Genomic DNA, 127,065 nt, shown 5'->3' with positions numbered 1-127,065 from the left:
TTTAAAAAAAGCTAAAATACTTGATTTTATGTCAGAATTGGCACTCATAGCACTCTGTGTCATTGCTGTAAGGGTACAGCTCAGTCAGTTATGAACCAAGGAAGAACAACAAGCATCTTATCTTTGATGTTTTCCGATAAAAAGATTTGAGTTTAAAAACTGTTGCTGAAGGTAAACATATTACTGCATTTGAAGGTTTAATCTCCCAGAAGCAAATAGATTTCATTTTATCCTTAAAAAATGAGTCAAATTGCTGCGTCTCTGGGTTTGATAACTTCATTTAGGATTAAATATAATTGTTGCTTCTGGTACCTGAAACAGCTCAACAGCACAGCTGTGGTTCTTTACTGGGATCAGTTGTGAAGTCTGCTGGCTGTGGAGGTCGTCAAAGGTCATGGTAGGAATCTGATCACACCAAAAGCCTCAGCCTCTTGAGTAAGTGAAAGCATCTCTGGCTGTTTATGTAGACAGTTTATGTACACGTGTCAGGTCCAACTGAACTTCCATTGAAGTAAACAGCCAGACATTTGAAGAAACCAATTACGCCCCGAAGTTCCACAGAAAAGACCAGAAACTACCCAACCTATTGCAATTAAACTGTCAAGCAATATTGGAGCTATCCAGCTGTACAGTTTGTTTAAATTTATATTAAACATGTAAACAAAGATGCATAGCGATGAAAATAATAATAACAATAACTAAAATGAAACAAAAATGGGGATAGGCAGAAGCCAATGCTTATTTAAGCCTATCCCTTTATCTACTTTTCACATATTAGACAATATTCAATATTAGACAATAAACATATAATTATAGCTTATTTTTTCGCTGTAACATTTCACAGTAAATAATTGGATATTTGATTGATTTTAAATGGTTTATTTCAAGCAATCAAATAAGAATAGTACACAAAAACAGTACAATCAACAGTTATACATTCATACAATGTTATATCAAATTTAGGATAATTAGACATAAAATTAAATATTGCTTGAATGAGAGTGGAAGGAAGCGACGTAAAATCCCACCCCTGTTCTACCGTAACCATTTTATGACATGATTTCTCATTATCCGGTTCATAACTTTATCAGACAGAATTAAGAATCCTTAGGTGTCAATAAAGCGCATGACAAAGATGAATTACTTATATATTATGTAAAAAATAACAATGTTAGAAATCAACATGGCAAATGCAGATCAGTTATCTACAATATTTGCAGATTATGTTAGTTATAAAAATCATGTATATGATTAAAAAATAATACTATATCAGTAAAACAAACATGAAACCGTTTAAAGAATCTTCATGGCAAAAATTGATCAAGTATCAAAAGTTAAAAATATGTGCAAATTATGTTTCATTAGGGAAAATCATGAATCCATTTTTGGAGTAATATACTTAGAAATCAATCAATTTAACCATCTTCAATAATTGATTAAGCATTTTTTAAAATTATTATTATAATAAGTTAATGCTGTGAAAGTAATGCTGTGATATTTCATAGTTCTTGTATTTCAAAAATAGTTTCTCTTTGAAAGTAAATTGTAATTTTCCAATTGTTCTAAAGGCTGGTTGTTTAAAATACTGTATCGCCTCAGAGCGTAACCTCCATCCCTTTGAGTGAATAGATTCTGGATATTACGAGGTAAAACCTTATTACTAGCTTTATAAGAAAGTTTTGCAATATACAAGTAAACTAAATCAAATGATTTTAATCACTTGAGTTAAGAAATAATATGATAGTATGGTCACAGTATCCAGCATTATGAATAGTTCTTTTGCACTTTGTTTTGATTCAGATACAAGCTCGAACGAGGAAGAAAAGGCGTAGTTGAATCTGGTTGTCTAAAAATGGATCTTCAGAATGGAGCGGAGCAGGGAGCTGGCGGTCTGCTGTAGTTGCTTCTATGTTGAACCTACAAACGTATTCGCTTTTTTTAAAACAGCATTTTTTGTCTGCTCTTGATCCACAGCGATTTGAATAAAGAAATACTCAGAAATGCAGTTTTAAGCTTAATTTTGTGAAATTCCAATGAAAAATACCATTTTCATTGGAGTGGGTCTTTAGTTTACACGTTTTCTGTGACACAAAGATGAGAAAAATGTTGACCAGGTAATTAACACAGGAAACAGTTCAAGGTTAGTTTGTTCTTGACTGCTGTGTACAAAGACAAGGCAAGTTCATTTCTATAGCACAACTCATATAGAAAGTGATTCAAAGTGCTTCACAAAACAGTACATTCATTAAAATCACATTACATAACAGTCTAAAGATTAAAAACATACATAATTACTATAAAATGCACTTTAAAAGAAAGAAAGGAAAGAGAAAAGAAAATGAAAAGAGTCGTCGATAAAAGTTAAATAGGAATGTTTTGAGTCTAGATTTGAACCTTAGCACAGTAGAGGCCTGTCTCGAAACCTCAGGCAGACTCTTCCAGCTTTTAGCTGAATAAGATTGAAACGCTGATTCCCCTTGTTTAGTCCAAAGAGAAGGTGAGACCTAACCGTCGAGGAGGGGGTGGGCGGTGGGGTGTTCCCCAGAACTTGTGAGTATTTATGAGTAGGAGTCTTCCAACAATAGAGTTCCTGGTCTAACCCCATATTACAGGAGGACTCAATCACATTCCAGAGCATCGGTATGTCTTGAGAAAGTGTCTGAACACGCCTGGAATCCGGTGTGTAATTTCACCTCACCTCTGATCCAGAGAGGCTATGAAAGTTTTCCCACAAAAAATAAACAGCAAGAAAAGTCTAGTCATCCTCCCGTCAGCTTTTGTGAGTTCATTTTGCTGTCTGGGTTTGTTGGTTGTTTTAGCATCACAAACCTTTTATCAGCACAGATGAATACGAGATGAGCCTCCAGCAGAGCACAGTTTCTGTCTGGATGTTCTCTGAGAACATCTCTGCAGCCCAAACAGAGGACCTTTCTATGTACTCTGGGTTTGTGATGCCCACGCTCCAGCATGCATGACAGCGCAGAGACGAGGCCTCCAGAACAGAGCAGCTGGAGAGCATTTATTGAAATAAAGTTTGTGCGCTTGGAGGAGGGGGTTTTTGAGGCGTATCGAAACTGACATTTTTAGCAAAACTGCAATGGAAACGCTTTTTTCGAATCAAACAAGTCACGGGAACAAAAACAGAATGGCAATGCGATTCGTGGTAGAAACCAGGTGCCCCACATGGTCCCACAGCATCTAACACCTCATCTAAAGTTGAGCGTTTCATGTGGAATTGTTGGATCCATAGCTCCTCTATAAAACCACCAACCACCATTTCCCAAAATGTCGCCGTGCCAACATGTAAGGAGCTCGCCGCTCCATGGCCTGGATAGGAAGCCAACGTCTCCGTCTCCTTTGATAGATGATGATGAGCGCTAGTGCCGTGGCAGAAATCTGAACGTGACTGCTGTAAGTATTGTATTGTTCACACCCGTCGCCATGTTTCTGAATTACCGGTACTTATCATTTGAGTTGATTTGTGTCTATTTCCATAAGTATGACTGAATGGAAACAGCTGAATTGTGGTTTTTTTACATTTCTAGAATCTCAATAAAGTTTTGCGATGTGTTATGAAAGTTTGAGTTTAGCAAAGACCTGTGACCATCCAGTGTGGTAGAATGGTCTAATAATGTTCTGTTTGCATTGTTTTGATGTGGCTGTCCTGGATCAATTTTAGGTCAGTGAATCAGATAATTCAAAATGAACCAATATCAATTAGGATTCAGATCAGCAACCACAAATTTTCATATGAATCAATCGTTGCTAATATGAATGGTTAGACCGCTGTTTTTCATTGATTCTTACTTGGTAGTTTTCCTCCCTCTGTTGCCTTCCACTCATTTTGTTTTTAATTCTGCCAAAACTCTTCAAAATTATCTGCTGGTCATTAGCTACAATTAGGATGACCTGTTTTTACTGAAATGGAATGGAGTTAAAATCATAACTGTGAGGATTTTTGTTTTTTTGGGCAGGTTTTTGAGACGACTTCAATTTTTGGCTGGTTTATTAAATAATTGAGCTGAACTGAATTGACCTCTCCAACAGGAATAAGCTTCTGGCGTTACCATAAGGTCACCAAATTTAATGATTTTGGGTGATGACACTTCAAACATGGTTTAGGGCAAAGAGTGTATTTAGTTAGTTTCTTTTCTTGAAACAGTTTGAACTCTGTGAATAATCTATTAATCTTTAATATTGCTGTTGGATCTGTTTTCACCGAAGTCTTTTCTATTGAAATGCACGTGTTCAAATAAAGATGGCGGTTGGGTCATGTCATTCATAGTAATCCTGATCACAGGGATTTCCTGCACCCTTCGATGGAAAAGGCAGACTTGGTGACGTTCCAGCTCAGTTGTTCTTCCTGTGGGGATGTGTGGGTGAATCCTTTCCTTTTTCTCTGTGTATCTTGTTGGGATCTCTGCTGAACAGGTTTTAACTGTGTCTGGTAAAATCTTTCCTAAACAGATATGCTTGATTATCTTCTATTCTTTCATTGATTAACTTCTGGTAAAGTTTTACCGGAAGTTTCTTCAGCAAGAAAACATTCTGATTTTCTTTGCTTAAATCTTTATTAAATCTTTATATTTTTTTTATTTGTTCTCTTAGTTCTTCTATTAATATTAATATTTTTTCTTACATTGAGTTGTTTTCTCTTAGTTTTTGTTTTTTTAATGTTAGCTTCAGCTGGTTTTGTTTCTCAAGTTGTGTTTCATTTCATTAAGCTTAGAAAAACAGGGGAGCAGCCTTTGAACGCTCTATTATTAATATGATCATCTCAGTTTCATCTTCAGCTTATTACCTGAGAGAATCCCAGGGGAGACGGTTTCCCTTCACTGTAACAAGGCGAGAAGCTAGTTCACCTGCAGGACAAACTTTCCAACAGAGGCAAATTTTTCCACTGAACGGTGCCAGGTGAAAGTCACAGACAGTCGAGACGGTTTCTCAAGTGTTTGCGCGAACACACCCAACAAGAAGGAGACATTCCTGTTCTAAGGTCAAACTGCTGCAGGATCTCTCACAGCAGTCATTTCCTCTCTGTGACTCCACTGAACACTCCACTTTATGCAGATTTAGTGAAGGGATGTGGATGTGGCTTTAGGTTACGGAAGCTTCATGGCAGGGAGGATTGCCAATCATGTGGAGAGCTGAAAATATTAAAAACAGCCATCATGCAAGCAGTTGTGTTGTTTTTGAGTGGACGCATTCCAGTGGGCTGGACACATTGAGAGCGCAACTTTTCCATCTGTCAAGAAGGTCAATGTCAACCACCCCCCCCAACATGTTTTGCATGTTTTGTATATGTGTCTGAATGGAGCCACTGCCTAAGAGGGAATTTTAATTCCAGGATCAATTCAAAAACTCCTTTTTGTTTCTATTTTAGATGGAGCCTGACTAGATTTTGGCGTGCCTGTTTATTTCCCAACAAAACAGATCTTTAATTGACTTTCAAAGTGGCGACACAAGTCTTTTTTAAGAGTTAGTTAAAACATTTTAATGAATCTCTTTTTTAGCTATTGTTTTTAGAAGTCAATTTGGTGCTTACTCGCCCTTTATGGCTTCAGTTTTATGGCAGATGCCCTTCCTGATCCAACCCTCTGCATTTACACAGACTTAGAACACTGAACAGTTGAGTGCCCTCATGTTATTGCAGTCATTCTCAGTGACTGGTAGCCTCAGAATGTCTCCCATCCAAGTGGTAACCAGGCCTGACCCTGCTAAGTTTCTGAGGACGGATGTGACACAGCCACATGTCTAACATATAAAAATATTATAGTATTTTAAGAAAATAGCTACTGAATGAAAGAAATGAAACATTTATAAATAAGCGCATTGTATTCAATAAAACATCTTGTTTTAGTGTATTAAAAAAAACGTTTACAACAAAAATCACATAAAACATTTGAAGGAAGATCATGCGTTTTTAAGAGAACCCAGAGTTTGACTATTACAAACAAAGCAAAAAGCTTAAGTTAAAACCCATTTTGATCAGAATCGTGTTTTTGGTCAGTTTCTTGTGGCATTTTTCTTATATATTTGCATATATTTCTTAAATATTAAGAAAAATAGACTTAACTATTCATTTTTAGACAAATATATCCATGTAAGTCTTTGTTTTCCGTGCCTGAGCTGGCATCTGGCTCTAAACTGCAGGGCTACATAGCTCCAATACAGCTCACCATTTTTGCTGCGCCTGGAATTTTAGCTTAGAGGTATGAGGGGCTGTAAGTTAGCAGGGGAGCGTGTAAACAGATGGATGACAGGAAATAGAGCCAGGCTTACACTGCACCAACAGTCCTCGTCACAACTCAGAGTTCAATTTCTAATAAACTCCTGCTGCTCTGCAGAAATTATGTTCTAGAAAACGACAGGTCTTTTTATTTAGGCTAAAAACAGCAAAATCATAAAAACAAGACCACTTGGAACACTTTTACAATATATTAAAAGCTGATCGTGTGGGACTTTAACTCTTTTTTTTTATTTTTTAAGAAAAAGTAGGTTAAGTTTGCTAAATAAAGCAGTCTCCTCTATAAGCTCTTACTGTTGGATGTCTGCAGCATTTGTGTCTTCCTGTCTGTCTATCCTGTTGTTTTTGATCCTTCCCGCCAGAAGTTACAGAAACAGTGGAAATAGTGAAATGGGCTGCATGTCGGACTTGTGCCGGTAAATCTGACGTACATCAGACCGTTCTCACAGACGGGACGGGGGCCAGCTTCTGCTGCTGCCTGCAGCTCTGAAAATCTCCATGTTTCCTCCCCATACTTCCTGGAACTGAGTTCTGCTGGAATAATCTGGCAGAAGCCGAGCTGTGGATCTGAGAGTTACAACAGCAGACTGAGGCACAACTTGACTTTTTAATGGAAAACATTCTCAGCTGGAGCAATTTAATTCAGCTTAACGGTTTTGCTTTAGCTTGTGATGTATGTTAACTAGACGTACTAAAGTGTACTTGGGATAAGACTGCTCCCAATGAGGAAGTGAACACTCCAGGGAAGGAAAATTTGGGGTTAGAGGGTCCTGGGTTTTCCAGATTTTCAGCAAGACTGGCCATGAGGGGGTGAGTGAAGGAGAAACAATTGCTGCATTCAGTGGAAACAATCTGAGCTGGTGTGAGGCCGAGACGACGCTCACCTCATTTTCCAAACTAAACAAACTACGGCTGAATGAGCGATTAAGAGCCAGAAATAGACATGTGACCTGATTATGGGAGGGGCCTCCTGTGCTGACGTTGTGCTGTTCCTCCTTTCCTGCCCCTGAATGCAGCAGAAAGAGGAGCCGCCGTCTCTCCTGCACGTAGACCATTTCACATGGCAGCACGCCTAAACCAAGTGAGCCAATCTGAGGGCTTGGCCAAAAGAGTGACCCACATGTGGTCGAGCTTAAATCAAGGCTTCCGAAGAACCATCCACAACCAGAGTCAACCTGAACCCACTAGTTCATTTCAGGAAAACATGAGTCTGCTCTTTTGGGACCACTCTCAGGTTTTAGTCAGAGCAGAGAAAATGTGAACAAAGGACAGAGACATGAGGCAGGCTGGAATATGAGGACCTGCTGGTGAATTCTTCCACCCAATTTGAAGTAAAGAAACCATCTTAACATAATGACCTGGAGAAATATCCCAGGAAACCAACAAAGAGATGGGACAGCAAGCTGGTCTGACCAAGACTTAGACATCATTGAAAACCTTCCTCTGTGCAACCATGCACCCCAAACTGAGGTGGGGACATGTGGACCAACAGGTGGCGAACAGAAACAAGTCAAAAATTCAAACCTCATTGGCTGATAGACCTTCTCATCTGCTTTCTGTGCGTAGTCTTTTTTTCTGTGTGTAGTCTGTGCGCAACAACCACGAGCTTTTTCCTACAGCATTTTTTCATCTGCTCCTGATTCGCAACGATTCTAATAAAGAAATACTCCAAAATTGAATTTTAATCTTCCTTCTCTTTATATAGGTCACTAAGAAGGAGGGTCTTAAGGCAGGGATGTCCAGGGTCTGTCTAGTTTAGTTTAGCAATTATCTATTGTTCATATTCTATTACTGATTCAACGTTTTTGTACAGATATTGGTGTGAAGCCCGTTGAGACAACTGTGTGGTGATATTGGGCTATATAAATAAGATTTCATTAAATACGTGTCACAAGAACAGGCAGACGGCTGGCTCCAAGTGCAGCAGGATCAGCTCAGCTAAAAGTCCACAATGCTCAATCAGGGTCAGGCAGGCAGGAGTCGATAACAGGCATAAAGACAGTCAGGATCCAGGCGAGAGTTGGGGCAGGCGGCAGGCAAACAGGGTCAGGGGACACAAGGTCAGGTCCAGGTCTCATGCTTGATGATGCAGGTAGAGTGGCACAAACAAACCTTTGCACTGAGTGAGGCTCAGTGTGGTGTTAACTATACTTTGAGTTATTTACAAATGAAAGTCAGGTGTGTGGCATCCAGGAATTGTGCGCTGGGGTTGCTGGGAGATGTAGTGCATCTAGAACTCCTGAGATGGTTCCCATCGAGTTCTAACTTCTGACAATATCTCCTCCATTAAGAAAAAAAATGTTACAAGAACATTTTTAAAACCACCAAAACATTATTTTCATTGCAGTGGGTCTTTAAATAAGCCTGGACAGGTACAGCACAGCATGTCCGTAGACCTCAGGGCTGATATGAATGATATGCCAACGGGTGTCTAAGTCTCTGAGAACCACACTGAACACCCTTTGTTTTGCGTTGCAAATTCTGTGGAGAGTTTTACAAAGAATGAGCTGTAAATTTTGGTTTTACAGTAATTAAAAGCGCTAGAGCAAGTGTGTTTCCAGAAATGAAAATCTGGAATGAACTCAAGTCGACATCGTATTTTGGACGTGTAAAGTAAATACCTATGTTTATACTTTTAAAGGAACTTTGAAGAAAAATGTATGAATTAATAATTACTTTAATATCTTAAATATGTTGTATATATAAGTAAGATGTAAATGCCTATATTTATACCATAGAAAAGAATGTATATATCTTTGTATATTTTCTTTTCTTTTCATGTCATCGTCTACTTTATTGTTAAAAGTTCCACTGATGTTTCTGGCTCAGAGTTTCAGTTCTCAGCTTTCTAAGAGTATAATGTAAAGGTCAGGGGTTTGAAGATTTTTTTTTTTTTATTAGAGATGAAACAGCTTAATTAACGGAAAAAAAAAAAAAACAGCAACATATAAATGAGTAAACCCAAAAGTAATTTTAGGTATCTGAAATATTTGATACCAAAACACCTGGAGGTGTTGAAAGCATACCAAGTATTTATTTCTCAGACTTTACACAAATATAAAACTGTGAAATCATCTTTCATACATGCAAGACATCCAAGTGTGAATGCTTTCATGCTGTGTGGTTTTTTCAAAAGAACATATTTGCAGAGACACAGAGCTTTCATTATGTCAGCAGTTTCTGTGTGACTAGCTGAACAAGCTTCTGTAACCCTTGTGCTATCCTAGGCACTAGGCGACGTTGGGAGATGGGTCATCTAGACCCACTAGACAGTGCCCTGAACCTTTTTTCTTTAATGATTTATGAACCTCACTGGTGTCCATGGATTACATGAAATCTTTCCACCTTTATCCACCTTTGTCATGGTAGGGAGAACACGTCAATGTAAGGGTGGGGTCATCTAAGATAGCACAAGGGTTAACAGCTTTTGATCCATGCAAGTCATTCAAAGCAACCAGAGTTAACGAATGCAATCGTGTAAGGGGATGTCTGTCTTAAATACCCCAAAAGACGGACTGTTGACCTGATGAACCCTATCTGTGTACAACTGAACCCCCGTAATAGTGTGTCTAAGTTTGTACCTGTTTGATCTGCAACAAAATCTCAAATTTTTCTGACCACAACTAAAGAAGACACTTTGCATCACACAGTTTTTACTTTTGTTGCTACAAATGCAAAAAAAAACAAAAACAACAAAACATTTTTCCTCAAAAAATGTCATTGTTGTATGAATAATTTCTTACAGTTAAATTGTTTCATCAAATAAAAACTGATATATCTTTTCCTGAGCAACTGTCTACCAATATGAACTGTACCACGGATCCGTTTCACGTGTTGTTCAGAATTTACCTAATCAAAGCAAACCCTAGCTGTAATTCACTGTCATGTGCCAGGTAAAGGTAAGCTTTTTGTTGCAGTAGGAACTGTTGTGGCATACTAAATTCACTAAAACCATTTAGAAGGCCTGACTGTGAGGGTTTTTACATGTAAAATGTTCACCTAATTTGTATTTTAAAAAAGGTCATGACTTCATCAGTAAACTAGCTAGCTAGTCATGTAGCTTGCTAGAGTTGGTATGACACAATTCTGAAACAACCTGAAGCACGTTTTGAATCACTGCTACATTTAGGAAATGTCTGAAACGCATCATTAATATTCTGCTAACACTAACTACCTGTATTAAGTTCCTTTATGAGGTTAAGAATAGAAAAGAATTGTTGCAGGCTTCGTACGTGTCATAATGCTGCATTCCTTTAACATTGTATGTTGGACGCGGAGGTGACGCCACACCAAACGTGAACATTGCCGTTAAGAACTCGTATTAATATCGTCTGCTGTGATAAAATCAGATTCTGTGGTAACATATCTGCTGGTAGAGTACTTGTGTCATGGTTCTGGTTCACTTGGAGTCTCAGACTATCTGCAGATAACGTTGCAGTTGTGGTGCAGTGACATTTCCTTCCTTCAGCTTGACCTTTGTCACTGGATTGTAACCTTTTTCAGGTTCTGCCCTGACTCTGAGTTCTCCAAACGTTACTAATTTCAGATTTCTTTTTATTTTACATCGATTGATTTTGCTTTTGTTGAGTTGTGTAAGTTAGCCTGACTTTGTAAAGAAAACATTGCTTGTCCTCTGCACAACAGTTCACAAAAGACCTCATGCTTACTTTACTAATAAAGTAGTGTTCGGATATAAGTTTTTAAAAAGATCCAGCTTGGCTTCAAAAGGCTGAAGGATCAACTTGCACTTTCATTTCCTGGTCTGGTTTCAACGCCTACTCGATTCACTGTGTCTTCCACAGAAAATCATAAAAAAATTCCCAACATTGATTGAAATGCTGATACTTTGGCTCCAAATATGTTTTCTCATGGGTAAATACAAATCTTCAGTATGTATTTTTATTATGTTAAAGGCGTAGAAATGTGCTTTAGGGCCAAATAATAGAGCTGAAAGTAGCTTTTAAATAGCTCTGTATGTGTCTCAACAGACAAATTTGTTCTGCAGATTAGCCCAATTTTAGAAAGGAAGGATTTTTCAAAACTGTGATTACCACAGAGAGGAAAAAATACAACCCAACGGGTCAGCTGACCAAAGCTTTTGTGCATTCTTCTGCTTTCAGTTTATGGCTGTATCAAGGAGACGTAACTAAAATTACACAATGACAACATACTTCCGAAAGCAAGATCAAGTATTGTTTCATACTATGTATCTCACTGAGTGCTGCCCCTGTGCTGACAATGGTCTCAATGTAAATGATCTATAGATAATTAGCTGTTTGGAATTGATCTTTACTTTGTTTATCAGCTGTTTATCCTCTACGTGTCACTTTTTTTTTGATTATTAGATAACTTTATTTATCCCACGATGGGGAAATTCACTTATCAGTGGCAGAAAAAAGGACATTCTAAAATGACACGATATCCTCTTAATTTAAATAACTGTAAAACTTCAGATATGTGTGGGTCTTACCTTCTGCTCTGCCAGTTTCTTAAATTTGGATTTACGTAACAAAAGTTGAACTATTATATTACTGTGTTTCTTTTTCCCATACTGTCTTTACATGGGGCTGCATGGTGGTGTAGTGGTTGGCTGCCGTTAACTAACCGTTACCACCTTCACCTCACAGCGAGAAGGCCCTGGTTCTAATCCCGGCTGTGTTCTTTCTGCATGGTCTCCTTGTGCATGTTTGGGTTTTCTCTGGAAACTCTGGCTTTTAGAAACATGCTTCATTGGTTAATTGGTGATCCTAAGTTGAATTTAAATGTGTAGCAATTCGAAAGACTGGAAACCTGTTCAGGATGTACACTGCTGTTGTCCAAGAGTAGCTGGGATGGGCTCTAGTAACCCCATGACCCTAAAAGGGACTCTGTGGGTTTGGTTGGTAAAAACCTAAACTTTAGACCCAGCCTGATCCATTGGTTTCTGTTTCTTGATTGTGTTCCATTCGGTTCATCCCATCAGGCGATGTGACAGTTACTCGCAGCCTGACACCATGCATGAGGAAGCAGTGCTGTCTGAATGTTCTCTGGAATCTGTCAGCTAGCTGATGGGAGAAGGAAACACCTCAGTGACACATCTTCCAGTCACGTTTATCACACAAGGTTGTGCGACACAAGTTCCCACGTCCTCTCTGTCTCTCTGCTGCTTCTGGAGCTCAGCAGACTTGTACACCACGAGTGAAGCATCCTCAGAAAGACTCAGCTGACCATATGTGACCCCATCCCCATGACCTACAATCTTGTATTTTGCAACACTTCAACCAACCCTTCTTGTCTCATTTTAAAAGAAAATGAATTTATGGATCTGTTTTTGGGTGAAAACCAGATTCTAAACCCATGACGACAAGGTTCAGGTTTTTGGTTTAGTCTTCATTGTTATGGTATGGAAGGTCCCCAAAAATAACAACGATGCTTTATGATATTGTTGTTTTACAGCACAGTGATGTAAAGAATGCTGGAGCGCTGCCTGTGTGGAAGCCCATCATGGAAGAAAAACTCACTGGTATTTCAAACATTGACTGGGTGGAGAATGCAGTTCTTCCTTCAGGTAAGTGTAAAAGCTGAAACTGAGAGCCAACAAACAACAAAAATATGTTATGAAGAATTCCAGGAATTAAGTTCAAAGTATTTCACACAGAAAGAAGAAGAGAATGTTGTCCTCATCTGTTCTGTAAACACGCTCGTGGATAGAAATGGGTTTGAGAGCTGATTGGATCCATTTTTCACGTGACGGTAGGTTTCTAGGCTGAGGAAACGTAGGTTTATTTGTGACTTAAGGTTCTGCAGTCAAATGAGAACCCAAAGGAGGGTGCAAACAGATTCAATGAGCTGAAGATGTAAAATCACTGATACACTCCATAATGCCAATCTATCACTCCCATAACAACCTATAATGCAACATTTCCATCTTACATAAAAAGGAATGATAAAAACCAATAAAAGTTGCTCAAAATTATTTATTTTTGGTAAATACATTTAAAAAAGAAAGTATCATAAAGTTTGACACCAACTCAAGTCCTGTCAGTCAAATTTGGACCCCAGTGAAGTTCCCAACCAAACATCTGTAAGACACACTGTGTGAGCTAAAGGTCGTGTCATACAGCCACTACACACATTTTGCTCATTGTCCACGAAAGATATTTTGGTCTTTCGCGATACGTGTATGATATCCGTAACTCATGACTTTGTTTCTTTCATCTGTCATTCGGGGGCCGGGTCTTTACAGGAATTTGGTTTGAGCTGTTCAGAATTTCTGCTCGGTTGAGAATTACGCAGTTTATGCATATTCTATGTTGTTTATACGCAATTCTTCCATAAATTTTACACAATTGAGTGGGATTTTTGCAAGGTGCATACACAGATTGGTGACATCCCATTACCGTTCCACATCTCTTTTCATGCATGTACCACCGATGTATCATTTTCATGGTGTCTTTCAGCCGCACATATCACTCTCAAATTATGCAATTGACGTACGACTCACTAATTCATTGCTTGAAAACAGAGCAATAATCACGCACGGTTCACGTTCTACGTTGATTTACGTGTTCTATCGGTAGTTTTCACATGGTACATATGTGATACATCTTTGAAAATCTCACTTAATGACCACAATGTTTCTCACGTATATTTACGTATGACCAATTTTCATCCATGCAATATGCGGAAAATGAATGTAGTGGCTGTGTGACATCCCTTTAAGGATGTAATGGGAAATGGTGACAGAAACATTACCATATTAATATTCATTTTAGTTGGGACACAAAGGAAAACGGTTTTCTTGCGTGTTACAGTAGTATGGACAACCTCCTCCCATTGTGTTTGCATGAACCGTAAAGGATGAAGACAAAGGCAGAACCTTTGTAGAACCAGTTGCAGCTAAAACAATGACAGCTTGTCTGTGTCGTCTGTTTCTCTACTCATCTTGAATCTTCTGAAACGTGTGCTTTTATCAGTGTGTTTTCTTTCCTCGCGAAAAAAAACTCAACAGAAAGGGAAATACAGATGAATTCTTCCAAAGAATGTGGGTGGAAAGTCCTTTTCCAATTGACTTTTAAGAGTAAAGTAAACTTGAAACGGTGTGACAGGTGTAATCATATTAACTTGGAATCAAGACCTGGTTCCTGGTTTGATTTAAGTCACATGGTCTCCTTTGTTCAAAGGGGATTCTCAAAATTTTAAGGAATGTTTCCCATCACTCCTATTTCATTATCACTTTCTCAGGCACATGAGCAGCTACAGATGAAACTTCAAACCTCTCCAGTGATCCTGGTTGTTCAAACAATTATTTTCCAACATGACAGACATGTTTTTGCAGGTCAGAGTCAAGTTTCGCGTCTTAGGTCACAAAGAAAAGTTCAATCTCATAGTTATGAGTGTCTCTGCTGCCACCCAGGCCGCTTCAAGCATCGATTTATCTGAGAAATTCAAAGCACGCATTCCACCTCTGCCACTCCTTGAAGTATTACAGGCTGTGTAAGCTTTGGTCGGTTTCATCATGCTGTTGGTGTTGTATCAACTGCTGCATTCTCCAAATTCTCACACTGATGAAGTTAATCATAAAAAGACATGATTAGTGGATGTGAATTCTCCTCACCTCCCTGTAGAGTAAATCAGTTGCTTCCTTTAGTATCCATGAGTGTGTAGTTACAGTAACGGGTTACGAGCTGGTAACATATTTGACAAGTCCAGTACAGGTTCTGATTCCTAAAACCGAACACAAGACAACACAGCTGCACAGTTACTGAAATTATACATAATATAACAATGATTAATGCTTTGAATTTTGGAAGCAGCAGGGTGAGATGTTCTTGAGAATTCTCATGAAGAAGAAAAAACATTAATTTGGCGACTAAAGGAATAAATTAAAGTGAGACAAATGGAAAAATCGCTGGTTTTGTAGTTCCACTCTGATCATCTTTGGACTTGTTTTTAAAACATTCCCAGTGGTCTTTTAATTATGTTGATTCCATTTTTAGACAAAATCAAAAAACCTGTGTCATTTTCTAAGACAGAAATTCACCTCTGAGTTGTGGGCGGGACGAGAAAAATGAAGATGTACAAAGATCCAGTCTTCTACAGGTGGATGGAGAGGAGTAGAGCTCTTGTAGAGTATTTTCTACGTCACAAATACCTTTTTTTAAACTGCATTTTTTCGTCTTCTCCTGATTCACAACGATTTGAATAATGGAAAACTCAGAAATGCAATTTGGATCTTAGTTATCTAAATACATGTTCTCCATCTTCAGAGAAATGCCACATAAACATCCTAAAAACACCCAAAACACCATCAGAGTTGCTTTAAAGTTTTAGATCTCATGGCCTAACAGTCAGTTTGATTCTTTGTTGCTTTGGATTATTTGTCTACGTGCAACAATCCGATCTTATCTCCAGACTCAACCATGTAAACACAACTGTTTACCGTGTTATCTGGATCTAATGCTGATGTCAAAGCACCCTCTGATGCTGCTCTGCTTCCTCCACTTAATCACCCTTGTGCTGTCTTGTGGGGTCCAGTTGACCCCACTAGCACGTTAACGTTGGGAGTGGGGTCATCTGGACCCCACAAGATAGCAAAAGGGTCATATTCACATTAAACTGGACCCAAATCCACGCTGTACAAATTCAGTACAATTCCAGAACTAACTCAGATGGAATCTGGTGTTTGTCGGGGCTTCTGTGAGAGCGCTGTCAAAGACAGAAACCGTCAGCTGACAGGAACACGCTGAAAGGAGTCAGTGATGCGCACAATTTCTCTGAGTCCACGCCAAGCACGTCTGAGTGTTGACCATGAGAGGCTGCAGACAACAGCACGCATTTACTGCAAATTACAGCACCAAGTGGGCAGCTGGAGTCCAGCTAAATGCTTCCACTGTGAGAGGCAGTGCACTTCTTCACAGGGTGCCTTTCACTTTGGAATGAACTGCTGACTAATTGGTTCTAAACAGCCCCGGGGGGAGCTGAGGTAGGAGGATTTGGAGATGAGCTTCATGTTTGCACCGTGATGCTCGTGCAGAGCACAATGGAAGCGATCGAGTTGCAACCTGACCTGGTGTCAGGATAACAGGAAAGTGAAGGAGAGCTTCCAGGGAACCGAAGCCACATTTAAAGTGCCAGCATAAAATAAATAAATAAATAAAAATTCAAATAAATAAATGCTTTACAAAGAAAAATGAAAGGTTGAGAAGGTACAAGGATAAGCGCTCCAGGGGTTTTTATGGATCTGTGTTTGTGCTCAGCCTCTGTTTCCTCCTGTGGGTAACGTTTCCATCATATCTGTGAACATGACAATGTTTCCTCATCTTGAGAGTGGGAGTCAAACAATAATCCAGTATTTAATTTTGGAAGGAGAAACTTTGGCTTCAGGACAAGAGAGCTGCTGCTTCCAGAACTTCACCCAAAGCTGCAAAGGACAAATTTAAAGTTAATGCAGTAAAAGATGCTCAATGATTGTCTGTGATCAAAGATTACTTTTTGTTTTCAAGTCTCTTTTTCCAAAAAGTGGAGGAGGAAGTTCACAACTTCTCTAAATTGATGTTCATTTCCTTCTTGTCATAGATCAGCTGCAACATCCTGTGCTGTCGTCACCTCTGATGACCATGAAGTCAAGGTTTGTGGTTCGAAAAGTCTCACGCTGGAAAAAACTCCAAAACTCCCCCATTTTCAAAACCACTTTGAAGAAAGAAAAGATAATTTTAGATTCCCTTCAATCCATCAGAATAGGAGCATCAATCAATCATGCTGAGAGATAGATAGATAGATAGATAGATAGATAGATAGATAGATAGATAGATAGATAGATAGATAGATAGATAGATAGATAGATAGATAGATAGATAGATAGATAGATAGAACTTTAATTGATCTCACATGTAGAAATTGATTTGTTATAAAAGCTGAAAAAAATACGTTAATAAGTTAATAATAATAAAAAAATAACAGATAATAATAGATCATAAATATGGAACTACAAGTGTACCATAAATAACATCCAAAAAATGATTAGAAACAACAAAAACAACGTATAACTTTTCTTTTCCATGTTCAATATCCAGCCTCTTTAGTCAAATAGCATAAATATCTGGGAATTACAACAAAGATAATACAAAACATAAATAATGTAACAAATGCTCTATTAAATTTAAAAAAAAAGTTAATATTAAATGACAAAAAATTATATATTTTGGGTTTTGTTGTGTATTCTAAATGATGTTAAATCATAAAATTTGACTAGTTATTTACTTTAAAACTATATTTTACTGTAATCTCTATTGACATACAACAGGATTTTCGAATTTATATAGCCATTTTTTTCTTAAATGAGAGAAAAGCAGAACATCTGTCTGCATTTCTGTCATTTACACAAGTGCATCCAAGTGTTTTTTACTTTTTTTTTCTTTGAGATTTATTGAAAAGTTGATGTTATGCTATAGTCCAATTGTTTCTCACCGCTTGGTGTTTTAGGGTCAAGTAACTGAAGTCAACCTGAAGGAAGTTTCCAGAGCAGCTTACTATTGTTTATATCTAGTAAACTGAGATGATTTGAGGGTTTGATATTATTGGAAGCAGCATGGAAATGTGAAATTAAGTCACTAAACTGTGGGATTGTGTGTTGGAGGAGCTCTGCTGGAGTTCCCTGGTGCGCTCTGACCGCAGAGGAAGCGCCTCTGGCCGGCCGGTGACTCATCCAGCTGCCCCGCAAGCATGCAAAGCTGAATGTATTTGTCTTTCTTGAGCAATAGTCGGGGTGTGGCTTACAGGGACGTCCCTAAAACAGTATAAAAGCTGGAGTCTGACTCCACTTAAGGCATTTCTGACTTACTGATAACTAAGAGCAAACCCGAGAGAGAACTCCGAGAAAATGTACTCTCGCTCCGACAGCATGACCGTGACATTACCGCAGGAAAGGTTCGCCTTCCGCAGCACGGAGCCGGAGGTCTTCACCTTCGAGCGCATCGCGCCTCAAGCCACCGCCGTCAGCTCCGTCGTGCCGGTCCGGCCGAGGAAGCGCTGCATTCGGGTCATGTACCCCGCTAAAGTCCGCATGCACCTTCCTCCACCCGAGAAGAGCCAGGCGAAGCGCTGGCTGGTCATCCTGTGCCTGGTGGTGCTGTGGCAGATCTACACCGAGGAGCCCTGCATGGACGCGCCGCTCGCCAGCGCAGAGAGCTCCGTCAGCGACTACCAGAGCTTCCCCTTCCAGTCTGCGGGGGATCCGACCGCTCAGCTCCCGGACTTACGCGCCTCCGCGCCGAGCAGCTGCGAGGAAACCGCGTCTCCCGAGCAGATCCTCCCGAGCGCGGCGTGCCTGAAGCCGACGCAGGAGACGGACGCATTCGAGCAGAGCGCAGGGAAGAGCTACGTGGTGGCCCTGCTGGTCTATCACCGGCTGGGCAACGACAACTAATGCTTCCACCAAGCGCCCAAAGACTGTTCCCCCAGGGATCAAACGGAACCGAGCTGCAGTCGAGCCTGAGACGCTCCGGAGAGCAGCGGTGCGCCGTGCGCGGCGCGGCCGGGGAGGGAGCGCTAGGCGCCGGCATCTCACCGCCTCATCAGCGGAGGAGAAGTGACAGTCTGAGAAAATGAGATGAATCAAAAGAAACTGTGAACACTAAAGACTGAAACTTGACAAACCTAAAACACTTGAGAGACTTGAAACGCACTTGTGGAACTTTTATCTAACAAACTGTATTATTATTATTAATAGAAAACTCTACAAATGTCACGTATGTAGGCAATCAAGCCTGAACCGACACTGTTTTTTTTTCCAATGCCTTGTTATTTATTTTATTTGCTATTTATTGAACAATTTCAGTAATAAAACAATCTCAAAAAAGTTTCTGTTTCCTGCCTCTTGCTTTTGGTCTTGCAGGGTTAAATTGTAATGATTTCCAGAAGGCTCTGCAGCATCACTGTGCAAAGCCTGAAAATGATGCATCAGTCTTACACTTAGACTGCAAAATGGTATGCACTTGTAAAAAAACCCAACCAATTTGATCTTAAAAAAGGAGTTGACCCCATTGACTCCTTTTGATGTGAGTTTGCATCAAACCAGTTTTGCTCCAAACTCACTTTAATGTAGCATCTATGAAGGCTAAAGTTATAAAGTGTTTTTTTTCTTTAAATCTGGTTTTTACCATTTAAGCACAGCTGTCTTTTCTCAGAGACCAGATCTAAAGAAGGGCTTCCCTCAGATCCAGAGGAAATTTTTCCTCCCTGCACGGGATCACATTTTCTTGATGTCATTCCAATGACCCATTCAGAGCTGAGTCATAAGAGCTGCTGCTGCCTCTGGTTACATCACAGAGATGATTCCTGTCTGAAAACCCTGCATTATGCAATGTTATTGTTATGAATTATATGCAGTCAAGACTTTACCTCATGGGTGAGGTGGTATTTTGATAGTCAAGGTTAGCCGTCACCTCCAGGCTTCTGGGGACAATTTGTCGATGTTACTGTTGCCATGTGGACATCAGCTGTCCCACAAATCTGCAGGCAGCATCATGCTAGGAGATGGTGAAAGGCACAGGTGGGGATTAAAGAGCCTCCCCACCAGAATATGATTTCAGATACTACATTCATTTCTAATTAGAAAGTCTTCAACTTCACTGTTCAGTAGCTGATTAGGCCCCAGCAACCCCAATGACCCCAGACAGGAAGAGGATGGATTATAAAATGCCGATTTATAACTGAGGTTGGCAAAATGTGTAACTCAAAAGACAAAAAACTAACATTTAATCAAAATCTGCACCAGTATTTGTTCAGATGTGATCGTCCGTATCACATCACTTCATTATGATCAGATTGTATTTTTAGCCTGAAGTATAAAAGTTGTTGTTCTCTAAAAACCAACAGAACAAATCTTAGAGTTTTTAATATGCAAGGATTAAAATCGAGGATGTAGAAAGGAAACCTCCCTCCGGACAGAAAAAGAGGAAACCTCCGCCACAACCAGAATTCTGAGAGCTACCGTCTGTCTAAATAGTGGAATTAATTTTTCTTTATCTAAAATTAAGCTGACGAGTGATTGAAATAGTTGATCAGAGACAATCTCTTTTGTGGAGATGAACTTCGGATTATTGGAATAAACATAAAAATAAAAAACAAAAAAACTTTAGATTTTTTTTCAGCCACTTTAGTTTTTGGCTGTGGTGCAGAGGTAGACCAATTGACCTCTGATTGGAAGGTCACAGGTCCATGCCAAAGCGTTCTTTCCACGACACTGAACCCTGCATCACTCCTGGTGGTTACAGGTGGGCACCAGAGGAAGGAAGGGGAGCTGCCATCGTTGTGTGAATGGCACTTTGGGCCTACAAGGCAGGAAAGTGTTGATCAGATTCATTACTATAAAAAACATCAAGATACCAGGAACCATTCAAAGGACAGAAATACTCTCACAGCAAAAACCTGGAGTATTTTAAGACTTTTATCAGATTCAGCAACTGAACTTAGAGTTTCCTTCTGAGAAGGAGGATGAGGATTTGCACATTTCCTCCTCCTCGGGGCAGAATGTTCACGATCATTAGATAAAAAGGAAAAGGGAAGACAAACAGGAAACGCATAAAAATCCCCACAAAGGTCAAGAGAGCTTGTCTGAAATCAAAGATGAAGAATTCCAAGCAGGTTAGGTGAAGACGGACTCCATCTAAGACTCAGATGCAGCAAACTCAATCAGACTTAATTTAAATGATCTTGAATCTTTCCTCTTTGCTTTGCTCCGACATTCAAACATTGGTTTATGGTTCAAAAAGTATAGACTAAACCACCAATTCAGGGTCAGTGGTTCTGTGTATGGATCATTGACTGTATGGGAGAACTGCACTGAGTGACTCCTCCCCCCCTGTTGTTCCAAACAGGAAGTACCCGCTGCTTCCATGAAGCCAAAATCCCATAGACTTCTTTAGAGAATTAAATAGCTGATCCTCAGTCTATTGGTTAAAAGAACCATTATTGCTCTAATACCTTTTTTCTTCATAATGTTTTCTCTGATGTGCAAGTTATTCAAGTTATAAACTGACCAATCAGATACCTCAGAAAAAGTGGGAGGTTTTATATTGAAAATGCTTGATTGACAGATTCTCCCAAGTCTGCTTTCATGTGGTTGGGTGTCAGATAAATGCATCTAGACATTAAAGAAAAACACAATTAGAAACAATAAACCACAACAACTATCAAGTTTCTCAAGCTCATGGGAGAAGAAAACAAGTGTGACAGAAGACAACCACCACGCTGCTCTTCTCTAAGATTCTGTCTCCCCTCGTGCACCTTTTATTAAGAACACAAGAAGGAGGTTACAATTTCAAGACAAAGAGAAAAAGTTCATTAGGGGGTGTCGTATAATAACCCATTTGGTGGATTCTAACTTCAAACAGTATCCATTATCAACTCAGGACAGTGTGTCGTAAAACCCCCTCATCCTTGCTGGGATGAGAAGCAGATGAACAGACACGCAAAACTTTCTAAAAAGGTAAAAAGGTCAATCTGAGTTAACATTTAAACAAATACATTTTTAACCAAATACATTTAAACAATGATAATAATAAAACAATTTCCTTGACATTGGGGTATGGACTTCTAACAAGCTCATTAATGATTAGTGAGAGTGGTCGCAATAGAAACATTAACTCAGACCAACTTGGACCAATCAATGCTTTATGACAATGTCTGGGCCCAACATGACGATGTCAGAATTCCACAAAATTTTAATGGTAGCTTGTGAATAAAATTGTCCAGTATTGTCTGGCAAGAGCGCTCTAACCTTGTTAAAGCAGTAATCTTTGCATGAAAATGGACTGTCTCCATAGGTCCAGAACCAAGTGGACAGCACAAACCGTTTCTTAGTTTGGACCACGCTCGATCAGAACCGCCGTAGATCAGTGTGACAGGTGCGAGAGCGGGTGACCTTCAGCCTTGATGCTCACGATAACTGGCGTCGGGGATGTTTGAACATGAACTTGTTTAGAGGAAACAATGACCGTTGCAGTTTCCTGCTGGGATCGTGGATCTGGTTTGTTCCAGAAATCTGCATTTCAGTAGCCTGTCGGCACTCTGCTACATGACCACACTGCCAGTTGGTTTCAAGATCAGGGGATTTCAGCTGCGTTTCTTCCATGAAGAGATGCTTCCTGGCTCCTTCTGCTGTCTGTTTACATTGCAGACGGGGGGGGGGCAAAGTCTGAGGTCCAGGATGACAGAAGGACAGGAAGCTCATGGTTGCTAAACTAGTTTATCTCCAGTAATTTTAACCTAAAATAGATCAGGAAGTTCTCAGTCACTCATCAGTGCCAGGATGAGAGTAAGAAGGAAAAATAAAACTGTTCCTGTTTTGTTTTTTTTGATCTGTATATATCTTTAAAAAGCTCTATCTCAAGATTAAAAGTTTACAAGTGGAACTGTCATCACAGCAGACAATGAAATGTCTGTCTGTCTGAAATATACTTCTTGTGTTTTATTTTAAATAAAAAAAAACTGAGCCTGTTTTCATGCCTGACACTCCCTCTAGCTGACACTGAAACCCGTCTCCTTAAAAACAGATGACCAGCAGGTTTGTTTGTGCTTTCATTCTGAAGTTTATGCTTAAACCCATTTTAGAGGTCTAAATCCCAACAGATTGGTGTGATTTATGAAGATTTGTGATGTCACAGAGGCTTGGATCAACACCTTTGATGACCCCCCCTGAATTCTCACTGTACTCAAATGTGCAGATGAATAAAAATCCTGACCTGCCTGAACATGTCTCGGCGTCATGTTCCCTCGGATTTCATCCGGCCTCCTGCAGCGGAAAGTTACCCGATTATGTATCGAGTAGAACAAAGAAAAATGATCCCCAGCTCTTGCCTGTGCCTTTTTGGGGGGAATTTTCCTCTGTGTGTATACAGTAGGATTCATGATTCGTTTTTCCTCACAAAAAGAAATGAGCTCTGTGGAGTTTCACAAACACAAGAGTTCACTTGTTTACTGTTTAGACTCTGAGTTATGTAAAAAAACTGAAGGAGTTCAGAGTCGGCCTGAAGGAGAAGATGCTTTGCCTTCCACAAATACCACCAGGTGCTTTAGGAAATAATTCAAGGGGTTTTTGGATGAAATATTTTACAAATAAACTCAAAATCTGAGTCTTCTGATTGCCTTTTAAACTTTTTAATGGCACAAATACCACTTTATATCAATGTAATTTTGAAGTTAAATCAAATTAATTCGAAAGCAAATCAAGACAAAAATATATTTCAATAAGTGCAAAGAACAGAGTCTCATGGCTGCGTGATCCATTAAGTCTATTAGGTCACCTGCCAAGACCTGGTGGTGTAGAATCCAACAAGGTACCATGCATGGTGAGAGAAACCTAAAGCATTCAATAAAGGTAAACATGACAAAACCCTGGGAGCAATAAAGGAGCCGATGACCTGACAATGACAAACTGAAAACCAGACAAACGAAAACAGCTGTGAATGATCAACATGAACCTGGAGTGACTGATGGGGGAATCACCCAAAACTGAGAACACAACTGAAAAACCAAACTCAAGCACAGAATCCTTACAGTACCCCTGCCCTTCTGGGGAGGGGTACTGTAAGGATTCTGTGCTTGAGTTTGGTTTTTCAGTTGTGTTCTCAGTTTTGGGTGATGAAAACAAGTGCAGAAAACAGTTTGTGCAGCCAGACATATGTGAGGGGTATCAGAACCCCTCCTCTGGAACAGGCATGACGAGGAGCACCCCCAATGACCCTCCTCAGGAACAGGAATCTTGAAGGATGGCTTGGGTGGATGTGGAATGGCATGACTTGAAAAAGGAAACTCATTTCGGCTCCAGCAACAATAGAAAAAAAAAATTAAAACTAGGGATTTTTCATTCTTGGACCTGGATTGTTTCCTGGAGTCTTTTTGACAAACCACTTCTACTTCCTGTTCTGTGAGTTCAGTCGGAATGTGGAAATTCTGCTTTTTAAACTCAGAAGACTGGTTGGATGAGTAAAATAGAGCAGCTCTGTAAACATTAAGCTATTTATGTCCTCTACCCAACTTTAAAAACATAACTTTTCACAGATTTCAGTCTTTAAATATCCACTCCAACCATCTTTTGATCCATTTTAAAAGCATTTCCAGTGGGCTGGCTGGTAAATATAATAAACCTGTGTCATTTTCTAGGACATAGTTTCTGCAGAGCGGCAGGAGTTTATTAGAAATTCACCTCTGAGTTGTGGGTGGGGCTGTTGGCGCAGAGTGAGCCCTCCCCCCATTTCCCCATCATGCCTTTGTTAATATGCTCTCCCACTAGCTTACAGCCCCTCACAAACCCAACTTAACATTACTGGTGCAAAAAAATGGCGAGCCATAATTGGAGCTGTTCAGCCGTACAGTTATGATCCAGATTCCAGCTCAGACGAGGAAAACAAAGATGTTCATGGATCTTTTTGTCTGCAGGTGGATGCATCAGAATGGAGCGGAGCAGGGAGCTTATGGCCCATCCAGCGTAACAAATATGAGCTTTTATAAACAGCATTTTTGTCTGCTACTTATCCACACCGATTTCGATAAAGAAATACTCTGAAATGCAATTTTAAGCTTAATTTTCTTCTCATATTTCCTCTATCATCAGAAAAGAACATGGTAAGAAAACAAACACAAGTGATGTCGCAGCAAGCCTTCATTCAAGTCTGAACTGCACACTTTCCAAGCCCACATTCCTTATCCTGCCATTATTATTACCTTCAGGTTCTCTCATTTTCTATTGAAGTTTAAGTTTAAAATATATTGACAGAACTCCAGTTTTTGAAGCGTAGTCTGGACCCAACTGCAGTCTAACATCCTTCAGCAGAAACATAGAACTAGTTTAGGTCATTTTTCACCTCCAAAACTTTAACTTCTGCAGAATTTGGGAAGCTTCCAGGCCCCTCAGGTCATCTGGAACCACCGCCCATTCGGATTCTGAGAGGATTCTGAGAAGTAGAAGAAGGTAGAGGGATTTTACTGCTCACCTGAAGTGCATAATGGTTGATGTGCATGTAGGCCTTTGGGAAGGTCTGTTGAGTCCACTTCAAAAACCTCAGACACCAAACAATAAAAGCATCTACTGTATGTGAAGGATCAATTAAAAAGATAGATTGTTTAAAGAGTTTTATTGTATGCATGTAACATGATTCAAACTCAAATTCATTTGCTTAAAGTGATGTTAAATGTTTAATTGTTTTCTGCCGTCTCTTAAAATGACGAAATGTCCAACATATTTTTCTTTTTTGGAGGGTTTCACTCCTTATCTTTAAACATTCATGTGTTAGTTTCAAAAAATTACGTAACGTTGTTTTTATCCTTTAGGCAGGGGGTTCAGATTAAAAAGGTCAAACAGTCATAAGTACTGATCCTTTTTGATAAAACTGTAAATTTCTACTTTAATGAAGAAATTGTACATTTTGGTTTGATATAGTCTGCTGGAGGATCGGGCAGAAGCTCCTTTGACTTTCTGAATAAAGTTGTTTTGCTTTTTCACCTGCTTTTCTCAAAAGTCTTCCGGAAAGTCTGGATGAGCAAACACTCCTCTGCCTGAAGCCTGTAAGAACATGAAACATGCTTTTGGTGTCTTTGGATTGAAGGAAGGTCAAACCCACAAGTTTATGAATCAAATGGCAAATGGTGTTGACTTAATGCAGATTTAAAAAAAATGTTGGATGATAAAAAAAAGGTCAGAGTTTCAGTTGTGATGTGTGAAGTTGCAGATTGTGATGTCAGCAGAGGAAAATTCTTACTGGCAATTGTTTTCAAGTTAAATTTAATAACCATTTTTCATTAGTTGGAACATAAAAATGTTGATTAGGAACATATTTTAGGGACAGTCAGATGTTATTCTGACAGGAAATCTGTAAAACTCATTTCCTGAAGCGATAAACTGATGAAAGCTGTGGTTTGGGAGCAGTGAACGTCTCATGAATAATTGCTGCTGTGGTTTTATTAGTTTGACCACGTGGAGGGTTTGAGTGCACCTTTGTTGGTCAGAGTTTGTTTGAGTCACAGTGGCTGGTTGTGTAGTTATTGTAACCGATAATCCACTGAGGTTTAACCACAGCTCAATAAAACACAGATCGCTGTTGCAGATATCTGCACACATTCACCCGTACTCTTGTCAGAGGCTAACATGCTCAAAACACGACAAACAACTGCAGCAGCTGCAGCAGCGCCTGAACGCACCATGCACTTGAAAGAAAACCTGGGAGTGTTTGCATGACGGTGTGAGATTAAAGATTAGAGAGTTGTAGAAACTATGGAGAATACCCGAGAAGACCAATTCTGCTTCCATGTGCGGATGTGGCAACAAGCAGTTCATCTAAAAGCACCAAATCTGAAACACACACGTGCACACAAGTACACACAGAGGAATGATTCAAAGCCCTTCAAAGTGCCTGAATCTCTGCTCCCTGAAATATGTTGGAGCACGTCTAGCTGCTGGATCAGCTTTAACTTCAGGACAAATACTTTGTTTTTTGTAATGTTCAGGCATGTGTGTGAAGTGTGTGTGGGGCAACAATTTCAACAAAGGTGAATTCCTGTCAGTGTTGAAATGTTCTGCAGACAAACACATTGGGTGCATCTAAATTATTTTGGGTCCGACTCCTTTGTCTCTTTGCACATGAATTCGTTAACACAATTCTCTGCATCAGTTTTTAATGTCAGCTTTTGGTGTTTGTCCTGAACGTCGTGATGGGATTCAAGTATTTGACCTGCAACAGCTTGAAAGGTATTTGAAAGGTTTGGAAATGTGTTCCAACAGCTCACTTTAAGTCCAATTGAGAGTTCCAAGAGTTTTGAATTTGAAACTTTAAGTTGTTGATGTTTTGTTTTAAACAAATGTGACAGTTTAATGATGAAAGTAACCTGCAAAAGTTGCACCTCCTTATTTTTAAGTTGTCAAATGCTGCCAGATATGAACAACATCCTGACGTGATTTATGGGTTAAATTTGCGTCTGCCGCCTTTATCTGCATTGATGCTCGTCCAAAACTGCCTTCATTAATTTGACACCCCAGACGCGTGTGGGAGGAGCTGCCGCCAAATGTGTTCAGCCTAGGGCTGCACGATATGAGGAAAACCCGCGATATTAGTGATCAATATTGCGATGACGATATAACTTGCGATGCATTAAAAAATAGCAAAAACAACAAAAACGTTTCCATTTCACTGCAAAGGTTTAAATTAAATAAGAGTCAAAATACCTTAAATTATTCTCCAATTGACCCTAGTCTCATGAGGAGGCCAACATCTAACATAAAAGCTCCATCCGATTGGTCAAATACATAAAGGGATTTATTCAATTCATTAAGTAGTTCAAGTTGCTATAAAATTGTTTTAGCACATTTAAGGTTTACCATTTATTGCGATTTTCGACAACTTTTGCGATATGGAGATTGCACAGCTTGAAATCGCGATAATGATAAATTTGAAAATAATTGTTCAGTCTGATCGCCACATGAAGCGATGTCTGTGTTTTTGTCATTTTCAATGCTTGGAATACGTGGATTATGTTTAGAGATCAGGTTTATTTATTTTGAAGAGCTTCACAAAAGCATCAGTAATGTTGTCTCCATGTCTGGGTTTATGAGACTGTTTAGAGACTCTCCCAGTACGGTCAGCGTCCCTCCTCCTGCTGCTGCAGCCGTCTGAGTGACGGCCACTTTGTGCGGTCTTTCCGTCTTTCTGTGACCCACTCTGTTAGTCGGAAAAATTAAATATAAGAATAATATTAGAACTTTTTATTATTGTCTTCATGAAAATAAGATAGACATCATGAAGTTCAAGAGAACAATCAGATCCCCCTCCATGTTGGATTTGGACTCCATCCACTGATCGAGTCACTGAACGTGCTTAAAGCTGGGTCCCTGATTGGTTGACATGATGCTTCGTCCTCTCCAGGGCTGTAACCTCTCAGCTGGCCTGGAAACACCTCAGAGTTTCCCCAGAGAAGCTGGAGGAAGTGGCCAGGGAGAGGAAAGTCTGGGCATTTTGCCTAGGCTGTTGCCTCCGTGACCTGGTTCCGGATGAGCGGATGAAGATGGATGGATGGATGGATGCAAGGTCCTTGCCAAAGTTAAATATTTCTTAAACTCTTGATTCTCTGCAATGCCAAAATGCTCAAATTGCGCTGCAGGACATCAGATCACATCTGTTCATTAACTTAACAACTGGATGCCCCTAATTGCGTTAAGCAGCTTTAGAATAACAAAGAATTAAAAGTGTCAAGCACGGTGTGGACACAATATGCAGAAAAATCCCCTTCAAAAAGTTTCTTATTATTAGGAAAAACTTGATACACACTTGATACAGGTAAGTAGGCTGAGCTCTCAGAACGGCACAAAACAATCTGGCAACAAATCCAGGGGAGACGCAGACTATAAGCTGGAGGGTTGATTAGAGAATTACACACCGGAGGGAGAAATACACTGGGAAGGACATGTCAAGACATCTGAAATGAGAGGACATGTGAACAACAGGAAGTTATTAAAGAAAACCAAATTAAAAGCAAAAAGAAAACCTCCCTGGCCCCATACCTCACAAAAAGATAAGCAAAGAGGATTTGGACCAAATATGGTTCTTTTTACTTCCTTAGGAGTTTCAGATTCAGACTATTTCCTTTGTCCACCAATCAAACAGATTATTCAAATCAAAATAAATCAAACTTTATTTATAAGGCGCTCTCACAATTCAGGTCACTCAAAGTGATTTGCATAAAAATATAATCAAATTTAAAAACAAAAGGACAAGAAAAACAAATGTTTGGTTTAAAACACGGACAATGCCGACCCCCCCCCCCCCCCCCCACACACACACACACACACACATACCATGATAAGAAGAGTGATAAAATGATGCAATGTAGAAACCTAGCTTTGTACTGGACTGGGGAAACAATATTTTGGAGACATGTCCACATCAGTGACCCCCCCACTCAAGTTCACAGAATACACTGCCACAGGACCCCCCAGATCTGATCAGAAGAGCCAGACCCGGGAGATCCCATCCATGGAGAAGAGTCGGTCACCGATGTGGAGGATCCCTCGGAGGAAAACACTGGAGTTACAACTAAAATGTAAAATGAATAAAATTAAAATTAAAATAGAGAAATAACTAAATAAGTACATAAATAAACATTAATAGACAGATCTAAAATGTACACAAAAATAAAAAATGCCCCCTCCCTAAAAAAAGACATTTCATCTTACACTTTACAGTAATGTCCATGTTGAAGTCTATTAAAGTCAACAAAAGGAGAACAGAATCAGAAAAGGTTGTTTAGAAGAAAAAAGCATCCAGACTATCAGACTCCTGGAAAAAATAAACATTTGGACAAATAGAAGCAGAGACAGAAGGTGGGGGGCTCATTTCATCCATATTTCAGGGAGAAGAAGGTAACAAAGTATCAGTACATTAAATCTGCTCTTTTTCAGTGTTTTGCCCAAGGACACTTTGTCACATGGGAAGGCAAGGCTGGAATGGAACCTGCAATCTTTCGATCAGAGGTCAACCGCCTTACCGCTGCACCACGGTCGTCCCCGTTGACCATATCTGCTGCATATTTAGCCAGTTTGGTCAGTTCTGTTATTAAACATGAGTTGTGACATCCGGATTCAGCCGGTTTGAGGATGAATCAGGATGAAAGAAAAGAGGACAAAAGGAAAGGAGGGAGGGGAGAGTTCTCTTTCTGAGAAAGGAGCGTGAGCGTGGATGGTTGAAAAAGAGGGAGCTTTCCTCCTCACGCACCTTCCTTATCTGAGCTCCTCCTCCCTCATTCAGACGCCGTGAGTCACGGCAGCAGGAAGTATCGGGATACAGGCTGGTTCTAACCAAAGAGACGCGTAAGACTGTGGCTGAAACCTGAGAGGGAGGAGGGCAGGATGAAGCAGAGACGTGTCCGGAAGTAAACACAAGCTGATTTAATGCCCTTCAGGATTTCACCGGAAGCCAGAGACTTTAGTGACGTCTGGGGCAGATAGGGTGAAAATTTCAAATCTCATAGTTCCTCAAGTGTGACTAAAAGAGGAAAATAGGTTAGAGGCCTTCTAAAGAAAAAAAACCTGCTTTTGTCAAAATGTGTAAATTAAAAGCCTTAGCTCACTAATAAATGGAACAGTCAGTAAAACATGTGCAGTTTGTTTAGCAACCTGTAAAGGTGACCAGATTCAACCCAAGAGAAGAAACAAATCAAATGAAAGGAAAGGAAAATCAGGTCTTCATGAACTTCATAAGCTGAAATGAAAAAAATACATTCAAAGAAAAATGTTCTACTGATCCCGACTGTAAAACCTACCTGGAAAAGCTCTGATGAAGAAGCTCTGTTTGGGATGCATTAAAAGCAGTGGACTCTGTGTCAATGCCCTAACTCCCTCATCTTCATCAGCTGTGGTTTGATTTCACACACTGTGCCTCCTAGAATGAACCCAAAAGAAACCCAGCCAGCTGAAAAAAGACACACAAAGCGGAAAACTGACAAGTCTACTACGAGAGCCTCCACATCATCATTTCTGATTCAGAGGTTCACATCGTTTCCATTGTAAATAGTTTTTGGTCACTACTTCTGATGCATGGCACTGACGTCATTCACGACCTTTGGTTCTTTGCTCCACAAAAAGCCCGTCTGCAGGAGCGTCCGCCAAAAACTACTGTGCGCCTTATATACTGAATAATTCTGGTCGTGATTACTGATGCCGAAGTGATTCTGAGAGATAAATGACGCTCTTTTAAAATGTCAGTCTGGTTCTTTTATGAGTTACAAACAAGGTTGGGTGTTGTTGCTCTTACGTGTTAGACCTTGTTGTTGTATTAATTATGTTGGTTGTTAGCATAGTTACAGTAACGTTTATTTTAGCGCAGCAGTCTGTATTTTTGCACATTGCAAAGAAGGTTGAGAGTTACAGTTTTTGTGACTTACAACTTGTAAGCAACTTACAAGTTGTAGAGTTATTGTAAACGCAGATAAAGTCTGACTGGCGGACTTATTTCTGAATCTTGTTTCGCTTAAGGGTCTTATTGTGTCTAACCCCTTATATGTGACAAATGTTTGAGAAACATGAAAAACACACACACACACACACACATATATATATATATATATATATATATATATATATATATATATATATATATATATATATATATATATATATATATATATATATATATATATATATATATATATATGTGTGTGTGTGTGTGTGTGTGTGTGTTTTTTTGTGAAAAACCAAACCAAAATTAAGATGCACAATTCCTCAGATGTGCAAGTCAAAGGGACTGTATGTAGAAAAACTTCAATTGAAAGCATTAAGGCAATGTTCAGTGGAATGACTGGAAAGTCAGCACAGGAAGCCAAAACCTGCACTCATAAGTGGAAGTATAACAGTTTTCACATGTCATCATCAGGAATTTCACGTGGGAAAAATGTTTCTAACTATCAGGCAGCAATGCTGACAAGAATGTTTGTGAGCAACAGGTTTCCACAGTAAATTCTAAGTTATGTTACTTCCTTCTGTTTTCTCTCTTATCTACATTATTTTTTGCTTTACAGCAAGGTTGGAAAATGCTTAAAATTGTTTAAACTTAACTGATTTATTTATTTTTTCAACTTGATCTACACATCCCTGTTTAGGTTTACTTCACTGTATTTGTGACAAAGACCCAAACAAATATGTTTAAACTAAAATGTCAGATTTAAAAGTGTGTTTAAATTTCATTGATTGATTAATGTTTTTCATATCGATTGATTTTGATCAACCTCAATGATGAAAACAAATATGCCAAGCACAAAGAACAGTGTCATTTACATTTGATTCAGGCAGTTTTTCTCACAGCTGCAGCTTACAGCCATGCATACATCCAGAAACACATGAACGTACACATTCAATTAAACAGAACTTGCTCTGCATGAATGAATCGACGCTGGAAGGAATTTAGTTGGAAATTGCAGGATTTCAAAAACCAAAACGAAGCAGATATTGTTCTGTAAAGGAATATGATCTAAAATTGGTCTAATGCCTTTCCTGCTTAATTAACTGGAGCAGCTCCTCGCATTTACACTCAAACCAGGCTAAATAAAAATAGCTTGGGTTTGTTGTCACATTCTGTCAAACCGTGACTGAAGTTATTTTTAACCTCGTCTGGGTTTATGTTTTATTTTGTGTAAACACTTTGATGGCGTTCGGACGTCTCGCCTTGAGGTTTTTGCTTTGACCCTCACAAACAAAATTCTTCAACAGCCTTCTGAGAACTGTGCACATTTCTGCTGACTCTTCTAATTCAGTCCTTCTGCGTAGTGAAAATACCTCTGCCTCTTCTCACTCGGCAGCTTCGTCACCTTTACACGCCGTAAGGAGCTAATTTTAGATGACATTGCTGAAGAAAGGAGGGACAGGAAAAGTATTTGAGGTATTAGCGTTGCAGCAGCACCCAAAGGCCTGGCCGGGTGGAGCGCAGACCTGTGTCAACGTTCCCACCCCTCCCAATCCCGCTCCATGCAGAAGAAAAAAGTATCCCATCAAGACGAAGATGAGCAGACAACATTTCCTCTGAGGCTGCTTTCCAATCAGCAAATGTGCAAAAAGAAAAGATGTAAACAAAGAACTTTGTTTTGGCGGCGTGGTTCCAGCTTCACAGCTCGGCCTCTATTTTTAGCAAACTTATTTTTAGTTCTCTCTAATGACTCGTCACATTCTGAACTGACTGGGTTTATGTAACATTGAGCATTTTTATGGATTGAACAGCCCTGTGTGCAAGATTAATCCCCGTGGAATTTGGAAATAGTTGGAAAAGACACAAGCTCAGGAATGCTGAAGCAGATTGTCATTGTGCCTTTTTTACCCACAGGAATGGAGATTCATGCCTGTGACATGACTGACACAATATAAAAGGACAAACTAGGTTTCACCCGATTGCATCATTTTTACATTCAGATCCGCCGTCTGTTGGGGCGCGGCTGGGATTTACTTTATCTGAGGACAAAGAAGCTCTCATCTAATCAGTTGAACTCTCATTCAAAACTCTCTGGTTGTGTTGCAGACACACCCTGAACACACAAAAGTAAAAAAAAAACTGCTTGATTTGCATTGACTCTTTTTGTATTAATTGACTAAAAAAAAACAAACAAACAAACAAACGTAATGAACGTGCATCTTTGCGTTTTTCCCATTCTGACGTGTCCCGTGAAAACGAGGCCTCTCTGGGCCAATGGAAACCCCTCCACAGCACAGGACCAGGATGGCTGCCAGGCTTCTCACCGACTGGTCTAAATAAACTCCTCCGCTCGAGGAATGGCAAGAATGTTGTCGAATTAAGAAACACAATGAAAGAGGAAGAGAGAGAGAAAAAATCTCACTGCAGCATTATGACTGATCCAGAGGATTGAGTACATCATTATTTCACTTTCTCAGATCAAAATTTGCATTTAGAGAAAGTAAAAACACTATATTTCAACTAATTTCTTACCCAGTTTACCAGCTTTAAAAAAAGTATCAAATCTAACAAACCCAAATATTTCATTTTTAATGGTTTGACACGTCTGCAGTTACTTTTGTCCAGTTGCTGTAAAGTGTTGCATGAATAAAGGCTGATTGATAAACATATTTACATATATTTCCTTATTCCTTTCTTAAGCATTTCCTCAGGGCTTCATGTCAAGAGGAAAAATCCTGCCAGTAGCTGTGTTTACACGCACTATGCTCAAATCGGATTTGCGATGATAAATTTGCCTAATGGAAACATGACAATTTCGAAAATACCTCGTATTTATCAGAAAGGTTTTCTGCGCTCGCAGGAGTTGGTTTTTGAGGTGTCTCAAAACTGACAATTCGCAAAACTGCAACTCTTTTCAAATTGAAAGAGTCACCTGACCTCAGGTAGCCAGTCTGTAGATGGCGATGGCTGCCTTGGGTGCCACAAAAGGTCCCACAGCGTTCAATATTTCTAGAACTTTAATAAAGTTTGACGCATATGATAGAAACACAACTACTGATCCCATCCCTCATTAAATATGTGCAAGGTGAGGGTCAGGTTAAAGCTGCTTAAACAACTCTTTTTTTAATCTCCAAAATCAAAAGATGCTGCTCATAGGTAGAAAGAAATGTACTTCCTGAAGATCAGTCATGTTCTAAAAACAGAAAAGGAAAACTCTTCCTGGTTTGAAACTGTGTGGGCTTTCCAGGAACTAATTCTTTAATAAAACTAGAATCAAGGTCTTCAGACAGGTAAGACAGACCTCTGAGGTCAGCCACCATCATTTATTAAAAAAAAAGGCAATATTTATTGCATAACAGAATTGTATCAAAAGCACAGATAACTGAGAACCATGTCGAGGGTATGACTGTATCCTGTTATATTGCAAACACTCTGACTGACATATAACCCTTGTGCTATCCTAGGCATTTTAAAACAGTGAGTTGGGTCATCTAGACCCACTAGACAGTGCTCTGAACCTTTTTTCTTCAATGATTTGTGATCTTCACTGGTGTCCATGGATTACATGAAATCTTTCCACCTTTATCCACCTTTGTCATGGTAGGGAGAACACGTCAATGTAAGGGTGGGGTCAGCTAAGATAGCACAAGGGTTAAATGGAATGAAAGGGCTCCGAAGGCAGTTCCATGTGGAACTCCTGATGACAACATTAAAGTTCAGGCTGGGACCCGCTGAAGACGAGAACATCTGGCTGGAAGCAGAAGCAGGCATGTGACCGCCAAGCTTTTACCAAACAGATGAAACAACAAGACTCAACAGTTTTGTTCTGGGAAATGGGACGGCCTGTTTCTTGGAATCAGAACTGGGACTATCTGCTTAAAAAGAATAGAATTTATTTTTATTTATTTTTATTTTTAAACATTTCTATTGTTGATTTGACGGGTTTCTCCAGTTTCAGTTAATCAGGAAAATAATCAACTTGTGTGGAGGTGTATGTGTCTGCGTAGACGCACATGGGATTCTGTTTCACCCAAATTCTGATTTAAAACAGAATAGACCAAATCAGATTGCTGTGTGTTACAAAACCTAAACATTTTAAAGCAAGAAAAAACAAAAAAACAATAAAAAGGTAAAGCTGATCACGTAAGCCACTTCTATATTTTGTATTCACTTTCATTTATTCTTGGAATAAAGTTTTGCAAAAATTTTGTAAACATTTTTTTAATCTTATTGGTTAATTAAATGTCTTAATTCACCTTTTATACCATGACTGTTAATAATGCTTAGTCTCCTGCAGCTACAGGCGAGCGAGAGGAATGGAAGATGGAATGGCAGATGGATGGATGGAAGTCTCCTGCAGCTGCGTTTATGTCAGAATCCAAAGTAAATAAAGGTCTTCAGCTGCTCATGTACTTGGCTCTCGGCCTGATGATTCTTCTCTGCCTTTCCGTGCGTTGACCTTTCATCAGCAGTGGGCCTCAGACAATCTGGATGAGCTGCACAAACGGACGACAGATCAAAGTACTGTCAGTGTGGAAATGACGAGCCTCCCCCATGCAGGCCACTCAGCAACCAAACAAACCACCTCCTCCGGAACTTAAGGTAATGATTCACGACTAAATTTATTTACCTTACAGTCCCACCCATTCTTTATTACGACGGAGTATTAGGGCCACCAAAAAAAAAAAAATTAGAGCCACCAAAAAAAAAAAAAAAGTAAAATTACGAGATTTTATCTCGTAAATTTAGGAGATTAAAACTCGTAAATTTACGACTTTTTATCTCATACATTTACGACTTAAAATCTCATAAATTTACGAGAAAAAAGTCGTAGATTAAGGAAAAAACACCGAAGTTGTCCGTTTATCGGAACCTAGCTTGAAGATGAAGTATGTGGAGCCTTTTGTGAAGCTTCATTTCCGGATTATTATAGGTTTAAAACAAAGAGATTCTGAACCTTTTGGCGACTCAAAATCAGATTATTTTCCGTGTAGCAGTCTTTCCGGGGTTCAGTGTCAGTAAAGCGGAGTTTAATATGTAAAATAAGGAGCTCAGAGACACGTTTGGGTGTAGACAATCGCTGCAGCCTTTATTCTCCTTTTCATTCACATTTTCTAAGTTCATTTGTCTCATTACGTCATGAACCTGTCATCCCAACACCAATGCGGAAGTAAACAGTGTTACAAACGCCCCCTCCTGCAGATGAAATGTCCCGTTTCAGCATAAAACAATAAAGAGGAATGAAAATAGTGTTTTATATTAGCTTTGGAACGTTGAAAATGCCAAAAAAGTGCTCCTCCTTTTGTGTGACGGAAGCGTCCCACAGACGTAGAGTCTTGTCTTTGGTGAAGAAAGGATTCAAGCGAACAGCTGCAGGGACACCGACGACGGCTTCATCGGGCTGCAGAGATCCTGCAAACCAACCATCAATAAATAAAACTTTAATGTATCGTAAATCAAACAGATGAGCTTCCAGACATTTGGAACGTTATCAATAAACATTCAGCTCACCTGTTTAACAAAGTTTAGTCGGTCTGCTCTGCATGCTAACTTCCACTGTAATCTCCTAAAATTACGACTTTTTTTCTCCTAAATTTACGAGTTTTTATCTCCTAAATTTACGAGATAAAATCTCGTAATTTTACTTTTTTTTTTTTGGGTGGCTCTAATTTTTTTTTTTTTTTGGTGGCCCTAATACTCCGTCGTACTTTATTGCTCCCCTTTTATGCTTTTATTTCCACACATGGCTCAGTGACTACGAGAGTAGAAGATCATTTATTTCTCATCATAACTGGGTATAAAATGTTTGTTTTTTAAAACAAAATTTAGAACTCTGGCGAACAGAAAAAAACAAAATAGCCACTTGGATTCTTTACAAAAAGCAATAAAAAGTATCAGTAAGCATGAAGGTTAAAAATGAGTTTTATTCTATTATTGTGAGCTACAAACAAAAGACACAAACACTATGTTGATTACCAAACCTTTCAAAGCCGTTCCTTTTCCTTTCATTTTGTTATTTTCAAAATAAAAGTCAACCTGAGCTGAAGTTCTGCAGAGAATCTGTCACTTATCAACTCAGTACCAGTGCTTTCTAGTAACTAACTAATCTGAAAACTTTCTGAGACACTTTGTTTTCTTTCTTGAACATGAACACAGCACAAACACATATTTCCAGGAGGACTGAAGATGAAGATAAAAGATCCAGACATGAACATGTAATTATGATTAAAAAGACGGTAAAATTTTTCATCTAACCCTTGTGCTGTCTTAGATGACCCCACCCTTACAATGACGTGTTCTACCTACCATTGAAGAAAAAAGGTTCAACACACTGTCTAGTGGGTCTAGATGACCCAACTCCCAACGTTAAAGTGCCTAGGATAGCACAAGGGCTACAGAAGAGCAGAGGGAGCACCCTTCTTCATTTTGTTCTTTGTTCAGTACAGGGATTACACAGAAAACCCTGTCACTGTAATCTGTTGGTCTCATATGCTTTTTAAAACAATATGGATGGAATGAATAAGATTATGTATGACTCTCAACAGGGGTGACCACACTTAGATGCTAGTTCTGAAACGACAGACTCCAAACAAAAAACAAGGCAGATTAGCAGCTACCACTCAGTTAGGAGTCCGACATCTGTTTGAGGATTGGGTGGAGGAAAAAAGGTGTGAGAGGAAGCTAGATTGGCCGTTTTGCATGTCAACCAAGTGAAGTACTTCACGGTGAGGAGGATGATTAGCTGATGGAAATGTTTAATAATATATTTTTTTTTTGTATAATCTACCCACTCATCTGTTGACGTACTGGGCCTACAACATTGTGTCATCTCAAACAGATGTTTCTCACTTTTTCAGCAGCACAGCATGAATAACTGAATTCATTGATCTGTTTTTTTAATTGATCATGTGTGATGCAGGAGCTTACCAGTTTTGGATTTTTGTTGTTGTATTTCCTTTTATGCTCCTTAAACTGTTTTTCCATTTCTTTCATGATGTTATTAATCAAATGAATCCCCGTTAAATGAGCCCTGACTCTGAATTCAACTCACATGAAACTTTTTCTTGCATGATGGAGCTTTTAGCTCCGTTTGAAGACAGTTCGGTGATGTTTGATTCATTTAAATGCTTCTAAATCATTGCATCATCAGGTCTGTTTTTGGTTTTGTGCTGTCGTAGGATCAGTTCTCCCTCCTGCAGCTTTCAGTTTTAATTTTTGTAATCATCTCTTTCAGCAGAGTTGCAACTTAATCAGAAGGAAAAAAAACCTTGACCTTGACCTTGATTTTGACAAAAGTCCAGACATCTCTGTAAGCTAAAGCTTGTGAAGGTTGGGGCGGGACGTCATGATGGAAGGACAGAGAGGAAATGTGGAGGGGGGTGGAGGGTTTTCCCCAAGTGCTGTTTGCTTCCCTATCTAAACCTTCTTGTCCATTAGCGCTGTAAACTTCTTAGCCGTAAGCACAAGTTTGCTGCTGTCGCCATGACAGCGGGATCTCCTGCTGGTAAAGCAGAGGTGGACTTGATCCAAACATGACGCTTCCTGAAAGTGGAACACGTGAGCATGGCTCCTGCTGCTCATCTCAAGTTCATCTACCGGATTGAATACTTAGCACATTTTCTTGAGTTTTAAAGTTTTGAAGGTGAAGCAGGGTCTGGATTGATGTTTTTTTGATGCTCTTTGCAGTGTGGTGGGTCATGACAGCAGCCACTTGGTCAGATTCTTTTCTCGCATGACCTTCACTTCTTCATCCACTCGTCTGAATGACTCAGGGCAGTTTGTTTTAACCATCAGAAGGTCTGAACGCAATCTGATGATAAGAGTCAAGAAACTGCAAAATCACTCTTCCTCCCCCTGGGATACACCAAAAATAGCTTCTCTGTCTGCCCCGTCAGTGCGGAAAAACCACTTCAACAAAGTAACTGGACATCATCCTCTAAACAGATGTTGCATAAATATTAGATCACAGCTGAGTTGTTGGATTTACACCGCAAAACATCAAGACCTTTCATCTGGGGAAACCCAAACTGATTGTTTGTGTATAGAAACCGGATGCAAAGATGTTGGTCTTCAACAAACCCGAGTGCTTTGGGTTGTTCAGATATATCAAACACAACTTCAGAGGATCTGTTCTAAAACGCACCAAACCAATACAGCGTCAGAATGATGCAGTCCAATCTTTATAAGCTTCCCTCTCTGACTCAGAAACCTGGATGTTTGGTTTGAACCATTTAGTGATGTTTTAAACCAGGCCTGGATTTGATGAGTGCTCTTCCGGACACTACACTCTGCATTGACCAGGCTTGGGACCGGCACAGGCAGGACATTAGTTTGAGCCCTGTTGAGGCTTCATTCATCTTTTTTTTTTCAAGTCTGCCAGTCTATTTGTCCATCTGTGTGTCCATCCATCCTTACATTTTGCTGTCATTTCTTTATTTTGTTGTTTGTGTTTGTTTTTTGATTTGAGTTTTTTTTGTACTTATTTTAGTAGTTTTTATTTCTTCAGTAAATTGTGGATTTCTGCAGGCCATCCCATTTTGTGATGTCCTTGCATCACATAGCAACGGTTTAGGGGAATTGCCCCTCTTTGCCTTCCCTTCACCTTGTTTTAAACTGATCAAACCAAACTAAAACAAAAAAAAAAGCACGCAGGCAGATTACCAGAAAAAAATCCATAGAAGGATGCTGTGCATTTCTGTAAATAAACAAACCCGGAGCAGAAATAAAATGACATTCATTTAGTCAAAGGTAAGTGCAAGTAATTATCTTTAATTATAATTTCTGTCAGAAATGTGGGATTATTATATGTTACTACTGTTAAAATACTGAATGAGCACAAATAAAGAAACAGACTGGAGGCCTGTTCAAACTGTAAAGTATTTCCTGAAAAACTAGAAACATTATTAATGTCATGACAGAACGACAGAGACCCAGATGCTGGAACCCAGAATGAGACAGAGCTGAGATGACTTGGCGAGAAAAGGGATTTAATGAGATGGCAAGACAGGTAGGGAGCAGTTCCTGGAGGTCCAGAGATTGGGAGACTGCGGCCGTGGCGTCACTGGTGGATATACTCGTAGAGTCCGGAGTCGACAGCGTGGAGCCGTCTCGTGAGGATGGTAGCTCAGCAGAGGCTCGTGGTGAGGTCGGAGGGAACACACGAGATGAGGTTTCCAGAGTACGGCAGGTTCGGGCGACCACTCGTGGCTGAGGTTTCCTGGAGACAGATAAGACAACGTACATGAACTTGCTGGGTTGAGACAAGGAAGCAAAAACGTGAACTTGCCGTGAGGGCCAATATGCACGATCAGGGGCAATGGACTGGCGATGAATACTGATCCAGGAGCTCCTTAAGTAGGCAGGCGGTGAAGAGGAGTTGAGTGGTCGCAGCTGGGCTGAATCAGGGAACCAAGCGGAGAGGAGAGGGGGAGGAGTCTGACAGAGGCACCATGACAATTAATTAGCAATAAAGTGTATGTTCTCTCAGTTACGACTGGCTACAGTGTCCCTAAAGTGCACCTTCACCTCTATGATGATTAAAAAATCCAAATAACCTTTGAGCTTTGTCCATTTTTATTTTGTGTGTGGTGTTGGATCAGCGTGCTGATCATGTGACTGATCTGGACCCTCTGAATGAGCAGGAGTTCTGTCTTTGTTAGAAGCTTCCTTTCAGACAGAAAAGCAAGAGGCTGATGTGATGCATGACTGCAGAGAACAGAAACCAACACGGAACTGGATCCAATGATCAACTGCATCAAATGATCCCAGTTAGTATGATATGAAACCTCCAGAAAATGTCAACACAACATCTTATCTGAGCTGAACTCTGTCCATCAGGTCTGAATGGGAACTCGATGCTGTTTTTCTGCAGCATTCCAGGAAACGTTGGTTCCTCTTGAGCATGACTGCAGCCTTTGTTTGGGAGGCAGAAAGGAGGACAGGAACTGTGTCAGTGTGCAGCAGCTTGGATGGAGTTCATCTGTTAGATAATAGGAGGAGGAGGCATCAGGTCAGCCTGATTTGCATGCTTGATGTTTTCAACCTGATTCTTCCTGTCTTCCCCCACTTTTTCCTATGTTTCCAGCTTCTAGCATTTGATCTGCAAAGCATGAATATTGAAGAACATTGTGTCATCTGTGGGAGGCAAGCTTCATTTCTGTTTTATAACACATTCTAACAGATCTTATGTCAAACATGCTTTCGTCAGCAGAAAAGAGTGTAGATACAAAGCCACAGCAGCAGGAGAATTTGATGGAAAAGACAAAAAACACGTGAGGCTCTATTGGATAACCACAAGCCCCCCCCCCCCCCCCCCCCCCAATTCTCTGGGGTTACAAGTTGCTTCTTCTTTGAAGATTAACATTAGTTCATGATGTCTGCTCCGTCCAATAGAAATACCTGACTTTGTGGTTCAACAGGGCAATGCTGCCAATCCTTATCAAAGTTCTTATGTTGGCGTTTGTCCGGGAAGCATGGAACAGGAAACAAGCAAATAAAAGATGTCAAGATAAAGACATGATTTACTAGCAAAAAGAGGGGGAAAAAAGGCAGTAAAATAAGAGTGGGAACCAGGAATCACACACAAACGCCCACGAGAAGAGGAACAGCTGTGATGTTGGATGAACCAGATGAACCAAAGAGCAGTTCTGCACAAAATCCAGAACATCAAATCCTGTAGAATTGACATTGTGTTACATGTGTTTTGTGTTACTTCTTTCTATTAACAACAAGTAACAAAAGACCTGCTCAGGTCCTGATTCTGTAATCTATGACAGACAAATGAACTTCCCAACTATGCGCAGCACAGCAGCCGCACTCCTAACATGCCATAAAACGATGAGATTTCACTTTTATGCTGCTGAGATATTTTCAGCCAGGGCACGACCTAGAAAGTGCCTCAGAACTAGATTTTGCTTGTTATGAATCTTAACTGAATGTCGTTCTTGGATCAAAATGTCTGCTGAGGATCAAAATCATGAGGATTAAAACACACCATTAGAAAAAACACCTTTTGTGTATAAATTTGTATTCAACGCATGATGTTACATAAAGAACATTAATGAAAAGGAGACTTTCTATACAAAGTCTGTTGTTTTAAACTGAATGCTTTGATGAAAGCCACAAGCATACCTGTATGCTCTATTGTAGATATGTTTGAATAAAGTCCTTTTTTCACTTCTTACTTTGCTTTTTGCAAAGAAAAACAAGAATGAGTTTTTTCTGTTCTCTTTAATAAGAGAAGAACTTGAGTAAGATATTTTATTTTTGTTGTTTTATGGACATTAAAAGAAATAAAATAATCAATAAAAATAGATTTTATTTACTCATCTTGGGGATTTTCTCCTCTATTTATCTCCTGTAGGGTTTTTGTGAATAGAAATTGGATCCAAAAGTCATGGCTCAGCAGACAGAAGGATTGTTGACTCTGGCAGATGTGAGTGTCCAGAAGCCACTTACAAAAGGGGAAAGGGAGGAAACAAGTGAAGCTGAAGAGAGAGCAGCTCTTGAAGCCTCATTTGGGAAAGTCTGCGGGAGTGAGTCAGCCGTGATGTTTACCAAATGAAGCTGCAGTTTTCCATGCGTCTGCCGTGACCTAGTCCAGCTTCATCACTTCCCCTTTTCTCCAGCTGTTTGCATTATTGTCCCTGGTTCCACTTCTTCACGCTGCTTTAGAGAACATCTCTACCACGACACAAGGTATACAGCCGGAGAAAAAAGCATCAGTATGAAATAATTTACTATTTTCTGTTTTCTGACTATAGCTGCTCAATGAGACAACCTTACCCAGAGATAAAGAGACTATTATCAGAAAATGACAACAATGATCTCAGCTAAAGAGGTTTTTTAGTAAACAATGTACCCCGCCACCATGTTTCTTGTTCAAGTCACTGTAAAAACCGCAAACAAAGCCTGCAGTGACCCAGACTTCCGGTAAGGTGACTGTAAAACCTGTTTTTTCAGCTCCATGGTCCTCCTCATGTTAACAGGATATGATTTCACAATAATAAACATCTGTTTTGGGAAGCGGGGACAGACGGGTCTTCTCAGTTATTGCTAGACTCCTAATCCATTTTGAGCGTGAGCTGAGTTCAAACGATGTCAGATGTACTGAAACGATGTAGTTAACATATGTTCTCTCATATTTTAGTCAGAAATAATAACTTTAGCCACAGACTTACAAATGTTATAAATTCCTGTTTCTTTCTCTGCTTCCTGTTTACTTTTGGGTTGATTCTGTTTTTTATACCACTTTTAAAAACCTCCTCTGAAGAAAATAGTATTTTTTCACATTTTTTTGGCATGCATTTTAAAAAAATGGACATATATAAATAAAATTAAGAAAATTTGGTAACCGATGTTTTTAACTCTTTAATTTTCTCTACAGCTTGGGAGCTGGTTTAGCTCGTGCTGGTTTGCGGCACCTTCCGACTGTGAAACCAGGGTTCAACTCCGGGCTGCTCCCTGTTCCCTTCTCCACCTCTGTGCCGGTTCCAAGCCCAGCTTGAGAAGGTTGCGTCAGGAAGGGCATCCGGCGTAAAACATTGCCAAATTTACCATGCAACTTGTTCGCTTTGGCAACCCCTGATGGGAGAAGCCAAAAGTGGAAGAAGAATTTTCTCTACAGCTTCCTCTAATAAATTACATAGCAACAACATTTTTCTGAAATTAGATATAAGTATTGCTCTTAAAACAAATGTTTTCCTTCAGGATGTTTGTTTCTGATCAGGTTTTATCCTTATTTAACTATTTTTGCTGCATTCTACCTCTTTAGATAATTTACAATGAAAGGATTTCCGTTAAAGTTTGATCAATTCTTTCAACTTTCAATATTATCTTCCGGTGTCAAACCTTAATGTCTTGTGTCAGCTCTTCACAGGAAATGCAACTTTTTTTTCAGTTTTTAATACATTTCAACAAAATAAAATCCCTCAAATCTAAATTCTTAAACTTAATCTGTTTGCCCTTTTTTGGGGCTGGGAGGGATTTCTTGAGGAGGACTCCACCAAAGTCAGGCAGGTGTGATGATGCATCCTGCTGTGATGTCACTCTGACTGGAGGTGGCGCCCTCTGCTCCCAGGCTACCATCTAATTCCTGCCATGCCTGCATGTGACTAACCTGCTCTGAAAATGGTCAAAGTGGGTGTTCTTCTTGCTTCATTGTCCTCATGTTATGGTTTCCATAGTTACACCGAGAGGAGAGTGATGTAAACTTCCAGCTAAGACGAGTCACACCCAGCCTGACAAAAGGCAGCCTTTTGATGCTCTACACCTTTCATTGTGTAGATTTATCTGTGACCTTAGATAGTTAAACGTTTTGATGGTCTCTAAACATGAATCGCAATCAGAAAACTTTAGTCATTTTTGTACTGTTGGTTTTTTCCAACATTTCTACAGCGTTTCTCTGAAGTTAAATCCTTCATTGCCATAGAAACTCACACGATTATTGCTGGACATTCAATGCTAGTTATTTTGTTTACTGTTCAGATGTTGTCATTTTGGTGTTGGTCCTTTGTAAAGTGTAATATTGTGTCCATCATAAAGAAAAAGTTAATAAGGGCCCCAGAAAACGGCACACTGCTGCTGCGCTCCTTCAGGACATTTGTGTATCACTGTCATCTCTACTAAACCAAAACCCTTTTTCTTGTTAAACTTTCATCCTTAGACTGCAGGAGCAGCTCTAATAAATATAAATGATCCATTTACTTTTCAGAAAAAAAGTCTCTGAGGTTTGCGCCACCTGGGAGCCAAAATGATCTTAAAAGGTTCCAAACATGAATATTTATCATAAACAAAAAGTATAAGTAATAAAGTTGGATGCATAAACTTTATTTCAATAGCACTTCTGCTCACTTGTAGTTAAAAAAAAAGCAACACAAAGGCAAAATAAAAATCAAAAGCTTACTTTTTTTTCTTTTTACAAATTACCGTTTTCAAAGATTTCTATTTAATCCGATTTACAACCAAGAAACTGAATTACATAGAATCAATCTACATTCAAAAATACTTTTTCTAAGACATCAATGATCTTTATAGCTGGATAAAGGTCTTCTCAAATTTAAGGTGGACCAGTGCCTCATCTGCTCAGAGGGAAAAACAGGATCAGCTTGGCTTGGAACACAAATAAATACAGAAAGTTAAACCATAACTTATAACATAACAAATTCAGCTGAGGATAAAAAATCAGCTAAAGATGTGACCCCCCATCAAACAATGTTCCCTCATTTCCAATCATTCTGGATCAAAAACGTTGAAATACTTAAATGTCAGTGAATTCTTAGTGTCGATTTATTAAGTGGTTTTATTTGATTTTCAGTCCTGTTACAGAATCACCTTAAGATTATGGTAACAAGTCCTCAGCTTCTTTCCCTTTTATTGACTTCATATGGAAAAATGTGTTTGTGGCTTCAGCAAAAGTAGCATGAACAGGATATAAGTTTGTATTTAAAGGGTAAAAGTGTGATCAGAAATCAGATGTTTTTGTGCGCTTCCATTTCTTGAACATGTTTGCATTGTTGGTTTTTTATCAGGTCAGTTTTTAGGGTCAGAGCTTCATCTTCAAACAATGACCCTCATCGTTGGTCCAGACAATGACCTTTAACAAACATTGAGTCATTCTAGACTTTCATGGCAGCATCACAGCTTTCATGATGGGTGGAGCCTGACTGCACCCAAACCAGTGACTTAATCCCCTCTAAATAACTCTGAAAGAAATCATAGATTTCAAAGCATTTTTCCATTTTTATATAAAAAAGACTTATGATTTCATTTATTTTGCCCTTTGATCCCCCCAAAGCCTTTCAGGCATGGATGAGGGTAAAAACTCTGACTGTGTTTGATCGCCCCCCAAAGGACAGCTTTAAAACTTCAAATAAAAGTTTTCAGCTGCGTATAAATCCCTCATGATCCTGTGTATACTAAAACATCTCCATTTTTCAGGATTTATACTATATTCTCTAAATGTTCATTTCTAAAGTCCAGGACCATCATTTCCTTAAGGCGAACCTGAAAGTTGATCCTTCAATGAAAATGTTCACCACCAAAGCAGATTTAAAAAATAAACAAACAGTTTTATAAAAAGTAAAGATGCGCACACATAAAGCCAAGTTGTCGCACGCACATACACTATTTACCACCCCAATGGTCTTGTGATGATCAGGTTATTTCTTCATATTTGATCACTTTTTTTATATGTGACCCCAGTGACCCGGAGGAGGACCAACAGAAGATGGATGTATGTCTCCTTTTGTCCAAAACAAATGTAACGTTTTATGTTAAAGAAAGACTTTTTAAATAAAAATTCAATTGTATTTAAACTTGATTTAATCCTCATGAAAGAGTGTTTGCATGCAGGTATGTCTGACACGTAAAATAAAACAACGTAAATCTGGGATCTACGCACATGAATGCATGCGAGTACTTTTGTGTTTGTTGTCTACACAGTTTCAGTGTGGACGTCCTGGATCCATTATAGGTCAGTGATGCAGAAGTGGTCACATGATTTGTGCTTTGTGTGGCGGTTTGAGCGGGAATGTGTCCCTTTCATCTCAGTTGAATTGTTTGACGGTGTTCCTGCACAAACCTGCCTCTGGTTTCACTGATCTGGATCCCCACAGAGTCCCAGGAGTCAAGACTGATGCTTTTTGGTTCTTTTTTGCAGAAAGACTACAGAACAGACGCCTCAAAATGGGAATGAATGGAGATTTTAACATGCACTCTCATTACGTTGAAACCAAAGTTAGCTATCAAATTCTCAGATGGCTCTAATTTTTAAAAATAGTTATAATTTTTAATGACAAAACATGTAAACTAATATAGATTTTTAATCAGGAATGAATCTGTTCTTTTAAATATTGCCTTCTAAAACTATATACACTGCTCAAAAACAACAAAAACACAACCCATAACTGAACGAATGAAATGATCTTCTGAAATGCTAGATTCTTTGCATAGAAAAAAATTATGAATGGAAATTACATTTACTGATCCACTGCCAAACAGGTCATGTTGGATGAAAGACGATGTTGCAGGAAGTAGGACGTTCTCCACGGCGTCTCCAGACTCAGTCCCGTCTGTCACTTGTATTCAGTGTGAACCTGCTTTTATCTGGGAAGACCACAGGGTGCCAGTGGTGAATTTGCCAATCTTGGTGTTCTCTAGCAAATTGCAAATGTCTTGTATGGTGTTCGACTGTAAGTGCAACTCCCACCTGTGGTCGTTGGGCCCTCATTTCACCCTCAAGAAGTCTGTTTCTAACAGTTTGGACAGACACCTGCACATTTTTTGGCTTACTGGAAGTCATTTTGCAGGGCTCTGGCAGTGTTCCTCCTGTTTCTCCTTGCTCAAAGGAGGAGGTAGGGCTCCTGATGCAGGGTTGTTGCTCTCCTTCATCTCCTGATGCACTGGCCTGTCTCCTGGTAGTGCTTCTATGCTCTGGACACTACACTGACAGACATAGCAAAACCTTCTTGCCACAGCTCACATTGATGTGCTGTCCTGGATGAGTTAAACTACCTTGGTCACTTGTGTGGGTTGTAGACGCCGTCTCATAGTACCGCTGGAGAGACAACACTGTCACCATTCAAAAGTCAAAAAAACATCAGCCACAAAACATCAGGGTGAAGAAGCTGTCTGTGGTCACCATTGCAGAACCACTCCTTCATTGAAGATGTCTGGCTGATCGCCTGTTATTTCCACCTGGTGTCAGTTCCACTTCCAGAAAAACACGTGGAATTGATTGTCAGTCAGTGCTGCTTCCTAATTGGGCAGTTTGATTACACAGAAGTGTAATTGACTTAAAGGTAACAATGACTTGTTCAGTTCTTCACTTTATTTTTTGCAGTGTATTCATTAAGGGGTGTAACGATTCCTTTTTAATAACAATTCAATTCAATTCATATCATAATAAGTGGTCGCTGATCCGATTTACTGACCTATGATGGATCCAGGACGTCTTTATCCAAAACTTCAACCAGTGTGACTCAGAGACCTAATACTGAACAGTGCAGGTGAAGTTTTCTATATTCTCCTATTGAAGAGTAGATTAAATGTGTACAAACAACTAAAATGTGAATTAATTCACAAAATGTGAATTAATTCACATTTTTGTTTCTTAAAGTTCAGCCCACTGTTGTTTTTCCACTTCAAAATATTCTAAAGGCAACATGATTAGAACATTCTAGCACACTGGATGGTCACATGACTTTTCTGAATTCAAAGTTTTTCCACACATTGGACTGGAATGATGGACTGATCTGTTTTTGCTGCATCACCTGCTGTGAGGTCATAACCAGGATTGATTTCCAAGATGGATTCAATGGATTTATTAAATTTTGAAACAATTTTCTGATAGTACAGGTCGATTTGACCTTTGCCTTTGACAGAATAGAAAGGGTATGTGTATTAAATCTTCCATAAATCACATGAAATCCCTTCTGTGTGTGTGTTTATGCATGTTCCAGGGTTGGTGTTGAAACATTAAACTTCTCAGAGTCCCATCAAGGTGGCGGGTGGCGTGGGGGGGGACTCTCAAGGCGAGTTTCATTCAGAGGTTGATGTCGTTCTGTGTCAGAAACACTGAAACTCGGGGAGACCTTTGTCTTTGTTGCTTGTACACAGCACTGAGGACTCCTGCGTCAACCTGCAGCGGGATGAGGCGGGATGAGGCGGGGCGCTGACCTATACTGACTCACCTAGAGGAAGTGATGAAAACTGTTGGAGACAGCTCCTCCTGCTGGATCATCCATGTTTAACAATAGAAAGTTTGATTATTATAACATAGTCTGAGATTGAATGTTAAGTATATGAAGTTTGGTTTAATGCTGAGTTTAGCACTTTATCTTAAAATCCTGCAAACTAAACCACAGCCAGAAAAAAAAAAAGACTATAATTATGACAGAATATATATTTTCCTATCATGCTCTCTTCTCTTTTAGCGATGAGAGCAAAAGTTTGAAGATGTCACTTCCTTCACATTCAGCGTCCTCATAAACATGGGGGTTGCTTGCCTGTACTAATCAGCAGGGGGCAGCAAAAACCCAGACTGACTGACAGGACCTAGACTGCTCTGATCCAGTTTGCTGGAAAATCTCAATGTTTTTCAACCAAACAAGCTGTTCAGGTACCTCTCCAGGAGAATTGACAGCACACTGGACCGAGGATCCATGGTGTCACTTTTTTTTTTTTCAGAGCTGAACTTTGACCTCAAGGTAACATCAGGCTTCATTTGGGCTGAGAAGATGGCTGGGATGAAGGGATTGGTAAACTACTGAGGGTCTCATGCATCAAAGTTATTTTTATTTCTATATTTATCCTTTGAGTTTTACTCATGTGTCATTTTAGGTTTCATTCAATTGGGTGCGGAGTCTGCGTTTTATCAATTTCTTTTTTAACTTTAAAACAGTTTGACTTACTGTTATGAACAAAGTACTTAATAAAAATTTTATTTAATTAGTTTAGATTTGCTTTCGATCAAACAAAAATGTTTAAATAAAAAAACTGTGTTTTGTAACATTACACACTCATTCTTCTCAGTCACTTGAATGTGAATCAAATAAACATAAACAATAAGGTGATGTAAATGCTTTTAGACCAATTACACTGACCAAAAATATAAACAACATTTTTGTTATTGCTCTCATTTTTTATGGTATGAACTCAAAGATGTGAAACTTTTTCCACATACACAAAATAACCAGTTCTCTGAAATATTTTTCACAAATCTGTCTAAATCTGTGATAGTGAGCACTTCTCATTTGCCAAGACAATCTTTCCCACCTCACAGGTGTGCCATATCAAGATGCTGATTAGACAGCATGATTATTGCACAGGTGTGCCTTAGACTGGCCACAAGAAAAGGACACTCTGAAATCTTCAGTTGTATCACACAGCACAATTCCACAGATGTCGCAAGTTTTGAGGGAGCATGCAATTGGCATGCTGATAGCAGGAATGTCCACCAGAGCTGTTGCCAGGGAATTGAATGTCCATTTCTCCACCAAAAGCCGTCTCCAAAGGCGTTTCCGAGAATTTGGCAGCACATCCAACCGGCCTCACACCACGTGTAACCACACCAGCCCAAGACCTCCACATCTAGCATGTCCACCTCCAAGATCATCTGAGACAGCCACTCGGACAGCTGCTGAAACAATCGGTTTGCATAACCACAGAATTTCTGCACAAACTGTCAGAAACTGTCTCAGAGAAGCTCATCTGCATGCTCGTCGTCCTCATCGAGGTCTCGACCTCACTCCAATTCGTCGTCGTAACCGACTTGAGTGGGCAAATGCTCACATGCGATGGCGTCTGGCACGTTGGAGAGGTGTTCCCTTCACGGATGAATCCCGGTTTACACTGTTCAGGGCAGATGGCAGACAGCGTGTGTGGCATCGTGTGGGTGAGCGGTTTTCTGATCTCAATGTTGTGGATTGAGTAGCCCATGGTGGTGGTGGGGTTATGGTATGGGCAGGTGTATGTTATGGGCGTAGAACACAGGTGCATTTCATTGATGGCATTTTGAATGCACAGAGATACCGTGACGAGATCCTGGGGCCCATTGTTGTGCCGTACATCCAACAACATCACCTCATGTTGCAGCATGATAATGCACGGCCCCATGTTGCAAGGATCTGTACACAACTCTTGGAAGCTGAAAACATCCCGGTTCTTGCATGGCCAGCATACTCACCGGACATGTCACCCATTGAGCATGTTTGGGATGATCTGGATCGGCGTATACGACAGCGTGTTCCAGTTCCTGCCAATATCCAGCAACTTCACACAACCATTGAAGAAGAGTGGACCAACATTCCACAGGCCACAATACACAACCTGATCAACTCTATGCGAAGGAGATGTGTCGCACTTCATGAGGCAAATGGTGGTCACACGAGACACTGACTGGTTGTCTGAGTCCCCTGACCCCCTCAATAAAACAAAACTGAAGATTTCAGAGTGGCCTTTTCTTGTGGCCAGTCTAAGGCACACCTGTGCAATAATCATGCTGTCTAATCATCACCTTGATATGGCACACCTGTGAGGTGGGATGGATTGTCTTGGCAAAGGAGAAGTGCTCACTATCACAGATTTAGACAGATTTGTGAACAATATTTCAGAGAACTGGTTATTTTGTGTGGAAAATGTTTCACATCTTTGAGTTCATACCATAAAAAATGGGAGCAATAACAAAAGTGTTGCGTTTATATCTTTGGTCAGTGTAGATGAAGTTGAATAGTTTTCCACGGCATCCCGAGGCTCTTCCACGGCACACTAGTGTAACGCGGCACACCGGATGAAAAACACTGATTCAAATGATCAATTAGAGAAAACAACTTTCCTCACCATTTCTTTAGAGATTTACAAATACATTTTTGTTTAAAATAAATTTGAATGAATGTTTCACTCATGTATTCAGCCATTTTGAAGTGTATCCTTATCTTTTGTGAATCTAAATAAAAGTTAATTTCAACAAAATCAAAGTATTTTTCTTGCATTCAAATTTATCACACTGATGAAAGCGCTTTTGTCAGCGTGTTGAATTAAGAATTTCCGGGGAAAGTGTTTTTACTTTTTGTTGCAAAGATGCTGCAGATCAAAACTGAAGGCAAACCCCCCCCCCCCCCCCCCCCCCCCCCCCCCAGCTGAATAATGACCGGCCCATCTGCCCACCCTGTCTCTCTCTGGTTGACCTTTAATTAAGTTGCTCGTGTCAGCGCTCTGCTGAAAACAAACCTGTGTGTTAATAAGTTTGTGAATATTCATGAACGTTGATGGTGACAGCAGAGGAAACTTTGTTATTGGAGGAAAAGTGAAGCACAACGTTCTCTGGATTTGTGCAAAAGTTTGAGCTGTTATCCACGTCCTTGAATGAAAACCTGTTTTTATTCACTTTGACACTCAACCTGGGGGTCACCCGGACCGTGAAAGTCTCTGATCGGATTCTGTCAGGTCTTCAGTTTGATGTTGAGAGTTCCAGAGATCTGGGATTCTCAGCTGATGCTGATTACCTGTATCAGGTGAGTGTCACAAATGAGAAGCATTGAGAGTTGTGTATGGAGAAGAGAGAGACCACCAGACCTGTGGACTGGATCCAACCGGACACTCCATGGCCGCTGTCACAGCTTTGCTCTGCACGTGTGCTGCACAGAACATCCCATTGAGGACAGATTACTGAAAACAATCTCCTCCCTTCAGTGAAACCCTTTTGCCACACTCAGTTATAACCTCACTTTTGCTTTTCCTCTGAAAAGAATTTGTCCTCTGAATTTCATTCCATCAAATTCAGGTTTATTTATACAGCCCAATATTACAACACAGTTGTCTCAACGGGATTCACAATTGTACAAAATACATCAAATCTGTTATAAAATTCAACAGCTGATTGCCAAACAAAAAAGAATAATTGGCATCCTTGCCCTAACACCCTCCTTCTTGGTAAAGGAAAACTCCTAAACATAAACAGATTTCCAGAAAAACTCAAGAGAAAACCTCAGGGATGACCAAATGAAGGAGGGATCCTCTCCCAGGACGGACATGGGAAGTACCCGGACTGTTAAAGAAGAATTAGCTCATCTAACTCTACAACTACATGTTTGAAAAGCGTAGCAGATGGGCGTCATTCAGAAGGAACTGGGGGACGGCTGAATGCGCGACACGAGCCAGAGGCGAGGTCCACGGCCAAGGACAGGAGCACAGACTAGCCAGAGTAAAGGTTCTCGACCACGGCTCACGACGACCACCACAGCTGTCGATTAAACATATAAGTCAAGAAAAGTCCTGTTATTTAATTGGATCTGACTCCAACGACTTGCTGTTCGTATCCTTAGTTCAGCAACTTTAAGGCATCATCATCATCATTGTCTCACATGTAGGGAATTGCAGCCACAGGACTTTTCCCTTCAGTCACAGTGAAGACCCACCAGTGGAGCTTTCTCCTGGTCTAAAACAGGACTCTTGTGATCGTGTGAGTTTGTTGTAAACATAAGCTCAGAGGGTGACAAGCGCTCAGACTCTTAGAGCCCCCGTAGAGAAAACATGTTTCTTTTCGGAACCAGAGAAAGAAAAAGAGAAGCGATCCATGAATTACTTTGTGGCTGATGAAGATCACATGAGCTCGATTATGTGTGTCCTTGACCTTTGTTCATGCTGCCTTTTCTTCCATGCATGGTGTGTTAAAGTAATTACACACCAGATTTTTCTTCTCCTGTACCTCATCTGCATGTTCTGACCGACTGGCATTCACTGACATGCAGCTTTAACCTTCATTGGTTTACAAAAGAATTTCAAAGCTGCAGTAAAGTTGTGATTCTGCTGCCTCAAAATACCTGAAGATGAATGAGAAAAGTGATTCAACGGGGAGATTTTAGGCTGGACTAAAAGCACCTTTGATGACAGTCACACAGCAGATTCACCACCTGGTATCCCACCTGACTGAGTTCAGAAGACAAGTATGGACACAGAAACTGTTGGATGTCCCCTTAAACAGCATCTAAAGGGAAGGGTTTGCGGGAGGACAAAGGGGGAAAAAAGAAATCAGATTGTTTAGGATGTTGAGAGAACAGTTTTAGGTGTTTTAGTCACGTGGACTTGGTTTTGAAGGTGTAGAAAATCAAAGAAATGCCCTCCCTTCATCTGGTTTGGTTTGCTTTCTGACTGAAAAAGATAACAAACCCACAAGAAAAATTCATGCAGTTCCAGTAAATGCTCACAGGGGGGCAGTATTACTCAAAATTAGCAGAAAAAAGGACAAAAGAGCAAACTCGCTTTTTTTGCGAGTCTCTTGATTTTCAGACCATCTTCATTGCAATAACCGATCAGAAATGTTGAAGATTTTATGTGACAATTCTTTAAACCCTTTCACACTGAAGCTGTCGCCAGCCACACCTAAATAATGAACGCTCCTCAACATCCCGTAACTCTGACCGTAACCCTTCTGTCACATCACGACTGTAAAGGGTTGCATAACAGTGCAAAGCCACTTTTTCCACTCCAGAAGAATTCCATATGAATTACGTAGATTGCGTAAATGGCTGAAGAGGTACGGTATTAGAAGATGTACACTGGAGCAGAAGTGGGTTAGAGATCCCATGTTTTATCGGCAGCTCCGTCCGTGGAAACCGAGTGTGGACTGGATCAAACCAGTAGCGTACATGCTGGTGGTGATGAGCAGACAGACAGGGTTTCAGTGGGACAGGCACTCAATTTGCCCAAAGTGTGGGGGTTGGAAGGTACAAGGCTTGAGCAGTCATGTCCAAAGTCTGGCCCGCGGGCCAAATGCGGCCTGCGTTTAAATTTCTCTTGAACTGCAGGCTCATGTTCTAAAATCATCATGTGGTGCCCAGAACTTTCTAAGAACTTTAAGAACTCTAAGAATTCTAAGAACTCTAAGAACTCTAAGAATTTCTTCTTTGTGATTGTATGGTCACAACCTGTGACTATACTTGACCTTCAGAGCCTTAACCCTTGTGCTATCTTATGTCCCCACCCTTGCATTGATGTGTTCTCCCTACCATGACAAAGGTGGATAAAAGGGGGAAATATTACATGTAATCCATGGACACCAGTGAGGTTCACAAATCATTTAAGAAAAATGGTTCAGCGCACTGTCTACTGGGTATAGATGACCCAACTCCCAATGTTAAAGTGCCTAGGATAGCACAAGGGTTACAGGGCAAACAAGAACATTTGTGTCTCTGATCAAAAGCACAGTGGTTTGTTCTTCTGAATAAGAGAACTGTGTGATTATTCTGTTCTCATGATGCATATTTAGAAGTTTACAGTGAGCATTTCATAGTGAATAATAACATTTTATGTTTACCCAGATTTAATGTTGATAAATGGATTTTATCCAGTCAGATTTTATTATTTTATAGATTTATTTCTGTTCTTCAAATATGAAATTCCCAGCAGTTTTATTAAAAATGTATTTGAATTTGCTTTTCTTCTAGGTGAAGGAATGAAAAGTATCTCATTGCAAAAAAATGTCATTAAATAGTTCATTTGCATTTGATGGTGTAGTAAGCATTGAAAGAAAGCAGGCTTATTGGTCGGCCCTCACAAATGTCACATTTTTTGTCACCCCTGGTTTAAGCTCTCATCTTCATGCCTGCCTTCATGTCTGGTTGAGAAGCTTGTGAATTTCTGTCTTCCTGATTTTCACCTTTAGTTGTAAGAAGGACTACTAACCCCCCGTTATCTGTTTAAAATGTAAATACCAGAACAGCAGCTACAGTTATGGGGCCTGATGAAGCCTTACACTTGAATTTTTGAACTTTTTTCTGTGGTGTTAGTGGGACACGGGGCGCTCCTCCTGCAGCAGGGACCTCAATCAGGGCAGCTCTCGGCACGCTCCAGTGGAGATGGTCTAAGACATTCTCTGAAAAAAGGCTTTTTCTTTTTCTAAAAGTGGGGTCAGAGCATCAGAGAACCATCAGCGAGAAATCTTTGTGTTTCATTATTAATAATAACGCTGGTCGTCTTCAAGGTCTGCAGAGGAGGAGGGGCGTCGGCCAGCTGGGACGTGTGGTTCAGGAAGCAGAAGCTTGGATGAAGGAAAGACGAAAACGTCATCATGATTGCATGTTTGACCAAATTCCTGTTTGTTGTCTTTGCTTTCTGTGTTTTTTAGTGTCCTTTCTGTGGTTATATTTCATCTAGAAAATGAAAAATGACTCAAATGTAACCTTGGAAGATCTAAAACATGTAATGATATCTAAAGTATTATTTCAGAGCAGTGAAGAAATGCGGAAATCAGTGAGTTGCCCTCCTCCAGCTTCCACAGAACTTGTTCTTTGCTGCTTCCATTGATCTGTATCTGTTCTCAGGCTTGTAGAACAGCAGAGGTTTGCCTGAGTTACTAGGAAGACGTCAGTGATGTTTTCCCCTGTTAAAAAACATAAACTAAGAAAAAGCTTGTCCAAAAACGCAAGAGTTTCCACAAGAAGAAAGAGGATTTTAAAGATCTACTACTATGAATATTGTGTTTTTAACATGTTCTGATGATAGAGGACAAATACAGAGAAAATTAAGCTTAACATGGCATGTCTGAGTATCTCTTAATTCAAATTGTTGTGACAGAAGAGCAGACAAAAAAATGTTTGATAAAATACACTGGGTGGGCCACAAGCTCCCTGCGCTGCTCCATTCTGATGCATTGTAGAAAAATAGATTCTTGAACGCACCACAGCTCAGATGTGAATTTCTAATGAACTACTGTCACTCTGAAGAAACTGTGTCCTAGAAAACAACACAGTTTTGGGGTTTTGGCTAAACCCGGCATAATCATAATCAAAAGACCACCGGGAAAACTTTTAAAATAAATCCAAAGACATTTGGAGTGGGTCTTTAAAAAGAAATCAGTTCATCTCTACTGTATATCAGTCCTCTCATGAAGTGTAGTAAGGCATTGTTGAAGTTTGTTGTTTGGAGTTTGCATTTTATTTTTTGGTCTTAAATCAGAAAACTCATCCATGGTGAAATGCAGCCCAAACACAGTTGAATTATTGGGAATTTTTAGCCTCTGAAACTCTTCCTGCTGGAAAATATCTACCTGGACTGCAGCACTTTAAAGCGTATTCTTTCTTATTTGAGTTGAACAGATATGGCATGTTGCTGGACTGCTGCTTTTGCTAACATTTGTTCACCAGGTTTTTGTTGTAAACGAGAAACTAAACGTCTCATAATTGGAAATGAGTCCGTAATTCTTGTCAGCTCAGCCGAGTGGCCGTCTGTAGGAGTCCTGAAGCTTCAGGATGTTTTCAGACAGGAGGTGCTGGAGCTAGTCTGACCTCTGAGCTCCACATGTGGTGATCCGAGAGCCTCCATGGATCTAATTAACATCAGATTTCACAGCTCCTGGAGAACAGAAGCTCGTGTCAGGAGGAAGGCAGCGTCTGTTTTGTCTGCAGGTGAGGCCGATGAGGATCAGCTCAGTCTGACGCACTCAGGGCTTCGGCTCCTGGACAGCCGATGACGCAGGGAGGCATCATGGCATGAAACTCGAGGATAATTTCATATATCTTACAAACATTGGAGGTTTGTGGGAAGCAGAATCCTTGTGCACCAACAGCATCACATTTCCACACCTGCAGCACTTTTCTTCAGAGCCCCGCTGGGTTTTTGTTCTGTCCCGAAACTCAGACAGAAAACAAACCTAAGCAGCTTTGCTGACGCTCAACTGTCTGCGTGAGCAGAGTTTCAGTCTGCGTATGAAGGCGTATGAAGAGGTCAACTCAGTGACCGTCATCATGCTATGATCAGACGGTGTTGTGTACATCCAACTGTTCTTTGTTCTTGTGATCTAAAGTAGATCAGACGTAAGTGATCAAAATGTCTCTGTAGTTCCGACTTCATCTGTGAATCATCTGCAGTTGACTTCCATTCGACTTCAGTAGAACCTTTGCAGCAGCTTTCAAAACCAACTGTGGTTTAATGAGCAAAAATAAAATATTTTTCCAAAATAAAGTGATTTGTTAAAAAAAACACATTTTCTTCATTCTTTAAACCTTTGCTAATTACAAGTTGGATTGAAAAAACGCCTCAACAGCAGCGTCTGGTTGCTCTGATGTTTCTGTCAGATAAGGATTTTTACTGCGGCAGTCTTACCTCGCGGTGAGAAGGTCCTAGTTCAAATCCTGGCTAGGTCCTTTTTGTGTACCGTTTTCATGTTCTCCTCATGTTGCGTTCACACCGGCTGCGTCGACTTGCATTCAAGCGGCCACTTTCAGTGAAAAGTTTATGCAAACGTGTGCAGACCAGAACTTTGGGTGTCAGCGTCCGGAGAGCTTGTGATTGCACATCGCTACCCAAGGATTTATGTTCGGTCGTGGGCTCTACGTACAAATCGGGCGTTCGTTGATCGCGCGGGGAACGATCAACCAGTTGAACTTCTTTACGTTTAACTGTGACCAATCGGGGAGTCGTGGTGTCTTTTTGAAAACACGGAAGTACCAACTGTGAACTTGATCAATAATTGTTTTTGATTGATATGACACCAAGACGGGTTAAACCAAGTCACATCACTTTGGGAAAGTCTTTTTTCCTGTAAAGAAAACAGTTATGTCACTTCTTCTGATGTTTTCCATCTTCCAAAAACTTTTTTACCCCCAGGAAATAATTTTCAGAACAAAACGTAGAGAAATGAAAGGAATTTCATGCCTTTCAAGTTATTGTGTCCTGGTGATGTGGTTTCCTCTGACTCCCACCAGGCCGGCCGCTGCACCTCTACCCCATCTGCAGCTAACATCAATGTGATGAGGTGCATTACTGTTGTAGCACAGAAACAGTGGAAGAAATGTAATCTCTTGCTTATTTTGTCGGTTTTCCCACCCAAAAAAAAAAAAATATAATATTTGACAGTCTGTTATCTTGTTATCTTAATGGTAGATTTATTTTAACAGTGATAGATGGAAAATCACAAAGAAAATCAAGAAATCCAATTTAAAGAATTAATACATTTTTATTTTTATTTTATTGGAGTAAACAAGTATTTGAACCCTCTTATTGAAAAGATTTAGTTTGTGGTAAAACCCTTAGTCAGAGGTTTGTTGTAGTTGAGTTGATGAGCAGGTTTCTGCACATAGAAGGGAGAATTTTGGTCCACTGTACTTTACAAACAACTCTTAAATCATTCTGATTTGGTGTCTGTTGCTTAGTAACTCTGCACTTAAGCTCTCTCCATAGTTTTTCTATAGGATTGAGGTCCAGAGACTGGCTGGACCACTCCATGACATGATCTGCTTCTTCTTCAGATATTCCTTTGTTGTCTTGGTTGAATGTTTTGAGTCATTATCTTTTTGGAAGAACCATCCACAACTGATTTTGGAAACTCCACCAGGTCAGATCTGCTTTGGAGCCCCAGAACTTAAGGTGGATTGATGGTCAGGTTCCATTCCGTAATCCATTAGAACTCCTAATGGTTAAGAAATAAATATGAATGTCCCTCAATGAAATGCAAATAAATTTGGATTGCAAGCTATTCACTGATCACTTATGTGTTTTTCGATGTTTTCCTCACAGCCCAGTCTCATCCTAAAATGTGTAGTAGCTACATTTGTCCACATGGAAAGGCTAATAGAAAATGAATAGGAAAATGAAACGCAAGTGTCTCACAAGTTAGGGGCCGTTTTTGTGAACCTCTCACGTATTTCCATGTGGACAAATGTAGCTACTACACATTTTAGGATGAGACTGGTTTGTTTCCTCATCTCGCTTTTCATTTTGGTTCACATTCGTTTTTACACTTTTACTTACTTCTTTCAACAGGCTCATCTAACTAAACCATATGGTCACATGACCAGTAAGACATGGAGACATGGTTGACAGCAGATGTTCATGTTCTTTTATCCTCCGGAGAAGCAAAATAGTGAAGATCTGTATGAGGAGAAAAGATCCAACCTTCTCCTAAACCTCTCCTCCACATCAACAATACTCTGGAATCTCAGCCTATGAATAATTTACACAATAAAATCTCTTCTCTGCACCACTTGCAGCCTTCAAGCACAAAGTGGAGCAATGTGAGAAAGAGGAGAGGCTGAGACAGGAAGTTCCAGATGATTCTGAGCTGACATTTCCTGTTTGCTGTTGCTGCACACAAAACCTGCAGCCAAAATTTAGATTATTGTCTTGTTAATAAGTGTGAGCTTCTACATAGATATGAATCAAGATTGTAAATAAACTTGGTGTTAGATCAATGTTGTTTTTTAACTTGATTGGGGAAATTTAAGTTCATGAGCTCAAAAACAAAAAACAAACAAAAAAAGCTGTGATTTTGTTGGATTGCATAAAACCCTGAGCTGTTGAAATGTAATTTATTGAATCGACTGGAGAATTTTGGTCAAATTCAAGAAAAGAAACCAGTCATACCAGAATGTTAGATAATGTAATGATTTCACGATCCTCTCTTCAGACGTGCTGACTCTCAGTCTGCGACGATTCTGCACACAAAACTTCACAAAAATAAAACATTCATGTGAATAAAATCACATTTTTTAAAAACTACATTGACACAGAGACAAATAAACTGAAGTAAAGTAAATCTGCTTTATTGAGAATTTATTTAAAAAAAAAGGTTATTTGGTGAAAATGAAACAAAATCTAGTTTAGTTCTGATCTTCAAAACGTTTTTGTGTTTTTGATGAGCTGCAAAAATAAACATTTATGACGACTTTAAAGACACTGAGGTTTCACTGATGCATCCATGTTCCTGCAGACTTTATCATGAACAACGAGGGTCTTCTGAATCTGCCACGCGCGCTGATGCCACGCACGCTCTAGGCGCGCGAGGACAGCGGAGAGCGCATCACAGACAGACAGGGTGAGAGCGGATCGTCCAGGTGATGAGCAGAGCCCCGCAGGACAGTCAGGGATCCTCCCGGAACGTTGCTCTGCTCTTCCAGGGAGTCTGGAGAAATCCTTTCAGACCAGATTTCTGCGGAGAGAAGAAGAACAGAGTTCCACAAAGAAATTTATGCCCCGCACGGATTTGTGCTCTTGGATCAAAGCTCAGGAGTTTTCTGGTTCGTTCCTTCTCTCTCTGATCTTCATGTCAAACCTGCAGCCCTAGAACTGTGCGCGCGCAGCTGGCAGATGATCCACAAACCGGTGTGATTGGTAAGATGATCTGTTTTGGAGTCAACCAAACTCACACTTTTAGCGCGCAAACGTCACGCAGTGGAGGTGTTTCTAAGTGTACAAAATGGATACAAAAATGAAAGAAACGTTTATGAACGTTAAAGAATTCGCGTGAGAAAAGGTGTTATTTTTGTTCAAAGATGATGCGTTCATGTGGACCAAAAACTATAATTATTGTCTCAGATGTTAGATCTTTAATTAGCAAAGCAAGAGAAATAAAAATAAAAACTGCCATATACACTCAGCATCCAATCAGCCTTATTCAGGCCATTGGTAGTGTGACCACATGCTTCTTTCTTCTCTTTTGTCATCAGTTTGTGTTTTGTGAGTCTTTATTTTGCTCTTTATGTGTCAAATTATCAATCTTTGTTTCAGCTCATTTTTTATTTGAATAGGGGGGACAGCGCATATTAATGAACATTTCTGTCAATATGCCAGAGTTAGCCAAAGGGCTATTTTTCATCTGCAGTCCCTGGGAAGATGTTAAAAATCACCCTAAAAGATCAAAGTAAAATTACATATTTACATAACATGACATATATATATTAAACAATGCATTCAATAAAATAAGCAGTTAACCTAAAGTAAAATTAGTGATAAAACAATCCAAAATCAGAAAAATGTAAGAACATACGTGCACATAAAAGACATGACAGTAGCGAGGATCAGTGAGAGGAAATGTACTCAGTGTTGACAGCTCTGATTGTCAATGAGCCATTTCTTTAATTGTGTCTTGAATAAATGATATGTGTTTTGATTTCTGATACTAACAGGTGTGAAGTTCCACTCAGTAGCAGCTCTAACAGAAAAAGCAGTCTGACCAAAAACGCTTTTTCTGAAGGGAATGATACAGTCTCCTCTGACTGCACTCAGAGTTCTGCTGTGATCTGCTGTCCGGATGTTAATAAACTGGTGAAGAGGAGGGGATGATAAGCCATGAAGGATTTTGTACATGAGACAGAGATTTGAAAATTTGACCATGTTTTCCCAACTCAGTAAACCATTTTTTTGTAATATTGTACAATGGTGAAATATGTTGTGTTTTTTATCCAAGGTTTTAACAGTTTGTTTGTATAATGTTTGGACAGGTTTTAAAGATGTATTGCACGCCTGTGACCAGACAGGCAAACAGTAGGTGATATGAGAGAGGATCATAGAGTGCATGTACATTTTTGCTGACTGTGTGGACATCTGGTGGCGAATGTGTCTAAAATTACTGAGGTTGAATTTGATTCTGTTGCAGACTCTTTTGATGTGTGATTTGAAAGACAGCTTTGAATCCAGTAGGACACCCAGATATTTATATTCTGATACAATCTGTAGCCTTTCTCCTGAAACAAAAACATCTGGTTCAGCAGTGAGATTATTATTGGACTTGGTGAAAAACATTGCAACAGTTTTAGATGTGTTTAGCTGCAAACAAGAATATTTCAACCAAGCTGTGATGTTAACCATGGCATTGGTGAGCTTCTCAGACACCTGAGAGGAATTACTGCCATGAGCATATATTACAGTGTCATCAGCATACATCTGCACAGAAACATCAGGACAACTGGATGGAAGGTCATTAATGTACAATGAAAATAGCAAAGGTCCCAAAATTGATCCTTGTGGAATACCAGTTGGCAGACTGAGAGCTGCAGATTTAAATGACTGGACTTTGACAAGTTGGGAGCGGTCAGTGAGGTAAGAGTCAATCCATTGCAGTGCATCAGAAGAAAAGTTAAAATTGCATAATTTTGACAGTAAGATTTTGTGATTAACAGTGTCAAAAGCCTTCTTGAGATCCAGGAAAACAGCACCTACAACCCCCCCTCGGTCCAGCAAAATCCTGATATTTTCAGTGAAAAAACAGGTAGCGGTCTCCGTGGAGTAATTGGCTCTAAAGCCAAACTGCATAGGATGGAGAGAATAGAGTGTGGTGTCGAGGTGGTTTATAACTTGTTTAGCTACCAGTTTTTCTGCAATTTTTGACACTGTCGGAAGAATGCTAATGGGTCTGTAGTTGGACATGGAATGAAGGTCTCCACTCTTAAAAATGGGAGAGACAATGGCTGGTTTCCAAGTGCTTGGGAATCTTTTTTGTGAGAGGGATAGATTGATAATTTTGGTAATGGGGCATGTCAGTGATGAACAGAGGTCCTTGAGCATCACTGTGTCCAAGCCAAATATGTCTTTACATCTGGATGGTTTGAGTAAATTGATGGTCTGTGATACATCGGATTCTGTGATGTTTGTGAAACTAAATGTTGGTTGGCTTGCGTCTATTGAAAGATTGTAGGTTTCCACAGGTGTGAAACAGCTCGCTATGTTGGCCACAGAATCAATGAAATAATGGTTAAATGCCTCTGCTATGACTTGAACATTGTTTGTTAGTTGTCTGTTTATTTTAATTTCTAGAATGTTTTGCTCTTTGGGGCGATCACCTGTCATTTTTCTTATCTGGTTCCATATTATTTTAGAGTTTCCATGGGATTTTTCAATTATTGTGAGGAAGAAATCTGCTTTTGCTTTCCTTAATGATCTTACCACCTTATTTCTCAGTATGGCAAAAAGACCTCTGTCATGGGTTGATTTAGTTTTATTTGATTTTTTTAAGGCTTGGTCTCGTTCTTTCATGAGTTTTATGATGTCAGAGTTCATCCATGGAACCGTGTTTTTGTGTGAATTCAGTAATTGTTCTCTCAAGTGTTTTAAGGAATAGTTTGCCATCATTCTCAGTGTCAACTGATGGTAAAATGTTGTCCCACTGAATTTGATTGGCTTCATCTACAAAGTTTTGATATTTATTTTTAGGTATTGTAATAATTTCTTTGACTCCAGCACAAGAATGGAAACGCTTTTTAGTGAGTTTTCTAGAGAGGAGAGTTAAATTGTGGTCTGATAAACCGGTTAACATGTTAAATGATTTTGCAATTCTTTCTGGTCTGTTGGTAAATATGAGATCAATTTGCGTCAGGGTTAAGTTAGCACACCTGGAACTGTTACCTAGTTAGAATCTCTGTTCTGCTGCTCCAAAGTCAGAGCTCATAAAATGCTGGAGGGGAAGACCCCCCCCCCCACCACACACACACACACACACACAGCTACACTCCCACCACCACCTTGTTGCTTTGAAGTGTGGCTTTTGAATGTGCTTTTTGTGGGATGGATTTTTGTTTTAGACCAATTGTAACAATGGAAGCGATTGTGTAGCATAATTAGAAATAAAAGTCAAAACCAGAAATGCTTTTTTCATTTTCAAAATGAAGCTGCATTTTTTGACTCAAAATAAAAGGAAGAAGCAATCAGCCAAAATGCTTTTTCATTTTTCTTCTTCAAAACCGCTTATTCTGTCACTTAATTAAAATGATAATGAAAATGATATTTGACATTTCATTTTGAAAAGGTTCTCTAGTAAATGTGTAGCAAAATTCATTTAGAAATGTCTAATTTGACAATTGAAATGGCTAGGAGCAGTGTAGCTTTGTGTTAGCAGCAGAGAAGAGGGCTTTGTGTTGGTTGTGAACTTCTGATGAATGTACACAGCTTCTCAGGACTAAGTAGCAGCATTTCCGCCTTCTGCGGTCCTCCTTCAGACGCACAGCGGACAAGCTTTTTTTCTTCGGACCGGCAGCTGCCTTCGCATAGCGGAGCGTGAAGCTCCAGATCGCCGAAGGCGGAAGTGCTGGTACGATCTCAGAAACCATCATATGAATTTGTGTTTCCAGTGGTGTCCAGAACAAAATTTACATATTTATTTTCAGCTTTGCGCTGATTTTGCTGTTCGATTACAGCTGAAGTCCCATCAACAGCTATAGCAGAATTCGCCATGCTAAACGTTTGTTGGTTGGACCAACACTCACTCAGTGCGAGGAAACTATCTTCTAAATGTGCTTTTATTACAGTTATGACTATTATTAATGGCCTCCTCGCTCATATTTTTTTTTTTTTTTTTTAACTTGTCCTGTCCAACAGCTGGGCAGACAGACGAGAGCTGAGGGCCTCTTGTGTTGGACATATTTTGCTTTAACAAGAGGGGTTATTAATCTTCTGACAAACCAAAGGTATGTCTGAATAAACCCCTTTTGTAATTGAGGCCAAACTTTATTAATTTCAATCATGTCTGAAAATCTTTGGTGTTGGACCGGACGGAAAAGGAAAGAGGGGAAGAAGAGAGAGGGACGCTAGAGAGAGGGGGGGGTAGGGGGTGATAATAGGAGGGGAAGGGGGATAAGACCATGAAGCAGCATACAGCAACAAGTTTACTGGTTGTTAATCATTATGGTAAGGTTCAAATGCAGTACAAAAAGGGCGGGGCCCGTCCACACACACACTCAAATGTTATAAACACACCTGCTAGCTGCAAAAATGTCCACCTGTCGGCATGTACACAAAATAGATAGTGTTCACACACGCATACTTATACCTTAAAACCAACTAGTGTGAAACATTTCAGTCATTCAGTCATGCAAGCTATTAGTGCAAAGGTGAGCTAACACCAGTGCTCAGGTGAGGTTTTATGTTCTTCTAAAATGGATGGTGGAACGTGAAAAGAAGGAGGGAGAGTGCCCAGCCATCCCCACCCCAAGACCCCCACCGCAGCAGCAGCGGCAGCCGGAATCCCCCCAACGCCACACGGGAACCGGCAGGGAACAACCGCCGCCCGGGCGACCAAGCCCGCCACCCAGGCCAGGGCCAGCAGGGCCGCCGCAAGGCCCCCAGAGCCAGAGGCCAGGGAAGCACGGAGGGAAAGAGAGCGCCGCCCCAGCCCAACCAGGAGAGCAGCCCCCCCGCCGCGCCGGGAGAACCCAACGCAGAGCCCCACCGGAGAAGGACGCCCACAGCCCCAAACGAGCACCCCACCACCACCCAGGAGTTCCGGGCATCCCCCCGCCCCAACCCCAGGTACGAGCCAGGACCCCCCAAGGGAGACCCGCTCCGCACTCCAGGCAGCCATCCGCCCGGCCCACGGTTGGTCCAGGGAGGAGCGAGGCAGGGGGCCCGCCGCCCCCGCCCAGGAGGGGGGAACCCCGGGGAAAAAAAAGAGGGCTCACAAGGGGTGTTATAAATATGGCCCGACCAGGCTCGGCCACAGTTGGAAATTTGGCGGGGCCCAGCACTCAGGAGCAAGGACCAGAACCCACCCCCCAGGGACCAGACACCCCCGGCTCAGATGTAATGTGAACTCCCCCACCGCGCGGAGAGAGCACCGCCGGGCCCAGGAAGCCGGCACCCCGGGGACACGGCCGCCGTTGCAAAGGGGCCCGCACCCCCCACCAGGGAAGAGGCAGGGGACAGATGGACCCAGGTCCCACCTTCCTTGCAAAATGTGTGTGCGTGTATGTGTGTTTGAGATGGTGTGTGTGTGCATGTGTGTGTGTTTATGTTGGGATGTATATATTGAGGGGGGAGGAGTGTGTGTACTAAGGGGGGTGCAGTTAAAATTGGCGGGTAGGGCACTAAGGGGACATCTCCTGATTACTCACAGTGACGTCCCCTCACCCTCCCCACCAAGGGGCCCTAAATGTCTAAGGTGCGGTTAAAATTGGCGGGTAGGGTGCTAGGAGGACATCCGCTGCTTGCTGGCAGTGATGTCCAAGCACCCCCCCTACCAAGGGCCCTACATGTCTAAGGTGCAAGTAAAACCGAAAGAGGGGGGGCCCACTCCATACGGCAACCATAGGAGGGGGGCCACTGCCTAGTAAACCCCCCCCCCCAAGGCTCATCGCAGGCTAAGCCCCCCACCCCCTCACCCTATTATGAGGTTATATGAGGAAGGGGGTAAGTTGGGGACAACTGATAGACTGTCCCCCGGTGGTCAAACAGCTGTCCCCCGCCCCCCCCCCCCCCCCCCCAGCAAGGGGGCCAGGCCCACCCAGCCCAGGGGCCCCACCCCCGGAGGCGCCGACACCCCAGGCCCAGCACCACCCCCCCCACACAGAGGAGCCAGAAAGCGCCGGCCCCCCCGGAGCAAGCCCAGGACCCCACCCCCAAACGCCGGCCCTAGAAGAGCTCTGGTCAGGCCTCGACGGGACCGAGGCAGCCAACCGGCCGGGGAAACCGCCGATGGCCTCAGCGGAGACCCCGACCCGTCAACCCCCCCTGCCCCGTACCAATAGTGGACCCCCCCCCTCCCCCAGAATGCCCCCCACAGGTCAGGGCCTACAAGACCCCCGCAGCCGAAGCGGAGGACACCCAGAGCGACCGGGGGCCCCAAGAGGGTTGTCCCGTCCCGCCCCAGAGCCAGGGAAGGGCCGATCCCAGCCCCAGGCGTAGATGGGAAGCCCATCCAGCGCCGCTGGGCCCCCCCCCCGAGCAGCGCCCCCCGCCAACCCCCCCCAGCACAGGCAAAGGGACCACCCCCCCAAGCCAGGCCAGACCACCACCCCACCCCCCCACCACGCACCCCCACACCCAAGCCCAAAGGACCACGCAGCGCCCCAGCCCGCCCCACCCAGGCGCCGGACCCGATCCCCCGACCAACGGAGCCCCCAACAACCCCCGCCAGGCACCGGAGGCCCCGACCCCCACCCCGGCCCACGGCAGAAGGGCAAGGAGCAGCGACGACCAGGCCCCCCCCACCCCCTAAGTCACGGAGTTAGCTATGGGAGACCAGAGAGACCGAATTCTTTCGAAGTTACTTGAACTTTGGGCTGACATTTTTTCCAAGCTGATATGATCAAGCAGCAGATTTCTGTGTTGACTTATATTTATATTTTTTTTGCTTTTCCAATTTATTAAAATAGTTTTTTTAGCAATGCAAAGAGTTATGAAAATGATAGAGCCTAATCCTCCTTCTACATCGATGGCACTCATGTCACCAAGCACACAAAGTGACGGTGAAGCTGTGATTGAAACCTTAAGCCAGACTGATAGATCGATTTATTTTTACATATTTTTTTTAAATCCGTGCGGTCAGTGCTTTTTTCTTTGCTGCAAGGAGGACCCGAAAGAAGACGGGTTAGCATTAGGCTAATATGTGCCTGGAAACACAAATTCATATGATGGTTTCTCAGCAGCATTTCCGCCTTCGGCGATCGGGAGCTTCACACTCCGCTTTACGAAGGCAGCTGCCGGTCCGAAGAAAAAAAGCTTGTCCGCTGTGCGTCTGAAGTAGGACCGCAGAAGGCGGAAATGCTGCTACTTAGTCCCGAAAGCTGTGTACAATCATCAGAAGTTCACAACCATCACAAAGCCATCTCCCCTGCCGCTAACACAAAGCCACACTGCTCCTAGCATGTCTGTGTCTCTTAGCAGCCGGACATCCGGAGATAGCACTGACGTCATCGCCCCGCCTCCCCTCTGGAAATGCTAAATAGAATTGAATAATGCGACAATGTTCGCAGGGTGGATGTTAAAATGAAAATGCAATCCCCTCTTTGCATTTTCGTTTTAATTGTGACACAAAATAAATGGTAAATGGCGTATGCTTATATAGCGCCTTTCTTCCTACAAGGACAAAGCGCTTTACAGTCACAGACCCATTCACCCAGTTACACACACATTCATACACTGTTTTTAAGTAGAAAATGAAAAAGAATTTTGAAGGAATGCTTTTTCATTTTAATTTTGAGTCATTTGATGCAGTTACAGTTTGAAAATGAAAAAGCATTTCTGGTTTTGACTTTTATTTTTAATAATGCTACAGAATCGCTTCCATATGTGGCAGTCATTGACTGTATTTGAGAACTGGACTGAGTGACCCCCACGCCCTCGTGTTACAAACAGGAAGTACCTACTGGCTTTCAAGAAGCCAAAATCCCATAATCCAATAAACAACTGTTACTCAGACATTCTGTTGGTCAGAATACCCATCCTTACTCTGACACCTTTTTTTTACATGTTATTGTTAATCTAAAACATTTTTTTCTTTATTGAAAGTTATTTTAGTTAGAACCAATCAGATGCCTCAATAAAAGTATGTGGTTCCTTGTCAAATGTTCTTAGCGATTGACAGATTTTTCCATGCTCACTTTCAAATGGTAGGGATTCAGCCTTCAACAAGCTCACTCCTGATTGGCCATTGTAGTTGCCATAGAAATGTTGACTCAAACAGACTTGGAACAATCACTGCTTACTGATGATTTCTGGTTCCAACATGGCAACGCCCATGAGGCGAATAAATGGCAACGGAACTGACTTGATTGAATTGGAACCTAAAGTAAGTCATTTTCTATAGGTGATGTCGCACTCATTTGACCCAGTTCTCATATACAGTCAACGGTAACAGTATTGTAACTTTTCATAAAGTTTCTCTTTTGTCCTATCAGTCCACATTATATGTATCTTAAGGTGTCAGAGATAATACAGATGTTTTTTTTTTAACTTAAAGATGTCTGTGGGTTTTCTTACTCTAAGCTGTGGTTTTTCTCCTTGCGTTTTACTATGTATTCTTTTTGGTCCACTACATTCTGAATCAAATGAAGTCTTTTGCTGTTTCTGAGTTGCTCTTTTGTTGAACTTTTCAATTAGTTTCTGATGTGTTCTTGGAGTTCTTCTGTTCTCTTTCTGGAAAGCTTCTCTCCTATCCCAGGTTTTCTCAGTCTGAAGATAGCGGCTCTCAGTGTGGTTCTCTGGGGTCCCAAAGCTGCAAGAAGGTGTTTTGTGATTATTTCAGACAAACACAGCAGAGATTTTTTTATTCTTGAATTTCTTCAAGTGCAACATAAAGAGTGATCCAGTTGTTTCAGACTGTCAAATAGCTACTTTGAATTTCTCGATCAACAGGTCTAACACTAATCCACTGGGGGGGAAAAAAGTTTTTGTGTATCTCTATAGAGTTGGAGAAACTCAGCATGCAGCAGTTCATGAGGGGTCTACAAAAATGTTGCATCATTTCTTTGGCTACACCAACACTAATCCTCTTTTCAAGCTTAACTGATGTGTTTATTAGGATGTGGACTCTGAGTGTTTTTCTTTTTCTTTGTGGGACTTGACCCACAACCATGAAATAATAAAGATATGAAGGCAACCACAGCCCACAGACTCTTTAGTGGGCCGGTTCACATTGTATATAGAAATTACAAATTTCTCTAACCTGTTAAGACGTGTATTTCTTTTCATCTATCTATCTATCTATCTATCTATCTATCTATCTATCTATCTATCTATCTATCTATCTATCTATCTATCTATCTATCTATCTATCTATCTATCTATCTATCTATCTATCTATCTATCTATCTATCTATCTACCTACCTATCTACCTACCTACCTACCTACCTACCTACCTACCTACCTACCTACCTACCTACCTACCTACCTACCTACCTACCTACCTACCTACCTAGCTAGCTAGCTATGTAGGTAGCTATCTAGCTCTCTGTCGGTCCGTCCGTCCATCCAAACCATCTCACTACCTCTGGGGTGAAGCTAAAGCTTATCTCAATCCCTGGAACACACCAGCAAACTAAATCGATTGACTCTTTGGGCTCTTTGCAGCTAAAAGGAGCAGCAGATCTTTTTTATTTTTTTTTTATCTGTATGTTCTTTCTTTGTGGGTTACGGGTTAAGACGATGACTCTGAACACATTTTGAGGGCTGGCTTTCACCTGGTTGCAAACCTGTTTAAGTGAGAGTTGAAGGTCATCTGTTGATGAGGACAGCAGTGCCATATCTTTGAAAATACTGGAGGTGTGGGGCTCCGTGATTCCAGATCCGTTGTTCCTGAAAAATTCCACAAATAGTTTGACAAAAGAAGAATTATTGGCAAAGTCCAGCGTAAACCAGGGTTTCGTCTAAAAAAGTGAAGTAAACCAAATTCTTTTTCTCCCACCATGCATTTAGAGCACCAGATTAAAATGGAAAAAAAAGTGAAAAATATGAAGCACAGGATGACTGGCATTTTGTGTCCACATAAAAAAGCTTTTATGAAGCTGGTGGCTGCATTAAATGCATCAAGATCCCATGAGCCCATTTCCCATCCACACAGGAAGTGACACGATACTTTGACCCTTCACCTTCATTTTACCTCCTTCCCTCACTGTCTTTTGTCAGAGCTACTGTAGCTGCAGGTTTATTTTTAAAACTCCTCCATGTCAGATTGAACTGTAGAAAGCACAGAGGCCTGCATGTTTTCTTATGTGCAAGTGAATACTCTGATTACATCTGAGATCCAGGTAATTGAATCGAACATGGCAGGAGTTAATAATGAAAGACAAAAATGTGGTTCTCATGTAATTTGTAGAACTTCAAGAATCTTTTGTTGACTTTGTGCTCATTTACACAGAATGTTGTGTTTGTCCATGTCAGAATTTATTTTGTCTTTTGGCTTTAAGAAAAAATACTGTTTAAAAAGCCATCTGGCTAGAATAATAAATGATTTCTGAAAGTACCCAACATTTTTTTCTGTTTTATTTGGTTAATGTTCTTCAAATTGGATTTGTGGGTCATTGTTTTGCACTTAACACTAATCTTTAAAAAAAGAGAAAAACAATACTAGAAAGAAGTAAAAAAATAAAAACAAGACATTTGTACTCAAAAAGTAATATTATAAGATATCAATATGTATAAACAATAATTTCCACACAAACAAAAGTGACAAAAATCTAAAAAGCTGTTAGAATGACTTCAAATTGAACTTTATTAAGTCAATAATATATTTTTTGCTATTTCTAAGCAAATTTTTTTTGTTATTTTTTTGTTTTAATATTACCCAATTGTTGTTTATTTGGATTACAGTTACAAAAACTAAACTAATAAGTAGAAATGATTCATTTTAGAATAAAATGAGAAAACCATCTTGATACAAGTTGGCCCATCTTAATAAATCCTTCTAAAATCTAAAACTAGCACTTATTCTTAGAACATCAATGTCATTTTTTGTTTATAAAGACAATGAATGTCAGTCTAACTTTGAAATATTTTATTAAATTTTAAAATTACTTTCTTAAAATTGATCCAAAAATGACAATTTGAGTGTTTTGAGTCTTAAATCAAGTTTCTACTGTCAATAGTCTGGAGCAAAGCGATTTTAACTCATCTTGATAATATTTTCCTAACTTCTAGATCTAGATATTTTACTTTAAACCTGGTAAAATATCTTAAATATCTAAAAACAAGGTTTGGAATTTTTGCAAATGTAATAGAGTTTGCAGTGTGCATAGACTATAATGCATGACTGCAGCGGTCTGCAGGTTTATCTTGAGACTCCTTCAATGAAAGACTGAATAATAAACCACTTCCAGTTTTTTCGCTTTTGATCCAGTAGACCCACATAAATGTGTCACACACCTTTAAAGGAAAACAAAAACAAAACGTGAAAAATAAACAAGTGGAAATCTTATTTACATCTTTTTTATGATAAGAAATATTGATAATGAATGTTGGAACACCAAAAAGTGCTTCATTAATTTCAGAAAAATGAGTTCCTCCTGATAAGAAGCAACAAAGAACAGGCAGAGGAAAGGAATCATTCAAATAACCAATATTTGGAGCAACTTCCCACTTGTCAAACAACTTCCCAGTGCATTAGAGTAAGACTCTGATTGGCAAGACTCCATATAACCTTTGTTCCCTCCTAACATCTCTACCAGCACTCGTAGTTTGAGTTCTACTGATTTTCTCACTATCTGTCCGGTCCTCATTCTTTTTACTGTCCCCTTTAAGACATCTGTAATAGATGTGGTTTGTGATGAATGCAGATGTTTTTACATGTTCTTATGGGTCTCCTTCTATCTTTTTATTGTAAACATTAACTTGTGGCCTTCTGTAGACTTTTTATCGTAAATATTGATGTGTGAATATGTCATTTTCTATTGTATGTAACTTCTATTACATTGTCCTTCTGTTGTATTGTGGCTGCAAACTCAGGTCATCGTTATAGATGAGAAATTGTTCTCAATTGAACTACCTGGAGAAATAAAGGTTTAACTAACTAACGTAAAGTCGCTGGAGCCTATCCCAGCCACTGTTGGGTACCCACAGAATGGTTCAACAGTCTATTATGAAGCATGAAGCATTTTATGGACTCTGGGGTGAAGCCGCACAGGCACAGAGTGAACATGCAAACTCCACATAAAAAAGGTCCCCGGTGGGATTTGAACCATGGCCTTTTCACTGTGAAGTCCAATCGAGAGCTGTCTTTCTCACACATAAATGTCCTTTGACAACAGCATAGAACTTGTGATCGATTGTGTTGTGCTGAAAGTAAAAACACAGAATCAAAAAGTCGTTAATGGGGGTGGGTCAGTGATTGGTTGTTTAAGCTGTTGTGTTTTTGTTTGTTGTTTGTTGCTGTTTTTATGATTTTTTTCCATTTGTTTTTAACTGTTTCCGTTCGTCGTGTTTTGCTTTCTAATGTTTTTGCTGTCTTTGCTAGCATGTTTTGGCCAAAATATATGTTTCTTGTGTCTTGTCCAATCACTTGTAACGTCCGGATGAAGGCAATGAGGGAACCTGTTTCCCCATTAGAAGTTAATCAAATGTAGTAAGTCTTGCAGTTTCATTCAAAAACAGGTAGGGGGTGCTGCAGGTCCCAGAAGGACCCCTCAGGTACAAGTGGGTTTGGTTTTCTTCCAGTCAGTCATTTCTCATGATGCTGTTCTCAGTGTCTCTCATGGTTGATAACATGTGTCATTTAACACTGAACTGTATTTCTGTTTACGTTTTATGTTCTGTAATATGAACTAATGCTGCCAGGATCAGCTCTGCTGATTAACAATCAACTTTTATTATTTAATTATCTAATATCAGAAGTTTGCGTTTTCTCTAAATAAATGTGCCTCCTAAAGTTGCCAATATTTAAAATGTAAATCCTTTAATTTATTGTTTTTTTGGAATCTTTAAAAAACAATTCTTTATACATGACAATGTCTTTAAATAGTTTTTTTCCCTTCTCACTCTTCCTTGTTCTGATTTTATGTTCTTTTCTTTATCCTTTTTCCGTGATTCCCATTTCCTTCTTCTTTTCTTTTCTCCACCTCTTCTTCTTCCATGTCCCTTTCTCCCCGCCCTCAATGTTTCCTCTTGCCCAGATGGTTGATGGGGAGGATTTCGAATGTCAGCCGGGACCGTGGTCATCGCAGGAGGTATTCTGGCTGCAGTCATCTTACTGACCATCGTTGCTGTGCTGTGTTTATGTAGATTACAGGTACGACTGCTGTCTCTGTCAGATCTCAGGCTTTAAACCAAATTGAACAAATACTTATTCTTTAAAAATCAGACAATGGTATTTTTTTAAATTTTTTTCTCTCATTTTGTGTCTCATAAATGAGGTATAACTATGATGAAAATGACAGACCTCTCTAATCTTTTTATGTAGGGGAACTTGCACAAATGGTGGCTAACTAAATACTTTTTTGCCCCACTGTATTTCCATTATTTGTTCATGTCAATGATTAATTTTTAATCATTCCAGTAACCATACTCTTTATTATTAAACATTCAGTCATTCATTCATTTATCTTCTAACCCCACTTTTGTCCCTTTTGGGGTCACGGGGCTGCCGAAGCCTATCCTGGCCACTCATGGACAAAGGCAAGGGACATCCTAGACAGGATGCCTGTCTGTCGCAGGTCCACAATAACACACTCTAATGATCAGAATCAGGTGTCCTAATCACTCGGCCTAAAATCAAGCTTTCAGGCGCGCAGAATGTTTTTACAAACATTTGTGAAAGAATGAGCCGCTCTCAGGAGCTCAGTGACTTCCAGCCTGGAACTGTCATGGGACGCCACCTCTGCAACAAATCCAGTGGTAAAATGTCCTCCCAAATGTTCCACAGTCAACTGTCAGCTCTATCAGAGCAAAATGGAAGAGTTTGGGAACAACAGCATCTCAGCCACCAAGTGGTAGACCATGTAAGCTGATGGAGAGGGGTCAGCATGATGCTGAAGTTCATAGTGGAAAGAGGTCCCAGACTTTCTGCATGGTCAACTGCTACAGTCATGTGACCTTCAGATTAGTCCAAGTACAGCACGCAGAGAGATTCATGGAATGGGTTTCCATGGCCGAGCAGCTGCAGCCAAGCCACACATCACCAAGTGCAATTCAAAGCGTTGGATGCCGTAGAGTAAAGCACGCCGCCACTGGACTCTAAAGCAGTGGAGACGCCTCCTCTGGAGGCACGAATCACGCTTTTCCATCTGGCAATCTGATGGATGAGTCTGGGTTTGAAGGTTGCAGGACAACTATATATTTCAGATTGCATTGCGCCGAGTGTGAAATTTGGTGGAGGAAGAATTATCAGGTGTTATCAATTGTTTAATTAATTTCAAGTGTTTATTTTTCCTTAAATTGGGGTTCCAGCTCATAAACCCAACAAAAACAGTTTTAAAAAATTTGAAAACTGTGAAGAAATCACAATTTACTTGTCAGTTTTTGTAAAAAAAAGATAATAACAGAGATTATTATGACATCAAATGAATCAAAATAAAGTATTTTCAAAATGATTTGTCCATCTGCACTCCTTCAATAGTCTGGGCAGGGCCCAGTTGAAATCTGCATCTCTATCCAGATCTTCAGCAGAAGGAATCCTGAAGTCCTCTAGAACTTTCTGCTAGAGTGTTGCAGCGATTTTGGATCGAAGGAAGCAGAGTTTACCATCACCAGTGTTGGACATTGCAGCCTAAATGACTGACTTTCAATCTGGACCTCCAGCAGGTTGGGTTCTGCCCCTCATCAGTCTTCCTCCAAACCCTTGGACCTTGATTCCCAAATGAAAGACTCACTTTCCTTTCCTCAGAAAACAGGACCTTGTACCAGTGGCCAACAGTCCAGTCCTTCATCTCCTTGGTCCGGTTTAGATGTTTCCTCCATTGGTCCAGGCCCCGAAGCGGCCTAACCATAGGAACCCGACAGTCTAAAAAAAAAAACCACTCTGGCACACTTGGGACATGCTGGAGCTAACACAATTATTTGGGGGAAGACAGGAGATTGGTCAGAAGTCTTTTAAAGTTTTATTCAGTTGGGTTAGGGTACATGAGCAGTGTTTGACCAATTTTCAGTATTAAATCACATCGTTTTCTTAGTAGTGTAGTGCAACCGTTCCTTGAGTACATGTTGTTTCACACTCCATCATTTGAGCTCTTTGTCTTTTTTCAGTATTACTGCTGCAAGCGGGAGGAGTCTGAGAAGGGGGAGGAGGATGAACCAGAGCTCACCACTATGTCTCCCTCCCGCCCCCTGGCTCTGTGTGCTCCTCCCACACCTCCCACCCCAGAGCACCACAGCAATGAGCCAGAGACATATCCCCCGACCTTTCTGACCGAGGCTAATGGGCCTGCTAGCTACTCCCCCCCAGCTCCTCCACGCCGGTGCCAGCGTGCGCAGGCCTTCTGCCCATCCTGCGCTCGCTGCACGCTGCCGTTCTACCTGCAGCACCCTGAGAGGCTGTGCAACGGTGGCCACCGCATCAGCTACAGGACTGTGCAGCAGCAGGACCTGGAACTGCCAGTGGACCTGGCCAACTTTTACCAGAACTTGATCCGTTCCTACACCAGGAAAGAGGTGGTGTCCCACAGCATCAGCACCGATGTGTAGCTCTGCTGATCAAACACAGTTCTGTAGGTTTCAGACTGCAGCAGTCACATGGACTTACTGCTGCATAGACCAGAACCATCATCATGGCTTTGTGGGCTTGTGTCTGCTAACTAACTAGTTAAGTAGATAACCATGTTGTAGCTAACAGTTAAGCCCGGGGACAGATGTTCAGACTTAAAATTCGTGTTATGACGAATTCGTATCTAACATTTGGACCCAAGTGGCCTGTTTGTGGTGAATCTGAGTCTGTTTCTGTTGATGTAATCCCTCTGTTTCATAGGGCTCCAAAACTGCAAAAAAAAAAAAAGTATATTAAACATTCATCACTTTTGCACGGGATGACACACTGCTTCTTCTGCACTCATGTCCTGAATGGGCCTGGCTCCGTGTTCTGCTGTCACTTTCACTAAAGAGCACCAAATGTGGACGAACACGACGCTTAAGGTATCTCACAGTAAACTCACCAGTTCCTCTTTTGAATAATTTCTGCTGAAATAGTAAAAGCTTGAGGAAAGCATGCAAAAGCATAATTTGTCAAACCTGTTTTCTTTGTTTTGGTGATAAAGGGTCTGAAATAAATGTCGTTTTTCCTGCAAGGATGTACGACTTAAAAGAAGCTGGAGGTTTGTGGATTGCGATGAATTCTTTTCAGGTTGTCTTGACTTCATTCATGGTGTTGAACTTTTCTTCAAACGGTATGATGGAAGCAATAGATTAGTGGCCCGTCCACATGAGTTACAGCATACCAGTCCATGCTAAAGCACGATTATCCTGCTAGTCTAAAGGTGTATTCAGACTGGGAACGTTTGTTATTCCGAATCGATACTTCTGAATTTGGTCCGGATCGAGTCCTGAACCTTGCGCTTGGTCTGTATTCAGACTGCCTTCCAACCGGACATTTGTTGTGATCCAAAGTTTGTTAACAAAACCATCTGACTAAAGATCTCGTCAGTCATTGGTCAGAAATTACTAAGGTGGGGCAAAACACCAAGTAGCGGGCATTACAGAAGTCTTATGCTTCGCAAACTTGTTGGCATAGTTCAATGATTTTAACTTTATATCTCACTGACCAATTTTGAATGTCTGGAATTTCAGGTAATACTTTTTACTGGTACGGTGGAGGACTACTGCAAGGCGGGAACAGCTACAAAGGTACTCTGATAAGTGTTTATGACATATAAATTTTCTGGAAAACACTGTGAGAAGCAATGTGTATCACATTAAAAGTTGTTTTAATGAGCCTCAGTTCATCCAACCAATGAGTTCCTGTGTATCATTGTTGATACACGTTAATCTGTTTGCATTGCGCTACGGTGGCTGTTTTGATCCAGTCGTTCGGAGCACAGAGCCTATTCAGATTGAGGAAGTTCAGGGAAAGACCAGAACTCAGTTCAACTGAAAACAAACCGAGACCACCTCAAATGATGGGTCAGAGAGCAGTTCATGGTCCCGGATTTGTGGTCCCTGTCCATTATAGCACTCACCACTGCAACTATGATTGAGCATGAAACGGGGCGAGCACAGCAGCCTCGCAAACCAAGTTTTAGGCTCATATGGACTTGCATATGGTACTATTTGCCTGTGAGAGAGGGCTACATTTAGAAACAGATCCAAACCTGATAATTGAATTGGTTAGTTCAAAAAGGGCCCCAAGTCCAAGAGGTTTGTTTTTCCAGGAAATTATTTAACCCTTGTGCTATCTTAGATGAGCCCACCCTTACATTGACGTGTTCTCCCTACCATGACAAAGGCAGATAAAGGTGGAAAGATTTCATGTAATCCATGGACACCAATGAGGTTCACATATCATTGAAAAAAAAGGTTCAGCGCACTGTCTAGTGGGTCTAGATGACCCAACTCCCAATGTTAAAGTGCCTAGGATAGGTAATAAGTACAAAGTTTTGTGCCCAATATTCAAAACAGATTTTCGTAAGGTTCAATAAGTCAACTGTTCCAATAAGGATTGTAAAATGCAGCACACTATCTCTTGTTTTGACCCGGCCTTGTAGTTCCTGACCAATGACTGAAGAGACCTTTAGTCACGTGATTTTGTTTACAAGCTTTGATCCGGAACAGAATTGGCTGCTTGATGGCAGTCTGAATACAGACAAAATGCAAGGTTTGGGACTCGATCAAGAACAAATTAAGCAGACTTGAACCGGAATAAAGGATTTCTCCAGTCTGAATAAACCCCAGGACATGACTTGTTTGGTAATTACATTTTTTTTTTAAATCAAAGTAATGTAACATTGACTATATCTGTGGTTAATGATGGCAAACAAATTTAAAAAGCATAGCAAGCTGAGTGTAAAACCTAAGGCCTGTAGTAATGAGGAAGAGTAGCAAAGTATTGTGTCATCAGCATAAAAACTTGTGTTTTCAAATCAAGTTGTACGTGTATGAACCTGTGAGATAACTTTACAGTAATTTAATAAAAACACAACCCGTAACTGTTTTTGGTTTATTTATCAACAGTAACCAATCTTCATTTTTGAGTTTTGTACAAAGAGGTATCAGTTATATAAACACAGTAAAGGACAAGTTTAAAGTGAGACATACATGTACACGTCTGACTACACTTCAGCCGTACTTCAAGTGTCAGGATTCTCTCCTTCTGTGCTAAGATCTCTGTCTGTGTCAACAGAGCTAGCATTAATTGACCCAATGAGCAGCCACAGCTGGCACCAGGACCGTCAGGATAAATGAAAATGTGCTATGACAAACAAACATGCTCACTTCCTGCAGGCGGGGGCGCCATGGAAGAGCCAGCAGCACAATAGAAATACTTGCTTATTTTATCTGGCCAGACACTAAATATAAAGCACCATATTTAAATAACCCTATTAAATATTCTACTCATGCAGTATACTCAGCTGAGAAATAACTTAACAGATCTTCTAAACAATCAGGAGCTGTGAAACCGTCTGTAGCGGCTCCTGCTTGTTGTTAAAAGAACCATCTTCTGACCCAACTAATACTTATAACTGATAATCAATAACTGCGGATACAACATGGATTACAGTTGAGATATGAAAATAAAAGGGCAGACCAACAGAATGTCAGGCATCAACAAAAATACATGAGGTTCTGTTTGGAGCAGGGGTAGATAACGAATCAGCATGAGCCAACCTCGAAAAGTTCTTGTCATAAACAGGTGGACGCCCACATTTGTCTTCTTCCCATTGTTCACAGTGATGATTGCTTCAGGGAAAGCACTTGTATGTTTCCCCAGCTGGAGTACGACCGGAAGGGGGTAGCCGTGGTACCATTCTGGACTATGAGGCTGGAGCCCGGACGGCACGGCAGGAGTGGCAGCAGGCTTTGCTGTAGTACCAGTGACTGCACAGATTCACCTTCAGGGCCAGCAGACAGTTGGTGGAGGGCCGATCCTGACAGCTTTCATCTGGAGCATTAGAAACATTGGTCAGAGAAAAAGCTGCCACAGGTTTTTCTTAAAATTGGCAGGATTTCATAAACTAAACCAATAACTGTTACATTTTAGAGAAGGTATGACGTGGTGAAGCATTTTAGATGCAAATTAATAATTTGAACTTTTGGTTTAACAAATGACTTTTACTTTACATTTCCAAGTAACTAAATACACTAACTGGTGCAGCTCGGACACATCCTCAGTGATGAACCCAAGGTCTTGGGGTGTTTCGGGTCTTAGATCATCATACACCCTCACCTTGGGGACCCAGCCGGGGGTGATCAGTCCCCAGGTTGTGTCCGAGCAGCGCTACACCACAAATCTGCCCTTTTGATCCACAGCCACCTAGAGGCTCTTTCTGCTGCCTCACTGATGGTTTTGGTGGCTTTTCTCTCCTGCAACCCTCGAATACCCAGGAGATTGAGTACTTGGTGCAGGGTTTGCCCCGGGAAACCCCTGCAGCCCACTTCAAATGGCTCGCAACGTGCCCTCCAGCCACTCATCTTACAGGCCTTCACCAGTTCCAAGTTTCTGGCCCTCTTCCGCTCGCTAGCCTTGCACATCCGATCTTCCCAGGGTACTGTAAGTTCCAGCAGCACCACTTGCTTTGTGGCGTCTGATATTAAAACCAGGTCTGGCCTGAGATAAGTCTCTGCAATGTACTCTGGAAACTTAAGCTTTCTCCCCAGGTCCACCTGTAATCTCCAGTCATGAGCTGATGCTAGCAGCCCAGTTGAGGTCTTACGCTCTGCTTACATTTCCCAAAAGTAATTGTAAAGCTGTCCGGAGTGGCTTACTGGTTTCCAGCAATAGGATACATGTTTGACAGGTGTCTTGCCTAACTGTAAATAATTTGTACTAAGCCACACCAGCTACAGCTACAGCAAAAAAAAAAAAAAAAACAATAAATCAACCTAATACAGATCAGATCAACCTTTTTAAAACTATTTTATTGATTTTCATCTCCCAAAGAATGTTCTGCTTTGGATATTCACTCAGATGGTGTCTGGATGTCTGCCGTGGAATTACCTGGAGGCTCGGTGGGGCAGGGCTGCAGGGTGCAGGTCTGTTTGGCCACAGGTTTGGTGAGGGGGTCACAGCCTCGGACCAGCTCCCAACCCTGGTAGCATTTGACGTCCCTCATCCTGACACCCACACCACACGTCTTTGTGCACTGAGGACATACATGGCCACAAACTAAGCTAATGCACTGCAGGATGTCACTTTTGTCCAAACCAAAAAAATCTGAATTGGTACAAACTTTGTACAAGCAGGAAAAGTAAAGGTTTTGTAGCTTTCAATAAAGCCATGGTCCTTAACCCTTGTGCTATCCTAGGCACTTTACCATTGGGAGTTGGGTCATCTAGACCCACTAGACAGTGCTCTGAACCTTTTTTCTTCAATGATTTGTGATCTTCACTGGTGTCCATGGATTACATAAAATCTTTCCATCTTTATCCACCTTTGTCATGGTAGGGAGAACATGTCAATGTAAGGATGGGGTCATCTAAGCTAGCACAAGGGTTACAGAAGGTCTGGTTCCCTTTGTTGCTGCTCAGATTCACTTGCAACGATTCCCACTGTAGGTCATCACTGGGAAACAACTTGGAATATTTCTGTGCGTCTGTTTGGACTCCTGTGTTCTCTGGTCTTACCTCGGACCAGGGGGTGGTGTACCATTTGAAGCAAGGCCTCTCAAAGCAGGTGTTTTCCTCTTCAGGCTTGTCTTTGTGTCCGCATGCTTCTTCGTCAAATATTTTGAACTTTCCTCCGGTGATGCCAACACAAAGCACCACTCTTCGCTTCACCCCACGTCCACATGTTGTGTTACACTGCAAATGAGTTTGAAAACACAAGACAAGGATGAAGGCAATGACAAGACAAAAAGTCATCCACCGTTCTTTTTTTTTTTTTAGAACTTATATTTTATTCAAACATTTTGCAACAGAGCATTACGAACACTTGTCTCCATGGTTTCCACGATACTCAACCTGAATACAGTGGGTACATTTGAACAAGGATACACACAGGAAGTTGAATTACTATAAGACTCTTCACCTTAAACAGAAATATAAAATCTAAACATGACAGCATTTGACTAGCTAGAGGTATTATCAAGCTGATGACAGTATAATTATTTTGCTGGGCCCCATCTTACATTAAAGTTTAGCATTTGATGTCTTAATAGGAAACTTATTCTTTTAAAAGTCATCCACAGTCTTAAAGACCCACTCCAATGAAAATTGTGTTATTAACATGTATTGTAGCAATTTTCTTATTATGATTCATAAAGAAAATTAGGATTAAAAACGTGTTTTTGAGCATTTCTTTATTCAAATCGGTGGAAATCAGGATCAGAGAAAAATGTAGTTGGATAACGCCTATAGTGATATAAAACTACATTCAGCAGGCCACAAGCTCCCTGCTCTATTCCATTCTGATGAATCTATTTGAAGACAAATAGATTCATACCAATCTTCGTTTTATTTAATCCGGTATAATCATAATCATAATCAAAAGACTGTTGGGAATTCTTTGAAAATAGATCAAAAGATGATCGGAGTGGGACTTTAATACATGATACACCAGCTTTGAAATACAAATGAGTGAAGGTTGACAACCACTGAAGGAATATGCTGGAAGATGAACAACGCCAGCTTCAAAGGCAAAATCCTATCCACGTGTACTTGGAGCCCCGTCACTAATGCAGCAGTCTTAAGTAGAAATGCCAAGACCTTCCTCTCCACAGAAACGTTTTTCCAGCTAGGGGACCAGGTCCCCCCAGTACATCTTTAGTTTTCGCTGCATGGGACCTCCTCTTATAGAGACATGTCTTGAACATATGCCCAGTAAGGCCTCCAAGCAGAATCTAATGAAGATGCAGAGCCACCTGAACTGGTTCCTGGGCACTAAAGGGCAGTAATTCTATTCCATGCTTTTCCTGGGTGACCAAGCTACTCACCTTATCTCTAAGGGAGCAAAGACGGAAATGAAGACTAAGTTTAACTATTTGATAAACTTAATTCTCTGTTTCATCAATCACATCTTGCTGTATGATGCTCTTCTTTCCATTATTTTCATAATCTGTTCATTTCTCACCCGATCCCAGTCTTGGCTCAGCCAGTGAGGAGCACAGTCTCTCTCTCCACAGGGGTGGATAGCCAGCGGCTTGTTCTCCCGGGAACACTGGCTCTCAGGAACCACCCGACCTTCTGGGGCCTTGCAGAAGACGTGGCGCACCGTCTTCCCCTGACCGCATGAGCCGGAGCACTGGAACGAGCAAAGGTGAAAGGTCATTTCAGGGAGAACATCAATCTCAAAAAGATCTGAGCATTTTCGATAAATTACTTCAATTTTGTTGAACCGTTTACCCACTAAAAAAATTTTTAATGTCAGCAGAACTGAGAAGACAATTTATTATGAAGTAGTCACAAAAAAAGACACATGACGTGATCAGAGAACTTTGGCCTGAAGACTCCCAGATAAAAGAGACGTGTCTTTATTTAAAAAAAAACTTGTAGAATTCTAGAGTTTTTACGTTTTTTCTGCATTCGATTCTCTCTTAATGTGTGTAATAATCTGAGATAATATTTTTAAAATCATGGATTCAAACGCATTACCTTTGCACTTTAACTACATTTGTCCCACCACACTCCCCCCACAGCCTGATACTAATCAGTTGTTCATCCATCTTTGCCTTTTGGGTGTTTTAAATAAAAAGGGGTGTGTCCAGATAAATCAACATCATTAAAACGTTTGTGGTCAACAGCTGCAGAATCACAGGACTTTGAATATGAAGCTCTAAGACTGTATGTCACAAACAGGCAGGCAGACGGCTGGATCCAAGTGCAGCAGGTTTACCGACAGAAGGATTTATTGACAGACGGATTGGCAGGAGTCAAGCACAACTGTGAAGCTAAGGGAGGGTGCGGCATGTAAAGGTCAAACATGAGCATGCGAGCATCAGAGATCAGATGTCGGATATCACAGTACAGGTGTGGGTGGAGGTAGGAGGCAGGCAGTCAGAGTCAGAGAGGGATCGAGGTCAGGCAAACAGAAGATCAGGCCCAGAAAGAAATGCAAGCTGGCAGGAACAAACAATGCTTCACACTGAGCGCTGCTTAAGACTCAGGTGGGTGAATGTCAATGAGAGTCAGGGGAGCGGCATCCAGGAACTGTACGCTGGGGCAGCTGGGAGATGAAGTGCGTTAGTAATCTGGACAGGACTCTTGCTGGTGGTGACCAGAGGGGGAGACAGAGCTCTGACTCCTAACTCTGTTCATGCAAACCCCCAACTTTAACAGTTTAATAATGTGTTAACTGGATTCTTATTTCTGGATTCTGATTCTGATTCTGGATTCTCTGCAAATCTAGTCTTTAAAACAACTTAAAACTCATTTGAGTCATCTGAATCTTGTTTATTTTGTAAAGAAAGCCTGCTTTAATGTGATTTTTTGTGTTTTGTTGGTTATTTTGCACATTTAAATTTTCTGTGCTGTCATGGTTTTACTTTAGTTTTTTAGTTTTTTTACTGTCTGTGTACCAAACATGGATTCTGTTTAAAATGAGAATGACACTTTTTACTTGGCTTTTAATCTCCTCAGATTTTAGAGTTGAACCTCCACTTTTAATCTGTACTTATTTCATTCATAACTTTATCGACTAAATACAGAAAAATATAACAATATAATTCAGACTTCAATTATAATAAAAGCATTTATTATACTTTTTATCTTTTTTTGTAAAGATGAAACTCAAGAAAAAAACCAGTACGGTAAAAGTATGGGTGCCTTTGAAGTGCAAATCACATAAAAATGCAAAAAACACACAAAGGATCACAGCAATTAAAATAAGTAATAAAAAAACAACATTAGATTTTAGAAATTGAAACAAATTTCCGGAAACCTAAAAAAACATAATTCCAAAAAAAGCAATAAAATAAGCAAGAAGCCTTTTAGAAAACAAAAGAAACTTCCATAAATCTTCTGACCACAACCACTGCAAAAGTTCAGTGATTGATCAATGAAATCCTTAACTTCTGCTTCCCTCTTCTTCAAAACTCAAACATTGCCATCCAATCCCATAGCACCTCCCTCTTCTGTTTTCTTGTTTTGTGTCATTTTTAAGCATTTCATTTTGATTCTGTAAATTACTTTTGTTTTCTGACATTTTTTTTGTTTTCGTTGTTTTTTTACGTTTAAGTTTCTTTTTTCTCACGATCCTTAACATGATTTTGCACTTGACAGGTCCACTATACAAAAGCCACAGAAGATGCCGTCATAATTCCTCTGGATTCAGCCCAAACATTTTTATTTCCAGTTTAGAAAGACTCACAGGCCCCCACTCAGACACAGTCCACTGGCGCTCACAGGGCGGGCCCGTGCAGTTCTTGGTGTTTGCTGGTTTGCTCATCGGGTCACATGGTCTGGTCTCATCAGAGCAGCGCACGTCACGGGTCACCTGGGCCCTGCGGCCACAGTTTGCAGGGCACTGGATGGAGAAGACACTTATTATTATTACCAACAAGGGTAACAAAATTGAAATACTCAAATATATGAAGTCAAAATTCACAAAATCAGCCATTTAAGTCGTTTAAGATTGATTCACAGAACACAACTGAATCAGTGATCTGAATCTAAGATCATCATCTGTGACAATTTGTTCAATTGAAGGTTGTCTCCTTTTACAACACACATACATCCATCATCCATCCATCTATCCGATTTATGAACCCTCTGAATCCCTGCTGCATGTCCTAGCTATTGTTTAGCCGTCTGTCCTTCTCAGCACCCTTTTTTCATTCACCCATTACACAAAAACCTCTAAATCCTCACAACATCCTGGTACACCTATCAGTCCAGGGCAGGGTGTGACTTACCTCTGTCCACTCTGCCACCTCCCACTGTGGACCACAGGTGGGGCTTTTGCAGGCTCGCCGCTCCACGGGTCTCTCCAGGTCAGCCATGGTACAGAGGTCGCTGTAGACGGAGCTGTCCAGACCCGGCGAGAGCATCTTCCAGCAACGGACCTGACGAAACTGGAAACCCTCCCCGCAGGTCCTGGAGCACTCGCTCCAGCTGCTTGCCTCCCATCTGAAACATTCCCACCTGATCAGACTCTATGTCCACAAAAGCACACTTCATGACAGCCAGGAGCAGCAGCCACAACATTCTTTTAAATGAGGGGTACCTGGGCTGACATTCCCTCCCGATACAGAAGTCATGGACCGGTTCTGGCCGGGTCAGAGCGTCACAGTACATGTCATGGACCTCAATGCCATCATACCGTACACAAGTGACGAAGGACCTTGACACTCCTGAATCAGAAACAAGAGGAGAGGTCTTTGATTCAGGAAGTTGTGCATGAGACGAGTACCCAAAGTTCTAGTTTTTCTGTGTTGTTTTTGTAAAAACAGAACAAGCATCATTTATTTGATCACATTTGCTGTGGACTTCCAACTGTGAGGAAAACCTGCTGATATGTTTGTCCTCATATGCAGAGAAAACATCAAAGCAGGATCTGAGATTCCAAATCACTTTTGATTTTTTATATAGCTTGATTTTTTTATGTTTAACCACAGGTTTGATCAGCTAATTCCTCCACTTTCTGCCCCGTTTATAATTCATAAAGGTTTTTTGTTTCAACTATCACAACTGCATTCCTCTAAAGCTACAGTCATACCGCGCGTTTAATCGACCCCTTCCAGTGAAAAGACAATGTAAGTGTGTGTAAATACGTGCGTTTGGGGCTTTTGCATTCAAAACTCACACGCATTTTGGAGATCATTGAATGGTCATTGAAAGTTAAACCAAGTAAAACTTTGACCAGTCAGGGATTCAGATTTCGTATGGATTTGTAGGGATTGACAGAAGTGCCAACCGTTAGTGACTAGTGTTTGTCCCCAGCCGGAGCTGCATAACTCAAGTCTCTTGTATATCACAATAGAGCTGTGAAAGAAAAAGCATGGAGCAAGATTTGCCATATTTGCACCTCTTCAAATTTCACACCAAGTCTCTTCCAAATCTAGGTGGCGCACATGGGCTAGTAAACGGTAGAAAAAGTAGAAGAAGACCCTATACCGTTTGTCTAGTGTGAGCACCATGGGCTATCCTCCCATTCAGCAGGTGTGTACGTCGGTTTAACGTATCTCATTTGTCTTCATCCATCAAAATATCTTTTATCCCTTTTTAGTTCAGTTCTGCCTGCTGATGTGTCACTCCATGCTTTGGTTGCTCCTTCATTTATGGTTATATTCCAATGTGTTTCAGCTTTTTAATTTCTGTTAGTCCTCCCCACTATCAATATTTTGCTCCTCATGGTTCCTTAAACCAGTGTTTTTCAACCAGTGTGCCGCGGCACACTAGTGTGCCGTGGGAGATGGTCAAGTGTGCCGTGAGAAATTGCCCTCATTAACTGATCTAAAAGCAATTACCATCTCCAGGAAATCAGCTCTTTGTTCATCCAAACAGGCCCTGATAAAACACTGAGAAGTTAAGAATATGAAATATCATAAAATTATTTTTTCTTTGTGTTTATATGATTCTATTAAAGACATTTTGATAAGAATAACGGGATACCGCGATTTAGCTGCAGCAATAACTGTGTAAGGAAAAGTCCCGCCCCTATAACTGTCTCCACCAATCATTCTTGAAGGTTTAATCACATGTCATCAGTCTGACCAATCAGAAGTGGTTAAAGTATTCACTTCCTTGTTTCAATTTAGCGCAAAAAAGTCTCTCTGTTCTAACAAAAATACCAGCTAAAGCTCGTCTTTAGCGGTGTAGCTTTCCACAGACTCTGGTATCAGACTGGAACAAGTGAACAAAACCATGAAGCTCAAAGACGCTGGTCTTTCTGCGGTCGTCGGATTACGGGCACTACATCTCCCATGATGCAGTAAAGTGACTGTCTTAGCGCACAATGAGTCTCTCCTCTTAACGTCTTAAAACAACGAACACACATCAAACAGTTTTTGAATCTTTTGACTTAATTTTTAATACATCTTTTAGAAAAAACAGCTGCAGCTTCCAGCGATTTCTGCAACAATTATCACAAAAATGCATATGAGACTGCAGAGCGGCTGTAGATCAATACAGACTGAGCTTTTTCTTTTTTTTTATTTATCTACTTTTTTGGATGCTGGTGTGCCGCGGGATTTTTGTCAAGGTTAAAGTGTGCCGTGGCTCAAAAAAGGTTGAAAAACACTGCCTTAAACTGCCAACCTTTACAATACAAGGACAACCTGTTTTAATGATTTTAATAAAGAGATTTGCTTAAACAACTCTGTAAAAAAAAAGGAATCAGCAAAATAATTTAAAAAAAAGACCAAACAAATCTGATTAGTTTTCAGGCAATTCTATAGCTTTAGAACTGAAACACTTCCTGATACTTTGGAATAAAGAAACCAAATTAGGGACTTCCAGCACTGCTTGTCATCTTCACTGGATGACATCTTTGTGTAACAGTAACCACAGGTGTGGTTGAGGAGTGAAGAAGCTCATAATCCGACTGAACATGAAGCATCTCCGTACCTACAGAGCAGGTCATGCTGCATGGCTCCTGAGACGACAGCTTCCAGCGATACATGTCAGCCGGGCTGAGCTTCAGGTTCTTCTGGTAGAGTCGCTGGTTCCCCCTGTTACACAATCAGACATCAGAAACAATGTGTTGGAATAGACTTGTTTTGGCTAAATGAGTCTGTAGTGATCATCTGCATCACCTTCCAGGCAGTGGACTGATCTTAAGGAGATCCTCATTACAAAATGCTCCTCATGAAGCGGATTCAGTGCAAAACCCAGCAGGTGGAGTTTGGTTTTCACCATTTTACATGTTAGTTTGACAGACACAGATCCTCACTTACACTTCAGAGACACCCCTGCACTCATCCTCCCTTGCAGGTCACTGCAGTCTTGTTCTTGGAATATAAAGCAGGTACAGGTGCTGTGGGTTTTTGGATTCTCCAGGTCAGTAGTGGGTTGTAGTAGAAAGTGCAGCTGCATCGTAAGGGGAGGGTCGGAGTGTCATGGGGCTTTCTGAACCTCGTGGGGCTAACTTAAGGGACATTGTAAAAATGGAACGTTCCATTGTTGTTTGTGTGGTAAGGGTATTGTCAAGTATTTGCAAGGATGATGTAAGTTTACCCACTTATGACATACGGGTGATGCTGTCGTACGGCTCCCTTTCTGTAGCATCCTAGTTGTTAGCAAGGGGTGAGTACTGGCTTACTGCGTGCAAATACCAAACGCACTGTGCAGGTGTTACATAGGATGCTGACACAACCTTTGCTCTAATTGTGTCATTTCCTAATTTCCAACAGTCAGGTTACTTGCAAAGGGACACCTGAGGAACTCGTACCTTTTAAGTGAACTGCACTGCAGTGTTTGGGGGGTGGAAAAAATTAAAAATCATGTGGCGTGCCTTTGTCTCACCCACTTCACCCTTACTTACCCTTAAGCATTGTAGGCTACAAATGATTAACTACCTGTCATCTGCAGCATGCCCATAGAGAAAAATGTTCATTAACATTTTTGCCACTGGCTCGTCTATTATCTATAAACTTCCCGTGAGCTACCCCACATCCAATACCCCATATTCCTGCATACCCCATATCCAGCTGTGACAAGTACATAAAGTTGAAAACTTAAATATCTGGGAGGGGTTCTGAATATAGTCAGCCACAACTTGCCCAAGATCTCCCACTGAAAAATAATGAGAGAGGCCTGTAATTTTCATCATAAGCATATTTCAATTATGAGAGACAAAATGAAAAAATAAATCCAGAAAATCACATTGTCTGATTTTTAAAGAAATTATTTGTATATAATAATGGAAAATAAGTATTTTGTCAATAAGAAAAGTTCAACTTAATACTGTTATATACCCTTCTTTGGCAATGACAGCAGTCAAACATTTTCTGTGAATCATCACAAGGTTTTCACAAACTGTTGCTAGTATTTATCCCATACCATGCAGATCAGTGGTCTTGTATGTCTTCCACTTCCTAATATTTGCTCCCACAGTTGATTCCTTCTCACCAAGCTGCTTACCCATTGCAGATTCTGTCTTCCCAGCCTGGTGCATTTCGATAATTTGGTTTCTGGTGTCCTTAGACAGCTCTTTGGTTTTGGCCATAGTGGAGTTTGGAATGGGACTGTTTGAGGCTGTGGACAGGTGTCTTTTATATAGATAATGAGTTCAAACAGGAGCCATTAATACAGTAACGAGTGAAGGACAGAGGATCCTCGTTCAGAAGAAGTTACAGGTCTGTGAGAACCAGAAATCTAGCTTGTTTGTAGATGACCAATTACTTATTTTCCACCATAATTTGGAAAGAATTCTTTAAAAATCAGACAAGTGTAGCTATAATGAAAATGATAGGCCCTTTTTTTAAGTGGGAGAACTTGCACAATAGGTAGCTGACTGTATACTTTTTTCCCCCACTGTATGTAACTCACCTTTCATCCAAGACGGATCTGATCTAGAACAGGATACAAGACTAGGAGGTCTTTCCACTCTTTTCCCATGAGTTATTTAGCAGCGCCTATTCTTTAGCACTAGAATCACTGTTTGCATCGTCAACACTTAAATAAAATAAATAAATACATTTTACTTTATTGTTACCACAATGGGGAAAAATTGTTCTCTGCCTTTGATCCACCCCCTGGGGGAGCGGCGAGCTGCAGACTAGCTGCGCTCGGGAGACGACAGCTGGCTGAGGAGAGCGGGGATGGAGCCGCCAACCCTTCGGTTGTTGGACGACCTGCTCTACCGCCTGAGCTAAACTGCCGCAAACTTCTACTCAAATGTTTCTTGTTTAATGTCAGATGTTTGTCTGCTGCCTTGAACATGGTCTCTCTGACAAAAGCTTCCCTCTGCTCTGTTCAGGAATGATTCCCAGATGACTTCAGCCGAGCAGCAGAAGGAAGAAAAGCTTATGGATACTGGAGGAAGCTGGGATTTCTTTAATTACCTGGTTCTGTTGACACGACTGGATGTCCGTCCACCCTGGATGGTTCTGTTTTGGTTGATGTCACTGCTGTCATTGCGTTTTTGGCCCAGAGTGAATTCCAGCGTCTCATTCATGTCAAACGACCCACCTCGCTGCAGGATGCCCGGGCCCGCGTCCACTGGTCCCACCTCAGAGGAGAACAAGCCCTCTTCCTGTGTCAGCAGCTGATTGGTGGAGATGTTGATAAGCAGTTCTTCTGGATCAATGCGGCCATCTAGCAGATCCCTCCATATGAGGTTTGTGGAGTCTGGTTCTGATCCTGGTTCCATTCGACCACCTTCAAGCGAAGGATTACCCGTGCTGCTTGTATTACTGCTGTTCCCTTAAAACAAATAGCAGGTGTAAGTACCGATCCACAAACAGACCAACTTAGTCAGATCAGACATGCTTAGTCTGTGGAGGACCGAGAAGAACTGCTGTCCCAGAAATTCAAATCAGATTGTTTACATTTATAAGATGCAACACAAATGAGCTTAATTGATAACAACCATTAGATTGCAATTAATTGCAGATCATTATATAAGGATTAAAATGAGTTACAGTTTTGTGGCAGCTTAAAACACAGTAATAAATACACAAACATAACATGCATAATTGTGTTTTTTAGGATAAAACCTTTTATGGTGATAAAATTGTCTAAATGTTCTGGATTCTTCTAATACAGCCAAATTGTCTGAAATATTACATCCAAGGATTTTTGTTTCTTTGTATTGTGTAACAAAAAATATTAAACACATTTAAACAGACCCAACTGATCATTTTTAATAAGATTTACCTAATTAGGATTTTAATCTTCCACTAAAGATTTTGTTGCAGCTATTTATCTCAAATTACGTTTGTTTGTTTTTTTCTGCGGCTTTTACCGAACAAGAGCTAAATTACTGGAGACGTTGTAATAGTAGAGGTTCAGTGATGCAAGAGTTTGCTGTCAGAGTCCAGAATGAAACTGAGAAAAAGTATGTTTCACACACTGGTGGACAATTAACAGTTATTGAAATTTTCTGCAAGATTAATTTGAAAAACTAACTTTTATGTGGAGTGGAGTTTACCGTATTAATTATCCATTTAAATAAATAAAAGTAATAAGACAAAAAAAAGGTATTTTTGCTGTAGTACTCTGAGCAGAACCAGATTGAGAGTAAGAGCCGCCGTCTGATGTAACCAAAGATTAGACAAACCTAATACTTTGTATCTCAGAAAATAGAGTATAGAGTATAATATAGAGTTTTGGTAATTCATGGTTTCACAACCTCATCAGAACTCCAAGCACACACTAAGCGCTCCAAGCCACTTTTCTTTGTGAAAGAGTCAGCTGATTGCGTAATCACTTCACTACTGTGAAGTGCTGCATATCAGTGCAAAGCCGCCTTCCTCTGCCTCAGAATCCACTAGAATTGTGTTAATTGTGTCTACGGTTGAAGACGAACGGTAGTCAAAAGGATCTCAACGCTGGAGCAAAAACGCCGGTGTTAAGGGGATGCGGAACACAGCAAACAGAACATCCAAAATTCCACACGCAAAACCAAAAAAAGACAAACTGATAGTCAGGGAAAGGTGTGGGATGAACAGGGTCAACAGCGATAACTGCAGCCTTGGGAAGCATGGGAAGTGACATCCACTTTGGAATTTGGGGATGCATCAGAAGTGGACTGGGGCAGGAGTCAGTGCATGAAGAGCCTTTCAAACACATATTGTGGTGTTACTGTGCTTAGGGAAATTGACTGACCTGAACCTAATAGAAAGTCTATGGGCAGTTATCAAGATAAGAAACACCAGACTCGAAAATAAAAATGACCTGAAAGCAGCTGTCGAAGCATTTTATTACACCTACACACTTTCACAGTCTGTAACCAGTGATGCAGGAACTGATGCAAATGGAGCCCGACCAAATGCTGAGTGCAAGAAAAAACAGTGTTTTCCAAAGCTTAACGTTTGTGCTGAAAACATCACCTTTTGATGCGACATTGTAACTTTCTGAGACAATAAGTTTCAGGTTTTCATCATCTATGGATTCTATTGATCAAAATGATAAGAAATAAAGGCTTATGAAGCTACAGTTAATGTGCAATAACTCTACACTATATACTTCACTTTTTGAAATGACTAACAAAACATTAATAAATAACAAGTAACAATACCAATAAAAATAAATAAAGACATTGTATTAAAATGTTCATGACATTCATCTTATTTTTAGATGGACTTGTATTTACCACACGTACAAAAGAGTGAACACTAACTGTGTTTATGTTACTGTTGTTTGGTCAAATGTGATTTCATGGCAGCAGAAGTCACAGACACAAGAATATCAGACTCAAACCCCTTTTGCTCACATCACTGCATGAATGAACGATAGGAGGAAAGAAAATGGGAGTCAGAGTCACAGCACCATCACGGTTCAGTCAGTTTGAGCAGGCGCCCCTGTAAAAGGCGTTACGTCAGTCTGAAAGCGTGTCTGCTGAGTGTTTCAGCTCCGAGCCGTGGCCTAATGGCCTCGGCAGCCAGCTGGGCTAGCTGAGAGTTGGCAGGAAGGCCATTACTGCACACAGCCACTTTTAGAAGATAAAAACACCACCAAACTGAATTTTTTATTTGCCGATGATCTTCTTTATTTGTCTGCACCATGAATTATTCAAAGCTCCAGAAGGCCTTTACAGAAACGGAGGATTCAGTTAAATCTAGATGGTGTTGACCTACAAAGATTATCTGTTCTATGTTTCTTTGCTCTTTTTTGTGAAGGGGAACACAGCTTTGATATAAAATGAAGTCAAACAGCAAGTTTATAACATATGACCTCTAAAGGGATTAAGCGTGTTTGGAAAATGGGTTGATGGATGGAAATGCATGGCCAATAAAAGCATATTAGAACAGATTTTATTAGAAAAACCTAGGACTTCAATTATTCCCCTGTTGTCAAAGTAAAATATGTCCAACACAAGAGGCCTTCAGCTCTCATCTGTTTGCCCAGCTGATGGACAGGACAAGTTTAAGGGAAAAAAAAAGAAAAAAGAAAGACTTAGGACTCTAGTGGGCCTCTCTGGAAATGTTTTTAAGTGGTTTTGTACTTATCTTACAGATCAACCCTTTTATGTATGTAGAGATACATGCTCTTAAAAAATCCATGAAGTAAGTTGTGGGGTTCTCCAAGGGTCGATTTTGGGTCCAATACTTTTTAACTTGTATTTGTTGCCTCTTGGGGACAGGGCGTTGACTTTTACAGCTATGCTGATGATACACAGCTTTACAGAAACTGCTCTTATCAAGGTAACCAACGACATCCGCCTGAACACTGATGATGGCAAAGTCACTGTCTAAATCCTGCTAGACCTGAGTGCTGCCTTTGATACTGTTGATCATGGGATCCTTTTGCACAGACTCCAAGACTGGGTTGGCATCTCTGGATCTGCCCTAAGTTGGCTCAAGTCTTATTTGGAAGACAGGAAATATTTTGTTGAAATTGGGAGTTGTGTCTCAGACTACATGGCCTTGACTTGTGGTGTGCCCCAGGGATCGATCCTGGGACCCCTTCTGTTCAACCTCTACATGCTGCCACTAGGGCAGTTAATACGCAGTAATAACATATCTTATCACAACTATGCAGATAATACTCAGATCTATGTGTCACTGACAACAGGTGAATATGGGCCGGTGGATTCACTCAGCCACTGCCTCCAACAGATCAGTGCGTGGATGCAGAACAACTTTCTCCAGCTAAACTCAGACAAGACCGAAGTTATTGTTTTTGGCCCACAGAAACAAAGAGAAAGTGTCAGCAGCTACCTTCATTCTCTGTCTCTTAAACCCTCAAATCAAGTCAGAAATCTAGGGGTAATCATGGACTCTGACCTGAACTTTAACAGCCATATCAATTCAGTAACATCAGCGGCATTTTACCATCTGAAAAACATTGCCAAAATCAAAAACATAATGTCAAAGCCAGACCTGGAGATACTTATTTATGCATTTGTCTCCAGTAGGTTAGACTACTGTAACGGCCTGCTCAGCTTCAGTACATCCAGAACGCTGCTGCTCGAGTCCTGACCAGAACCAGGAAGTATGATCACATTAGTCCTGTGCTCAGGTCTCTGCACTGGCTCCCTGTACCTCAAAGAATAGACTTCAAAGCAGCTCTGCTTGTGTACAAGTCTCTCCATGGCCGAGCACCAAAGTACATCTCTGACATGTTAGTGCCATATGAACCATCTCGTACTCTGAGGACCTCAGGGGCCGGCCTCCTGTTGATTCCCAGAGTCAGAACTAAACAAGGGGAATCAGCGTTTCAATATTCTGCAGCTAAAATCTGGAACAGCCTCCCTGAAGTCGTAAGACAGGCCTCTTCTGTGTTCATGTTCAAATCTAGACTTAAAACATTTCTGTTTAGCCGTGTATATAACTGAAAGGTCCTATCTGCACTTTTCTTTCCTTTCCTTCCTTTTTTTTAAAATCAATTTTCAATTTTTTTTTTTCTTTTCTTTTAAAGTAAATTTTACGTTGATCATTTCTATGATGTATTGTGATTTTAATGCATTTTTCTGTTTTGTGAAGCACCTTGAATTACTTTGTGTACGAATTGTGCTATACAAATAAACTTGCCTTGCCTTGCCTTGCCTTGCCTTACATCGCTGTGTCTCCTGATGACCTTGAACCTATAAACCCTCTTTTAAGTCTAACAGCTCAACCAGGACAAAACTGAAGTTTTAATCATCGGTTCTAAAGACAAGCAAGAAATGATTTAAACCACATCTTCAGAATTTTAAACTTTCTCACTGTGTGAGAAACGTGGGCGTAGGTTTTGAGTCTGAGCTAAATGTTTTCCCACACATTAAAAGTGCAATTAAGAGTCCGCCCATTCCTCTCTCGTGCCAGCACAGAGGTGCTGATGCATGCTTTTATTTTTAGTCCTTGAGATTATTGTAATGCCTTGCTCTCTGGTTTACCCAAAAACATTCTTTCAAATTTACAACTTCTACAGAACTCGGCTGGCACGATGAAGACCAGGGGCTGGGAACACATTGCACCTATTTTAAAATCGCTGCAATGGCTTCCTGTGTGTTTCCGAATTGATATTAAGATTCTTTTAATGGTTTATAAATGTTTTAATGGTCTTGGGCCTTCTTATTTAAATGATATTATTTTAAAGTATGAGCCCTCGCGGACCCTGAGGTTGTCTAGGGGTGTACTTTTAGTTGTCCCTAAGGTGAGGACCAAAACTTCTGGTGAGGCTTAATTCTGCCATTACAGTCCTCACTTCTGAAAAAGCCTGCCGGAGATCCTCAGGGCCGCAGAGTCTGTAGAGGTTTTTCAGAAGAGGCTCAAGACCCACCTTTTCAATTTTACTTTTGGTTGATCTTTTTTACTTATTCTCTTAGTTTCAATACATATGATTTTAATGTATTTACTTTTATCTTTTGCATTTAGTCTTGTTCTCAAATTTAATAGGTTATGTCTTTAATTTTAATATCTTATCCTGATTTAAGCCCCATTGTTCTTGTGGGGATCTTTTCTGCCAGGCTTGGTCGGTGGTCGTTGCCGCGGTTGTTGCCCTTGCTGGGACGGTTTGAGTTTAACATTGCAGCCTCACGGCTGTGAAGTGGACGCCGTTGCTGTCCTGGTCTTGGTGAGCACTGTGGCGATGTTCCTACGGCCGAGCTGGCTCCTGGTATGAATGGATTCCCAAATACTGTTTCCTCACTGCAGAGCCAAGCCTTAAATTTCTTTTAGAAGTTACTTTTGTTAGTATTCATTGTGTGTGGCTTCCTGGTGTTAACGGAGGGGAGTAGGAAGGGTGATGGGTGGGTTGAGGTTTTATTGTAATATTGTAGCGACCTGGGGGTTGGCCCTGCCTTCAGCCCCAAAGGCTCATGGGAAGTGGGGAGCTTTAGGGTGAAACTTTGAGTCAGAGGGTTGTGAACTTAAGTGACCCTCCATGCTGTTTGGCTGTTTGTGGGTTGGAATAAATGGGCTCTTGGCTCAAAAAGAGATATCGCCTCTCTTTCTGATTATTCCTGCCTGAGACTGACCAGGGTGGTGCGGTGTATGGGGCACGGTCAGCTCTCCAAAGAAACCTCTTCATGAGCACTTGGCTTTTGCTACCCCGCTGAAGTGACAGTCCGGCTGGATCGTTACAATATTGTTGTGTTTTTGTTTTAAATGTTAAAGTGCTTCGAGTTGTGCAGTACGACGGAGTATTAGGGCCACCAAAAAAAGAGAAAAAAAAGGAAATTTAGGAGATTAAAACTCGTAAATTTATGAGAAAGAAACTCGTAAATTTACAAGATTTTAAGTCGTAAATTTATGAGAAAAAAACTCGTAAATTAAAGTGGAGGTAAGCATGCAGAGTAGCAGGTGAACGCCGCGCAGCAGAGCAGATCGACTAAACTTAGTTAAACAGGTGATCTGAAAGTTTATTGATAATGTTCCAAATATCTGGAAGCTCATTTGTTTTATTTATGATTTATTAAAGTTTTATTTATTGATGGTTGGTTTGCAGGATCTCTGCAGCCATAGCCCTCGGTTAGGTATCCCTGCAGCTTTCCACTTCAATCCTTTCTTCCTCCACCAAGGACAAGATCTCTACATTTGTGTGACGCTTCCGTCCGAGGAGGAGCACTTTTTTGGCATTTTCAACGTTGTAATGCTAATATAACAGACTATTTTCATTCCTCTTTATTGTTTTATGCTGAAACGGGACGCTTCATCTGCAGGAGGAGGGGGCGTATGCAACACTGTTTACTTCCGCATTGGTGTTCGGATGACAGGTTCATGACGTAAGGTGACAAATGAACTTCAGGATATGTGAATGAAAAGGAAAATAAAGGCTGCAGCGGTCCTCTACACCCAAACGTGTCTCTGAGCTCCTTATTTTACAGATGAAACTCCTCTTTACCGACACCTAACCCCGGACAGACGGCTCCACTAAAAAAATAAACTGATTTTGAGTCGCCAAAAGGTTCAGAATCTTTTTGTTTTTTAAACCTATAATAATCCGGAAATAAAGTTCACAAAAGGCTCCACATATTTCATCTTCAAGCTAGGCTCCGATAAACAGACAACTTCAGTGTTTTCTCTTTGTTAATCTACGTCTTTTTTCTCGGATTTTTACGAGATTTTAAGTCGTAAATTTATGAGATAAAAACTCGTAAATTTACGACTTTTTATCTCCTAAATTTACGAGAAAAAATCTCGTAATTTTACTTTTTTTTTTTTGGTGGCCTAAAACTCCGTTGTAGCGCAGGGTATGAGAATCGCTTTTTTATAAATAAAGTTTGATTTGATTTGATCAGAGCAAAGAGGGAATTAAGTCCTGTATGCGTTACCAAATGCTGCTTGTGGTCCAGGACAAATGGAACTCATAAGGGATCAGCTTTTCCAAAAAGAATGACTTTTGTTTGAAACCAAAAAGGAGTGAGTAAGCAGGCGTACTGAAGCTGGGCAAGCAGCCACTTCCATTGAAGTCAATGTAAAAACATGCAAATGCGCATTTCGCTGCATCGCATTTATGCTTTAGCTATGCACATTTTTCAAGATCTTATTGGGCTCTATATACAAAGCCTGTGGCCATTGACCGCATGTTAAAGTTGAACCAGGTTGAACTTTGAATAAGTAGGGACTCAGTTTTAGTAGTTATATGGATGCCGTCCCCTTTTCATTCACGGAAGAGTCAACCGCTTGAAAATTGATCATGGAGGAGAAATGAATAATTACAGTTTGTGCCCGGGCAAAATTCTATGACAGCAAGTCTTTCATAAATCGGAAAAGAGCTGTGAAAGAAAACGTCTGAAGCAAGATTCACCAGATGTGCACTGCTTTCATATTTCACACAAAGCCTCTTCCAACTGTAGGTGGTGTAGAAGAAGGAGGCGGCGGCTCTCCCTGCTTGTTCAGTGTGAACACCATGGGCCAAACTTTCAGTATCTTTTCAAAAGCTCAATGTGTATTGTGAACTAAATAAATTCAAAAGTTTCTGTTATTTTTTTTAATAGAACGAGTTTAATTTTGAACTAAAAAGAAGGCAGAAACAATGTGTCACAGGGGACTTTGAAAGATGATCTTGTTTTTCTAACACGGTTTCATGAGATGAGCGTTTTCTCTAGAGCTTGTTTGATTCAAACACACAGTTTAGTAAGCAACTGTTCTTGTACTTAATTTCTACGGCGCACTTCTTGGCAGTAGGTTTAAGGAGGTGTAGTCAGGAACTTTCACAGAGACTACAAGCCCCTTCAGTCAGTCATGTCTGACACAGCGCCTCTCACCTGTAAACTTGGGGCTGGTTGCTCTGTCCTGCTCACAGTCAATGGCTGCTGATTCCTCGTACACCTCATTGGTCTCTTGAGCCTTCTGCCCTTCAGCCCCGCCTGTTTTTATTGTACCTGTAGGGACTTCGTGGTCATTATTGTTGGTGTTATGGACCAGAGGGCCACCATCTTCAGCTGACACCTCCCCCGCAGATGTTTCTGATCCCGTGTAGACTGGAGGAGGTGGAACGGCCGGCAGGGAGTCTCTGAGGACTGTGTATTCATAAGTGATGTATGGTGTTCGTCCATTCTGATACCAAACCTAAAGGAAAAGGGAAGGAACAAGAACTGTGTCAACCTGCCTCTTAACCTCATGATGTAGATGCAGCAGATTATTCAGGAAGAAGAACTGAACAACGGTGAGTACAGATGTACCAGGATGTTGATAGCCTGGTCGATGGGGCCTTTGGCAACAATGTACTCAATCCCGGTCTCGTACACATCCATGGGTCGACGGTACTTGAAGACGGTGCCTGCAGCATGGAAGTTCTGAGGGCTGTCCAGCTTGTAGGCTCCATTAAAGAAGAAGTTTCCCGCTTGGTCAGTCACCGCTGAGAGGATAATGAACACAAAAGCTTAGAGGGAAACACTTGATAAAAGGTTGGAAACATTTGTGAGCAGAAAGTAGTGAAGGGTAAAGAACGGACCAAGAACATCAGCAGATTTCTTTCTCTCGATGATCTGGATGTCCCAGGATCCTTCAGGGATTTGTGTGATGAACAAGTAACCTTGACAAGAAATGTAAAGCAGTATGTATTACTTCCTGTGATTTCAAGGACAAAGAACAATCTCCTGTTTAACAAAAAACATTCTGTGCAAATATATCAAATTGGGCTAGGGATTGTCATGTTTATCTCTAGATATCAAATTTGAAGCTGTATTTGTCTTTTTCTTTTCTCTATTCATTGCTTTAACTTTCTACAGGAAAGGCAGCACACGTTTATTGATGACTTATTGAGTCTTTACCCAGAGTTGTGGCTGCACGGCGGAAGTTCCCTGTGACTCTGCTGCAACTGCTGCCGTCACCCTGACAAACTCCACATTTATCCAAGGTGTTGGACGAGAACAGAACACCATCACACCCAATGGGCTGGGACACAAACAGAGTACTTAACACAATAAAAATACATTAGAAAAAAACATTTGTTTGCAATTTTTGATCAACTTTGCTCCACGTTTCTTTCTGCTGCGGTCAGATGACATTTAACTAATTCAGGACTAGTTTTAAATCTCTTTCCCAAATCCAAGCGCAATCCTTAAAAAAAAACCCCCACAGATTTCTGGAGAACAAAAACTCAGATATGTTCTTCAAATTCCAGTAAGATCCACATCAGTTTTTGGTTGTTCGGGTCCTTAGAGGGTTGTAGAGAGGAGTGGCCAGATCTTAAGGGGAGCACAGGTGTGACTTGCAGTTCCCTTGAAGCTTGTCAGCCATCCTGAGGCACGTCATGAAAATGGAAGGTACAATTGCCGTAGGTGTGGTAGGTGTATCATGAAGTATTTATAAGGATAATACAAGTTACAAAAACGTACTACGTACAGTGCCTTCACGCCAAACTCTAGTCCAGGGGTCGGGAACCTATGGCTCGCGAGCCATATATGGCTCTTTTGATGGTCACATGTGGCTCGCAGACAAATCTTCATTTTTTTTTTTCATCAGACCAGTCCTTCTCGGGCGCGATGCGATGCCAGAGGCGCGCAGTAGTAGCGGTGCTTGGAGAGAAGGATCTGCGCCAGCATTATCACTTTACTATTATCTATTATTTCACAGAGTTTGTACCACCCGGAAACCTGTGAATTGCCGTGCCTAAAACTGCGCGCTCCCGTCTCTGAGAAAGAGCGCGCAGTAGCGGGGACGGGAGGTGTGAGGAAGAAAGCAGAGGGTGAGGGTGGGGTTGTGGGCATGGCCAGTAGGTGAATCGCGCAGGGATTGTAAAAACGTTAAACCTGCTGCCCGTCACTCACTGCAGCGTGTGAGTGTGTGTTTGGCTCCGCGTCTGTGTGAGCAGTCTGTCTCACATCTAAAGAACATTCATACCAACCTAAGATCACGTTTAAAGTCTCAACGCCTGCATGAAGCAGAAACTCACCACGTATCAACCAGACTAGACCATCAGCAAAACTACCACGAGAAATACTCATCATTTATTAGCAACAGCATAACGATATTATTAAAAAGAATCCACAGACTTATTGTACTTTAGAAGTGTTGAAATTACATCAAATGCACACATTCACTTGTATATTTAGTTTTAAACATATTGTCGCGGCTTGAGTTTAACTGGGTGGCTGTTGGGCCGTGTTATAAGTTCTGGAGTTCAATGAACGCATCATGCAGTGATCTGATTGGCCCCCAGTTCTGTCGCTCAGCCTGTTGTTAGGTAGTTTGGACCAATGGGGTTCAGCTATGGGCCGAATAAGGGAAATGGGAGGGCTGGAGCGGGAGCAGGGGAATATAAAGTTGGGAGAAGCGCTCTCGTCTCGGCGGGAGAGATCCAGGAGTTGCTGAATTAATTTACGGCATTTGTTACAGCCAGCATTAACCAGAATAAAGAACCTTAAAAGAGGTTAAGTCTCAGTGTGGGAAAAGGACACCACATTATTGTATGGCTCTTTCGAAATTACATTTCAAAATATGTGGCGTTTATGGCTCTCTTGGCCAAAAAGGTTCCCGACCCCTGCTCTAGTCACTAGTAAGGTACGCGCACTGGCCCCACCGTGCAAAAATGCGCACAGACAGTGTGTGCACGTGACATGTTAGGGCCTGTAGGATGTCCACACAAACTATGCTCTGTCTATTTTCTTCATTTCCTGTGTACTCCTGCACTGTCAGGAGTACGCAAAGAGCGTGTACGTTATCACGTGATCTGCCCTAAAGGCTAATGGGGGTTGAAAAATTGCCTTATTTCAGGATATGAAGATAAGAGGATTTAAGGATCAACAGGTGTTTGAATAATTCCTAATCCATGTGTGAACTTGACTGTGGTGAAATAATCAAAGCTCTTTTAATTACAACCACTGAGCGTTACATTGTAATGTGCAATAATGATTACTGAAATGTTTGAATTACAATCAATAAGCTATTGATTTTATTTACTTGATCTGCAATGTGCAGCAATAATTACTAGTTTGATGTTATCATGTGTTCTAATGATAATCAATTCTTATTACATATCTGTATCGTTACTGTTTACTGAAATCATGAATGAATGTTTTCTGAAAATCATCAATCATTTCTAGGCACTGGATGTTGTTACTTGAAGAGAATCTATCTGATCAGAACCGGATTTAAAAACACTGTTAAACTATCAAATGAATGAACTCAGTAGGGGTGGGATTATATAAGCTTGCTTCTTCCCACTCCTTTTCAAGCAATAAATCAAACTCTACTTATACCTCAGTTGATTATCACTGTATTTAATTAAGCATATATGATTTAAGTGACATTTTTGTTTTGTTTTCTGTCTTTTTAATCTATGCATTTCATCATTTCTGTAATGAGTTTGATAAATATGTGTAAATTCTTTATTGCTTTGACTACAATGCTTGAAATAAATCAATAAAATCAAAATAAAAAATCAGTACGACGTGCCTGTGTGTCACCTACTTCAGCCTTATACTTTACACTTGCAGGTTGTATAAGATAGATAGATAGATAGATAGATAGATAGATAGATAGATAGATAGATAGATAGATAGATAGATAGATAGATAGATAGATAGATAGATAGATAGATAGATAGATAGATAGATAGATAGATAGATAGATAGATAGATAGATAGATAGATAGATAGATAGATAGATAGATAGATAGATAGATAGATAGATAGATAGATAGATAGATAGATAGATAGATTTGCTCTACTGTGTTCCCTCACTATAATGAGGTTCTCCTTTCAGATTCTTTTGCAGCACTTTTGCATTCTTTCATTTATAACACTGCGCACTGTGTTTTGCGTCCTGATTGGCTGTAAAACACTGTCAATCAATCTCCTCCACACCTGCTTCCCATAAGTTTTCATTGTGATCAGATTTGAGTTTTCATTATATAATTTTATTTTACTACAAAGTTTTGAAGTTTGAGAGAAAAATCATGTCTGTCTGAGAAAAGTGGATAAGATGCCTAGCGAGGAGTTGTTAAGCCTCGAAACATCTGAAATCCTACTTAGTGGATTTTAGCTATCACGGGTTGTTTACAGACTGTAACCCCTCGATAAACGAGGGAACATGAGTGGTCTAAAACCTTGATATTTCATGCAAAAAAAAATGAAAAAAACTTCTTTTAGCAAGTCAAATCACCTTAAAGGGTCATTCTTTAGAACGGAGCTATAGAATTGTTTGGAAAAACATAACTAGCCAGTTTTTCAAGACCATTATGTTTTTAAAGAGAGCTGAAATAATAATGCAAAACTTGTCAAAATGTGGTACTTTGTATATTTGATAACTTTTGTGGGATATCATTAAAGGTTTTATTTATCCAAGTCTACCACCCGCAAAGCTGTTCAGATTCATTGTTTTACATTATTTTTTTAAATAATAAGCTAATATCTACGGAGCCCGTGTCCTGACATTAAGATATAAAAATATATCTTGTTCCCACAGATTAATATCTTGTTCCCACAGATTATTATCTCGTTTGCACGAAATACTATTGCGTTCCCACAAGATACTATTCCGTTCCCTCGAAATGATTAGCTCGTAGCATAACAACAATAGCAGTACGTCACGTTTCCCAGCATGCTTAGCAGCCAATCATTGGTCTTGTTGTTAAACCTTGGTCACAGGGACACGGTGATTGGCCAATGATTGGCAGCAAAGCATGCTGGGAAATGTGACGTACTGCTATTGTTGTTATGCTACGAGCTAAAGGTAAGTGCTTTAGGCGAAGCAGCCAGCTTAATATGATATTTTTCAGATTTTCATCGAGACAATAACAGATCGACCATTCTTGCTTTTATTTTTACCCCTATTGAATGCTCACAGAGACACGGAAGTAGCGGCAGGAAGCGGCTTTTGCAGCAAGATTACTGAGGGAGTACCAGATCATCATCATAATGTGAATGAACGTGAATACGATGGATGCTTTTGTGCTTTTTAAAATAAATAAATCTGTTCTCTAAACATCCTCCGTGTCTTCAATGCAATGTAATGAGACACACACAGACAGAAATGTGAAGGTATCTGCTGTAAATCTATGACGTAAATTAATAACAGGATTTGATCGGCTAGTCAGTTAGCATGTAGCCTAATAGCCTTCGAATGGTAAGCGACTGACTGCTAAAGTTAATAAAAGACAAGTCCTGAATATTATTATTCCTATTCGACCCTAAACTACCATATCAGCTGTCTGTCAACCGACCAGCCAGTTGCCGAAATGCCGGCATACATCAAAGAGCTCTGCGGCGGCGCTAGTAGTAGCCTAGCAGGAGCTATCGTATGACAAAGCAGCCTAGTTATCATAAATCTTTTGATATTTTTCTTGTATTCATTGAGACGGTAATAAAGTGATCATTTTTGTTTTTCATGTTCCTTTTTTGAACGAATGTGGGTCACAGAGACACGGAAGTTACCGCTGAAAGCGGCTTTTGCCGTCGTACAGAGAGCATATCCGCATGAATGACTTATGACGTGAATAATTATTGCGTTTGAACGGATTAATTATTGCGTTCGCACGAGTTAATCATTTCGAGGGAACGGAATAGTATTTTGAGGGAACGCAATAGTATCTTGTGGGAACGCAATAGTATCTTGTGGGAACGCAATAGTATTTCGTGCGAACGAGATAATAATCTGTGGGAACAAGATATTAATCTGTGGGAACAAGATATATTTTTATATCTTAATGTCAGGACACGGGCTCCGTAAATATCACACATCTGAAGAGCTTTTCTTTTATTTGTACAGTTTTTTTCTATTTTTTACTGAAGTTTGTTTATTTATTTTCATTGATTTTCAATGATGCAGGTGTATTCAATGTGACAAGGTAAAGCATATTTTTCTTCGGACATTTCTGCTATGATCTGACACGTCTTATTCTTCTTCTTGGCATGATTTTGCCCCTTACGGTTGTACAAATATGCTTTTTTTGCCACCTATCCCCATCAGAGTCGAGACGTTATGAGGCTCTTATAAGGAGACATAGGTTTCCCAGAAAGACTTGGGCCGGACTCACCTCACAGGTGCCGTCTACACAGACGCCTCTGTAGCTGCTGTACTTGCAGGAGGTGCCGTCTCGTGCCATCACCATGAGCTGCCTCTGGCCATCAATCGTGGTGCAGTGGAGGTCACAGGGGTTACTCGAAATGTGAACATAGTCGGCTGAAAACAGGAGGAAAAACACAAGTCAAAGACAGGCTAATGGCCCAATTCCAGACCAGGTAGTTTCAACTGATTCACTTTAGTTAAATGGTTGATGCATTTAAAATGTCACTGTTGTTCTGTCTGGTCTGGTTTCACGTCTTCTTTTGCTTTTTGGCTTTTCCCCTCAGGGGCCACCACAGCAAACAGATTCCTCCATCAAGGAGCATCAACCAAAAACACAAAGGGCATCAATTATAGTTATTCCTAGATCTAACTGCTGTCTAGCCACAGTTGACTCTTCAGCCGACAGAAACTGCTGGCAGATGGGAAGAATGAAGGATGAGGTGTTATGTCAGAGTGAGATGATGTGCTCAACAAGTCCAATGAGAGCCTTACAGTGTTTATTCTTTGAAATGACATTTGTTAGGTGTGTGGGTGGAACTGGGGGAGCAGAGATAGTGAACTGGAATGGACAGATAGCTGAGCTTTGAAGTATGCAAAGACACGTAAAAGGATAATTAGCAGAGTGGAACATGAATTAAAAAAATTGAGCAGGAAGACGGCGATAAAATGCATAACCAGGACAGAATTTTTCACAGGAAAGACTACAGTACATTAAGATACAACCCTCAATTAAGTGTAGCCACATGACATTTGACCTGTTTGGCAGATTTGAGTCCAGATTTCCACTTTTTGGCTGTTGCCATCAATGGAGGAACCTTTTTTTTTTTCAAAATATAAAATATTAGGTGAGAGTCGTACCATTCTTGTGTCAATAAGATGACCACATCTTTATTTGTGCTTGCTTTTAACCTTTGTGCTATCCTAGGCACTTTAACATTGGGAGTTGGGTCATCTAGACCCACTAAACAGTGCACTGAACCTTTTTTCTTCAATGATTTGTGATCTTCACTGGTGTCCATGGATTACATGAAATCTTTCCACCTTTATCCACCTTTGTCATGGTAGGGAGAACACGTCAATGTAAGGGTGGGGTCATCTAAGATAGCACAAGGGTTAAATATAAAATAAGGTGGGACATTATACCATAAAGGTGAAAAATAACATTTTGAATTTTGCTCTAAAGTCTTAAACTCAGAGGACTTTTTGTATTACAAGCATTTGTGAGTTGTGGCAAAGAGATGGTGAACTGGACTCAATTTAGTTACTTTTGTTTTTAAATGGGCTTCAACCCAGAAGTCAAAATATGACTTTTTTATTCGTCTGTTACACCTTAGGTAAACATTTAAAATTTTTGAAAACAGGTCTGCTGCTTTCACATTAAATGCCCTCATTTACAGCCTCACGGTATTCTTCAGGCATTTCTTCTTGTGTCATTACCAGGATAGAGAGGTTTCCACTGGTAGCTCCTCCCACTGTAAATTTGTGAGTTGAAGGACCAGCACTGCTCTTCTCTGAAGCTCCTTCCAGTGGCAGGACATTCCTGTGTCACACAGAAAAACCACGTAGGTTGTTATAAGAGTTTTAAGAAAATGAAGATTTATATATGAGACAAAACATGGGTTTGTGGCAAAAATCCTTCACTCACTTTGGTGTTGCACAGGTGATATTTTTTGGCATTTCCAATGCAGGTCATGTTATCCTTTCCACCAGCAACTTTCTTTCTTTGGACAGAAATGAAACATTTAGTAAAGAAACAATAAGGCACACATCAATATTCAAGGAACATTCAAATGAAAGGAATTCCAAAAATGTTGTGTGTAAGAATTTAAAGCTGCTTTAATTTATAAAATGAGACATGTTTGTAAATTTCTCTGCGTTTCTTTCAAATACTGTCTCAGGCACTTGGTCATTCATTTTTCTGTAAGTGAAATGAACTTTTTGAATATTTGTCACATGAAATTAAAGATCATCAAACTTTTTTTAAGATATTTACCACAATGTTCTTTTCATGTATTTTTTTTATTAAATTACCCTAAAATTCTCACTCCCACTAAAAGTTTGGTCAGGAAACTGATCATGTGGTTGCTGAGGACTGACCTCTGTTTGAGACAGTGTCGCTCCTGCGACATAACTCCGCCCCCACAGGTTCGGGTGCAGGCTGTCCACTTGGCCCACTCCCCCCACCAGTATGTGGTCACCTCCAACTCCTCTTCCAGACTGTTTGATGCCACGCCGTCCTCCTGTACGTACAGAAGAGTGTTGGTTTACTAAGCTGGATACGGGTCTGGACACGGCACAGCATCTGTGATAAACCATGGCAACAGCCTGAAAGCAGGATGAAGCTGGCTTTTTGTTCCTGGCTCCACTCAATATATTCATTTCCCAATTCATGCTTTGGCACAGTTCCATGCTGGCATTACAGGTGAACATCGCCACATGGAGCATGCGTCACAACCTGCAAATGCCCTTAAACCAGCAACACCCGCTTTTGTTTTGAGGCTCCGGTGTGTGAAGACTTTAGGCATTTTGCACATTCCTGATGTGGATTAGCAGCATTAACAGAGGCCGTCAAGCTGCATCCCTTCATTCAGACAGATTCATTGTAGTGACTGGTGGAATGTGAGCTTAGCTCTTTGTTAAAGGTGAGCAGCTGTAGTGGATGAGAGGCTCTAGAAATCCAAAACTATCGCGTGTGCACACTTTTATAAAAGGAGTTTAAAAGTCTAACGAACTTAACACTTTTTGGTCATTTCATCTTGAATTAACATCATTTGTAGATGAATTATTTGTCTTGTTACGTCTAGGCTGGAATACTGTAACTCTTTGTTAGCAGCGTGTCCTGAGAGTTCCCCCAACTACATCTGGAGGAAGATCATTTGCTTGACTTTAAATATGTATTTGTAGAATTAGATAAGTTCATTCCTCTCTAAGAGTTCTGGTACATTGCCCGTCCGTCCTGGGGGAGGATCCCTCCTTCATGTGTACACCCCTGAGGTTTCTTCATTTTTTCCGGAATCCGTTTTTTTTAGAAATTTTTCTTTACCGTGAAGGAGGGTCTAAGGGCAGGGATGTCCAGTTTAGTTTAGTCTGTTTGTTAGTTCAATTTAGTATTTTCCTATTGAATTCTATGTATTCATGATCCTTTTGATTTTGTGTTTAACTTTTTCAATTACCGATACGAAGCCCATCGAGACGACTGTTGTTGCGAATTTGGGCTATACTAATAAAATAAAATTGAATTGAATTGTCTTATTCCATAAAATATTTTTAAACTTTTCTTTTCGTATTCATTCAGACCAGCTAATTGGGTCAATAAATGGATGACTTCACATTGCCTGACTCATTTGGTTTTTAAGTTGAGCCAATCCTACTTGAAGACAAAAGTTTGCATAATTAACTTGCCTTTGAACAATGTCCATGACTTGGTGTAAAACCGGACTTTTACAGAATAATTGAGGTGTTTTGTGTTAAAGACCCACTCCAATGAAAATGATGCTTTTGGTGTTTTTACATGATCTTGTAGCATTTTCTTGTGATGGAAAATTTATATTAAAGAATTCAGATTTAAAACTACATTTCTGAGGATTTCTTTAGTCAAGTTGTGATGAATCAGGAGCAGATGAGAACCTGGGGGGGGGGGGGGGGGGGGGGGGATTCTCCCTGCTCCTCTTCGATTCTGCAGACCATTGGATCTTTTAACATCTATACTTTTCTTATCTGAGATGCCATCTGTCTCAGAACTCTATGGCTGAATATATATATATATTATTATTTTCTTAACTTTGACATTCAGAGCACTGGGCAGAAATCCCACCACGTCAGCACCATGGTCAGCTCCCGTCGCACGTCCTTGCAACAGGTGCTGTTTTAATTAAACAGTTGGATTTTTCTGGTCTAGGCAGCCCACCGGGAGCCGCAGCGATAAGGGCGTGTCCAGTGCCGTACCCGTCTTACTTCCGCAGATATTCAGATATCTGTCCATGAGAGACCTGATCCCCCGCCCGGACGAGCCGGACAAGGGGAGCGGCCAATTTATGTACCCGTCACACAATACGCCAATAGTGCATTAACCATGCGTGATTATTGCGCTGTTTAAATGCAGTTTATTAGTGATTTGTGCATTTATTACATCATTTTAACTTGATATGTGCATGTGCAAAATAAAAGTTATACATCGTTGGTACATGCCTGAGAAGTATGTTAGATATACGTGGACACGTGGAACGGTCGTGTAAAGCCACACATTTCTATGCATCTTGTAAAATTTGGTATATAATCTACGTAAAATACGCGTAAATTGTCTTATTCTCAACTGACCAAAAATTATGAACAGCTCAAAACCGAATTCACGCAAAGACCCGTTGTGCAAAATCTTTGAGGGACATGTGCGCATATAAACAACTGACGAATGCAAAAAACAAGTACATGTATACTTGTTCAAGTAATTAGCAGAGGGTGCTGCACCACGTTTCTGCTGCAATCTGCATTGTTATTTCATGGGATTTTTGGGGTGTTTAAAAATGTCCTAAGTTGGCTTTGATGATATACAATATTGTTGCATATCAAATTAGAATGTGCTTTTCAGGTTCTTCTGAATGAAAATACTGTTCACACATTGTTGCACACAGTACTTGTGTTGGATTGTTGTTTTGATGCAAGTTTCTGAGACCCTTTAACCCCAGGTTGATTTCAGTAAAAATGTTTTACACTTCTTGGAATGTAGAATTTTGTAATTACTAGTTGTGTGTCAACAAAAACGCAATTAAAATGAATTGTAAAAACACAGGCTGCATCATGGTGTAGTGGTTAGTCTTCTCGCATCATCACAAAAAGGCCCTGGTTCAAATCCCTCCTAGGATCTGTGTATGTTTTTATTCTCTTCATAATGTGTGGGTTTTCTCTGAGCACTCCAGTTTCCTCCCACAGTTCAAAAACATGTTTCCTAGAGTAGCAAAAAATGACCCTAGGTGTCTCTCTCTGTTTGTGTGTGTGTGTGTGTTTGTGTGTGTGTTTGGCCCCGTCCTTACCCAACATTAACTGGGTCAAAAGGGATTCAGTGGGTCCTGAACATGGATGTAAAATTGCGGAGCTTATTTCATATCCAGTAAATGTTTTTTTTTAAATCCTCTAACGGACATCTAAAATACCTAGATTAGATGGCTTCAAGTAGATGTGTAGGAGACCTCTATATCTTTCAGAACACTATTGATAGACATCTAATACAGGAAGAAAATAGAGTTAGTTGTCGGAGATGTCCAGTAGACATCTACAGTAGACCATAGTCCGTAGACATCTTGTGCCTGGTGGGACAGAAACTGTTTGGAATCAGGGAATGTATCCCTGACATGATCTCAAAGCTTTCTGTCATGTTGATAAAAACACGACAATAATAATAACCAATGTCAAACCCAACCAGGTTCATTTCATGCAGTCTTCTTGTACCTGCAGAGTCCTCGTGGACAGGTTCCCCAAAGACAGCGCCAGAGTCAGGAAGGCCAGAAGAACCAGCCCCGTCTCACCTCGCTGCTCCCATGACCACACCTTCATCCTGCAGACAGAAGCATAGAAATCTTTTTTTTTCATCCAGTTTAATGAGTTGAACCAGGACAGAACATGGAGTATCCTAAACAGATGAGTCCCTCAAACATGTTTGTATTAGCAGCAAGTAAAGAGTCTTTAAGAAAGCACAAGGAAACATGGTGACCACTAATAAGCGCTCACATAAGCTCTGCTTGAGAGCTTTTTACCAAGGAGTCAGTCTGTTATTTTTCTTCCACTCCAGTTTCAATTCCACTAGCATCCAAACCCACAGAAAGCATTTTGGCGGTCTTCAGGATTTCTAGAGTTTCTAGAGTTCGAAGAACCACTGTGAAAGTCAGAAATACTTGAGGTTGTTCTAAACCCTCACGGCTTAGGAAACCTCCTTACAAGTGATGCCAGACACAACCTTTACCTCTGCGAGGTGCAGAGTAGCATCTTTTAACCCTTCTGTCATGTTTCCCAATAGCAACAGAAAGGAAAGGAAGTGCTTTGTTTCACTGCAACTAACCTGCATTCACACGGCCATCCCATCAGCACGCTTTCATGTACTGTAAGTCTTTTTGCAACCTTTAATGCTCTGCTATTGCACATTGGTTGGCCATCGTTCAGATCCTGAAACTTTATAGAAATCTATAGGAAAGGCTTCTCTGGGGCCTTACTGACCCCATGAAACTCCTCCTTTAGAACAACATCAGGGTTTTAGATCTGCAGATGATGAAAAAAGCCTGCATGTATTCTGATTTATACATGTTTGACTCCTCATATTGATGATACCGTTTTTTCAGACTTCTTTAAACGTGCAGAAAAAAACATTCACCAAGGTAAAGAATGATGAGCAACAAGCAGGAGGCTCTACTGCTGCTATCATTTCTGTTATTTCTCTGTCAGAGACAAAAAATCAATTATAGCTAAATGTTATTAAGCATGTTGTACTTCATCTTTTGATTCACAGCTAGCCTGCAGCCTTCCAGAACTTTATTTCCCCCTGTAGTTGCCCTCTTTGCACCAAGTTACAAACAAGTATGTATTTGTATCTGCAAAGTATTAAAGACCCACTCCAATGAAAATTGTTTCTCAACTTGTTCCTATAGCATTTTTTGATAATATAGGACATACAGTATATTAAAAAAAAGATTAAGATTAAAACTGCATTTCTGAGTATTTTTTATTCAAACCGTTGAATCAGGAGCAGACAAAAAAAAAGCAGTTGGAAAAAACTTGTGGTTTTTTATCTACAAACTACAATCAGCAGGACACCAGCTCCCTGCTACGCCCCATTCTGATGCATCCACTTGCAGACTAATAGATTCATGTGCATCTTTGTTTTCCTCGTCTGAGCTGGTCTCTAGCCCATCCTCAACTCAGAGACAAATTTCTAATTTGTGAGTTTCTGCCGCTCTGCAGAAACTATGTCCTTGAACATTTTGACAAACATTGGTAAGGGAATCAAAAGTACTTCACCCAAATAATCAGAGCAAGCAAGTCTGTCTGGACAATCGACTGTATATGAGTACTGGACTGAGTGAGTGTGATGTCACCCATAGAAAATGGTTTACTTCCGGCTCGAACCAAATGAAGTCAATCCTGTCGCCATTTCTTTAGTAGTACGAACGCCAGCATATTGGAGCCAGTTGTTGTCAGTAAGCAGTGATTGGTCCGAGTCAGTCTGAGTCATGATGTCGATGGCAACCAATCTCACCAATCAGGAGTGACCATGGTGGAAGTCCACACCCCTTCTTGGAGTCACTCATGCTGATATCTATCTAGCTCTAGTGTGAGTTTGTTGCACTTTTGGTAACTGCTTGTTCCAAAATCATTTACCTCCAATTAATTTAGAAACCAAACCTTCTTAAAGTTTTCAGCTATTCACCAAGGGAAAAATATCTAAAGCAATATGCTTCTCTTAGAAAGTTTTAACCCTTGTGCTATCCTAGGCACTTTAACGTTGGGAGTTGGGTCATCTAGACCCACTAGACAGTGCTCTGAACCTTTTTTCTTCAATTATTTGTGATCTTCACTGGTGTCCATGGATTACATGAAATCTTTCCACCTTTATCCAGCTTTGTCATGGTAGGGAGAACACTTCAATGTAAGGGTGGAGTCATCTAAGATAGCACAAGGGTTAATAATAACATATGACAGAGCAGTTGTTCAGAACTATTTGAACAAAGAAAGAAACAAGAGTAAAAGTTTTGCAGTGCACATCTTTTGTCTGAATAACTGTAATTAAAATGTTTGATAAAAAAACCAAGACAACAGCCATGAAAAGATGAAATTCTCAGCTGGAAGAGTTCAATACATGGCATTTTGAAATAAATCGTACAGTTCACACAGCACGGCAGCACACAGCACGTTTGAGGATAGTTCTGAAAATGTGACCAAAGCAGAGGCTTGATTTCAGGGGATTCTGAGCTACGTGTTCGTCCTCCATGTTCTCAGGTCCGGTTGGGCAATCCTGTTAAAATAAGCAAGCAGCCTGTCTGGCCGTGTTTTCAGTCTGGCTTTCTCCGGCTTTAAATATCTGTGACAGGTGTCAGCGCAGCAGCACCTGGACTTCATTACCCAGCCAGACGCAGGCCAGCTGCCAGACGCACACCCTGACACTCCGTCAGCCCGGCTGCACGTGTGCATGCATGGCGGTAACCGTGCACGCTCACAGCCCGTGTGTACAGACCGGCTGAAACTGAAACCTGAGAGTAAAGGTCAAAGCAGAGGTCTGTGGACTGGCAGAGAGGTTCACAGCACTGCTGTTTGAAGCTCTGCATCATGAAGGCTGAAGAGGCCTGGAGCTGAAGAATCCCATCCGCCTGCATCTTCTGAGCTTCTATCAAAAATGTCAAATGATTACCCGAACATCTTCTTTTTATCCCCGTTTACTAACTTGTCTTATGATCACGGATGTGCCTGTTTGTAGGTCGTTACAGAACGTCTCAGACATCCACAGTGGCAGGCAGACTGGAATGTTTCTGTCAGGTTCTCAAAAGGCATCAGGAAAGCAATAGATGGATTTGAATAACTTTAAGTTTCAATAAGTCTTCTTCACAGATGTGTGGAGGACCAAATCACAGCAGTCTGTTCCCTCTGAGTTTTACACGACACCACTTGTTTTCTGTGATGTTGGTGCAGATCCTCAAGACGGAAAACTGTGGATTTTTATCTTATGCTTCCAGAACAAACATCAGGAACGGTACATTTGCACTTCTACAAGTGTTTGTATGTTAGTTTTGTTTTATTAATTTCAATTAAAAACTGTGAAAGAAATAAGAACATTTTTCAGAAGTGCTCATAAGTCCTTTTTTTAAGTGACATTAAGTGATAAAAAAGTGTGTTTTAACATCTTCTTGTGGCATTTTTCTGATGATGGCAGACAAATTTAAAGAAATTGGATCTTAAATTGCATTTCTACGCTTTTCTTTATGTGAAACAAGAGCAGATGAAAAATTACAGCTGAAAAGTAATTCATTACTTTGCAATTCATTATCACTGGTCCTATGACACAGGTTTGATTCCTGCTCATCCTGCTCATGTGTCAAAATGTCCGGCACAGACAAGTCACTCAGTCCAACATTGTTCCTTGAATTCTAGTTCTGCTGCTATTAGTGTAAAAATGAGTAAAGGTGGAGGTTTGTATTGTGACTCGCCACCTTTATACAGTATAAAAGAGGTGAAAAAGAACCATTCCAGTAGATGTCTTCTTTTCACCTCCTTCCTTTGTGTCATCCTTTTATATATTCTACCATGTTTTGGTAGAATGGGCCCTTAGGCCAGGGCCCCCGGGGTAAAGGTAAGCATTCCGCATCTACATTTGAAAATCAACCTGAGAGGTGTAATGATTTCTATGCATTTACTTGTAGATAAATAGATCCCTGTATGTCTTTGCTTCCCTCGTCTGAGCTGGTACTGGCTCAAAACTGTACGGCTGGATAGCTCCAGTATTGCTCGCCATTTTTGCTATGTTCGGTTGGGGGTGTAAGGGGCTGTGAGTTAGCAGGAGAGCATGTAAACAGATCTGTGATGGGAAGTGGGGGCAGACTAACTCTGCAGCAATAGTACCGCCCTCAACTCAAAAGAGAATTTCTAATAAACTTTTGCCGCTCTGCACAAACTATGTACTAGAAAAAAGACACGGTTGTTTCTATTTTGGCTTAAAACGGCATAATTATGATTAAAAAACCACTGGGAATGCTTTGTAAATAGATCAAAAAGTTATTGGAGAGGGACTTCACCACATTGTGCAACAAAATGTTCTTTTTTTAAGCAATTTTATTTCCGCTATAGCAGACTTCAGCTCTGCATAAGGAACAGAAAACGTCCATTATGTCTGTCAGCTGATGATGAGCTCTGGTCTCTGTAGCACACTCACACTGCAAGGATGAGAGCAGAAACAGACTCCAGACCGTGGTCTCATAGAGTTTTCCAGCAATCAGCCAGCGAGGAAAACGTAAACACAGCGTGCTCATCCCTCCCTGCCCTCATCCTCCTTCAACCCTGCACCCCGCCCATCTTGGCGGACCCCTGGGGCCCCTGGCCTCAGTGACTTGTTTTTGCAGCAGACAGCAGTGCGTCTCTGGGGAGGCTGGATGGGAGCGAGCCGCCCAGGCTGATGCGTCTGACACGTGCTGAACTTTTATGATCTGATGTTGAAAATCCTCCAGACGCTGCTGGACTCCCGTTTGGACCAGGTCACATGTTTCTGATGAAGATGTCAGAATAAAAGCTTGGAAGGCAGTAATGATGAAGCATACAATTATTCCACTCGTGAAAGAAAAGTTAAAACAAGCAGCTTCCATTCAACTTCAGTCAGCCTGCTGCTAATGATTCAACCCACCGTTTAAAACAAAGAAAAGCATAGTTTGACATGCATGTGTTTAAGTATGCATGGGTGGGTGTAATTTTCTTTAACTTCTCAAGCTAATAAAACAGCAGGGATTTGAATCTCTTTACGTTAAAGGGTTGGGAAAAGAAATTTTCAAACATTTCTTTACGTTCCTTTTTCCTTTATGTCATCAGCATGCCAGCATTATGTGAGATTCTGCTTAAACCAGAGGTTTTTTTCTTTTTCTTCTGGGTTGGTTTGATTTTACAAACAAAGTAAATGCCAATTATTACTGTCTTTCATAGCAGTAAGTGTGTGAGTGTTGCAGATTAAAAAACAGGGATTACGTTAAACTTCCCCTCCAATGAAAATCTTGTATTTTGAGTTTTTGATATGTTTCTTATAAAAGAGAACAAATGTAATAAAAAAAAAATTCATTTCTTCATTCTTTTTCATTTCCGTCCAGCGTGCACGAGCTCAGGGGCGGGACAAGAGCAGACTCACACTGCTGCATTCCCCACATGCATTGTAAGTGCGTCCATGCTGGATTTTGTTCTTGACCGAAGGTGTTTAAAATTAAACTTAAAGTTAAAGTCACAAATTTGGGTTCTCCCTCAGACCAAGTGTGAAGGCTCGCTGTCCCCCAATAACCAGAGAGGATAAAAATAGAAACAAGAATAAAGTCAGGGGACCTCGATGAAACTTAGAAAAATATCATAAAGTTCTGGCCCGAGCAGCCCGGCTCCCCATCCCGGTCACTTTACGCTGTTTCTTTATCGCTAAAGATAATTTTTGAATGGAGACCGTCAGTTGGTGTCATTTGTGACCCCCCCCCCCTCATGTCAAGCTCCTCACTCCCGCAGAATGGGGGGATCAAGGAGGGGGCTACTCAGCTCAGCACCAACAGCCATGTAGATTTTGGAAACTGAGGCTTCAGATAAACTAGAAACATGGCTATTCAAGACATGTATGTTGTGGGATTTTGATTAAAAACTTCATAATCATAATTAAAACACCACTGGGAATGTTTTTATTTTAAAAATTGTCATCGAGGGACTTCAAAGACCTACTTTGAGGAAAATTGTGTTTCTGGTGTCCTTGTGGCACTTTTCTGAGGATGGAGGACATTTATTAAGAAAATGAAAGTCAATATTGCGTTGAATAGTTCTTTATCCAAATCGTTGTGAATTGGGAGCAGACGAAAAATACAGTTTTTAAAAAAACTGTTTTGTGACGTAGAAAATACAATCAACGGGCCACAAGCTTCCTGCTGCGCTCCATTCTGATGCGTCTACTTGGAGACCAATAAATCCATAAATGACTTCATTTTCCTTGTTTGAGCTGGAATCTGGAACTAACTGTACGCCTGCATGGCTCCAATATTGCTCATTTTTTTCCCTCTTGGTGGGTTAGCGAGGAGCTGTATGTACTGTATGTGTTCTTTCTGCTGCTCTGCAAAAACTATGTTCTAAAACAGCTGTTTTTCTTTTTTAATGTTGCCTAAAAACAGCATCATCATAATTAAAAGACCCCTGGAACATTTTTAAAATAGATCAAAAGATGATCAGAGTGGGACAGAATGGCAGAATTGAATTTAAGAATCTACTGTCTTAAGTGATCATAGTATAAAACGTGACTGGCAGCACAAGTGGACAAAGCAAATACAGATTTTTGCACAGATCCCTATTGAGAGATTAAACATTTTAATGATGAAATTGAATGAACAACATTTTGCTGTAAATTATGTTTCTACCTGCTGTCCAGTCAGCGCTCCTGTTTATGAGAAGGAACACGTGATATCTGCCTGAATCTGTTGGTACAGCTGATCAAACACACGCCGTTCCTTTGTTATTCCTGTGATTCAAACATTTCATTCCCACTCAGTGAGCACAATTCCAGCCCCTTGACACCTACAGTGGCTTCACATGCATTCCCAAAGATGATTCCACAAAAAACACATTTCCTTCACATTAAGAGGCTGATTGACTTGCAACGTTGACATGAGACTAAAGACAAAACCCAAGTCTAGGCACTTAAAGCAGATATGCATTGCTCCCCGTAAGGAACAGCAGAGTTTCAAAATGCTGCCAGGATCAAGCTCATAAAAGCACTGGGAAAGTTTGGATTCCACTGACAAAAACTAATGCAGTAAAGTTGCAAAGTTGCAATACGTAGCAGCAACGGAAACAACCTTTTGAAATCCCATCCTGAAGAGGCTGAACTTAAAATCAAATGCACCCAGACTGTCCGTCAGAAGCCACTGCAGAAAAAACGGAGCAACAGTTTTCTGGATTAGAAGCCATGACGCTACCTTTACATCACCCTTGGCAATGTGCACTGAGGCAACCACTTGCATTGAAAAATCTATGTAAACACACATACATGTGTTTCAGGCATCACATGTAGATACGCCAGTTTCTGCAACAGTTTTTGCACTCTATGTACAAAACGTACAAATATCGAATGCACATTTAAAATTAAACCAGTTGAACTTTGACCAATCAGGGACTCGGATTTGGTAGTGGCCTATGGATGGATGGCGTCCCTTTTTATTTACGGAAGTACCAACAGTTTGAACATTGATCATTTGGGAGGAAATTAATAATTGTTTTTTGAGCCCGGCTGGAAATATATGACATCAAGTCTTTCAAATATCGGAATAGAGCAGTGAAAGAAAAAAGCCTGGAGCAAGATTCGTGAGATTTAAAATCTTCCAGCTGTAGATGGCGGGCATGCGCTAGTAAATGGCAGAAAAAGAAGAAGATGCCCCTTCTTGCTTTTCTAGTGTGGACAACTTGGGCTAAATGCGCATTCAAGAACAGGTGTTTATTGCGTTCTTGAACATGAATCACATGCCCAGTGTGAACGTAGCATCAGCTACTTGACCAGAGCGCATCTCTGGAGGGCAAAACAGCTGATCTAGAGGCTAATCTGGAGGGCAAAGCTCTGAGGTTGTGCTTCACAATGAACTTTCTCGTACAACACGGCAGAATCTGTTTCAGTAATCACTTCTTAAAAAACTGAAGAACAAACTCATTTAAAACCTGTTCCAATTGTTGGAAACTACTTATAGCAGGTCTGCTAGATCTGGTTCATGAAAGCAGACATGTTTTGTTCAGGATGGATGAAGAAAAAGCAACAATGACAAAGATCTTTACTGCCAAAGTGAAGGGGATGTTAGATGCTAGTGATAACGCCGCTCTGCTTTCAGTGACTTTGCAGCTGATGTACTAATCGGACCAAAATGTTTTTCTAAATAAGTATTTAAAATCAATATAATGAAATCTTTTTTTTAACTGTTGAGTAAGCTCCTCCTGCAGTTCAAACGAAACCTGACTGACTGCCTGTTTGCATAGTTTACTATGTCGTTTGTTCTTCCCCTTGATAAACTCTAATAACTACATCAACGGATGTTTGCAGAGGCCAGATAACATTTGCTTTACTGAAACCTACCCTTTTTGTGCCCAAATGTTTCCTCTCTAGCATTTTTTTGGACATATTTCTTTAAAAACAAACTTCTGCTCTGTCATCTCATGTAATAACTTTGGAGCCTTTATCAGCTAGTTTTGTCTGTGATGAGCTTTTCTATCCTCTGCAAAGCCGTTTGACACATGAAGCCGTTTTATGTCTCGTCTTCAGATTTAAGTGGGTCTTTTTTCATTGGAAAGCCTCAAACTGTTACTAGAAAATGTAAAGAAAAGGTCTTCGTTTCTGTGGGTGAGGTAATTGTCTAGAAGACTTGGAGGAAAGCTGATGCATTTTTTTAGGTGTCTTTGCACTAAAAGTGGTTTTGTTGCTCTGCTGATTAAGCTGTGAGTCACTGTCTGCTGGAGAGAGTGGAGGTTTAAGAGCCAGGCGTGGGTCTGAGGGTTTCCCGAGCTCCTTCTGAAGTCCAGCCGTGACAGTCAAGAAAAAGATTCAGAGGATGAGCGAGCAACACTCTGAGAAGCGGGGGGGAGGTCAGTGGAGTTGAGCTACCCCCCAGGGCAAACATGGCTGAATTGTTGCACTTGAACTCTGAACTATTTATTGACTTACTCTTGAGAACTGGATTTCCCAGGAATTTAAGCTGCTCGGTTCATGCGGACAGAGACATTCACAAAGAAGGAAAGGATGAAAGCCCACAGCGCTTCCATGCATTTCCAGCAGCATCTCATCCGTCTGTTTGCTGAGGTCAGTCACACGCAGACTCGCCTGAGTACTTGACAAATGCAGAGTTTTTCCATCATGGACCACATCCCAAAAGGTGCCCTTAACTGACACTCCAACTGATCCATAAATACAATAAGATTCCATTGATGCGTTTACATAACTTAGAGACCCACTCCAATGAAGATTGGTGTTTTTTATTTTGTTCTTGTAGCATTTTCCTCATGAATAAAATCATTTAAGATTAAAGCTGCATTTCTGAGTGTTTCTTCATTTAAATTGTGATGCATTTGGGCTGAATAAAAAAACACCATTGGCCAAAGTCTCCCTGCTCCACTCCATTCTGATGCATTCACTTGGAGACAAATAGATCCGTGAACGTCTTGGTTTTCCTTGTCTGAGCTGGAATCTGGCTCAGAACTGGATAGCTCTGAAATCGCTCACCATTTTCGCTGTACCACTCTTGTTAGATTGGGTTTGTGAGCGGCTGTAAGCTAGTGGGTCAGAGTGTAAACACAGGTATCATGGAAAATCAGCAGAGTCTCGCCCACAACTCAGAAGTAGAACTCAGAATTTGGCTCAAATCAAAACAACATTTTCTACGACATAGTGTCTCCAAAGCAGCAGGAGTTCTTCACCTCTGAGTTGTGGGCGGGACTGTTGGTGTGAATTTGGCCCGCCTCTATTCCCCATCCCCATCTGTTTAAACCAATGAGTTGTACGGGCAAGAGTCACTACGCTAACATGTCGCTAATGCAAAGTTGGACGCCATATTGGAAAGCTCACTGCTGTGATACCATTTTATCAGAGCTAGAAAAACAAGGATGAGATTTTTCACAAGTACATTATCAAGGAGAACTTCTAGAATGCATTTTAGGAAGATCTGAGTGAGTTTACTCAGAACTGTGAACATTAAGGCTGATCCTGCAGCCCATTCAAAGTCGATAGTATTTAGACTTTGCACTATTTCCACCTTTTCTGGCATGACCAACAATGTATTTTTTTAAATATTTTTGGGAGGATGACCATTTGTATATTTCTATTTGTATATGTTTTTGACCTCAGATTAGACCAGACAATGCGTTTAATTTAAGCATATTATTAAGCGAGGACCCCCCGCCTAGCGTTCCCACCCCCCGCTGGATGCATTCGCCCCACGTCACAACTGGCTCCGGCTCGATTGGCGAGTCTTTTACAGCGAACGCCGCTCAGACCTCCCCGCACCGGGGCCGGAGACTGAAGTGCTCACTGTGTCCCTCCCATCCGTCTCTCCCATCCGTGGACTAGCGTCTCTAGCAATATAACTGATTAGTTTAAGCGCTGTCCCACTAGCTTACAGTCCCTCACACCCCCAACCTAACATTAGCGGTGCAAAAAAATGGCGTGCAATATCAGAGCTATCCAGCCGTACAGTTTGGATCCAGATTCCAGCTCCGACGAGGAAAACAAAGACGTTCATGGATCTGTTTGTCTGCAAGTGGATGCATCAGAATGGAGCGGAGCAGGGAACTTCCCAGCCTAAATTTATTCGTATATGTGTCCTCCATCATCGGAAAGACACCAAAGTCATGATTTTCCTTAAAGTGGGTCTTTGACTAACCTATTTCAGAGGAAAAATTGGCTTTTGGAGAAATTAGCTAACATGTTTGGATGTACAAGAGTCGCCAGTATTTCATAGCTCCACAAAGACCTCACCCCCCTTCTTTCATTCACCCCTTTTTTTTTTACTGAGGAGTGATGAGTCTGCAGCATCTGTCATGCCAGTCTGATTAATAAAAGCCAATTTAACAGCAAGAAAACCACCAGAGAAAATCAGGCTTCGTTCGTGCGCTTTTTAAATTACATTTAAAAAAAAAACATTTTCAAGGAAGCCCATTGAATGTGAGTGTGATAGCACCTAAACTGCTTATAAAAGTGGACAGACCCTCATTTCAGGGACAAAAAGCTGTGAGATAAAGGAGGAGGAGTATGTTTAGTAAGTTGTGCGGTTGAGGCTGCAGAAGCTCACATTTATTTCAGGCGCTCTGTCAGCTGAAAGGTCTGGAATCACAGACCTTCATTGAGGGTGTAGAAAATCACCATGTTGTCCCACCGAGGCTTTATGAGTGACAGCCACCATCATTTTGATAATTCTGCTGTCATTTTTGTTGAAATGTTCAATTGAAAGCTGAAGGGTTGTTTTTTTTGTTTAGGTTGTACCAAACAAGGTTTAGGTTCTTTGTTGATGACTAAACACCTCTTGGAGGCGTCTTTCTGCAGAGTCAGAACTGGTTCCTGTTGGGACTTTATAGTGTGTTAAAGTAAAAAGAGACTCAAGCTTAAACTCTGCCTGTGTGCAAATGTCATCCCTCAATCTTCTGAAGGGAACTTGGTGAGAACTGCAGCTTTTTTCACGTTTTTTCTGTCCACTATTCCAACAATCATTTTCTCATGATTTCAATATTTTCTATTCCCAAAGTCTTTGAATTGTTTAAGACGGAATATTTTACTCATCACCATGAAGTGGCTGAGCAGCAGCAAAGCAAACTTGAGGAAGAGTGACGGTAAAAAGCACTCCAATTCCTTTAGAGAGCCTGCAGACCCTATTCTGAAGATTAGAACAAAGTCTGGCTGCTTGAAAGGAAAATCCCACAAGCAAACTGTGCCTAAAGCGTTTGCATGGTGCTGTACATCCTTAGCTGAGTTTGGCTTTAGAAAGACACATTCTCTGCAGGACACCTGCCAGAAGACTAACACTGTTGGAGAACTCAAGAAAAGTAAAAGAGAAAATAACTTTAGCAGAAAGTATTATTCATCAAAAACTGATTATTTGTAACATTACTAAATCTCATCTTCCCCTCGGATTAGACTCACCTTCATATTTTTTACTTTTAAATAGTAAGCATAAAGCTACCTTTTTACAAATGTTGTTGGGTTGAAAAGCATGGCAGCTGTAGAGAAAGTAGACTGAAGAATGCCCTGATTGCCTGGCTTTAATAATGAGCCTCAGTGTGCTCACCAACAGGACCTCTCTGCTTGGGCAGATGGGTCTTCTCTGCCCTCCGAGGAGCGCTTCGGTACATGTGGGAGCTGAAACTGATTTTCTCACTGTAGCGATTAAAAGCCGCAAAGGCCAGAAACTGCAGTTTGACAAGTAGAGTTGGCACAAATGCGAGCTTTTACCTCCACACACACACACACACTGATGCACACACACATGCCTTCCAACAGCTGACAAGTTTCCAGACAGAGCTGGGCCTCTCCAGGAACACACGTCTGCACAAGAACACACACTCTGAGAGAGAGTCAGCATTATTTTGTGGATTTGTTTTGGTCTGGTGCAAATGTCTCATTGGCTGTGCTGGGCCTTGTAAACACACACAAGCACACTCTCGCACCAGAGGCCAGCCACAAACGCACATGCAGAAATCCAAAGAGCTGCGAGAAAGACAATCGAACCACAAACCCCATCAAGCCTGCATCCCAGGGTCCCCTCACTCACCTCGCCTGCAGCAGTCCGGGGGCGTCTCAGTCTGAGCTGAGGATGCCGCTCTGCGTGTGTGTGTGTTTGTGCGTGTTTGTGTGTGTCGTCCAGCGGCTGCTGTGTTGTGATGTGCTGCTGAGAGCTGCTGTGGAGTGAAGAGGGAGAAAGAGAGAGGCAGGAAGAAAGTCAAGGAGGAGGGGAGGTAAGGTGTGCTCTCGCTGCATCCCTCTTCCTCCTCCTCCTCCTCCTCCTCCTCCTCCTCCTCCTCTCCAGCCAGCAGAAGCAGGAGGAGAAAGTGGGAGCATTCTTCTGATGCTTCTTTCAGAGGCTTCATGGGTCTGAAGCTGCTGATCAGTCAGAGTTTGACAACTGAAGTCAAGTTAAAATTTTGCTACTCAGAATAAGTAATGAAATGAAGAGTTTATGTTCTGTAAATGTTTATTCATGTTTTAAACAGCGTATTAGTTGCTGCTGCCATCATACTACTACTTTTTGCGAACACAGAAAAAATTAACACTTTAAGTGTTGCCAAAAATGTAGGATTTTATTTTGTTAATTCATTCTCTTGTGTTTAACCTTCAGTAGTCTAGAGCCTTTCTGAGAATTATTTTAATAATTGACAGTTTGCTGTAATATTTTATTATTAAAACTGATTTTTGTGGCAATGATCTTATTACAACCCCAGCTTCTTTTTAATGATATTTTTTCATTGTGTTACACAATAATTTCACAATAAACATAAAACTGTACAAAATACTTCATTCCAAGTCGTACATTTTGTCATTTTTAACAAAAAAATTGAGATCAAAACAGTATTTATGTTTTATAGCAAATAATCTAAAGTGATTAAAAAAAAAAAGATTAAGCAAACCAAGAAACAAAGCAAAGAAAATGTCATGAATATGTAGAAAAGGTTTAAAAAAAAAACAGGCGAACTTCACTTCCACCAACTCTTCTTTTAGTGCCAACATACTTCAGGATTTTCACAATTAAGCTTAAAATTGTCCGCATTTACACATAAAAGTCAAGCTTTGGCACAATTTAAATTAGGAATATCTATTTTACCAATAAGCTGGGAAGCTGGAACTCAAGTTCTATCGGATCAATCAGTGCTGACTGACGTCGTTTGGCTCCAACATGGCTGCGTCCGTATCGCACAACAATGGTGACTCAATAGACTACTGGTGGAGTCTGAAGAGACTTCTGGTAAATTTCTACTTTTGAGTTGTAGATTAAAACACCCCAGAAAAACGGTGAACCAGCCTGCATGTAAATGTAGAGTAGTGGGGGAATTCAGACACAACCTTCATCTCCTCTGTTGTTCTTTATATTTTTTTTCTCATTTCTTTCAAATGAGAGTTCAGTATCAATTTCTCCACACAAATAAAAACTTTGGTTTAGCTCCAGTGTTGACATCCTTTGGGCTTTTGTAACTCTTCAAACATTTACACAATCAACGTAAATCGGCTAATTCTGTCGTGGGAAAAAGCAGCTTTGCGACGTTTGTGTAACAGACGATGTGAAAAGCAACTTTTTCCTGGGTCAGAAGGGGATTGATTGCATTAATGGTTGAAAATTTACAGTGTGACAAAGAGTTTTAGGTGTCACCAGCAACATCTCTGACGTCAAAGGGTTAAACTTTGAAAGTGGATCTCAATTTCTTGCTCTAAAGCTGGGTTCACACTAAATGAGATTTGCATATCATATTTGCGTTGACCGGCTCTCCTTTGCTGCGCGGCGGCGAAATCGCTTCTCCAAAAATGTGCTCAGGAGCGTGAGCCCTCAGCTGCGTGTGGGAGAAGCCACTGCCATATGTCTTTAGCATGATTGCTACATGGAGCGGTGTCTGTGTAGATCTCATTTACAAGGTCAGATGGATTTCTTTTGGAAAGTTCTACATAGGCGTCTGTAACAACGTCTTCACGTCTGGGTTCATGAGATCATTCAGAGACTCTTCCGATACGGTGAGGTTCACCATCTACTGCAGGAGCTGCGTCTGAATGACGGCCGGTTTCCGATGTGTATCCGTTTCTTTGTGACCCGGTAAGAGCGGCTTGGTGTCCCGCATTACCAAAAGGGGGAAAATAAAAGCATTAATAAAATTTGATTATTGTCTCGATAAAAATAAGAAAAATATCGTAAAGCTCAGGAGACCCCCACTGGCTGCCTCCTGCAAGCCTTATCTCTGTCTGCCTGCCAGATCGCCTCCCGGTGGCCAGCATAACAGGTGTGCTAGCTCCAGCCCCATGGGCACTGCAGATGATTGGCGGCCTGTCAAGGGTGTACCCGCCTTCGCCCAGGGGTAGCCGGGACAGGAAACACCTTTGCCCCAAAGTGGACACAGCGGGTTAAAAAAAAGGATGGATGGAAGTTCAGGACAAGAACTGTTGGATCGATCCGCCATACTGGATTTGCATTCTACCTGCTGATCGAGTCACTGAAAACGTCAGGTGCCCAAAGCCGAGTTAGTGGTTGGTTGACGCGATGACCTCTCCGAAGTTAAAATTTTTGAACTTGCACCATGAATCCCCCCCCCCCCCCCCCCCCCCCGGATTTGCTGCTGTAACATTGAATTACATTAAAAATGTCCACCGCTGACGCACGGATCGCATTTGGTGTGACCGCAGCTTAATAGTTCAACTAAAGCTTTTAAAGAAATTGAATATGATTAAAAATATTGCTTTATAAAATATTACAGCTAGTAAACCAAGAGTACCCCATGATGGACTGGTGTTCTGGAGGATTATGTCCCTCCTATCGTCTTTTGCAGTGTTTGAAGTGCGCTGTCTTTGTGAAAATGTGATGGTTTAAATAGTTCTAATTTGAAACTCTAAACAAAAATGTTCCCTTTAAACCTCTGGTTTATGTTGATGGTGCGATGAAACTTTGAGAATTGAAGTCTGTTCAATGGAGATGCAGCAACCGGCCGTCCACTTAATGTGTCTCAAGTGAAGACACTACATGGAGTAAATAATGGAGAGAAGCCTGGGAAAGTGAGAAAAGTCAAGGACAGAGCAGCAGACGTCTGTGGACCACCGTGTCTGCCCACCAGGCTGTCTTCCCTCTCTTACCTTCATCTGTCAGTCTTCCTCCTGCTTGTTTTATTTCTACTTTGCCCCTGTTTTCTCTGCGCTCCTCTGCTGTTATTTCTCACCCCTCCTTCTCTTTCTGTCTGCCATTTTTTTTGTTTCCACAGCTGTCTCCTCACAGCATTGCACTTGTTCTCTCTTACGTTCCTTCCTTTTCATCGATTTGATGCTGATTATGTTCCAAAACACAAACCGAGATCAGCACAGCTCAAGGGAGCATTAACAAAACCTAAAGAAGATACAGACAGTCACCAGACGCCTCCACTAAATCATTCTTATATGAAAGTATTGGTTCGACTGCAAAGGACGAACCCGAAAAAGTTTACCAAAAGTGAATTAAAGCTGTGAAGCAGTTTGAAGAAATTGCAAAAAATGTTACGGGGAATCAGGAAGACCCAAAAACAGGAACAAAGAGGCAAAGTGAATTGAGGAGATGAATCTAATTAAACAAACGGCACCACAGGTTTTTAGCAAAGCCAAGAAGGTCAAAGAAAACCAAACAAAAAACCACACAGCGACACACAGACAGTCCAGTGGACATGCAGAGCATTTTCATCTGGTTTTGTTTGTTTTCACTCACGACACTCTCAGGAGAGACCCATCATGAAGCAGACCTGATGCAGTTCCAACAGCTCTCATTTGGGGGCAGTATTGCTCTGATAAAGATGAGGTAAAAGCTGTGAAGAAGAAAACTGTCTTGATGAGTGAATACTCCAATTCAGATGAATGTCTAGGTGAAATGCTCTATAGCTGGCAAAACTACATTTGTAATTTATAGATTTCTTTGGTCAAAAAAGAAAAAGCCGGATAGT

At 40.8% G+C, this 127,065-nt stretch overlaps 3 protein-coding genes and 1 long non-coding RNA gene across 5 annotated transcripts; 3 read left to right on the top strand and 1 right to left on the bottom strand.

Moving 5' to 3' along the window:
• The first annotated feature begins 17,704 nt into the window (after positions 1 to 17,704).
• Positions 17,705 to 18,832, top strand: ier3 (immediate early response 3). Its single transcript, XM_011479666.4, has one exon. The coding sequence runs from the start codon at positions 18,108 to 18,110 to the stop codon at positions 18,651 to 18,653; it is 546 nt and encodes a 181-aa protein (XP_011477968.1). The 5' UTR covers positions 17,705 to 18,107; the 3' UTR covers positions 18,654 to 18,832.
• A 15,786-nt stretch (positions 18,833 to 34,618) lies between these two features.
• Positions 34,619 to 43,319, top strand: LOC144994390 (uncharacterized). The gene is made up of 4 exons (XR_013657913.1): positions 34,619 to 35,772; positions 40,830 to 40,937; positions 41,042 to 41,179; positions 42,533 to 43,319. It is a non-coding gene; the product is annotated as an uncharacterized LOC144994390 (long non-coding RNA).
• A 17,139-nt stretch (positions 43,320 to 60,458) lies between these two features.
• fam163b (family with sequence similarity 163 member B) lies at positions 60,459 to 76,874 on the top strand. Its single transcript, XM_004072804.4, has 3 exons — positions 60,459 to 60,774; positions 73,753 to 73,868; positions 75,821 to 76,874. The coding sequence occupies exons 2-3, from the start codon at positions 73,776 to 73,778 to the stop codon at positions 76,256 to 76,258; spliced, it is 531 nt and encodes a 176-aa protein (XP_004072852.1). The 5' UTR covers positions 60,459 to 60,774; positions 73,753 to 73,775; the 3' UTR covers positions 76,259 to 76,874.
• A 1,831-nt stretch (positions 76,875 to 78,705) lies between these two features.
• On the bottom strand, positions 78,706 to 123,319 carry ttc16 (tetratricopeptide repeat domain 16). 2 transcript variants are annotated; one of them, XM_011479667.3, is made up of 19 exons: positions 123,183 to 123,319; positions 110,638 to 110,743; positions 107,293 to 107,435; positions 106,841 to 106,916; positions 106,633 to 106,735; positions 105,164 to 105,309; positions 99,957 to 100,080; positions 99,638 to 99,718; positions 99,366 to 99,541; positions 98,949 to 99,252; positions 90,658 to 91,018; positions 88,220 to 88,323; positions 85,878 to 86,004; positions 85,567 to 85,780; positions 85,023 to 85,178; positions 82,788 to 82,958; positions 81,344 to 81,520; positions 80,718 to 80,862; positions 78,706 to 79,661 (listed from the first exon to the last, which is right to left on the bottom strand). In XM_011479667.3, exons 2-19 carry the CDS (start codon positions 110,740 to 110,742, stop codon positions 79,534 to 79,536), a joined length of 2,841 nt encoding a protein of 946 aa, XP_011477969.1. In that variant the 5' UTR covers position 110,743; positions 123,183 to 123,319; the 3' UTR covers positions 78,706 to 79,533. The 2 variants fall into 2 exon arrangements, with proteins under 2 accessions (XP_011477969.1, XP_078808587.1); XM_078952461.1 differs by having other exon boundaries at positions 106,841 to 106,912; positions 123,183 to 123,318.
• Between the last annotated feature and the right edge of the window lie 3,746 nt (positions 123,320 to 127,065).

This window comes from Oryzias latipes, chromosome 9 (assembly GCF_053564925.1).
Source record: "Oryzias latipes strain Hd-rR chromosome 9, Olatipes_Hd-rR_3.1".
NCBI classification, from domain to species: domain Eukaryota; kingdom Metazoa; phylum Chordata; class Actinopteri; order Beloniformes; family Adrianichthyidae; genus Oryzias; species Oryzias latipes.
This window is presented reverse-complemented; position numbering and strand designations above follow the sequence as displayed.

Coding starts and splice junctions, on each gene's coding strand:
- fam163b (XM_004072804.4), top strand. CDS start 73,776: ATGTCAGCCGGGACCGTGGTCATCGCAGGAGGTATTCTGGCTGCAGTC. Junction 73,869..75,820: donor TGTGTTTATGTAGATTACAG/GTACGACTGCTG, acceptor GTCTTTTTTCAG/TATTACTGCTGCAAGCGGGA.
- ier3 (XM_011479666.4), top strand. CDS start 18,108: ATGTACTCTCGCTCCGACAGCATGACCGTGACATTACCGCAGGAAAGG.
- ttc16 (XM_011479667.3), bottom strand. CDS start 110,742: ATGAAGGTGTGGTCATGGGAGCAGCGAGGTGAGACGGGGCTGGTTCTT. Junction 100,081..105,163: donor GTGTAGACGGCACCTGTGAG/GTGAGTCCGGCC, acceptor TTTGTGTCCCAG/CCCATTGGGTGTGATGGTGT. Junction 99,253..99,365: donor ACCAGGCTATCAACATCCTG/GTACATCTGTAC, acceptor CTTTTCCTTTAG/GTTTGGTATCAGAATGGACG.